The 141,149-nt window shown below is 44.9% G+C and overlaps 1 long non-coding RNA gene, 2 other non-coding genes and 1 pseudogene across 3 annotated transcripts; 2 read left to right on the plus strand and 2 right to left on the minus strand.

The window, feature by feature from the left end:
* Positions 1–4,682: 4,682 nt before the first annotated feature.
* Positions 4,683–89,245, minus strand: LOC144698015 (uncharacterized; annotated as a pseudogene).
* trnas-aga (transfer RNA serine (anticodon AGA)) lies at positions 36,766–36,847 on the plus strand. The gene has a single exon. It is a non-coding gene; the product is annotated as a tRNA-Ser (tRNA).
* trnan-guu (transfer RNA asparagine (anticodon GUU)) lies at positions 42,124–42,197 on the plus strand. The gene has a single exon. It is a non-coding gene; the product is annotated as a tRNA-Asn (tRNA).
* A 3,910-nt stretch (positions 89,246–93,155) lies between the features above and the next one.
* Positions 93,156–102,215, minus strand: LOC144698258 (uncharacterized). Its single transcript, XR_013580474.1, has 4 exons — positions 101,378–102,215; positions 99,624–99,730; positions 96,404–96,527; positions 93,156–93,857 (listed from the first exon to the last, which is right to left on the minus strand). It is a non-coding gene; the product is annotated as an uncharacterized LOC144698258 (long non-coding RNA).
* Positions 102,216–141,149: the final 38,934 nt, after the last annotated feature.

Raw genomic sequence — 141,149 nt, forward strand, 5'->3', positions numbered from 1 at the left:
TACTCTCATGGATACGTCCCAGCTCCCCACAACTCCCAGAGAGCCTTGGGATCCAGGGAAGTATCAGTGTTAAAAACAGAAAATGCTGGAAATAACCGATACTTTTCCAAGTGCCAATTGATTTTCTCCCAGATTATTGTCTCCAGCCTTTCCCCACAACTGATATGAAGCTGATTGTCCTAGAATAGCTGTGTTTTTGAACAGGGGTGTAACATTTACAATCTATCAGTTCTTTGACACCACTACTATATAAGGAGGATTGGAAGATTGTGACCAGAGCCTCCACAAGTTCCATGTGAAGAATGCTGTCTCTGACAGTGCAGCAGTCCCTCAGTGTCACCCTGGAGTGTCAGCCTAGATAATGTGCTCAGGTTTATTAATATTTCCTCTTGTTATTGATGTGGGTCATTAAGAAACAATGGACTCTTATGATGTCATCCAGTCCCAGTGCGATGATGTCATCCAGTCCCAGTGCGATGATGTCATGAAGACTATTAAATACCAGTGGAGCCTTAGTGGTGAAAACAGTTTTGTTCGAGATGGCAGCAAGTCCATTACTGATAGATGTGGATTATGAAGCTGAGCAACACGTACAGTATATATCCCATCTCCTGACACTCTGCCCCCACCTCTCGACACACTGCCCCCATCTCCCAACACCCTACCACCATCTCCTGACACTCTGCCCCCACCTATTGACACACTGCGCCAATCTCCCGACACTCTGCCCCCATCTCCCAACTCCCGACATGCTGCCCCATCTCCCGACACTCTGCCCCATCTCCCGACACACTGCCCCATCTCCCAACACTCTGCCCCCCATCTCCCGACACTCTGCCCCCATCTCCTGACACTCTGCCCCCGTCTCCCGACACTCTGCCCCCATCTCCCGACACACTGCCCCATCTCCCGACACTCTGCCCCCATCTCCCGACACTCAGCCCCCGTCTCCCGACACGCTGCCCCATCTCCTGACACTCTGCCCCATCTCCCGACACTCTGCCCCCATCTCCTGACACGCTGCCCCCATCTCCCGACACTATGCCCCATCTCCTGACACGCTGCCCCAATCTCCCGACACTCTGCCCCCATCTCCTGACACTCTGCCCCCATCTCCCGACACTCTGCCCCCATCTCCCGAGCAGCCCGTCTCTACCTCTGCTGAACCCACACAGGATGCACCAAGTTGAAACCAGAGGAAAGGACTGGGTGAGAAATTGTAATTCACCAAGGGTGTGCACATGGGGGTTTGACAAAATATTAAGTTTCCTGTTTTTAACAAGGACACAGAAAATGTATTGATTGGAACCACTTCCAGCTCTTGTCCATTCTGACATCCCGTGGGCCAGCTCACCCTCTCACTGGGTTCATGCTGAATGTCAATCCAGGCTGGGAGCCATTGGGTGGATGTGCAATGGGTGGGTGAGTGGGTGAAGGAATGTTCAGTTCACAGGGAGGGGGATGGGGGAGGGGGGGTTGGTGCTGGTGGTGGGAAGTGTTCATTCTGAAGGAGTCCCACCTGAAACAGTGACCACTAACTTATCACTTTCCAATGGTGATTGACCTGATGTTTATTTCTCCAGGTTTGTTCTGTTCAGTATTTATATATTTTTTTATCTTTGCTAAAACATATTGTTCTGACACTGAAATACAGAGAATTTTAATTATGTTAATGTCAATCCCCATCGAGTGCACAGGAGGACTCAACTGGTCCAAACTTTTTATGGTATCAATAAACAAAATTCCTACAAGATGTTTTTTTGGGGAATTGTTTTTCTCTGAGACCCGGGACAGTCAAACTATGACCCAAAGTTCAGATTTGGGCCTTGAGCCTGGGATATGGGGCCCACATACATGGAGCACCATTACCAGATGTCTTTCATCCCCGATTTTAATCACTCCACCATTGGTGACCGTGCCTTCAGCTGCCTGGACCCTAAGCGCTGGAATTTCCTCCCTAAACCTCTCACCTTTCTCATTCACTTTCCCCCTTTCAGACAGTCCTGATGACTGACCTCTTTGACCAAGCTTTTGGCCATCTGGCCTAATATGTCCTGCTCCTGTGAAATTCCTTGGGACATTTTATCATGTTAAAAGCTTGATATAAATAGAAGTTGTTGTTGTTCTTCACAGTATCACATTATCGTTACAGTGTAGAAGGAGGCCAATTTGTCCATTGAGTCTGCACTGACTCACTGAAAGAACATTCCACCTTGTCCCACTCCCCTGCCTTATCCCCGTAACCTTGCACATTCTCTCTCTCCATGTAACAATCCAATTCCCTTTTGAATACCTCGATCGAACCTGCCTCCACCACCCTTTCAGGAAGATTTTTCCAGAATCCAACCACCCTCTGGGTGATTTTTTTCCCCTCACATCACAATTGCTCCTTTTTTCAATTATTTTGAATCTGTGCCCTCCAGTTCTTGATGTTCTCTTAAGTGCGAACATTTTCTCACTACCCTGTCCATACCCCTCAGGATCTTGAATCCGTCTATTAAATCTCCTCTCAGCCTTCCTTTCTCCAAGGAAAACAGTCCTAACCTCTCTAATCTATCCTCATTGCTACAGTTCTTCATCCTGGGAATTATTCTTGTTAATCTCCTATGTATTCTCTCCAAAGCCTTCACATCCTTCCTCAAGTATGGTGCACAGAACTGGACACTGTACTCCAGGTGAAGCCTGACAAGTGTCTTATACAAGTTCAACATGACCTCCTTACTCTTGTACTCAATACCCATATTAATGAAGCCTAAGATACTAAATGCTTTATTAACTGCTCTCTCAACATTCCCTGCCATCCTCAATGACTTAAGTACGTACACACAGAGGTCCCTCTGTTCCTGCACCTCCTTTAGAGGGTCTCCCTTTATTTTATGCTATCTCACCATATATTTCCTACCAAAACAAATCACCTCACACTTCTCTGCATTGAACTTCATCTGCCACTTGTCTGCCCAATCCACCAACATGTCTATGTCCTTTTGAAGTTCATGGCTTTCCCTATCACAGTTGACAACATTTCCAATCTTCGTATCATCCGCAAATCACCAGGACACAGACACCCGAGTCACAACTTATATCGGGGTCGAACCTGGCATCAAGCATCCAAAAAGTCTGGTTTAGTCTCAGACTGTTGCCAGGGAGAGGAATGGAGTTGGTCGCTCGGGAATGAAAACAATGGGTTCAGTCTTCGCTATATTGAATTGAAGGAAATTTCTGCACAATTCACCACTGGATATTAGACAAACAGTCTGAAAATTTAACAAAAGTGGAGAAGTGGAGAGAGGTGGTGGTGAGGTAGAGCTGGGCACTGTCAGTGTCCATGTGATAACTGACACTGTGTTTTCAGATGATGTCGTTGTGGGGAGCATGTTGATGAGAAATAAGGGGAAGCCAAGGCCGGATCCTTTGTGGACACCAGAGGTAACTATGGGAGTGGGAAGGGAAGACATTCCAAGTGATTCTCTGGCTATGATTAGACAGAGAAGAATGGAACCAGGAGAGAGCAGCCCCACCCAGCTGGATGACAGTGGAGAGGTGTTGGAGCAGAATGGTGTGGTCAACCCTGTCAAAGGCTGCAGACAGATCGAGAAGGGATAGTTTACCTTTGTCACAGTCACATAGGATGTCATTGGTGGCATTGGTCAGAGCTGTTTCAGTACTGTGGCAGGGCAGAAACCTGATTGGGGGGATTCAAACATGGAGTTCTGGGAAAGATGGGCACAGATTTGGGAGGTGTGAACATGTCCAAAGAGTTTGGAGAGGAAAGGGAAATTGGAGGTGGGGCAGTAGTTTGCATGGATAGTGGTGTCAAGGGTTTGTCCCTTGAGGAAGGGGTTGATGGTTTGAGGGAGAGATGGACAGTATCTGAAGAGCGAAAACTGTTAACAATATCAGTGAACATGGGGAAGTTGGGTTATCAGCAGTTCAGTGGGAACAGGGTCGATGAGGCAGGAGGTGGGTTTCATGGAAAAGATGAGCACTGGGGGGTGCATGAGGGGAGGTGGGAGAGAAACTAAAGAAAGATGTGGGTTCAGAGGTCGGACATGGGAGATGAGCACTGGGAGGAGGGAAGCAGCAGAGGCAGCTGATCAGATTATTTCAATCTTAGTGACAAAGAAGCTCCATGAGCTCCTCACACTTGTTGTTGGAGGTGAGGATGGAGGAGACAGGAAAGAAGAAGAGCCCTTCAAAATGAAATAACTTGTGTTAGAGATGTTAAAAAGATTCAATACACTGTATTTAACAGAAAGCTGATTTATTTGACTTTTGTCCAGAATGTTAACATGTATAACTGGACTGAAGTTTCTAAGGAATATATCTTTTCATTTCTGTTGGACTGTTGTAAAAGCATTTTTTCCCCAATTTTCTTGGACTGTGGCTTGGCTTTAAAAACTACCATGGCTGCAGTTGAAAGACATGTTCCCTGGAACAGGATGTGAAATATACAATGTTGCTATCTCTTGGAACAGTGTGCCTGGTTGGACAAAATGGTACTGGAAAGGAGGCCTAGGGAACTGCCTAGCAATGGAGTTTTGATTGGCTCCTGACCAAGTGGCCAGGTTCTGTGTGGCGATTGTGCAGTACATCAGCTCCTAGCCTGGAAAGAGGAAAGACCTGAAACCTCTCTCTCCTGTGTTTTGTGAGATTCCAGTAATCCTGCCATTGTAGCCAGCTGGCTATTCCTCATACCATTGGATTCTGCTTTCTTTGAGAAGCCCCTGTCAAGAGGAAAAGAGGGGAATGTCATGAAGCTATTCATGTATATATTATTGGAAAATATTTTTCTTTAAAAATAGAGGTTTAGTCTGTGGGTGTCTTAACTGGACAAAAGCCAGCTGGTCTGGGTGCTTTGATGTATACTAGTTGTGAGATATAAGAGGGATAGAGTGCATTTCCATTTTTTGAATAGACCATTCAAAAAGTGGGGTGAATTCTGACACCTTGCTTGCAGAGACCAAGCAATATATTTACATTGCTAATAAAATTGGTACAATGAAAGGGGTTTTATAGTTAGAGAGGTGGAGTTCAAAGAGGTTGGTGATACAATGAGAATTGACATTCAATGAGCTGTGCTAGGTCTGACAAGACAGCCGTGTTGTGTGTGTAGGACAGAGGCAATGTAAGTAAAGCAGCTGTAAGTCTTCAACTGTCTCCACAGGAACCAAAGTGAAATGAACCTAATTTTGAATTTGTGAGGTGAAAATGCTTTGCCTGGTGTCTGGTTAAGTCTATGGGTTGCTGTTGCCTTCATGGAGAATAGTTTGGGAATTTAAAGTTATGATCCTAGTAATTTGTAGCCATGTGCATATATTTAACTTGTGTAAATTAATAAAATGTTTCATTTAGCTTAATATAAAACCTCTCGAGAACTAGTGGTCTGATTCCTGAATTTAGAGTTGCACCTTAAACATAATATTTAAAATTATTGGTTATGATATTTGGTTAAAGTCTCCCTCTGGGATTTTTAAATAACTCAACTTTATCAACTGCTTGGTCGTAACAGAGAAATCACCAGTAGAAACATTAAAATCAAGTTTCAACCAGAGAACGACAGACTGCAAGTGCTGGGAGACCACCTCATGTCAGCCACAACAACCTGCAAGGAATTTGGAAGAAAGCAATCAAAGTCAATCCATCTAATCCTGAACTCTGGAATGGTGTTATTGAACTGTTTTATCTCACTCTTAAAATCCATGTTTTGTGTGTCTTACATGTGTTTGTGTGTGTGTTTGTATTTGTGTGTGTTTGCATTTGTGTTTACGTTTGTATTTGTGTATGTTTGTATTTGTGTGTTTATGTTGTATTTGTGTGTGTTTGTATTTGTGTGTTTGTATTTGTATTTGTGTGTGTGTTTGTGTTTGTATTTTGTGTGTTTGCGTTTGTATTTGTGCGTTTGCGTTTGTATTTGTGTGTGTGTTTGCATTTGTGTGTGTGTTTGCATTTGTATTTGTGTGTGTGTTTGCGTTCGTATTTGTGTGTGTGTGTTTGTGTTTGTATTTGTGTGTGTGTGTTTGCGTTTGTATTTGTGTGTGTTTGCGTGTGTTTGTTTGTCGGGGTTTAAGAAGGGGTACAGCTTGTAATAGAGTTAAAAGTTAGCAGTTCATGTTGCTTTTGCCACTGGTTAAAGACGATTTGTTTAATAAACAGTTATTTACTTGTTAAGTTTACAAACCTGGTGCTTGTATTCTGTTAACCTAAATCAAACAGTTAGGTAGAATTGGGGCAATCTGGTGGTCTAATAAAACTTTTCACATTTGTCTTGGCTCGGGGAGCAGTGGGGCTGGATATTACAGTGCACCATTCCCAGTGAGTTGTAACAAGTTTATTAACATCAGCAGAAACAGACCCCAATGAACATGGTTCAGTCCTGGATGTGATCAACAACAAAATCCAATCACTATAGTTACTTGTGAACTCGCTGGTGTCTCAGCAGATTGGGTGAAGTAGAGAATTCCTTCCCACACATTGAGCAGGTGAACGGTCTCTCCCCAGTGTGAGTTCTGTGATGTGTCAGCAGGTTGGATGACTGACTGAATCTCTTCCCACACACAGAGCAGGTGAATGGCCTCTCCCCAGTGTGAACTCGTTGGTGTGCGCGCAGGTTGGATGACTGAGTGAATCCCTTCCCACACACGGAGCAGGTGAACGGCCTCTCCCCAGTGTGAATTCGCTGGTGTGCAGTGAGTTGAGATGATTGTCTGAACCCAGTCCCACAGTGAGAGCACCTGAACGGTCTCTCGTCAGTGTGAATACGTTGATGGAACATCAGTTCCCTGGAACTTTTGTAGCACTTCCTGCAGTCTGGGCATTTAAAAGGTCTCTCATTAGTGTGAACTCGCTGGTGTGTCAACAGGTTGGATGCATCAGTGAATCGCTTCCCACACTCAGAGCAGATGAACAGTCTCTCCCCATTATGAATTCTCTGGTGTGTCTGCAGGTGGGATAACTGAGTAAATCCTTTCCCACACTCAGGGCAGATGAATGGTTTCTCCTGAGTGTGAATTCGCTGGTGTCACAGCAGGTGGGATGAATTTATGAATCCCTTCCCACACTCGGAGCAGGTGAACGGCCTCTCCCCAGTGTGACTGCGCCGATGAATTGCCAGGTCCAATGGGGATCTGAATCCCTTCCCACAGTCCCCACATTTCCACAGTTTCTCCCTGTTGTGACTGCATTTATGTTTTGACAGGTCAGATGATCGGCTGAAGTCTCGTCCACACACAAAACACGTGTATGGTTTCTCCCCACTGTAAACGGTGCTTTTTCCTTCCATGTTCAAAATCCTTCCAATAACCTGTTGATTTAAAACAGTAAAAAGGAATGAGAGAGAACCCACAAAAACACAAAGGCAGGTTGTGAAATTGAGCTGAATGAATCTGGGAATTTGTGGGGCCGGCACGAGGAAAAAGTGACCATGAAAACTGCTGGATTGTCATAAAAACCTAACTGGTTCACTAATGTCCTTCAGGGGAGGGAACCTGCCACCCCGTCGAGCCGACTCCACCATTCAATACAATCGTGGCTGATCTTGGGCTTCAACTCCACTTTCCCGCCCACTCTCCATATCCCTTGACTCCCTGAGAGACCAAAAATCTCTCCATCCCAGTCTGAAATATATTCAGTGATGGAGCATCTGCAACCCACATAGAATTCTATGTGATAGAGAGAGGAAGATAGACAAGGGGAGTGGGAGAGGCAGAGAGAGAAGGGAATGGGAGAGGCAGAGAAAGAAGGGGAGTGGAAGAGGCAGAGAGAGAAGGGGAGTGGGAGAGGCAGAGAGAGAAGGGGAGTGGGAGAGGCAGAGAGAGAAGGGGAGTGGGAGAGGCAGAGAGAGAAGGAGAGTGGGAGAGGCAGAGACAGCAGGGCAGTGGGAGAGGCAGAAAGAGAAGGGGAGTGGGAGAGGCAGAGAGGGAAGGGCAATAGGAGAGGCAGAGACAGCAGGGCAGTGGGAGAGGCAGAGAGAGAAGGGGCAGTGGGAGAGGCAGAGAGAGAAGGGCAGTGGGAGAGGCAGAGACAGCAGGGCACTGGGAGAGGCAGAGAGAGAAGGGCAGTGGGAGAGGCAGAGAGAGAAGGGGCAGTGGGAGAGGCAGAGACAGCAGGGCACTGGGAGAGGCAGAGAGAGAAGGGGAGTGGTAGAAGTAGAGAAGAAAGGGCAGTGGTAGAGGCAGGGGGTGAGGAGAGGGTTTTGATAAACTGACAACTAAACCAGAACTTTCACAAAACCTCCCAAATCCTCAACCTCCACCACCTGGAAGGCCCAGGGTAGCAGGTGAATGTGAACACCATCACCTCCAAGCCACACACCCTCCTGACTTGTCTGACATCCGGTACCGGATGAACAGAAATTTCCTCCATTTAAATATCGGGTAGACTGAAGCCATTGTCTTCAGTCCCCACTACAAACTCCACTCCCTAGCCACGGACTCCATCCCTCTCCCTGACAACTGTCTGAGACTGAACCAGACTGTTCACAACCATGGTGAAATATTTCACCCCAAGATGAGCTTCCAACCACATATCCACATCATCATCAAGACCGCCTATTTCCACCTCAGTAACATCGCCCGACTCCACCCCAGTCTCAGCTCATCTGCTGCTGAAACTCTCATCTACTCCTTTATTACCTCTAGACTTAACTATCCTAACACACTCCTGGCCGGCCTCCCACATTCACCCTCCCTGTAATCTTGAGGCCATCCAAAACTCTGCTGCCCGTGTGCTTACTCGCACCAAGTCTTGTTCACCCTTCACCCCTATGCTCACCGACCTACAAAGGCTCTGGGATAAGAAGCAACATTTTTAATTTCTCATCCATATTTTCAAATCCCTCCAGGGTCTCACCCTCCCTATCTCTGTAATCCAGCCTCACAACCCTCAGAGGTATCTCAGCTCCTCTAATTCCAGCCTCCTGAGAATTCCTGATTTTAATCGTTGTACCATTGGTGACCGTTCATTCATTTGCCTAGGCCACAAGCTCTGGAATTTCCTCCTTAAACCTCTCCACCTCTCTTTCCTCTTTTAAGATACCCCTTAAAACCGACCTCTTTGATCAAGCTTTTGGTTACCTAACCTCATATCTCCTTATGTGACTCAGTGGCAAATGTTGCTTTGCAATATTTCTGTGAAATGCCTTGGAACATTGTGTTTCTCTAGCACTTTCAATGTAAGACAAATTATTATTGTTGATTTGGAGATATATCCCTGTTCCTTCATCATCGCCGGGTGAATAACCTGTAACTCCTTACCTAACAGCATTTTACTAATAAAGTTCGTTTAGAGAAACTGGTGTTGTTCTCCTTGGAGCAAAGTAGATTGAGAGGAGATTCGATAGGGGTGTACAAGTTTATGATTGGCTTAGATAACGTAGTTAAATAAAAGCTGTTCACAGTATCTGATTGTAAAATGATTACATGACACAGACTTAAGATTTGGGGCAAGATGTACATGGGCCATGTGAGGAGAAAATTTTCCACAGTGAGTGGTAATGACCTGGAACTCAATGCTTACAGTCAGAGGCCGATAATATCACATTCCGATGAATTGAGTGATTCTGTTAGATCTTAATGTGATGTTTGGTTTGAGTTTCCCAAATGCAAATCCTTCCCATTTAATGTCCTGTAAAAAGGAGTTTGCAAAACAATCCATCAGTGTCAGTCCAGGATATAAACTGCGAAGAGACAAACATTACTCCTGGTTTGGGTTTGCTGTGAGTAAATCTTCCCCTTCGAACCCCCTGCAAGAGGAGTTTCCAAAATCCATCGCTGTCAGTCCAGGATAGAAATTCACTATATTCTCTCCTCCTGCTACCTGGACCAGGATGACCGCGCATGCGCCCTGCTACACATTGCCCCCTATAAAGATGGCGGCCGTTAATCTGGGCCTGGCGAAGGGAGAAATCCAGACTTTTTCGTTCCTGTAAACACAGGACCGGTACCTTGTTATTTGGGGTTTGCGGCCTGCACTGTGTCTTTACGAAGCATCCCTGTCCACTCCGCTGGCTGCATTCCTCCTCACACACCCACTAACTCTGTTAGTTTGCTCCACTCGACATTCTCTGACCCGCTCTGAGCAGCTTCAGTCACAGACCAGCACTGCGCGTGCTCACGAAGCTGGCCAAAACGCTCCGAGCGCGCGCTCACGCTCTGATGCGCATGTGCAGGGAGCTGCAGTGAGGATAGGGCACATTCTCCTCCCATTTGAATGCTGGGTAGCCCCGTCGCCATTGAAAACCAAATTTTATGAACAGAAAATTGTGTTTTGTGACCCTATGACGATTGAATGATAGTGCCAAGATATAATATTATTAAGTAAATTGATATGACAAATGAAATGCACCCGCCCTCTGCCATAGTTCTGTCCTGGATGTAAATAACAACAGAATAACCCCCTACAGTTAGATGTGAATTCACTGTAGTCTCAGCAGGCGATGTGAACAAGTGATTTTTCTTCCCATACATAGAACATTTAAACTTTGTCTTACCAGTAACATCCGAACAAGGAGCAATTCGGCCCCTCGAGCCTGCTCCACCATTTAATAAGACCATGTCTGATAGTAACCTCAGATCTGAATCCAATATCCTATCACCCCTTTGCTTATGATGAATCTATCCACCTCTGCCTTAAAAATATTCAAAGACACTGCTTCCACCACCTTTTCAGGAAGAGAGTTCCAAAGACTCAAAATCCTATGAGAGAAAACAACTCGCCTCATCTCTGTTTAAATAGGCGACCTCTTATTTTTAAACAGTCAGAGAATGACTAGATTTCTGCACAGGGCCAGTGGAAAGTACAGTTAACATGATTGGCAAGCAGTGAGGAAGTGAAGTGCAATTCAAGAGCACCTTGTTTGTGCATTTTCCAGATTAAAACTTCAATTGAATTTATTGTTCTCCATCATAAGCATATTCAAGATGGAAATCCATTAATATTTGGACACTCAGGGAATCAATGGATTGGGTGGGGGGAGAGGAAGTAGAGTGGAGGTCGAAGATCATTCAATGTTGGAGCAGGCTCAATGGAACGGACTGTCTACCCTTGCTCTTATTTCTTGTGTTCTTTTGAACAACACTATGAATCATTTCCATTCAAGCACAGCCGATTCAGCACCCACCCTTTCACCTCCTCCCTTCCAACATTCCAGGTGACAAAGTGATTTCCTTGTACTCCTTGGTATCTAGTGATGTGTATTCACTGCTCACGATGTGATCTCCTCTACGTTGAGGAGACGAAATCCCGATTGAGTGACAGCTCTATGGATCATCACCATTCGGTCTGCAGTCATGATCCTGAGCTTCAAGCTATTTACCAGTTTAATTCTCCACCAACTCCCTCTCTGACCTCTCTGTCCTCGGACTCCTGCACTGTTCCAATGAATATCAATGGAAGCTGGAGGAACAGCAGCTCATCTTTGATTAGACACTTTACAACCTTCCAGGCTCAACATTCATTTCAACAATTTCAGATAATAACATGTAAAGTAAAGGTGATAATCTGTGCACTAGGGAAATGAGTGTGAATCCCCCCTGGACAGAGGGCAACTGACCATCCATCTCAAGCTCTAATTCCCAAACAGAAAATGCTGCCAAGAATCAGCAAGTCAGGCTGAGACTGTGGCCGCTCTCACCATTTGAATCCGTCACAATGCCCGGCTGATTCATGGCAGCTCCGGACCAATAGAAAGAACCGGAGGACCAAGCGGGAGCGGCTGGTCCTCCAACCAATCGGAGTGAATGAGGGGCGGGGCCGGGCTGGGGGTGAAGCATGCGCAGTGTGAGTAATGGCGATGGAGAGATGGACCTTTCTCTGAGCCTCAATCGGTGAGTGGGTGAATGGTGGGGCGGAGGGAGCGATGGGTCCGTCGGATGGGCGGGAGGCTTCGCAAATATGTTGTATAAGCAGCAAACCCCGGGAATGATGCCGGGGAGACCGTCACCTGTTTGTATCGAGCGAGGCCGCAGCTTTTTCCCAGTTACCGACGCGGGGGAGATGGCCGCCATCTTTTTTGGAGGCAATGTACAGGAGGGCGCATGCGCGGTCGCCATCTTTGTTGGGGGCAATGTTTTTGTAATATTTTCAATGACAATGGGAACAACTTGTCCATCAAACTGATTCACGCTTTGAGTTGCAATGTCTTACTGATGAGGCAGAACAACGACATATGTCCAAGTCAGTGACAATAATTTACTATGTGCCTCTAACATAATAAAACTTCACAAGGTATTTCACAGAAATGTTACAAAGTAACGTTTGACACTGAGTCACATAAGGAGATATTAGGGCAGGTGACCAAAAGCTTGGTCAAAGAGGTCGGTTTTAAGGGGTATCTTAAAGGGTAGAAAGTGAGGTGGAGAAGTTTAAGGAAGAAATTCCAGAACTTGAGGCCGAGGCAAATGAAAGAACGGTCACCAATGGTGGAGCGATTAAAATCAGGTATGATAAGAGGCTGGAATTAGATAAGTGTCGAGATCTGAAAGGGATGTGTGGCTGGAGGGGGTTACAGAGATAGGGATGATCACAACCATGGAGGAAAACAAGAGTGAGAATTTGAAAATGAAGGTGCTTCTAAAACAGGGATCTTTGTAGGTCAGTGAGCACAGAGGTGAACAAGACTTGGTGCAAGTAAGCACATGGGCAGCAGAGTTTTGGATGACTGAAGATTACAGGGAGATTGAATGTAGGAGGCTGGCCGGTCGGGAGTTCATTAGGATAGTAAAGTCTAGAGGTAACAAAGAAATGGATGAGAGTTTCAGCAGCAGATGAGCCGATACTGGGGTGGAGTCAGGAGATGTTACTGAAGTGGAAATAGGCGGTCTTGGTGATGATGTGGATATGTAGTTGGAAGCTCATCTTGGGGTGAAATATTTCACCATGGTTGTGAACAATCTGGTTCAGCCTCAGACAGTTGTCAGGGAGAGGAATGGAGTCGGTGACTAGGGAGTGGAGTTTGTAGTGGGGACTGAAGTCAATGGCTTTAGTCTTCCTAATATTTAAATTCAGGAAATTTCTGTTCATCCAGTACTGGATGTCAGACAAGTCAGGAGGGTGTGTGACTTGGGAGGGGAACTTGGAGGTGATGGTCTGCACATATACCTGCTACCCTGGTCCTTCTGGGTGGTGGAGGTTGAAGGTTTGGGAGATTCTGTCAATGCTCTGGTTGTGTAGCAGATGTTTGAAATCTTTCTCCTTCCACCCTGCCTCCATCTTTCTCTCTCTCTCTGTATCTCTCACTCTCTCCTTTTTTTTTATTCGTTTGGGAGGGAGCGATGGATCCTGCAGCTGTAAGGATGTGGGCTTCACTGGCTGGGCCAGCATTTCTTGCCCATCCCCAGTTGCTGATGAGCTACCTTCTTGAACCGCTGCAGTCCATGTGGTGTAGGTACACCCACAGTGCTATTAGGAAGGGAGTTCCAGGATTTTGACCAAGCGACAGTGAAGGAATGGTGATATATTTCCAAGTCAGGATGGTGATTGAATTGGAGGGGAATTTCCAGGTGGTGGTGTCCCCATCTATCTGCTGCCCTTGTCCTTCTAGATGGTAGTGGTCGTGGGTGTGAAAGTTGTTGTCTAAGGAGCCTCATTGAATTCCTGCAGTGCATCTAGTGGATGGTACACATTGTGCTACTGTGCGAAGGTGGTAGAGGGAGTGAATGTTTGTGGACATGGTGCCAATCAAGCAGGCTGCTTTGTCCGGAATGGTGTCAAGCTTCTTGAGTGTTGTGGGAATTGCACTCATTCAGGCAAGTGGAGAATATTCCAACACACTCCTGACCTGTGCCTTGTAGATGGTGGACAGGCTTTGGGGAGTTAGGAGGTGAGTTGCTCATCACACGATTCCTAGCCTCTGATCTGCTCTTGTAGCCACAGTATTTATATGGCTAGTCCAGTTCAGTTTCTGGTCAATGGTAACCCCCAGGATGTTGATAGTCGGGGATTCAGTGATGGTAATGCCATTGAATGTCAAGGGGTGATGGTTGGATTCTCTCGCGTTGGAGATGCTCATTGCCTGACACTTGTGTGGTGCAAATGTAACTTGCCACTTGTCAGCCCAAGCCTGGCTATTGCCCAGGTCTTGCTGCATTTGGACATGGGCTGCTTCAGTATCTGAGGAGTTACGAATGGTGCTGAACATTGTGCAATCATCAGCTAACATCCCCACTTCTGACCTTATGATGGAAGGAAGGTCATTGATGAAACGGCTGTTATTATAAGAAAACATGCGATCTTGTGAGTATATAAAGAGTATAATTTTCAAAGCTAAATAAATCCTGAAAAGATAACTAGTTCTGATCTCAATATGAGAATCCAAAGTTTAAACTTTCCTTGTTACGGATATAAGAATTCTACAGTCAGTAAGAATATCCATCAAATATGAAAGTAATATTTCCTTAACCTCCAGAATGTGAGATTCACTCCATTCAGAACAGTTCTGAACCTGATGAATCCCCCTGACAAATCTAAAGACTCAAGTTTGGGTTGAGATATTTATCATGAATTTTGAGGTTGTATAGTTAATGGTAGAAGATGCCCATTTGATCACTAACAGACCACCTCTAATTAGTATTCTATATTTGGTGAAAGGACCACCTATTATAGTGAGGGTGTCCGTTCAATTTCTAGGAAATGTTATTTTGAATTAATTCCTGAAAACTGGACATCCTGTAAAAGTCTTGTTGGTTAATGTTGCTGAGTCAAGGTATTGAGATAATGAAAATTGGGGCTGAGTATTTCATTTATCTGTTTTGGGGTTTTAGTTATCAGAGCCAGTATTGTAGCTTGTCTGTTAGTGTCATAGCAAGAACCATGGAATCCCATTTTTTTAGGTGTGTGTATTTCTCATCAGTAAACTCACCTTTGTTGTGAGGGGATTTAACCTCGCTACTTTTGCGAGCAAGTTTTGACCCCTGTTAAATTATGTTTCACTGTGAATTTACCCAAAGTAACCTTTAACAAAAGATTCCTGTATTAATTCCATATTATTTGACCATTATTTCCTCAAGCCCTTCCCTGAAGGACATTAGTGAACCAGTTGGGTTTTTATGACAATCCAGCAGTTTTCATGGTCACTTTTTCCTCGTGCCGGCCCCACAAATTCCCAGATTCAATCAGCTCAATTTCACAACCTGCCTTTGTGTTTTTGTGGGTTCTCTCTCACTCCCTTTTTCTGTTTTAAATCAATTTCACAGGGGATTAGAAGGGGAGGATTTACAGTGGGGAAACTGAAACCAAACATCACATCAGGATCTGACGGAGTCACCCAATTTATTGTAACCAGAATATCATCGAATTTTGAACATGAAAGGAAAAAGCACCGTTCACAGTGGGGAGAAACTGTACACATGCTCTGTGTGTGGATGAGGCTTCAGCCGATCATCTGGCCCTTCGAGACACAAGCAGAGTCACACTGGGGAGAAACCATGGAAATGTGGAGAATGTGGGATGGGATTCCATTACCCGTGTGAGCTGGAAGCTCATCAGCACAGTCACACTGGGGAGAGGCCGTTCATCTGCTCCGAGTGTGGGAAGGGATTTACTGATTCAACCCACCTGCTGATACACCAGCGAGTTCCCACTGTTGCAAGACCTTTTAAATGCCCAGACTGCGGGAAGGGCTTTAAAAGTTCTGGGAACCTGATTCGTCATCAACATATTCACACTGACGAGAGACCGTTCAGGTGCTCTCACTGTGGGACTGGGTTCAAATCATCATCTGAACTCACTGTACACCAGCGCAGTCACACTGGGGAGAGGCCGTTCACCTGCTCTGAGTGTGGAAAGAGATTTACTCAATCATCCAATCTGCTGAGACATGAGCGAGTTCACACTGGGGAGAGACCATTCACCTGCTCCCAGTGTGGGAAGGGATTCACTCAGTCATCTGCGCTGCTGAGACACCAGCGAGTTCACAAGTAACTACAGTGATTGGATTTTGTTGTTAATCACATCCAGGACTGGGCCATGTTCATTGGGATCTGTTTCTGCTGATGTTAATAAATACCAGTCCAGTTATAGGGGTTCATATTATGGATCAAAGTCAAATGAATCAGCTTTATGCTCAACACAGTTTGTCGAATCTTTCTATTATCTCCAAAACAAGTTAGTTCCATTTGAAGGGCTCTCCCTCTCCCCTTTCTCCTCCACCCTCATCTCCAACAGCAAGCGTGAGGAGCTCATGGAGCTTCTTTGTCACTAAGATTGAGACAATCCGATCAGCTGGCTCTGCTGCTTCCCTCCCTTCCACTAACCCACCTGGAAAAACTGTCTCTAAAGTTCCCCCTTGTCTGAGCCCTGAACCCAAATCTTCCTTTAGTTTCTCTCCCATCCCCCCTGATGTCCTCTCAGCGCTCATCTTGTCCATGAGACCCACCTCCTGCTCCATCGACCCTATTCCCAATAAACTGCTGATCATCCAACTTCCCCAAGTTCACTGAGATTTTAAACAGTTCATTCTCCCAGGTACTGTCCCTCTCTCCTTCAAATCTGTCATTATCACCCCCCACCACCAAAAAACAAACCTTTGACCCCCACGGTCCTTGCAAACTACTGCCCCACCTCCAACCTCCCTCTCCTCTCCACAGTGTTTGAACACGCTGTCACCTCCCAAATACTGGGACTCTCAGTGTGAACAGGGTGGGATGTGTTTGGAGACAGGATGTCCCAGTTCTCCACCCTGGGATTCTCAGAGTGAACAGGGTGGGATGTGTTTGGAGACAGGATGTCCCAGTTCTCCACCCTGGGATTCTCAGTGTGAACAGGGTGGGATGTGTTTGGAGACAGGATGTCCCAGTTCTCCACCCTGGGATTCTCAGTGTGAACAGGGTGGGATGTGTTTGGAGACAGGATGTCCCAGTTCTCCACCCTGGGATTCTCAGTGTGAACAGGGTGGGATGTGTTTGGAGACAGGATGTCCCAGTTCTCCACCCTGGGATTCTCAGTGTGAACAGGGTGGGATGTGTTTGGAGACAGGATGTCCCAGTTCTCCACCCTGGGATTCTCAGTGTGAACAGGGTGGGATGTGTTTGGAGACAGGATGTCCCAGTTCTCCACCCTGGGATTCTCAGTGTGAACAGGGTGGGATGTGTTTGGAGATGGGATGTCCCAGTCCTGCTGCTGTACTCATTGTCTGGTGTATATTTTATTTTACTGTAACTTACAAAATGTTCATATTCGGCTGTGTTGAATTCAATCTGACATCTACCGGCCCCATTTACTAACCTGTGTGTTCACACTGAATCACTCTCAGTCCTCTTCACAATTCCCCACACTCCCTATTTTCCTTCACCTTTGGTGTAGTTGAATGGAATATATCAACCTGGTATCACTGTCCATTCTCGTGAATGGAAAGTGTAGTGGAGGCTCTTAACTTGATAGCTTCTGGAGATATTTGTATCTTTGTTTATGAACTGTTTTGTGGATGCATTTGATAGTCTGGTCACTACTGCAGACCATTGCAGTGGGGGTAAAGTAAAGATATTTTGACAAAGACCCAGTTTGACCTTCTGATAAGATCGCCTGAAAGACTAAGAACTGCTTGTATCAGATAAAGTGTGTGCCATGATGTTGGCGTACTGGTGTGAGTGTGCAGATTTGTCATGTGTGAAATCATTAACATGTGGAAATGCATGTTGAACCTGCAGTAAAGAATGGGTCCCAAACATGCTCAGCTATTCGACAACAGAACAACGTAAAGTTCTGTTGAAGAGTCATACGGACTCGAAACATTAACTGTATTCCTCTCCGCAGATGCTGTCAGACCTGCTGAATTTTTCCAGGTATTTTTGTTTTTGTTTTGGATTTCCAGCATCCGCAGTTTTTTGATTTTATATTAACGTAAAGTGATTACTGTGGGCAGCAGAGTGAGTCAACATTTCTAAATCATTAAGGTATTGACACATAGACTGTGGAGAAACTGACTTTAAAACAATCAAGATAGAACTAAACACACTGGCAATTGTCAGAAGGAGCAACATTAAAGCAAAGGGGATTTGGGTTGGGTTGGTTGGAGGCCAAGGAGAAATAATACTTAATAAGAATTATCCACAAGGTGGATGCAGGTGAAGGGAAAACTGGAGAATCTTTTAAGTCCATGCAGGATCTGTTGCTTTAATAATTTAGAATCAGGAGCACTGCTGCAAAAGGATAAGGAATATGATTGAAAGAGGTGATCTGTATGTGAGGAATGCCAATTCAAGTTGATGGCGATCAGATTATTCTGGTAACTTTATTGTGTTACCTACGATATATCAACAAGAAATGAGGAAAACAAGCTTGTAGCTTAGAAATAGCGAGATTAGTCAGAAATCAGTTGTGAAAACTCAGTCAGGATTTTTCCTCACTCAAGCTGGGGAGATCTGTAAGAAAATTGCTCTATAACGATGTCTAAAATCTTAAGATCTCGTTAATATTCAATATATTCCTTTTGAAGAAAATTCCGACATCAGTTTGCAGATTGAGAAACACAGGACAGGCCAAGCACACGTCTCCAGCACAGACATTCCTGAGAGAATCTCATGACCCACACGTAAACCAACCATCTGAGAACAGGTTAAAAACAAGCTCTCAAGAGGAAAACAATCACTTGGGACAGAAAAGAGATGTTTGATGTGATCCACACTGGGCAGCCTCCGTCAAACAGAAGGCGACTGGAGAAAAACTTCCCAACACTTCAGTTAAGAAGCAGAAGGGGCTGCTTCCCCAGCCATTGGCAACAGAGACCAACATTCTGCCTGTGTCACCCATTTGTTCATCCTCTGGGAGCGGTAAACTGCTCTTACCTTCCAGGAGTCATGCGCTCTTTCTATCTGTTTAGTTTCTGTATTATATTTCAACTTTCTACCTCAAGATCTGCTTAAGAATGACAACATCATAACCTCCCTTAGTGCATAATCTATGACTGCCAAACATTGGACAGTACAGAGAGAGATTTACTCTGTATCTAACTCCGTGCTGTACCTGCCCTGGGAGTGCTTTATAGGGACGGTGTAGCAGGAGCTTTACTCTGTATCTAACCCCGTGCTATACCTGTCCTGGGAGTGCTTTATAGGGACGGTGTAGAGGGAGATTTACTCTGTATCTAACCCTGTGCTGTACCTGTCCTGGGAGCGATTAATGGGGACAGTGTAGAGGGAGCTTTACTCTGTATCTAACCCCGTGCTCTACCAGTCCTGGGAGTGATTGATGGGGACAGTGTAGAGGGAGCTTTACTCTTATCTAACCCCGTGCTGTACCTGTCCTGGGAGTGTTTGAGGGGGACAGTGTTGAGGGAGCCTTACGCTTTTACTAACCCCACATTGTTTCTGCCCTCGGAGTGTTTGATGGGGACAGTGTAGATGGAGCTTTACTCTTTTACTAACCCCACATTGTTTCTGCCCTCGGAGTGTTTGATGGGGACAGTATAGATGGAGCTTTACTCTTTTACTAACCCCACATTGTTGCTGCCCTGGGGGTGTTTGATGCGGACAGTGTAGATTTTAGAGGGAGCTTTATCCTGTATCTAAACCATGCAAGATTTGACTGGAGAATGATTTAAGCAGACACTCGATGCTCAGGATGCCCCATTCTCCAGCACTGACTTGTTTCACCTCTTGGAGAATAATATTTAACCCAGAGATAAGAGAGGCCGGCAGTTTATCCCCCGCCCACAGCTCCAAGGTACAGTGAGTGACCTGAATATTGTTGTACTGTCTGCTCAATATTTCACCCCTGGGCCTGAGCCTTTCAGTAATGGTTTCACTTTGTTCTCCTCCAGTTACTGACTCACCGACTAGTGGAAATAGTTTTTCCTCATTTACCTGATGGGATTTTGAACCCCTCCCTCAGATCTCCAATGACCCTTTGTTCTCATGAAAAGTTCTCCAGTTTCTGGAATCTCTCCTGAGAATTAAAGCCTCTCTTCCCTGGATTCATCTCAGTGAATCTCCTCTGCACTCTCTCCATGGCCTCGACATCCTTCCTGGTGTAAAATCCCCATAACTTGACCTAATATTATATCTGCAGCCAAACCGATGATTTGTACAGGTTTACATGACCTTTGTCCTTTTGTACCCTACACCCTGAATTGTAAAAGCTAGGATCCCATGTGCTTCTTAAACACTTAATAACTCCCCCTCTCTCCCATTTTTAAAGGTCTGTGTCTCTGAATACCTTTTGAGTGTTTGAGATATTGACAAAAGATGGCTAAATATACATTGAGGGGAAATGTCTGATATAATGTGTATTATGCGATAGAGAAGTTCAGCCTGAGTTACAAACTCAAACAGGCTCTTCACTGCAGACAGGTCATCAGGGCAACACTGATAAGACATTCCATTGCCCAGAGTCGGCTCATTGGAAACTCGAATCAGATCAGGGAAAAGGACAGAGTTTCTCTGTTATTAACCACAATATAAACAGAAACCAGAGTGAGGAATGGAATAGATCAAATTATAATGTGTGATGTTTATACCTATAATTGTGAAACTATCAGAAATAACAGAATTAACAGTGGGCAGGGGAGTTTAGGGAGAATGAGAAAATTCCTGAAGAAAAGTAACTGCTGGGAACCAGGGAATGTCTCCTTGTAAATCACAGATTAGAGAAATTCCAGCTGTCTTTTCCTCACTTCCTGCCAAAACCCAGCAGAGAAGACAAAGAAGAGTCAGGGGCCAGAGCTGGATCACTACAGGGTATAAAAGTGAGGAGATACTGATGGAAGGGGGCAGCCAGGACTGGAGATACCATAACGTTAACCTCATGTAAGTGACTGTGGACATAAGGGACTTGCATGTTTACTCTGATTGATGGATCAAGAGAAGATACGATAGAGGACAGGGAATCTGATCAGTTTATATTTCTTATAAAGTTTTAAAGCAGACTCTCGAACTTTCTAATAAGGCAAGGTGTTTGGTCGAATCTTCCATCTCTTTACTGTTCTCTTACTCTGCACCATCTAAATCTTTCCCACTTTTTATCTTTAATAACTTATGAAATTCATCACCCCATGTTTTTGTTTAATTTCATCTGATATCTACCTGTCCCATTAGAATTATGGAATGCTGACATCACAGGAGGCCATTCAGCCCATGTGTCTTTGCCAGCTCTCTGCAAGAATAATTTACCCAGTGCCTTTTCCCCGTAATCCTGAAACCTTTCCCTCTTCAGATAATGATCCACCTCTGGTCTGAAAGTCCCGATTAGGTCAGTCTCTGTAACACTCTCAGACAGTGCATTCCAGATCCAAACCACTCACTGTGTAAAAAAACATTTCCTCATGTCACCATTGCTTCTTTTCCCAATTAAGTTGAACCTGTGCCCTTTTGTTCTCGATCCTTCCACAAATGGGAACAGTTTCTTCCTATTCACTCTGTTCAGACCCATCAACCTTCACTTCTCCAGGGACAACAGTCCCAACTTCTCCAATCTATCCATGTAAGTGCAGCTCCTCAAACCTGGAACTATTCTTGTGAATCTTATCTGGCGTCACATCCTTCCTAAAGTCTGGTGCCCAGAACTGGACACAATACTCCAGTTGATGCCAAAGTGTGTTTTTTTTAATGGGTTTAACATAATTTCCTTACTTTTGTATACCATGCCTCTATTTATAAAGCCCAGAATACAATATGTTTTCTGAGACAATTTCTCAACATGTCCTCACTGTATTTTGGTTCAGGACTCCACAATTTTAACACTACCCTGTAAATTGTGACAACATTCCTCCAATTAACAAATGGTGAACAGCAGGAATCTCTGTTGGACAGAGCAGTTTTTGGAGTGTGGAGGATTGTGGGAAATGTGACCACCATTAATCAGCAGCAAAGGGATGATGACACCATCACTGACTGGAAATTCCACAGAGACATTACCCCACTCAATGGATTTTTCTTCAAAGGTGCGATTTTTGAAACCTCTGACTCCAGTGTTTCTGATATTTTTCCAGCTGCAGTCCCTAGCAGGAGATTTCATCATTGAAAAGTGAAATTGTTTCCGAGGTGACCATTTCACAGGGTGAAACATAACGTCACCACACAAAGTGCAACGGTTCATGAAGGTCAAACATCATCTTCTCCACAGACAGCTGGGGATTGACAATATTTGCTGGTTTTCTTCGTGAAAGGGCAGGGAAATGGGACTGGCTCATTTGCGCTTACAGAGAGCCAGCACAGGCAGGATGGGTGAATGGCCTCCACCTGTATTATAAACAGTCAATGCATTGGAGTGAAGGAGTGGGATTGATCCACAGCCTGAGTTACATCTTTAAGGTCAGGAAGAGAGAGAATCTGGAGAGGAGAAAAGAATTAGTAGGAGACTGGACACTGAATCTGGAAAAAATTAGGAGAGGGGAAGGAGTGTGTGGGACAGGGATTTATAGATTTGGGAGAATGAAAGAGGAAACAATATTCCATAGGAACTAGAATTGTCTGTTCTGAATTTCTATCCTGTACTGACAGTGATGACTTTTGTAAACTGTGTTTACAGGGGATTAGAGGGAGAGGATTTTCAGATGGGAAACTCAAACCAAAAATCTCGACAAGATCTTTATAGAATCACTGAATTCATAAATGACCAGCCTTTGATTGTGGAAGGAGAAATGTTTGTCTGTTCTGCCTGTGGGGAGGTTTCACAATATAATTTGACTGGAAACTCACCAAGACACATACACCTGAGTCAGAACATTTGTCGGAGTCAAACCTGACATCACTTGTGCAAAAAGTCTGGTTTAGTCTCAGACAGTTGCCAAGGAGAGGAATGGAGTTGGTATCTAGGGAATGAAAACAATGGCTTCGGTCTTCCCAATGTTTACTTGGAGGAAATTTCTGTTCATCCACCATTGAATATCAGACAAACAGTCTGATAATTTAATAAAAGGGGAGAAGTGGAGACAGGTGGTGTTGAGGTAGAGCTGGGCACTGACAGTGTACACATGATAACTGACACTGTGTTTTCAGATGATGTCGTTGTGGGGAGCATGTTGATGAGAAATAAGAGGAGGCCAAGGCTGGATCCTTTGGGGACACCAGAGGTAACTGTGGGAGTGGGAAGGGAAGACATTCCAAGTGATTCATTGACGATGGTTAGATAGAGAAGAATGGAACCAGGAGAGAGCAGCACCACCCAGCTGGACAACAGTGGAGAGGTGTTGGAGCAGAATGGTGTGGTCAACCTTGTCAAAGGCTGCAGACACATCGAGAAGGGATAGTTTCCCTTTGTCCCAGTCACATTGGATGACATTAGTGGCAGGGGAGAAACCTGATTGGAGGGATTCAAACAGGGAGTTTTGGGAAAGATGGGCACAGATTTGGGAGGTGTGAACATGTTTGAGGAGTTTGGAGAGGAAAGGAAGGTTGGAGATGGGACAGCTATTTGCAAGGACAAGGCCAAAGGTTTGTTTACTGACGAGGGCTTGATGATGTCAGATTTGGAGGAGAGAGGGACAGTAACTGAAGAGAGAGAACCATTGACAATCTCAGCGAACATGGGGAAGTTGGGTGACCAGCAGTTTAATGGGAATAGGGTCAATGCAGCAGGAGGTGGGTCTCATGGACAAGATGAGCACTAAGGTGGCATGAGAGGAAATGGGAGCGAAACTAAAGAAAGGTGCGGGTTCAGGGTTCAGACAAGGGGGATCTTTAGAGACAGTTTGTTCCGGTGGGATAGTGGGAGGGGGGGAAGCAACAGAGGCAGCTGATCAGGTTGTCTCAATCTTAGTGACAAAGAAGCTCCATGAGCTCCTCACACTTGTTGTTGGAGGTGAGAATGGATGAGACAGTGGAGAGGGAGAGACCTACAGAAGGAACTAATTTGTATGTTTAACACAGAGCTGATTTATTTGACTTTATTTAGAATATTAACAGCTCTAACTGGGTTGGAGTTGATTAACATTAGTAGAAACAGACCCCAATCAACATGGTTCAGTCCAGGATGTGATTAACAGCAAAATCCATTCACTGTTGTCACTTGTGAATTCGCTGGTGTCTCAGCAGGTGGGGTAACTGAGTAAATCCCTTCTCGTACTCGGAGCAGGTGAACGGTCTCTCTCCAGTGTAAACTCGCTGGTGTGTCAACAGGTTGGGGTAACTGAGTGAATCCCTTCCCACACGCGGGGCAGGTGAACGGTCTCTCTCCGCTGTGAACTCGCTGGTGTACAGTGAGTTGAGATGACCACCTGAACCCAGTCTCGCAGTGAGAGCACCTGAACGGTCTCTCGTCACTGTGAACACGACGATGGGACATCAGTTCCCCGGAGCTTTTATAGCACTTCCCGCAGTCTGAGCATTTGAACGGTCTCTCCCCAGTGTGAAGTCGCTCATGTTTCAGCAAGTTGAATGGCTGAGTGAATCCCTTCCCACACATGGAGCAGGTGAATGGTTTCTCCCCAGTGTGAACTCGCTGGTGTGTCAGCAGGTCAGATGTCTGAGTGAATCCTTTCCCACACGTGGAGCAGGTGAATGGTCTCTCCCCAGTGTGACTGTGCCGATGAGTTTCCAGTTCAGACGGGTAATTGAATCCCTTACCACAGTCCCCGCATTTCCAAGGTTTCTCCCCATTCTCACTGCATTTATGTTTTGACAGGCCTGATGATTGGATGAAGCCTCGTCCACACACAGAACACGTGTACGGTTTCTCCCCACTGTGAACGGTGCTTTTTCCTTCCATGTTCAAAATCCAACAACATTCAGGTTACGATAAATTGGGCGACTCCGTCAGATCCTGATGTGATGTTTGGTTTCAGTTTCCCGACTGCAAATCCTCCCCTTCTAATATCCTGTGAAATTGATTTAAAACAGAAAAAATGGAGTGAGAGAGAACCCACAAAAACACAAAGACAGGTTGTGAAATTGAGCTGAATGAATCAGGTAATTTGTGGGGCCGGCACGAGGGAAAAGTGACCATGAAAACTGCTGGATTGTCATAAAAACCCAACTGGTTCACTAATGTCCTTCAGGGAAGGGAACCTGCCACCCAGTCTGGGCTTACACAAGACTCTGGTTTCAATAATAAAACAAGTGTTAGGGGCAGCAGGAGATCACATGGCCCTTCGAGCCTGCTCCGTCATTCAATACGATCGTGGCTGATCTTGGGCTTCATCTCCACTTTCCCCCCTACTCCCCATATTCCTCGACTCTCTGAGACACCAAAAATCTCCCCATCTCAGCCTGAAATATATTCAATGATGGAGCATCCACAACCCGCTGGACTGGAGAATTCTATGTGACAGAAGGAGAAAAGGAGAGAGAGAGAAAGTCAGAGAGAGGAGTGGGAGAGGCAGTGGGTGAGATGAGAGGGCTTTTCATAGACCTACAAATAAACCAGAACTTTGACAGAATCTCCCAAACCTTCAACCTCTACCCCTGAGAAGGACCAGGGTAGCAGGTGTATGTGAACACCATCACCTCCAAGTTCCCCTCCAAGTCACATACCGTCCTGACTTGTCTGACATCCAGTACTGGATGAACAGAAATTTCCTCCATTTAAATATTGGGAAGATTGAAGCCATTGTCTTCAGTCCCCACTACAAACTCCACTCCCTAGACACCGACAACATCCCTCTCCCCGACAACTGTCTGAGACTGAACCAGACTGTTCACAACCATGGTGAAATATTTCACCCCAAGATGAGCTTCCAACCACACATCCACATCATCACCAAGACCGCCTATTTCCACCTCAGTAACATCGCCTGACTCCACCCCTTATTTTCCAATTCCTGCATGGCTGCTCCCTATTGCTGGAATCTCCTCCAGCATCACAACCCTCGGAGATATCTGCGCTCCTCTAATTTGGCATACTGAGTGTTCCTGATTTCTATTGTTCTACATTCGTGCCCATTCTGTCACTTTCCAAGGCTCCAAGCTCTGGAATTCACTCCCTAAACCTCTCCCATTCTCTACCTCATTTTCCTCCTTTAATTTACTCTGTAAAACCCACTTCTTTGACAAACGCTTGATCACCTGCCCAAATATCTCCTCATGTGGCTCAGTGTCAAACCTTGTTTTGTAACATTTCTGTGAAATGCCTTGAAACATTGTCTTACATTAAAAGTGCTTTATAAATACAAATTGTTGTTGTTGATTTGGACATATATCAGTGTTCCTTCATCATCACTGGGTGAATAACCTGGAACTCCTTACCTAACAGCATTGTGGGAGCACCTTCACCACACGGACTGCAGCGTTCAAGAAGGTCAAACATCATCTTCTCCACAGGCAACTGGGGATTGGCAATATTTGCTGGTATCTGTGGAGAGGGAAACAGAGTAAACATTGCAGAGTTCACAGAATGATTTACAGGGAGTAAAAATGCTGCAGAATTTGATGATCAATATAAGCTCAGAAGTGGAAGAGAAATGGACTATAGCGCAGGAAAAACAATTCCTGGCTATGAAAGATACTGTGGGAAAATAAAGCTGGGAACCAGCAGCACATGGTCAGGGGATGGGCAGCAGTAGAAACCTCATTGAGACACGGTCAGCAGAAGTAACAATAAAATACTAAACATATGAGAGACAGAGGAAGGTGGACAATGGCAGAGAGGTGATCAGGGAGGGCAGAGGTGAAACAGAGCAAAGGATGGACATGAATTCAGATCCTCAGTAAAGGAGCCACACCAGTCCCAGAGACTCGGTTCCTCTCACAGAAAACAGAGCACAGCACTAAAAGCTCTAAATTGTAGATGGATGGTGAAAAATACTCACCTCTGAAAGAATATCACCATTTTCAAATTTAAACTCTCCTGCTGGAGCCTGCAGCTGAAAAGATAGAAGAACCGGAGTCAGAGAAAAATCTCCCAGTTGAGGAAATACCCGGGGAGCGGGATAATGTGACAGTGTAATTGCTGATGTGTGATGATGTCACCGTGTAATTGTCGATGTGTGATGATGTCACAGTGTAACTGTCGATGTGTGATGATGTCACACACACGGACACAGAACATCTGGGTCTGTGCAAACCAGTGATCACCACACATTATGAAGGATGTGAGGGTCCTTGAGAGGGGGTAGAGGAGATTTATCAGAATGGGTCGAGGGATGAGGGATTTTAATTGTAAGATCAAATTCAAGAAACTGGGGTTGTTCTCCTTGGGGTAAAGGAGCTTGAGGGAAGATTTGATAGAGGTGTACAGGATTATGAACGGTAGTTAAATTAAAGCTGTTCCCATTAGCTGATTATGAAAGGATTAAGGGACAGAGATTTAAGATTTTAGGTAAGATCCACAATGTGAGGAAGAGATTTTTTACCCAGTAACTGAAAATGACCTCAATGCTTACATTCAAAGGCTGGTGCTATTCAGGTCCTGGTGAATCAAGAAACTTTCAGATTTTGACGGGATGTTTGGTTTCACTTTCTCATCTCCCTCAAGTATCCCTTGAGTTCCTCCTCTTCTAACATCCTGTAAATGGAATTCAAAAAATCCATCACGGTCAATCCAGGATTGAAATTCAGAAAGAACAAACGTTTCTCTTGGTTTAAGTTTGCTGTGTGTAAATCCTCCCCTTCAAATCCCCTGTGAAAGGAGTTTCCAAAATCCATCCCTGTCAGTCCGGGATAGAAATGCACAATTTTCTCTCCTCCTGCTACCTGGTCCAGGATGACCGCGCATGCGCACAGCTGCACATTGCCCCTATAAAGATGGCGGCCGTTACCCCGGGCCTGACGAAGGGGGAAATCCAGACTTTTTCGGCCCGTTATCTGCAAACACAAGACCGGTACCTTGTTATTTGGGGTCTGCGGCCTGCGTTGTGTCTTTATGAAGCCTTCCTGCCCACTCCGCTGGCTCCATTCCTCCTCACACACCCACTAACTCTGTTAGTTTGCTCCACTCGACAATCTCTCAACCGCTCCGAGCAGCTTCAGTCACAGACCAGCATTGCGCATGCTCATGGATCCGACCGCAATGCGAATGTCCCACCACTCAGAACTGCGCATGCGTATAGCGCTACTGTTGTGAAGATTGGGCATTTTCTACCCCGCAGCGAATGCTGGGTGGCCGCTCCTCCATTGAAAGATCACGTTGTCGAACTGAAACCTCTGTCCTGTAATCAGAATACGATGAGTGCCATAGGGGAAAGACATAAAATTGTTTAATCAATGATACAGCGGCCAAATTGCTCCAGGGTCCACCGCAATTCTCGCCTGGATGCAGAACAAACCCCAACAGTTAGGTCTGAACTCAGTGTAGTCTCAGCAGAATGGGTGAGCTAGTAACATTTCCCCCGATACATGGAACATTTTAACCGTGTCTTGCCAACATCTCTGCTCTGATTGTGGATCAAATTTTTTGAACTTTTAAAGTTGGAGTGTTAACATGTGGGCAAACTGAATAAAGCCCTTTGCACATGTGAAGTATCTGAATGGTCTCCCACCAGCAAGACTGTGTTGCTGTGTCAGTAAATGGAATGAGAGTGAATCCCTTTCCAATTTTAACTGTGAACAATCTGTTTACAGTGTGAGTTTACCTGCATATTTTCTGCTCAGACATGGATCTCGAAATCGACTGGTAATGGGTTCCTTATTCTTAGCACTACATAAGAAAAAGGAGGAGGAGTAGGCCATTCGGCCCCTCAAGCCTACTCCACCATTTAATAAGATCATGGCTGACCTGATAGTAACCTGAAATCTGTATCCCACCTATCACTGATAACCTATCACCCCCTTGCTTCCCAAGGATATATCGACATCTGCCTTAAAAATATTCAAAGACTTTGCTTCCACAGCCTTTTAAGGAACAGAGTTCCAAAGTTTCACGACCCTCTGAGGGAAAAAAAATCGCCTCATCTCCATTTGAAATGGGTGACCCCTTGTTTTTAAACAGCGATTCCGAGTTCTAGATTATCTCACAAGAGGTAACATCCTCTCGAAATCCGCCCTGTCAAGTACCCCGAGGATCTTATATGTTTCACTGATCAGGTAAAGTAAAGCAAAAATACTGCAGATGCTGGTTATCTGAAATAAAAACAGAAAATGCTGGAATTCTCAGCAGATCTGGTAGTGACTGTGGAGAGAGAGACATGTTTTCATTTCAGGTCTGTAACCTTTCATCATAACTGCACTGCATCTGAAATGTTAATATTGCCTCTCAATCCAAAGATGCTGCCAGATGTAGTAAGGGAACTCAAGAAGGAAATGAAAATCTCCTCTGAGGAATGGAATCCAGAATCGACTGACCAGAGATAGTCAAGGCACCTTTCCCTTCTTTAAGACGCTGGAACAGTGACTCTAATGTTATCAGTGAAATTAACTGATTTGAGACATTGAAAGGATTCTCGTTACTGCACATCAGGAATTCAAACCTAATATCGGCTTCGGGACAATCAGAATACTTGGTATCAGACAAGACAATGAAAGGCTCGAAGGGAGATGGCACTGGTTGTAGGAGAGCTGGTTGCCGGTGACATGGATGTGTCTGCAGTGGGTGGGATCAGACTGTTTCCATGTATCTGGAATGAATGTCCCACCCTTTATTTTGGAAGAGTAAAACTGACAGAGCGTGATAGCTATCTGGGTAGCGGCAATCTGAACATTAGACTCACTGACACCCTGGTTTGGAAACCTTGTCAGGTTTGTGTTTAATGTCTGTGGCACAATTGGTCAGCGTGTTTGCCTGTTAACTGAAAAGTTGGTCATTCAAGACCACCCAGGGGGTGAAGGTTTTTACTGTTTTTCCCCCTCAGCACCAATCATTGCCACACAGTTCCAGGTTGTCATTGGGTACCTGGGCTGCAAGATATCCCCAAACGGTGGCAGGTCTTTTGTTGTCCAGTGAGCTCCCACAAAAACAGCTTCTTTTTAAAATTACGTTTTCTGTCAAATACAATAAGAAAAGATTTGGACCCACTCTGTACCTTCATCTAACCCATCAGAAATTCATGAAATTACTGGAATCAAACGAACCCATAAATTATTCTCTCTTCCTCAGCTCCACCGTGAGTGAGACAGGGAAAAGCAGCAATATTCCGGCCCTGCACTCTCCAATCACCCGCTGCCAGCAGAAAGCAGCGACTGCAGCTTCAGTCAGCGGGTTACTGCCCATCCCTGGGACGCGAGATACTCCAATCCAGGCCAAACCTCCCAATACACCGAGCACAAGCTCAGGAAAACACAGGTAGAGTATATCCTGGTCACTAAACCTCTGAGCAACATTTACAGAATACCAGAGTGAGTGAGTCACAAATAAAAGTCACCAAACTTTCTAAACTTTTCACTGTAAAATTCCTTCATTTTATTGAAAAGCTGACTGTTGTGATTCTAAAAATCCATGGGATTTGTGTTACCGAGTGACTTGTTTTCCATTGTTTGTCCATCAGGTTTGGATTTCAATTTGTGTTGGATGTTGATGCGAATCTGATTTCAAAATGAGGACCCAAAGCAGGTAAATATTAAATCCAGGAGAAAATCCCGAGGAAAATCGATCACAGTGTTTGGAAGGAGGTGCAGCTAAGAAGTGGAAGATGTGAATGATGTTATTGATGATTGAGAGGAATGCATTGCAACTTTGCGGCATTTGTCGGCCGATTCTGTTCCACACTTTAAAATTCCGGTCAAGCTGAGGTATCAAGTAGAAAGCAGCAGGTTTAACCATGTATATTGGGATACAAAACAGTTTTTCATGTTCCTAGCTAGCTTAGTCGGCAAAGCATGAGAATGTTAATCTCTGGGTCATGGGTTCGAGACCCACGCTGGTGCTGTAATACTTTAAAAATCTGAATAAAAGTCGTACTGTCTGGGAACATTGACCCTTGCTCCAGCTGCTGAGTTTTTCTAGCATATGCTGCTTTTGTTTCAGATTTCCATCATTCACAGTAATTTGCTTTTCTCTTTTTAATTTGAAATCTTGCTGCTTAAATAAAACACCAACTGATCACTGCGGCTCCTGTGAAACTTACATGGCAGACATTCATCACTGAAAGCAACTGACAAACGTCAAATTCAAAACACTTTCATGTCGCATCCCTTTCTGCTTCTGTCTCGCCCCCAGCTCCCTCTGCCCTTCCAGCTCCCAGGTCAATTAGCTGCTTCATGTAGACACAGTCAATTCGTAGGAATGGGTAAAACTCGTGGGTAAAGAGACACCTGGAAATCATCTTCCTGATTCTCCCAGATACTGATTACAGGAATGTGCACAGTGCCGATTATCCACAGTCACTCTCCTCCCAGTTGTTCAGCTTTTTAATTGATTTTCACATTGGGTTTCAACGTGAACAAAGCAAAGCTGTGATAAGCTTACATTGTTCAGCAGATACATGACAGGCTGATGGTAACAGTGGTCTTTGGACGTGGTGAGCTCCAGTTAAGGATTGGCACCATTAATGTGTCGCTCAATTAGTCTCATGACAAATCTCATGCTGGAAATGACGAGATAACTCGCTGAATTTGTTCCTTGTTTAGGTTTCAAAAGAGCCGAATACAACATAAGAAAGTACATCTCGCTCGAGTGGGTTATAAAATGGCAGAATGACCCGTGCTGTTGCTATAAAATTATAGAAAGTTACAGCACAGAAAGAGGCCATTCGGCCGGGCGTGCTGGTTTCAAATAGCAGTAGTGATTGTTTGATCCATCAGGAGTGATATTTGTGCCGGTGCAGACAGTAGGCAGCAAAATTCGTACTTCTCCCACCCATATTTTGCCTCACACCAACATTTCCATAGTCAGTGCTTTGCAACTTTTCCTCTTCCTTCATCCCCTCACTCCACTTGAACCAAGTGTGATGTTTTCCAGCTCTGAGGCGAAACTAGAACTCTCACTTCTCTGATTCTGGTGGAGCTTTTAAACGTTTCCAATCAATGAAAAATCAACGCTCATTCCAACAAATTCAACAACTCGACATTCCCTGACCGGGAATCGAACCCCGGTCACGGTGGTGAAAGCGCCGGATCCTAACCACTAGACCACCAGGGAATCTGCACCAGCAGTTTTTAATCTGGCTTATCTGCGCTCCTTTTGCCTATTGTTTTTCAGTTCAAATCTCCTTCACCACAAAACTGCCTGTTTAGGTTCAAGATAAACGACTTCTTCAGCCAATGAAAACAACGGTTTCTGTGATCTGGAAGATGAAATTGACAGTGAGATGAAATAGTCCCACAAGCTGTTCATGTATAACTTTCAATTTCAAAAACCCTCCACCCTATTCACTGTTGGTCCAATGGAAGCGCCGATTCCCAGTCACTGGACATCAGGGAAACTAACAACAAGGCCTGACATTTGGATTATGAAGGCAACTTATGACATTTTCTTTTTCATTCCCGATCTCTATCACTAGAGACAACTTTCTCTGACCAATTGGTCTGTTTGGGTTGAACACAAGTGACTTCTACCCCAATCAGAAGAACCATTGTTTATGGCTGGAACATGAAATCGGTACTTTCCTCCTTTAAGACAGTTCTTAAAGCTTCCCCCTTTGACTGAGCTTTTAGACATCTGACCGAATATGTGTCTCGGTGTCACACTTTGATATATAATGCTCCTGGGGAACGTCTTATGAGTTTCATTAGGTTAAAGGCGCTTTATAAATATAAGCTGTTGTTATAGGATATATATATAGAAAGGTTCAGTCTTTTATCTTTTTACTTTTAAAATCTTGCTGCTTGAAATAAAAAAAAACATCAACTAATCACTGCGGCTCCTGTGAAACTTACAAGACTGTCATTCATCACTGAAAGCAACTGACACACATCAAATTCAAAACACTTTCATGTCGCATCTCATTCTGCTTCTGTCCCTGTCTCGCCTCCAGCTCCCTCGACCCGTCCAGCCCCCAGGTTAATTAGCTGCTTGATGCAGACACAGTCAATTGTGGGAATGGGTAAAACTCGTGGGTAAAGAGACACCTGGATCTCATCTTCCTGATTCTCCCAGATACTGATTACAGGAATGTGCACAGTGCCGATTATCCACAGTCACTCTCCTCCCAGTTCAGCTTTTTGATTGATTTTCACACTGGGTTTCAATGTTAAGAAAGCAGAGCTGTGATCAGCTTATATTGTTCAGCAGATGCACTGCATGAAGGTACATAACAGGCTGATGGTAACAGTGCTTTTTGGATGTGGTGAGCTCCAGTGAAGGATTGGCACCATTAATGTGTCGCTCAATTAGTCTCGTGACAAATCTCGTGCTGGAACTGACAAGAAAACTCGCAGAATTTGCTCCGTGTTTAGGTTTCAAAAGAGCCGAATAGAAGGTAAGAAAGTACATCTCGCTCGAGTGGGTCATAAAATGGCAGAACGACCCGTGCTATTGCTATAAAATTATAGAAAGTTACAGCACAGAAAGAGGCCATTCGGCCGGGCGTGCTGCTTTCAAAGAGCAGTAGTGATTGTTTGATCCATCAAGAGTGATATTTGTGCCGGTGCAAACAGTAGGCAGCAAAATTCGTACTTCTCCCACCCATACTTTGCCTCACACCAACATTTCTATAGTCAGTACTTTGCAACTTTTCCTCTTCCTTCATTCCCTCACTCCACTTGAACCAAGTGTGATGTTTTCCAGCTCTGAGGCGAAACTTAAACTCTCACTTCTCTGATTTTGATGGAGCTTTTAAACGTTTCCAATCAATGAATAACCAACACTCGTTCCAACAAATTGACATTCCCTGACCGGGAATCAAATGCGGGCCGCAGCGCTGAGAGCGCCGCATCCTAACCATGAGATCACCAGGGAAGCTGCACCAATAATTTTCGATTTGGCTTATCTACGCTGCTTTTGCCTATTGTTTTTCAGTTCAGATCTCTTTCACCACAAAACTGCCTGTTTAGGTTCAAGAAAAACGACTTCTTCAGCCAATGAAAACAACGGTTTCTGTGATCTGGAACATGAAATTGACAGTGAGGTGAAATAGCCCCACAAGCTGCTCATGTGTAACTTTCAATTTCCAAAACCCTCCACCCTATTCGCTGTTGGTCCAATGGAAGCGCCGATTCCCAGTCACTGGACATCAGGGAAACTACCAACAAGGCTTGACATTTGCATTATGGAGGCAACTTATGAGATTTTCTTTTTCATTCCCGATCTCTTTCACCAGAGACAACTTTCTCCGACCAATTGGTCTGTTTGGGTTGAACACAAGTGACTTCTTCACCAATGAGAAGAACCATTGCTGATGGCTGGAATATGAAATCGGTACTTTCCTCCTTTGACCGAGCTTTTAGACATCTGACCGAATATGTGGCTCGGTGTCGCACTTTGTTATATAATGATCCTGGGGAACGCCTTGTGACGTTTCATTAGGTTAAAGGCGCTTTTCAATATAAGCTGTAGAAAGGATCAGTCTCCAGTTTTATCTTTCACGCTGATGCTTTCCTCTGTGACATTTTAACATGCATTCCGCACAACTAATGTGAATAAAGTTTGCGACGTTAAAAACTTTTTCACCCCCTCAGGGAACTGAGCCACAGTGACAATCACAGAGAAACCAACACAGAGAGAAAAACACCGAGAGTGACAGAGGCCTAAGGAGAGACACACACCCAGAAAGCAAGGATGTCACCGACTTGGCTCAGTGTTTGTTCCATTTCCGAAAGCAAATTTCCTGAATGTTGACAAATGAATGGAAATCAGAAAGTACCGACATATTTGGATGGGTTTCCTTCTAATTAGCTGATAATTAATTTTTTTAAAATCTAAAATGGTGAAAACTTTAGTCAGCAGGATTCCAACCCTTGTGTTCATATTTACAACAAACGTTAATTATCGAACTTTCGCTCACACTGAAATAAACAAGCTTGGATAATGTTCTTGCCAGGTTTCAAACCGCAGCTCCATCATATGGGAAGTGAATATGACCCCACTCGCCTCTATAAACCCTGCGCTGTAAAGATCCCAATGGAGCTGTCTGGAATGTTAAGCGGTGACGTCATGCAGCAGCACTTTGGGTCTTTGTTTTGAAGAAATGGAATTCGGCTGTTCTCATTAGGAATGCTGGAGACAGACTGATCAACAATGTCATCATCAAATGGCACAGCTCAGTAAGAGGCCCTTACACCCATCGTGTCTATGTAAGTTTTGTACAAAGAGCTTTATAATTAACGACAATTTCCTTCTCTTTCTCCTTAACCCTGTTTCTTTTTCACTTTCAAGCCATTGTTCAATTCCCATTTGGAAACTCGGAGTTAAGAAAGCCAATACTGAAAGCTTCAGCTGGTTCCTCACCTGAGCAAATACGTCAGACTTACTCCAGGCCCTGACGTTTGCAGAGCTTTACTTTGGCCAGAAGAACAAGGCAATATAATTTGCAGGCTAACATGAATGATTTTTAAAATTCATTCATGGGATGTGGGCTTATCTGTCTGGGCCAACATTTATTGCCCATCCGAAATTGCCCTTGGGAAGGTGATCTGCCTTCTTGAACTGCTGCAGTCCATGTGGTGTAGGTACACCCACAGTGCTGTTAGGAAGAAAGTTCCAGGATTTTGACCCAGTGACAGTGAAGGAACGGCGATATATTTCCTGGTCAGGATGGTCAGTGACTTGGAGGGGAACTTCCAGGTGCTGGTGTTCCTATCTATCTGCTGCCCTTGTCCTTCTAGCTGGGAATGGTCGTGGGTTTGGACGCTGTTGTCTAAGGAGCCTTGGTGAATTCCTGCAGTGCACCTTGTAGATGGTACACACTGCTTCTACTGCGCGTCGGTGGTGAAGAGAGTGAATGTGGATGTAGCGCCAGTCAAGCAGACTGTTTTGCCCTGGATGGTGTCCATTTTCTTCAGTGTTGCGGGAGCTGCACTCACCCAGGCAAGTAGGGAGCATTCCATCACACTTCAAACTTGTGCCTTGTAGATGGTGGACAGGATTTGGGGAGTCAGGAGGAGACTTACTCGTTGCACGACTCCTAGCCTCTGACCTGCTCTTGGAGCCACAGTGTTTGTACGGCTAGTCCAGTTCAGTTCCTGGTCAATGTTAACCCCAAGGGTGTTGATAGTGAGGGACTTGTGATGGTAATGCCATTGAACATCAAGGGGCGATTGTTAGATTCTCTCGTGTTGGAGATGGTCATTACCTGACAATTGTGTGGTGTGAATGTTACTTGCTACTTGTCAGCCCAAGCCTGGATATTATCCAGGCCTTGCTGCATTTGGACATGAACTGCTTCAGTATCTGAAGAGTCGGGTATGGCGCTGAACATTGTGCAATCATCAGCGAACATCCCCACTTCTGATCTTATGATGGAAGGAAGGTCATTGGTGAAGCAGCTGAAGATGGTTGGGCCTAGAACACTACCCTGAGGAACTCCTGCAGTGATGTCCAGGAGCTAAGATGGCTGACCTCCAACAACCACAACCATCTCCCTTTGTGCCAGGTATGACTCCAACAAGCGGGGAGTTTTCCTCTGATTCCCATTGACTCCAGTTTTGCTAGGGCTCATTGATGCCACACTCGATCAAATGCTGCCTTGATGTCAAAGGCAGTCACTCTCATCACATCTTTGGAGTTCAGCTCTTTTGTCTATGTTTGAACCAAGGCTGTATTGAGGTCAGGAGCTGAGTGGCCCTTGCGGAACCCAAAATGGACATCAGTGAGCAGGTTGTTGCTAAGTCAGTGCCGCTTGATAGCACTGTTGATGACCCCTTCCATTACTTTACTGATGATGGTGAGTGGACTGATGGGGCGGTAATTGGCCAGGTTAGATCATTCTCACTCTTTCATTCCCAATTTGGTGGGAAGAATGAGGAGAGAGGATAAATTACAGGGTTCCGGGGAAAAGGCCAGGTAATGGCCTTGACAAGACGGGCAGAAAGACTGCTTTCTCTGCTGTAACTTTTATGATTTCATACAACTAATAGTGGAATAGGAGCAATTTCTGTAGTCGTGGCCGAGTGGTTAAGGCGATGGATTAGAAATCCATTGGGGTTACCCCGCGCAGGTTCGAATCCTGCTGACTACGTTTCCAGTTATTTCTGATTTTAACCACGCGCAGACGGAACTAATTGTCCTTTGAATCGAGGAAAAGTGATCCAAACATATCCGTGATCTCTTATGTCCATTGATTGTCAGCCTTCTGCAAATCTCCAGCCGGAAATGGAAAAAAAAATGAGCCAATTTGGTGACATGATTTCATCCTGGCATTTGTCTCTCTTTAGGCCTCTGTCAGTCTCGGTGTATACCGCTGTTTGTTTTCCTTTGTGTGGGTCAATGTGGTTCAGTTCCCTGAGGAGGTGAACACATTTTTACGAATGCAAACTGTATTCACATTAGTTGTGCAACTTCACGTTACAATGTTACAGTGAAAAATATCAGGATGAAAGAGACAACAGGAGTCTGTCTCTTTCTATGTATGGACTAGAAGAACAACTTATATTTATAAAGCTCCTTTTACCTAATGAAACGTCATAAGGCGTTCCCCAGGAGCATTGTATAACAAAGTACGACGCTGAGCCTCATATTCGGTCAGATGACTAAAAGCTCCGTCAAAGGGGGAGGCTTTAAGAACTGTCTTAAAGGAGGAAAGTATCGATTTCATGTTCCAGCAAACAGCAATGGTTTTTCTCATTGGCTGAAAATGTCATTTGTGTTCAAACGACACAGACCATTTGGTCAAAGAAACTTGTCCCTGGTAAAAGGGATCTGGGAAGGGAAAATGCCATAAGCAGCCTGCATGTGTCAAACTGCTAGGTTAGTGGTTAGAATGCGGTAATTTTATCAGTACAGCCTGCGTTCGATTCCTGGTTAGGGAGTTGAAACTTATTCCTCCTGGGCGAGCTGTTCAAATCAATGTGATTGATTTGCTGGTTGAAAATAACACTGTAAAGCTCTGCTAGAAATGATGGAGTGAGAGTGTAAGCTTCACATCAGAGCTGGAAATGTCACAAGGGCAAAACTCGGGAACAAACCCAGAGTCGGAGTGAGGGAGTGAAAATAAAAGAGAAGGGCTGTGGTGGGTTCCAAAGCACTGACAAAAGAGCTGGTGGTGCGAGGCAGAATATTATTCCTGTATTACCCATGTCACATGCAGCTCTAATTTCCTGATTCATCCCATGCCCAACATTACCACTACAGTTTGGTGGTCTATAAAGAACTCCCACCAATGTTTGCTGCCTCTTGTTGTTTCTTAGCTCCACCCAAACTAATTCCACATCTTGATCCTTCAATCTAAGATCCTCTGTCACTAATGTACCGATCTCGTTCCTTATTAACAGCGCGACCCGGCCTCTTTTTCCTTTTTGTCCATTCTTCCTAAAAGTATTCAGATCAACCAATCACACTGTTCTTTGGAAGCAGCACACAGGGCCGAATGGCTTCTTTTCTTTGCTGTAACTTTCTGTCATTTTATTTTTCCTAATACCACGGTTAAGATGAACTTTCTTACCTTCCATGTGATGCTTTGAATTCAAGACATTCAGCAAATTCAGCGAGTTTTCTTTTCATTTATGGCAGGGAATTTGGAACCGGACTCGTTGAGCGGCAACTAAATGTTCTCAATCGTCAGATGCAGCTCACCGAGTTCAAACAGGCACTGTCAGCATCAGCCTGTTACATACATTCTTGCTGTACATCTTCTGAGCTACAAGCTGATCACAGCTCCACTTTCTGCACATTGAAAGACAGTGTGAAAATAAGCACAATTTCAAATCTTAACAAGGTGCATATTTGTGATTTTCTGTGTGTGTCAATGTGGTTCAGTTTCCCATTTTTACCACCCAAACATTGGCCATGTTAGTTCTGTGGCTTCATATCAGCAAAAAAAAATGTTAAGGTGGTACAGGGAAAAAAAGAGCAGTTTTAAAACATTTCGCTCTTTTTCTTTGAGTGGAGACTGTTCAGCAACTAAATGTCCGGATGTTACAAACTGGATGATGATTGAAGATTTCACATGATCTTATTAAGTAGCTGAGAACGCTCGAGGGACCGAATGGCCAATTCCTGATCATAATTTTTTATATTCTAATTCAGTGTCAATGTTGGTGAAGACAATGTTTGTGTCTAATCTGAATGTGGTAGTGAGGCCGAGCGGGATCAGCCGCTGGTTCAGGTTTCAATCTCTCTGGTGATCTGGGCTTCACTCCCACTGCTGCCAAACTTTCTGGTGTTTGGTTATTTGAGGCGCTTCCCAAAAATTCTCCATGCGGTGAAGGAGCAGCTGATCTGTGCAGTGTTGTATTTCAGTTGGAAGAATGAGGAGAGGCAGTGTAAATCCCAGGGTGACTGGGAAAAGGTGGGGCAATAGCACGGTCTTGATGACCTTCTTTCACTGGAACTCCCTGTATTCATTCTATTATTTTAAACAAACAACATGCAACCTTTACACAATTGTCCTGGTCGAGTGCTTAAGGCATTTTTCCACATCGTTTGAATCCTGCCAACTCCCTTTCTTCTCATTCCTGATTGACACAAACTGTCTGCAGAATATATTATCCGTCAAATGAAAAAGAAAACCACCCAAAGACCCCCGTGTTTCTTACTTTTGTTCATCTGAAAACATTCACTACATTTGATCCCTGAAATGGATCAATAATTGACCAAGTTGGTGACATCCTTGCTTTCTGTGCGTTTGTCTCCCCTTAGGCCTCTGTCACTCTCGGTGTATGTGTCTGTGTGTGTTCCTCTGTGTGTGTCAATGTGGTTCAGTTCCCCAAGGGGATGGACACATATTCACTTCATAAACTTGATTCACATTAATTGTGCAGCTTCATATTAAAATGTCAAAGAGAAAAATATCAGGATGAAAGAGAGAGTTTGCAATGTTTGGAAGGAGGTGCAGCTAAGAAGTGGAAGATGTTATTGCTGATTGAGAGGAATACATTGCAACCTTGGGGCTTTTGTAACTCTTTCGAGTTATCAACAGATCGCATGTAACTCTTTCGAGTACAGTCACAGTTCTTTGTTTCCGGGAGTGGGACATGAACCCACAACCTTCTGATTCAAAGGCGAAGGCCGATTACCTTCCACACTTTGAAATTCAGAACAAGCTGAGGCTCCAGGGAGGAAGGAATATTGATCTCCCTGAATTTTTGTATAGGGAACAGTGAGTGTGCATTCCCGGCTAGTTTACCTGGTAAAGCGTGAGACTCTTAATCTCAGCATCGTGGGCTCGAGCCCCACGCTGGGTGCCGTGGTGTTTTTTAAAGCTTTGATGGGTGACCCCCAACTCCCCATCCCTCCAGCAGTGTCACCGCTCAAACTGAGTCTTTCTCCATCCCGCTTTGTTAATATCACAGCCGCTGGCTTCTGAGTGAAAACAGCCTCGGCTTCACTGGAAGCCGGAGAGTTTCGTGCTTCGGAATTAATACTTTCACCGCCGCAGCCCAGGTTCAACTCCTGATCAGGAGCTAACTTTTTCCTTACCGCTGTGTGAACTGTCACAACTCACAGGAATTCCTCGTGTAAACTGTTAAAGCGAACCTGGAATTTAATGTAGGGAAGTGTGAAGTGATTCGTGTTGGTCGGAAGAATGAGGAGAGGCAACATCACATAAAGTGTACCATTCTGAAGGGGCTTCTGTGTTACAGAGCGAGTAGTTAGGATCTGGAATGCACGGCCTGAGAGTGTGAGGGAGACAGATTCAATCGCGGATTTCAAAAGAGAATTGGACAGAAAATGTAGGTCTCCGGGGAAAAGGACCACAACATTCTAACATGAAGTTGCACGAATAATGTGAATGAAGTTTGTGATGGTAAAAAAGTGTTCATCCCCTCAGGGAACTGAGCCACATTGACACACACAGAGAAACACACACAGACACATACACCGAGACTGACAGAGGCCTCAGGATCCACAAACACCCAGAAAGTTAGGATGTCACCAGCTTGTCCAATTATTGTTCCATTTCAGACTGCAGATTTGGTGAATGCTTGCAGATGAACGGAAATGAAGAAACGCGAAACAGAAGCAGGAGAAACACACGGGAGTGTTTGGAAAGTTGTTATTCCATTTCACCAACAATTAATTTAATTCTAGATTCACCTAAAGTAAGGAGCAGCAGACAGCGAGGATTGAAATCTACACGGGGAAAGCCCAATAGATTTCAAATCTATTGTCTTAACCACTCATCCGCAATTACAGATCTCACATCAATTTCAATCTTGTTCATATGAAATCACAGGTTATAACAGAGAAAGAGGGAGTTCGGCCCCACATATCCCTAGTCACCCTGCAATTCATACTGCGTCTCCTTGTTCTTCCTGCCAAGATGAAGATCTTAATACATCGACGGCCGTGAGCCGATGCTCAGGTGAAGTGACTGAAAGAACAAATCAAATGAAATTTTGATTCGAACCCACAAAGAGAACAGAGGCCAAATAAAACACCTTAACCCAGCCGGCCACGCTCCCACTATCAAAGGTAAACTAACCATTGCCTTGGGTGGTAACGGCTCCAAAATAGAACATAACAAACAGGAGCTGGGATTGACCATTTGCCTCACCAGTGCCTCATAGTGTCAGAGAATCAGATATAAGGCTACACACAGATAGAGGCCATTCAGCCCGGGCGTAGGAACAAAAGACTCAGGGGCAAGAGAAGACCATTCAGCCCTTTAACCCTGCTTCATCATTCATTAAGGTCACGGCAAATCTGGTTGTGGTCTCAACTCCGCCTTCCTGCCTGTCTCCCCATAACCTTTGACCCCCTTGTCTATCAAAAATCTGTCTAATTCTGCCTTGTGTAAATTCAATGACCAAACCTCTGATGAAAATAATTCCACGGGCTAATGACCCTCTGAGAGGAAAAAATCTCCTTAACTCCGTCTGAAAAGGGAGATCTCTTACTCTCCTGGAAACTAACTCACCTGGTCCCACTCCCCCACCTTTTCCCCGGAGACCTGCATTTTCTGTCCAATTCTCTTTTGAAATCCGCGATTGAATCTGCCTCCCCCACACTCTCAGGTGGTGCATTCCAGATCCTAACCACTCGCTGTGTAACAGAGAAACCCCTTTAGAATTATCGGCTTCAGGACAATCAGAATACTCAGTAACAGACAAAACACCGAAAGGCTGGAAGGGAGATGACTCCGGTTGTAGGAGAGCTGGTTCCCAGTGACCTGGATGTGTCTGCAATGGGTGAGATCAGACTTTTTCCATGTGCCCACAATGAATGTCCCACCCTTTATTTGGGAAGAGTAAAACTGATAGGGAATAATTGTCATTGCAGTCACGGCAATCTGAAGCTTTCTCTCACTGAGCCATTTGCTTAGGATATCTTACAGAGTGCTAACGCCTTCATCAAGTCTCTGTGGCGCAATTGGTCAGCGCGTTCGGCTGTTAACCGAAAGGTTGGTGGTTCGAGACCACCCAGGGACGAAACTGGCACTTTTTTCTCCCCATCATTACTCATTAACGCTCTGATTTGTTTCGGGGCCCTGAAACTACAAGAAAATCTATCCCACCCCCCACGTTGAAAACTCGGCTGTCACCCACTGAGTTCCCACACCAAGCTCTGTTTATGGATATTCATTTCAGATATAACAAGGAATATGAACGATCGTAAACCCCCATCTAAATCAATAGAGATCTATGAGGCTATTGGATTGAAGCAAGCCCATCAATTCGTCGCTCTTGCTCAGCTCCACGGTGAGTGAGACAGGAACAAGTAACAATATTCCAGTCCCGCACTCTCCAATCACCCGCTTCCAGTGGAAACATCTTCTTATTTTGCTGAATGTTATCTTCAGAAATGGTGAAGAGCGAATCTAATGTGGCTGCAAGATCCAGCATTCAGTTCACATTCAACAACAAACAGGAATGGGAGCGATGTAACTTTTCCACACAGCTGGGTGATAATGTTTCCCCGAGCATCGAATGGCGTAACTTGCACACGCGAAATGAGTGGGGTAACCACAACGCTACAGGAACATTTCCCTGCCTGGATCCCAATGGAGCTGTCTGGAATGTTAAACGATGACGTCATGCAGCAGCACTTTGGGTCTTTGTTTTGAAGAAATAGAATTCGGCTGTTCTCATTAGGAATGCTGGAGACAGACTGATCAACAATGTCATCATCAAATGGCACAGCGCAGCAAGAGGACCTTCCACCCATTCTATTTACAACCAGCCTTTTACAAAGATCTTGCCTATTGGTCCCAGTTTCCTTCTCCCTTTCCATGAATCAGAAATTTCTCCCTTTCAACCATTTCCAAATTCCCTTTTGAAGAAGGAGTTTCTGCAGAATCCATGCAGTTTGCCTTAATGAACATTTCCCTTACCCAATGAAATGAAGAGTTGGACTATGGTTCCTTCTGAAGTTTTTGATATAAACATTAGTTATTTGTGCAATTAATTTCATATTGAATTTACAAAAGACGAAATTATTCTGATCGGACATGTCCTCAGTATTTTCTCAGTCATGATGACCATGAAACTATCATTGATTGTCGTACAAACCCATGTGATTCACCAGTCCTTTAGGGAATTCAATCGGTCGTCCTTACCTGGTCTGAGTTGCATGTGACTCCAGACCCACAGTGATGTGGTTGATTCTTAACGGCCCTCCGAAATGGTTTAACAAGTTACAGAGCTGAAGGACAATTCTGGATGGGCAACAAATGCTGGCCAGCGATGCTCATGAAAGAATGAAGATCCATGATGAGGAGCGATGAAAAGTGACTTGGTACCATCTCTCCCATTCCCTTGTGTTCAATCACAGTATCAGTTGTGCCTGCCTTTAGGGTAATGCTAGTCTTTGTTTAACACAAGTAGTCATCTTTCAATCAGTAAGTAACTGTGAATTTGCATTTGTAAACTCATTAATTCCTGTTGTTGACTGAAGAAACTGGTATTTCTTTTGTGCCTAGTCAGTTTCATCCCTCCTGAATTTGAGAATGCTTTTTGAAGTTGGCGAATGTCAAATTTAATGTGGCGGCAAGATACTATATTCAGTTAATATACAGCAACAAATGTGAATTATGGAACTTTCCCTCACACTTAGATGTGTAAATCTCGATAATGTTTCTACCCATTTCCAGACAGGGGACTTTTTGCATGTACTTGATAACCACTACACTACAGAAACAATGGACAGAACCACAGAGAGTGACTTAGTATATCAAACCCTGCAGTCTTACTGCACGCCCGAACCCTGGTTTGTGGAAGTCCAGTTTGGCTCAAAAACATAGCCATGCGGCAGAGAAATTGATCTGAAATTAGAATCATAAAATGTCACAGCACATCAGCAGGTCATTCAACACTTCACACATGTGCGAACTATCTCACTGTAATTCGTCTCATTTTTGTCTCTTTCTCATAACCGTGCCTTTTGGAGAAAATCATTCAAAGCCTGGAGAAGTGCCAATGACACATGGCTGTGAGATAATATATTCAGCTATTGTTTAGCAACAAATGGGAATTGTGCAACTTCTCGCAATTAGATGATTCAGTTTTGATAATGTCTCTGCCAGCTTTTGAACCAGTGACCTTGCGTATGTGAAGCGAATGTGATAACCACTATTTGTATTTTTATTCATTTATGGGATGTGGACATCGCTGGCTAGGCCGCTACACTACAGAAACAATTTGCAAGAAAATGCCAAAGGGACTTGTATAGAATTTCAAACTGTGTAGACCTGCTGCACTGCAAGATCCTGTTTCACAGGTATAAAATTGGGGCGGGGCATTTTGGAATGCTGCAGAGAAATTGATCTAATTGTACACTGACACCGCGCATTCGGAGGCTATTCGACCCATCGGGTGTGTGCTTTCTTCAAAGAGCTATCCACTTAGCTCCAATATCATTCTCTTCCTTCATAACCCTGCAGGTTTGTTTTCCATTTCAAATAATTATGAATTCCCTTTTGAAAACTCTGAGTTAAGAAAAACAATATTGAAAAAGGTGCAGGAGCTTCTGCAGTGTCCATGCTCAGTGTGTGAAAATTAACAAAGTTTCCCTGACCCAATGACACGGAGAGTTGAATTGGGGATTCATGTGTTGTCTTCAAAATAAAGAGGAATATTTATTTATGAAATTGATTTCCTATTGAATATTTAAATGAAGTTTATTCTGACCAAGCATCTCAGTCGATATATACAATGTAATTCCCCTTATTGTACAGCCTGTTACAGAAGCTGTTATAGAAAAGAGGGAAAGGTTTGCTGCAGCTATACAAAGCCCTGGTTAGATCACACCTGGAGAACTGTGTATAGTTCTGGGAACCGCACATTATAAAGGATCAATATTGGTCTTGGAAACAGGGCAGTGCTGATCCAGCAGAATGTCAGTTCTGGAATGTAAGTGGACATTCTCCCCTCCGCAAATTGAGGTCATCCAAAACTGCTGTCCGTGTCTTCACTCACAGCAAGTCCCATTCCCCATCACCCTCTACTCGTTGACCTACATTCGTTCCCGGTCAAAGAATGCATTTATTTCAAACTTTCTTATCCTTGTGTTCAAATCTCCCGTTGTTCTCGCCCCTCCCTATTTCTGAGATCTCCTCGAACCCCACAAGTCTCTGAGATATCTGTGCCCCTCTTATCCTGGCCTGTTGTAAATTCCCAATCAGAATCGCTCCACCATTGTTGACCGAGGTTTCAGTTACCGAGGCCCCAAGCTCTGGAATTCCCTTGACCTCTCTTTCCTCCTTTAAGACGCTCCGTAAAACCTATTTCTTTGATCAAGCTTTTGTTCATCTGGCCCAACATCTCAATATGTGTGTCAGTGTCAGACTTTGTTACATAATGATCCTGTCAACCATCTTTGGAGCTTTAATTACGTTAAAGACGCTATCTAAATATAAGCTGTTGTTGTAATGGGGCATATAGAGAAGGAGACAAGCTCCTCTTCCAACTTTCACCTCGATATTTCTTTGATCTGAAGTTGCACAACTAATGTGAACAAAGTTTGTTCTGTTAAAAATGTGCCCATTCCCTTGGGGAACTGAACCACATCGACACACACAGACGAACGGAAAGAAGAAACCACGGGACTGTTTGCGTCGTTTTGATTCCGTTTATCCAATAATTAATTCCATGGGCACCTTATTAAAATCAGGAATGATGAGAACTGGAGACGGTAGGATTTGTAACTCTGTGAGGAGACCCCACAGGATTCCAACCCCATCCCCTTATTCACTCCACCGTGAACACAGGGCCGATAATGACGTCACTGCTGTTTGTATAAAATCACAGACGGCTACATCAGACGGTCATTCAGCATGTCGTCCCTACGGAAGAGCAACTCAACTACTGTAATTCCACACCCCACCTTTTCCTCACAGCAACTCTCCTCGTTCTACCTGTCAATATGAGGTGGCATCTGCTTGTCCTAATGGGGCTGCTAAATGTTGAGCAGTGGTGGGACGCGAACTCATAACTTCGTACATACTTTAAGCCATTGCCTTTGCTCGCTCAGCCTCGCTGGGCGAAATTTATGAACCATTTCCTTCACAAGTTTTGGCACTGAAATAGAACAAAAGCGATAGATTAGGAATAGGCAAAATACTGCGGATGCTGGAAATCTTAAACAAAAGCAAAAAATGCTGGAAAAACTCCGCAGGTCTGACAGAATCTGTGGAGAGAAAGGCAGAATTAACGTTTCGAGTCCGTATGACTCTTCTTCAGAGCTAAAGGGAAGAAGAAATATGAAGTCCTACTTCCCTTTAGTTCTGAAGGAGAGTCATGTGAACTCGAAACGTTAACTCTGTCTTTTTCTCCACAGATGCTGTCAGACCTGCTGAGTCTTTCCAGCATGTTTTGTTTTTGTTTCAGAGTAGGAATAGATCAAACCTGCTCCGTCAGTTAATCAGATCGTCCTGCACTTCGTAACAAATAGAAATCATCTCCACACAAAAACACAACGAGCTGCAGTGAAGGGTCGGGACCATTTAAACTCAGTGAACTGGTCTGGTTCCAAATCTCCTGCTGGAAATGACAAGAAAACTTCTCACTGAATTCACTCCGGGTCTTGACTTCAGAAGGACAGGACACAAAGTAACAAAGTACATTTCGATAAAATGTGTTATAAAATGGCAGAATGACTGGGAAAGTGCATCCGTGCTGTTGGCAAACATAAAATTATGGAAAGTTCCAGCTAAGAAAGAGGCCATTCGGCCTGGTCTGCTGCTGTCAAAGAGCAGTTGTGATTGGTTGATCAGGAGTGGTCAATTACTCTTCCATTTCCGACTGTGAATTTAGTGAATATTTGCAGATGAACAGAAATAAAAATCACGGGGTATTTGGATGTTTTATATTCAATTTAACGGATAACCAATTCTACAGACCGTCAGTTAAAATCAGGAATGATAAGAAGCATAAACTACAGGGCTCAAACCTGCGTGAGAAAACTCCAGCCAATTTGCAATCCATCAGTTTAACCAATTCGCCACAATACTGAGTGAAAGTTCGCTATTGTTTGTATAAAATAATAGAATGGAGACAGAGAGTAACAGGGAAAAAAGATTTTCAGTCCGTGCCATTGCCCCAACCACCTCTCCCCATTCCCCCAACCAAAATGCAACACTGCACAGGTCAGCCGTCCCCTGGCCGCACGGAGGATTTTTTGGAAGCGTCTCAAACAACAAAGCACTGGAACGTTTAGCAGCCGCGGGACTGGAGCCCAAAGCAGGAAAGCCTCGGCCAGCATCTTAGCCCACTCGGTGACTCAGTACCACATTTAGAGCAGAAACAACCATTGCCTTGGCCGGCATTGGCTCTGAATTAGAGTGTGGGAAAATATATTCAGGAATAGGCCATTCGGCCCCTCGGGCATTCTCAGCTACTTCATAAGATCATGTGAAAACTTCAATCATAATCCGCTTTGTAACATCCGGGCATTTAGTAGCTGAACAGCCTCCACCCAAAAAGAAACAGAAAATAACGTCCCCTTGCATCTTTTAAAACAGCACTTTTGTTTTCTCTGGACCATCTTAATCTGGAGCCACAAAACTATCGTAAATAACGTTTGGGTGGTAAAAATGATGAACTGAACCACATTGACACACACAGAGGAACACACACAGATATCGACACCGAGAGTGACAGAGGACAAAGGATTGTTTCTAAGGAGAGACAAACACCCAGAAAGCAAACCTGACACCAACCTGGCTCCGTTTTTGTTCCATTTCCGACTAGAAGTTTCGTGAATATTTTTGTGAATGAACGGAAATAGGAAAACGCCCGAGTGTTTGGATGGACTTGATTCAATGAAACCGATAATTAACTCTGTAAACACAGAGTTAAAACCAGGAATAATGAGAAGCGGGAAACCCTAATGGATTTCGACTCCATCGCCTTCACCACTCAGTCACCACGACTGACTCAATGCACAGGGTGATGTTGTTAGTATGAAATCATGGGTGGCTACAGCAGAGAAGGAGAACATTCTTGTTTGTGCCGGCTCTCTGGAAGAGCAATTTAACTCATTCCATAACCCTCGTCTTTTTCCTCGCAGCAATTTATTTTAAATCTGTCTCTCCTCGTCCTTCCTGTTAAAATGAAACACCGCACACAAACCGTACAATTCGATTTGAGCTGGTACTTGTTCGACTCGCTGTTCAAGCTGCTCATGAAGAACTTTCAATTTCCAAAACCCACCAACCTCATCACTGCGGCTCCTGTGAAACTGACAAGGGAACACACGGCAGAAATTCATCACTGAAAGTAACTGACACACATCAAATTCTAAACGCGTTTACCTTGGTAGGAGGCTGTGGCACAGTGGTACTTTCACTGGTTTGGGATTCTGGGGATCAAATCTCACCATGGCAAATGGTGAAATTTGTTTTCAATAAAAAATCTTGTGATCATCACTAATGGCAGTAGGGACGAAAATCTGCTGTCCCAGCAATAACTCTTATATACTCTCTGGAACAGGGCTGACCTAGCCAGGGACTACCCACCCATCCAGTTTATGAACCCAATTTTCCCTGGAAAGCAGGGAATGGGAATGTAAGGCACGAGAAGGGTTCACAGGACCTGATTGTCCCAGACACTGATTATAGGAATGTGCACAGTATCAATTATCCACATTCTTGTGTATGGTGTTAAACTTTGAAATTATTTTGAACTGATTTTCAATGTGAAGAATCGGAATGAGCTTATTTTGTTCAGTAGATATACAAGAAGGTACATGCTCATGTGCAACCACTGCGTGTTTGAAACACAAGTGAATGGTTCAGATCATTTCTGCAGTTGTACTAGTCTGGTTTAAAATTCAGTTCCTAATCTGTTTAGTGTCTGGAATTCAAAGTGTTGGATAGAAGGGCAAGATGTACATCTCGCTAGATTGAGTTATGAAATGCCAGAATAACTTAGAGAGATGCAACTGAGGTGTTAGGAAACACAAAATGACAGAAAGTTACAGCAAATAAAGAGGCCATTCGGCCCTGTGTGCTGTTTTCAAGGACAGTGTGATTGATCTGAATATTCAAGGGTATTCGTCATTTAGGAAGGATAGAGAAAAAGAGAAAGGAGGCGGGGTCGCACAGTTAATAACGACAAGATCAGTACATTAGTGAGAGAGGGTCTTAGATTGAAAGATCAAGATGTTGAATCAATTTTGGTGGAGTTAAGAAACGGGCAAGAGGCAACAAACATTGGTGCGAGTTGTTTATTGGTCACCAAACTGCAGTGGTAATGTTGGGCACTGTAATAAATCAGGAAATTAAAGCTGCAAGTAACATGGGTAATACAGGAATAATATTCTGCTGTGCACCACCAGCTCTATAGTCAGTGCTTTGTAACCCATCACAGCCCTTCTCTTTCATTTTCACGCCCTCTGGATCTGTTCTTGACTTGTTGCACGTGCGACATTTCTAGCTCTGATGTGAAACTTTAACGCTCACTCCCCTAACTCTGACAGAGATGTTCTGTGTTGCTTTCAGCCAGGAAGACAATAACATTGGTTTTAACAGTTCGCCCAAGGGCAGTAAATCTCAATTTCCTGACAGGGAATCAAACCTGAGGTGCAGCAGTGAAAGTGCTGAACCCTAACCAGTCGGCCATCAGGGAAGCTGCTAACAGGGCTGGAAATGTGGCTCATGGATGCTGATTTTGGCATTTTTTCATTCCAGATCCCTTTCACCAGAGATAAATTTCTCCGAACAAATGGTCTGTTCAGGTTGACCACAATGAGCCAACGAGAAGAACCATTGCTGTTTTCTGGAACATGAAATCGATAGTTTCCTCCATTAATACAGTTCTTCACCTTTGACAGAGCTGTTAGTCATCTGACCGAATATGTGACTTGGTGTCACACTTTGTTATATAATGATCCTGGGGAACACCTTGTGACGTTTCATTTGGTTAAAGGCGCTTTATAAATTTAAATTGTTGTTGCAGTTTAACATACAGAGAAATAGACAAACTCCTCTTGCATCTTTTACCCTGAGAGCTTTTCCTTGTAACATTTTAAAATGAAGTTGCACAACTAAAGTAAATAAAGCTTGTGCTGGTAAAATGTGTTCAACCCCTCGGGGAACTGAAGCACATTGGCACACACAGAGGAACACACACAGACGGATACACTGAGAGTGACAAAGGCCTCAGGAGAGACAAGCGCCCAGAAAACAAGATGTCACCAACGTGGCTCAGTTTTTGTTTCATATCCGACTGGAGACTTGCAGAAGACTGACACATAAATGGATTTGATTGGATGGTTTTTCTTCTATTTGAATGAGAATTAATTCTACAGTCAAGCAGAAATAACGAAGAGCACAGTCAGCAAGATTCAAACCTACGTCGGGAGGCCCCAATGGATTTTAAACCCATTCACCTTAAACACTGGGCCACAACAACAGAACTTGCTAACATGCTAATATTATTTGTTTAAAATCATAGAATGGTTACAGCAGGGAAAGTGGGCCTTCTGCCCGTCCTAGCATTACCATTACCCGACCTTTTCTCCAGAACCCTGCAATTTACACTGTCTCTCGTCGTTCTTCCTACAAAATAATAGCATGTTTAGTTAAAACACAGAAGACTCGTTCAGCCAATAACAGCATCGAGTGTGTTAGACATGATCATGAAGTGAACAGTGAGGTGAAATAGTGCCACAAGCTGCGGATGTACAACTTCCAATTTCCAAAACCCACCAACCTCATCAATGCGGCTCCACTGAAACCTTCAAGGTAAATATTGATCCTTAAAAGGGGCCGTTCCCAGATCTATACACAGTCCTCCAGGTGTGATCTAACCAGGGCTTTGTATAGCTGTAGCAAACCTTTCCCTCTTTTCTATAACAATCTCTGTAACAGGTTGTAGAGCAAGAGATATTAGATTGTATATTTCGACTGAGAATAATGAGGAGGTGCTTGATCTCACAGCCATGTGTCCTGGTCAATGTTCACGAATATTAATCTGCAATATAATGAAAAAAACATTTAGGCCGGCATCGAGCCCATCCGAAATCTATAGAATTATTGGATTCAAACAAACCCATCAATTATTCTCTCTTCCTCAGCTCCACAGTGAGTGAGACAGGGAAAAGCAGAAAAGCAGCATTATTCCCGCCCCGCATTCTCCAATCACCCGCTGCCAGCAGAAAGCAGCGACTGCAGCTTCAATGAGCGGGTTACTGCCCATCCCTGGAACACAAGATACTCCAACGCGGGCCAAACCTCCCAATTCACTGAACACAGGCTCAAGGAAACGCAGGTAGACTATAACCCGGTCCCTAACCTCTGAGCAGCATTTACTGAATACCCGAGGGAACGAGTCACAAAGAAAAGTAACACCAACTTTCTAAATCTTTTTATTGGATGTGTTCATTTCATTTTAAGTTCTGCAGATGGTAAAATGGCCGAAATAGAGGTTGGTGAATAACAGCTTGGAACCATGTTCCTCTCTCCCACTGCAATACTGATCCTTCCAATTTACAGGTATTTGGGGGCAATTATCAGTTTGATACTCAGATTAGCTCCGTCTCCATATTATAAGATGAATCTAGAAGCACTGGAGAAGGTAGAACCATAGAACCATAGAACACTACAGCACAGAAAACGGGCCATTCGGCCCTTCTAATCTGTGCCAAAATATTATTCCGCTAGTCCCATTGACCTGCACCTAGTCCATAACCCTCCAGACCTCTCCCATCCATGTATCTATCTAATTTATTCTTAAAACTTAAGAGTTAGCCTGCATTTACCACGTCAGATGGTAGCTCGTTCCACACTCTCACCACTCTCTGAGTGAAGAAGTTCCCCCTAATGTTCCCCCTAAACCTGTCCCCTTTCACCCTAAAGCCATGTCCTCTCGTGTTTATTTCTCCTAATCTAAGTGGAAAGAGCCTACTCGCATCTACTCTGTCTATATCCCTCACAATTTTGTAAACTTCTATCAAATCTCCCCTCATTCTTCTATGCTCCAAGGAATAAAGTCCTAATCTGTTTAATCTTTCCCTGTAACTCAGCTCCTTAAGACCCGGCAACAATAAAGATTTACTGGGTTGATGTTAGAACTGAAAAGTTTTAACATTCAACAACGATTGAATTGATTAAACAGGTTTTCTCTAGAAAACAGGGTGAGGGATGACCTGATCGAAGCCTTTAATATTCCGAAAGGGTTTGGAAGATGCTTCCACTTACGGATAGACAAGAATAAATAAAAGTTGGTCACCAGGAAATCCAATGTCCAATTCAGAAGCAACGTCTTTAATCAAAGATAAAAGCAGAAAATGATGGAAATACACAGAAAATCTGGGAATTTCTGTGGATTGAGAACCAGAATTATACTTTCAGATCTGCGCACTGATTCTGTACAGTTCCGCTGACAAGTCACAGACCTGATATGAAAACTATGTCTCTCCACAGACGCTACCAGACCTGTTTAGAATTCGAAAATGTTCTGTTTTTATTTCAGATTTACAGCATCGCCTTTCCTTTTTTTCTTCAGAAGAGAATGTAGAGCCCATTGCCAGAGGATTAGAAATCCAAGTCTGTGCTGGACACGCCTAGGTAAAGTCACACTGTGAAAACATCATTCAGCAGCTAATTATGGAAAAAGGTTTACTCAATCATCTGATTAGTTGACACAGCAGCTGTCACATCTGATGGTGAAAATTCAGAGATTTCATGTGTCCGAAGGCATTTATTCAGTTTGGCCACCAGTGAACAATCCAGCTATAAAAGTTCAAATGATTTGCTCCGCAATAGGCGCATTCTTACTGACAAGACGGAGTTTAAATGTTTGGTGTATGGAAGGAGAAATCACTTCTTCACCTCACCTGCGAAGAATCCAGTGAATCCACATCTAACTGTAGGGGTTTGTTCTGTTCTTAATTACATCCAGGACAGAAGCATGGTAGAGGCCGATGCAATTTATCGTATCAATTGATTGTATAATTCAAACCTTGACCTTAAAGCTGCAATTACCATCGGATCATAAAAATTTATTGGATATGCAATTACGTCCTCCCACCCAGCATTCAATGCGGGACAGAATGTGCCCTATCCAGAGCGCCAGGGTCGTACGCATGCGTATTGCGGTGTCTGATTAGCACTGCGGGCTCTTAGCAGAGCATGCGCAGTGCTGTCCTGTGACTGGAGCCGCAGAGTGGGTGAGAAAATGGTGACTGGAGCAGAATAACAGAGTTAGTGGGTGTGCGGGAGAAATGGAGCCAGCGGAGTGGGCAGGGAGGTTTTATAAACACTTGGTGCAGGCCGCAGAACCTTAATCAGAAACTACAGGCCCCGCGTTTGCAGCGAACAGACCGGAAATGGCTGGGTCTCTCCCTCTGCTCGGCCCGGGGGCGCGGCTGTGCAGCAGGGCGCATGCGCGGTCATCCTGGTCCAGGTAGCAGGAGGAGAGAATGTTTTGAATATCCTGGACTGACAGGGATGGATTTTGGAAACTCCTTTTCCAGGGGGTTAGAAGGGGAGGATTTACACACAACAAACTCAAACCAAGAGAAATATTTCACAATTTCTGTCCTGGACTGACAGTGATTGATTGTTTTGTAACCTTTTCATAGGATATCACATGGGAAGAATTTGCAGACAGGAAACTCAAACCAAACATCAGATCAAGATCTGACAGACTCACTCGATTCATCAACCTTTGAGAGTAAGTAATGAGTTTCAGGTCATTATCACTCATTGTGTAAAATTTTTGCTCACACCCCTCCTGTAAATCTTGCTTCTTAACTTAAATCTGTGTCCCATAACCCCTTTATGATCAGATAATGTGAACAGCTTTTCTTTACCTACCTCAAGTAAACCAATCATTAACTTGTACACCTCTAACAAATTTCCCCTCAATCTACTTTGCTCCAAGGAGAACACCACCAGTTTTTCCAAACTAATCCAAAATCCTTCACCCGTTGAACTAATCCGGTAAGTCTCCTCTGCACCCTCTTAAGGACCCTCACATCCTTCATAATGTGTGGTGATCAGTGGTTTACACAAACCCAGATGTTCTGTGTCCATGTCTGTGATGTCATCACACATCGACAATTACACTGTGACATCATCACACATCGACAATTACACGGTGACATCACCCCGCTCCCAGGGTATTTCCTCAACTGGGAGATTTTTCTCTGACTTCAGTGCTTCTGATATCTTTCCAGCTACAGTCTCAGGCAGGAGTTTCCAAAGCTGAAAAGAGTTAAATTGTTTCACAGGTGAGTAGTTTTGACAATTCATCTACAATTTGGAGCTTTTAGTCCTCTGTTATCCGTGTGAGGTCCGACAGCTCTGTGGCTGATGTGACTCCTTTACTGTGGATCTGATTCTGTGTCCATCCATTGCTCTGTTTTACCTCTGCCCTCCCTGATCACCTCTCTTCTGTTGTCTAACTTTCTCTGTCTCTAATAGTGGGTGTATTTTAGCTCTGTTTAGCATTTTACGGTTACTTCTGCCAACTGCTGCCTTGACCATATGCTGCTGGCTTACCAGCTATAGCTTCCCACCATGGCTTTCATAGTCAGGAGTTGTTTTTCCTGCGATATAGTCCATCTCGCTTCTACCCCTGAGCTTATATTGATCATCAGATTCTGTATCATTTTTATTCCCTGTAGTTCATTCTGCACCCCTGAAATGTTAACTCAGTTTCTCTCTCCACAGATACTGCCTGACCTGCTGAGTATTTCCAGCATTTTCTCTTTTTATTTCAGATTTCCAGCAGCTGCAGTATTTTGCTATTATTTTATTGGAAGGCAAAGTTACTGAGGTGGAAATAGGAGGTCTTAGTGATATATAGTCAGAAGCTCAGCTTAGGGTGAAATATGACACTAAGATTGTGAACAGTCTGGCTCAGCCTCAGAGTTGTCAGAGAGATGGATGGCATTGATGGTTAGGAAGTGGAGTTTGTAGCAGGGGCTGAAGACAATGGCTTCAATCTTCCCAATATTTAAATGGAGGAAATTTCTGTTCATCCAACACTGGATGTTAAACAAGTCAGGATGGTGTGTTACTTGTAGGGGTACTTGGAGGTGATGGTGTTCACATATATCTACCCTAGTCCTTCTAGGGGATGGAGGGTAAGGCTTTGGGAGATGTTGGTAGAATTACAGACGCATAAAATCCTTTTCCTTCACCCCCTGCCTCTCCCATCTCCCTCTCTATTTTCCCCAGTAGATGCTGGTGTTTTGTATAGTCCCTGACCAGTTGGCAGGTTCCCTTCCCTGAAGGACATTAGTGAACCAGTTGGGTTTATATAACAATCCAGCTGTTTTCATGGTCACTTTTTCCTGGTACCAGCCCCACAAATTACCAGATTCATTCAACTCAATTTCACAACCTGTTTTTGTGTTATTGTGGTTTCTCCCTCATTCACTTTTGTCTGTTTAAACTATTTCCCTAGAATTTTCAATTGGGAAACCCAATGTTTCATCAGAATCTAACGGTGTCGCACAATTAGTGCTAACCTGAATTTCATCGGATTTTGAACATGGAAGGAAAAAGCACCGTTCACCGTGGGGAGAAACCGTACACGTGTTCTGTGTATGAACGAGGCTTCAGCCGATCATCTGACCTGTCAAAACATAAATGCAGTTACAGTGGGGAGAAACCATGGAAATGTGGAGACTGTGGGAAAGTATTCAATTATCCATCCAGGCTGGATACTCACCGGCGCACACACACTGGGGAGAGGCCTTTCACTTGTTCTGTATGTATGAAGGGATTTGTTGATTCATCCACCCTCCTGAGCCACCAGCTCATTCACACTGAAGAGAGGCCATTCACCTGCTCCGAGTGTGGAAAGGGATTCAATCGGGCATTCAACCTGCTGAGGCACCAGCGAATTCACTCTGGGAGGATGCCATTTACCTGCTCCGTGTGTGGGAAGGGATTCATTCAGTTATCCTACCTGCTGACACACCAGCGAGTTCACACTGGGGGGAGGCCATTTACCTGCTCCGAGTGTGGGAAGGGATTCACTCAGTTATCCAACCTGCTGACACACCAGCGAGTTCACACTGGTGAGAGGCCATTTACCTGCTTCGAGTGTGGGAAGGGATTCAGTCAGTCATCCCACCTGCTGACACACCAGAGAGTTCACTCTGGGGAGAGACCATTCACCTGCTCCGAGTGTGGGAAGAGATTCACTCGGTCATCAAACCTGCTGACACACCTGCGAGTTCACACTGGGGAGAGACCATTTATCTGCTCCGAGTGTGAGAAGGGATTCGTTAATTTATCCGATCTGTTGAGACACCAGCGAATTCACACTGGGGAGAGACAGTTCTCCTGCTCCCACTGTGGGAAGGGCTTCACACAGTCATCCCACTTGCTGAGACATCAGCGAATTCATACTGGAGAGAGACCGTTCATCTGTCCTGTATGTGGGAAGGGATTCACTGTATCCTCTGACCTGCTGAAGCACCAGCGAATTCACACTGAGGAGAGGCTGTTCAGCTGCTCCGAGTGTGGGAAAGGATTCACCTGGTCATCCCAACTGATGAGACACCAGCGAGTTCACAAATAACAAACAGGACATTGCTGTTAATCACATCCATGACTGAACCTTGTTCATTGTAGTCTGTTTCTGCTGATGTTAATAAACTCTAGCCCAGTTATTGGGGCTAATATTCTGGATAAGGACAAATAAAATATATTTGTGTTAAATATAGCATATTGAGTCTTGTTAATATCTCTAATACAAGTTAGTTTCTCTGGAAGGGCTCTCCCTCTCCCCTCCCTCATCCATCCTCACCTCTAACAACAAGTGTAAGGAGCTCATGGGGCTTCTTTGTCACTAAGATTGAGACAATCCAATCAGCTGCCTCTGCTGCTTCCCTCCCTTTCACTAGCCCAACGGGACAAACTGTCTCTTTAATGTTCCACCTTGTACAAGCCGTGAACCCACATCTTTCATTAGCTTCTCTCCCATCTCCCTTCCTGCCCTCTCAGTGTTCATCTTGTCCATGAGACCCACCACCTGCTCCATCGACCCTATTCCCACTAAACTGCTGATTACCCAACTTCCCCTTGTTCACTGATATTGTTCACAGTTCTCTCTCTTCTGGTACTATCCCTCTCTCCTTCAAATCATCATACTTTCCTCAAAAAACAAATACTTAACTCTCCTGTCCTTGCAAAGTATTGACCCATCTTCAACCCCCAGTTCCTCTCTGAACTCCTGAAAAGTGTTCACACCTCCCAAATCCATCTCCATCTTTCCCAGAACTCCCTGCTTGAATCCATCCAATCAGGTTTCTGCCCCTGCCACTGTACTGAAACAGCTCAGATCAAAGCCACCAATGACATCCTATGTGACAGTGGCAAAGGGAAACTATCCCTTCTCGACCTGCTTTGACAAGGTTGACCACACCATTCTGCTCCAACACCTCTGCACTGTCGTCCATGGGTGGGGCTGCTCTCTCCTGGTTCCATTCTTCTCTATCTAATCATAGTCAGAGAATCACTTGGAATGTCTTCCCTTTCCACTCCCACAGTTACCTCTGGTGTCCCCAGAGGATCCAGCCTTGGCCTCCATTTATTTCTCAGGAAGACTTCTAGGATGAAGGATAAGTATGGCAAGTTTCAGGAACCTTGGATAACGAAGGATATTGTGAGATTATTCAAAAAGAAAAGGGAAGCATTCGTAAGGGCTAGAAGGCTGGGAACAGATGAAGCCCGTGGAGAATACAAAGAAAGTAGGAAGAAACTTAAGCAAGGAGTTAGGAGGGCTAAAAAGGGCCATGAAAAGTCACCAGGATTAAGGAAAATCCCAAGGCCTTTTATACATATGTAAAGGGCAAGAGGGTAGCCAGGGAAAGGGAAGGCCCACTCAGGGACAGAGGTGGGAATCTGTGTGTGGAACCAGAAGAAATGGGAGAGATACTGAATGAATACTTCTCATCAGTATTCACCAAAAAGAAGGACTTAGCGGTCGATTTGTCTAGGGAAGAGTGTGTAGATAGCCTGGATCATGTTGAGATCAAAAAAGAGGAGGTGTTAGGCGTCTTGAAGAACATTAAGGTGGATCAGTCCCCAGGGCCAGATGGGATCTAGCCTAGAGTAATGAGGGAGGCAAGGGAAGGGATTGCTGGGGCCTTGACAGAAATCTCACTGGCTACGGGTGAGGCCCCAGAGGACTGGAGAATGGACAATGTTGTTCCATTGTTTAAGAAGGGTAGCAGGGATGATCCAGGAAATTACAGGCTGGTGAGCCTTATGTCAGTGATAGGGAAATTATTGGAGACGATTCTTCGTGACAGGATTTACTACCATTTGGAAGCGAATGGGCATATTAGTGAGAGGCAGCATGGTCGACGATGGAAGGGCAGTGGATGTTATATACATGGATTTCAGTAAGGCCTTTGACAACGTCCCTCATGGCAGACTGGTACAGAAGGTAAAGTCGCACGGGATCAGAGGTCAGCTGGCAGGATGGATACAGAATTGCCTTGGTCGTAGAAGACAGAGGGTAGCAGTGGAAGGGTGCTTTTCTGAATGGAGAGCTGTGACTACTGGAGTTTCGCAGGGATCAGTGCTGGGATCTTTGCTGTTTGTGGTATACATAAATGATTTGGAGGAAAATGTAACTGGGCTAATTAGTAAGTTTGCAGACGACACCAAGTTTGGAGGAGTTCCAGATAGTGAAGAGGATTGTCAAAGGATACAACGGGATATAGATCGGTTGGAGACTTGGGCGGAGAAATGACAGATAGAGTTTAATCTGGACAAATGCAATGTAATGCATTTTGGAAGGTCTAATACAGGCAGGAATTACATAGTAAATGGCAGAACCTTTAAGTGTATCGACGGGCAGAGGGATCTGGGTTTACAGGTCCACAGGTCACTGAAAGTGGCAACGCAGTTGGATAAGGTAGTCAGGAAGGCATATGGAATGCTTGCCTTCATTGGCAGGGGTATTGAGTATAAAAGCTGGGAAGTCATGCTGCAGCTATATAGAACCTTGGTTAGGCCACACTTGGAATATTGCGTGCAATTCAGGTCACCAGATTACCAGAAGGATATGGAGGCGTTGGAGAGGGTGCAGAGGAGGTTTACCAGGATGCTGCCTGGTCTGGAGGTTATTAGCTATGAGGAGAGGTTGGAGAAACTCGGATTGTTCTCACTAGAGCGACGGAGATTGAGAGGCCACTTGATAGAAGTTTACAAAATTATGAGTGGCATGGACAGAGTAGATAGTCAGAAGCTTTTTCACAGGGTGGAAGAGTCAATTACTAGGGGCATAGATTTAAGGTGAGAGGAGAAAACTTTAGAGGAGATGTGCGGGGCAAGTTTTTTACGCAGAGGGTAGTGAGTGTCTGGAATTCGCTGCCAGAGGAGGTGCTGGAAGCAGGTACGATAGTGGTGTTTAAGAGGCAGCTTAACAAATACATCAATAGGATGGGAATAGAGGGATACGGACACCGGAAGTGTAAAATGTTTTAGTTGATGGGCAATATGATTGGCACAGGCTTGGAGGGCCGAAGGGCCTGTTCCTGTGCTGTACTTTTCTTTATTCTTTGTTCTTTGTTAACATTCTCCCCACAGCGACATCATCTGAAAACACAGTGTCAGTTATCACATGGACACTGACAGTGCCCAGCTCTGCCTCACGAACACCTTTCTCGACTTCTCCACTTTTGTTAAATTATCAGACTGTTTGTGGATGTGCAGAAATTGTCTCCAATTAAATTTTGGGAAAATTGAAGCCATTGTTTTCATTCCTGAGCTACCAACTCCATTCTTTATCCCATTTCTATCAGGTCATCCCTCAGCCTTCTCTTTTCCAGAGAAAAGAGCTTCAGGCTGTTTAGCCTTTCCTGGCGATTATAACCTATCTGTTTTTGGAACATTTGTGATTGAACTTTTATGTCCCTGGCCCTTGCGACACCTGACAGCAGTTTCAAGTCTGTATGACCCTTCTTCAGAGGGCGTCTCTATTGGACAGAGCGGTTTCTGGGCTGCAGAGAATTGTGGGATTTTGAAAATGGGAGAAGAAAGCACCGTTCACAGTGTTCTGCATGTGGATGAGGTTTCAGCCGATCATCTGACCTGGTCAAAACATAAATGCAGTCACAACTGAAAGCAGTTGTGCAAATGTTGACACTGGGAAGGGATTCATTTACCCATCGAAATTGGAAACTCATCGGAGCGTTCACACTGGGGAGAGGCCATTGACCTGCTTAAAGTGTCAGAAGGGATTCACTCCGTTATCCCACCTGCAGACACACCAGCGAATTCTCACTGGGGAGAGGCCATTCATCTGCGCTGTGTGGAAAGAGATTCATTAATTTATCCAACCTGATTGCACATCAAAGAGAGCTTTTAACTTTCAAGACTGTGGGAAGTGCTTTACAAGTTCTCAGGAACTGATCCACCAGCTATGTATTCATACTGATGAGAGACTGTTCAGATGCCTTCTTTATGGGACTGGGTTCAGGCAATCATCCCACCTCTCTCCACACAAGCGCTGTCACGCTGGGGAGAGGCTGTACACCTGCACTGAGTGTGGGAAGATACGCATTCATTCATCCCACCTGCCGAGACACCAACGAGTTCACAGCGAACTACAGTGATTGGATTTTGCTGTTAATAATATACAAGAATGAACTATACCCATTGGGGTCTGTTTCAGCTGATGTTAATAAACTCCAGCCCAGTTATAAGGTTAATATTCTGGACAAAGATCAAATAAATCAACATTCTGTCAAACACAGAGGATGTTGAATTTTTAAAAACATCTCTAACACAAGTTAGTCCTTGTTTTGGACTCTCCCTCTCCCCTGTCTCCTGCATCCACACCTCCAACAAGTGTGAGGAGCTCATGGAGCTTCTTTGTCACTCAGATTGAGACAATCCGATCAGCTGCCTCTGCTGCTTCTCTCCCTCCCACGAGTACATCCTTGACCCCGACATCCTTGCAATTCTCATCCAATCTCCGACCACTCTTCCGTCTCCAAAATCATGCTTAACTCCCAAATCCATGTACAATGGTCCTGGAACTTAGGGGTAAAATGACATTGTGAAAGGATTGTTCACCGGCTGAATTGTGACGTTCTTACTGACAAGACGGCGCTTAAATGTTCTGTGTATGAGAAGAAACAATAATTGTTCACACTGCCTACTGAGACTCCAGTGAGTTCACATCTAAATGTAGGGGATTTTACTGCAGTTATTTACACCCAGGACAGTTTTATGGCAGAGGACCCATGCACTTTGTTTGTCATACCAATTGACTGAATAATTTTATATATTGGTCTTGGGCTTCGTTCGTCATCGGATCACAAAACATAATTTTCTATTCAAAAAAACGACCTCTCAATGGCAGCCTGATTACCCAGCCTTCAACAGGGGCCAGAATGTGCCCTATCCTCACAACGGGAGCTCCCTACACATGCGTATTAGGGTGTGTGCTTGGAGCATGCGCAGTGAGGCCCATTTCATGAGCTTGCGCAGTGCTGGTCTGTGACGGAAGCTGCTCAGTGCGGGTGAGAGAATGTCGAGTGGAGCAAACTAACAGAGTTAGTGGGTGTGTGAGGAGGAATGGAGCCAGCGGAGTGGGCAGGGAGGCTTCATAAAGACACAGTGCAGGCCGTACGTCCCAAAGAACAAGTTACCGGTCTTGTGTTTGCAGAGAACGGGCCGAAAAATTCTGGATTTCTCCCTTCTCCAGACCCGGGTAACGACCGCCATCTTTATAGGGGGCAATGTGCAGCAGGGCGCATGCGCGCTCATGCTGTTCCAGCTAGCAGGAGGAGAGAATGTTGTGCATTTCTATCCTGGGCTGACAGGGATGGATTTTGGAAACTCCTTTTACAGGGGGTTAGAAGGGGAACATTTACAGACGGTTGAGATCTGACAGAGTCACTCAATTCATCAGGACCTGGATCCTCCTTTTTTAAAGCTCTGTACAAACCGTTTCCCAAACCTGCCACACTCAGTCCAGGATAGAAATTCAGGGCCTGGATTCTATCGGCCTCTGACTGTATGCATTGAGTTCCAGGTCATTACCACTCATTGTGCAAACATTTCTTTCTCACCTCCTCCTGTACATTTTACCCAAAATCTTAAATCTGCGACCCATAATCCTTTCACGATCTGCTACTGTGAACAGCTTTTCTTTACCTACTTTACGTAAACCTTTCATAATTTTGTGCACCTTTTGTTAAATCTTCCCTCCATCTACTTTGCTCCAAGGAGAACAATCCCAGTTTCTCCAATCTAACCTTGCAACTAAAATCCCTCATCCCTCGACCCATTCTGGTAAATCTCCTCTGCCCCTTCTCAAGGACCCTCCCATCCTTCATAATGTGTGGTGATCACTGGTTTGCACAGACCCAGATGTTCTGTGTTCGTGTGTGTGACATCATCACACATCGACAATTACACAGTGACATCATCACACATCGACAATTACACGGTGACATCACCCCGCTCCCCGGGTATTTCCTCAACTGGGAGATTTTTCTCTGACTCCAGTGCTTCTGATATCTTTCTAGCTGCAGGCTCCTGCAGGAGAGTTTAAAGTTGAAAACTGAAATTGTTTCAGAGTTGAGTGTTTTTGACCATTCATCTACATTTTGGAGCTTTTAGTTCTCTCCTCTGTTATCTTTTAGAGGTTCCATCGCTCTGGGGCTAGTGTGGCTCCTTTACTGTGGATCTGAATCCATGTCCATCTTTTGCTCTGTTTCACCTCTGCCCTCCCTGATCACCTCTCTGCCTTTGTCTAACTTCCTCTGTCTCTAATACTGGATGCACTTTAGCTGTGTTTGGCACTTAACTGTTACTTCTGCTGATTGTGTCCAAACAAGGTTTCCACATCTACCCATCCCCTGACCAGCTGTCTTACCAGCTTTGTCTTCCCACAGTATCTTTCACAGTCAGGAATTGTTTTTCCTGTGCTATAGTCCATTTCTCTTCCACTTCTGAGCTTATATTGACCATCAAATTCTGCACCATTTTTATTCCCCCTAAATCATTCTGCACACCCTGAAATGTTAGCTCCACAGATATTGCCTGACCTGCTGAGTATTTCCAGCATTTTCTCTTTTTATTTCAGATTTCCAGCAGCTGCAGTATTTTGCTATTATTTTATTGCAGGCGTTGCTCGCAGAACCGAGTCTAGAAACACAGACAGACCAATTAAGAGCCGGTTTGTATCAGGGTGGGTGTTGGTTACAGAAGTTGGTCCCTGGCCTCCAGTGTAGGTCCTTTCTCAACCAGTCACTGAATCACTGAATGATTACAATACAGACGGAGGCCATTCAGCTCATTGTGCCCATGCTGGCTCTCTGCAAGAGCACATTAGCCAGTCCCACTCCCCTGCCCTTTCACTAACCAGACCAGCAAATATTGCCTATCCCCAGTTGCCTGTGGAGAAGATGATGTATGACCTTCTTGAACCGCTGCAGTCCGTGTGTTGAAGGTGCTCCCACAATGCAGTTAGGTAAGGAGTTACAGGTTATTCACCCAGTGGTGATGAAGGAACAGTGCTATATGTCCAAATCAACAACAACAATTTGTGTTTAAATGGTGCCTTTAACTTAATAAAACTTTCCAAGGCATTTCAAAGAACAGCATGCGTTTAAAAAAAAGGCATTAGAGATTAGGACTGTACAATCAAAGCTCTCTGCTGTTGACTGAGTTCTGAATTGGCTGATTGATGGACACTGTAACCAGGTCAGTCTGCGTTTCCTCACGGTGAGTCTGCAGTGGTGACCTGAGCCTGAGGAGGAGGAGAGATTAACCCTATGAAGACAGAATAAAACAGCACAACTGCACTTGCACAACGGCAGCAAACACAGCCTTTAAAATAAGGATGAGTATTTTATAATTTAGGTTCTCCTTAACCCGGAGCGTTTGTAGGTCAGTGAGCTCAGGGGTGATGGGTTAACAAGACTTGGTGCGAGTAAGCACATGGGCAGCAGAGTTTTGGATGACCTCAAGATTACAGGAAGGTTGAATATGGGAGGTTGGCTGGAAGTGTGTTAGGATAGTTCAGTCTAGAGGTAACAGAGGAATGGATGAGAGTTTCAGCAGCAGATGAGCTGAGACTGGGGTGGAGTCGGGCAATGTTACTGAGGTGGAAATAGGCGGTCTTGGTGATGATGTGGATATGTGGTTGGAAGCTCATCTTGGGGTGAAATATTTCACCATGGTTGTGAACAGTCTGGTTCAGTCTCAGACAGTTGTCAGGGAGAGGGATGGAGTCGGTGGCTCGGGAGTGGAGTTTGTAACGGGGGCTGAAGACATTGGCTTCATTCTTCTCAATATTTAAATAGCGGAAATTTCTGTTCATCCAGAACTGGATGTCAGACAAGTCAGGACGGTGTGTGACTTGAAGGGGAACTTGGAGGTGATGGTGTTCACATACACCGGCTACCCTGGCCCTTCTAGTGGGTGGAGGTTGAGGGCTGGGGAGATTCTTTCAGAGTTCTCCTGCATCTCTCACTTCTCTCTCGCTTTTTCTCCCTCCTCCCCTAGAAGCCCGAATCTTGTGTAGGCCCAGACTGGGTGGCAGATTCCCTTCCCTGAAGGATATTAGTGAACCAGTTGGGTTTTTAAGACAATCCAGCTGTTTTCATGGTCACTTTTTCCTTGTGCCGGCTCCACAAATGACCAGATTCATTCAGCTCAATTTCACAACCTGCCTTTGTGTTTTTGTGGGTTCTCTCTCACTCCCTTTTTTCTGTTTTAAATCAATTTCACAGGGTATTAGAAGGGGAGGATTTGCTGTCAGGAAACTCACACCAAGACCTGAGAGAGTCACTTGATTCATCAGGACCTGAATATTATCAGCCTTTGAACATGGAAGCAGAAAGTGCTGCTCACGCTGGGGAGAAACCGTGTAAGTGCGGGGACTGTGGGAAGGGATTCAATTACCCATCTGACCTGGAAACTCATCGACGCACTCACACTGGGGAGAAGCCATTCACCTGCCCTGAGTGTGGGAAGGGATTTACTCAGTCATCCACTCTGCTGATACACCAGCGAGTTCACACTGGGGAGAGACCGTTCACCTGCTCCGAGTGTGGGAAGGGATTTATTAGTTCAACCAACCTGCAGACACACCAGAGAGTTCACACTGGGGAGAGACCGTTCACCTGCTCCGAGTGTGGGATGGGATTCATTACTTCAACGATCCTGCAGACACACCAGCAAATTCACAATGGAGAGAGACCATTCACCTGCTCAAAATGTGGCAAGGGATTCACTCGATCATTCGACCTGCTGACACACCAGCGAGTTCACACCGGGGAGAGACCGTACACCTGCTCTGAGTGTAGGAAAGGATTCACTAGGTCATCCCACCTACTGAGACATCAGCTGGTTCACTCAGACCAGAGACAGTTTACATGCTCAGTCTGCAGGAAGTGCTATAAAAGTTACCTGGACCTGATCGTGCATCAACGTGTTCACACTGACGAGAGACCGTTCAGGTGCTCTCACTGCAGGACTGGGTTCAGGCGATCATCTGACCTCAATGTACATCAGCGCAGTCACACCGGGGAGAGGCCGCTCATCTGTTCCATTTGTGGGAAGGGTTTCACTCAGTCATCCAACCTGCTGAGACACCAGCGAATTCACACTGGAGAAGGGGCTGCTCACTTGCCCTGACTGTAGGAAGGGATTCATTAGTTGAACCTACCCATTGAAATACCACCGAGTTCACACTGGGGAGAGACCAGTCAGCTGGTGTGTGTGTGGAAAGTGATTCACTCAGTCATTTGTGCTGCTGAGACACCAGCGAGTTGACAAGTAACAGCAAAATCCCATCATTGTAGTTAATCACATCCTGGATGGAACCATGTTCATTGGGGTCTGTTTCTGCTGATGTTAATAAACTCCAGCCCAGTTATAGAGACGAATATTGTTGATACAAATCAATTAAATCAACTTGGTGTGAAATACAAGGTTTGTCGAATCTTTGTAATATCTCCAATGCTCTGCTTCTCCCCTGTCAACAACAAGTGTGAGGAGCTCATGGAGCTTCTTTGTCACTAAGAATGAGACAATCCGATCAGCTGCCTCTGCTGCTTCCCTGCCTTCCACTCTCCCACTAGGCCAAACTGTCTCTAAGGTTCCTTCTTGTCTGGGCTCTGAACTCGCATCTTTCTCCAGTTTCTCTCCCATCTGCCCTCATATCCTCTCAGTGCTCATCTTGTCCATGAGGCGCACCTTCTGCTCCCTTGACTAAACTGCTGATTATCCAACTTCCCCATGTTAGCTGATATTGTTAATGTTTCTCTCTCTTCTAGTAATGTCCCTCTCATCATCAAATCTATCGTCATCACCCATCCTAAAAATAAACTCTTGACCTGACCATCTTTTCAAACTACTGCCCCATCTCCAACCTCCCTTTCCTCTCCAAAGTCCTTGTACTTGGTGTCCCCCAAGGATCTATTCTTGACCCCTCCTATTTCTCATCTACATACTGCCACTCGGTGACATCATCCAAAAGCACCGTGTTAGTTTTCACATGTACACAGACAACACCCAGCTCTACTTGACCACCATTCCTCTCCATTCCTCCACTGTTACTAAATTATCAAACTGCTTATCCCAAATCCAGTACTGGATGAGCAGAAATTTCCTCCAATTAAAAATTGGGAAGACCAAAGCCATTGTCTTCAGTGACCACTACAAATTCCGTTCCCTAACTGAGTCCATCCCTCTCCCTGGGAACTGTCTGAGGTTGAACCACACTGTTCACAATCTTGGTCTTTTATTTGACCACTAGATGAGTTTCTGACCACATATCTGCACCATCACTAACACCAGATATTTCAATCTCCATAACGCTGCCTGTCTCCACCCCGCCCCCCAGCTCATCTGCTGCTCAAACCCTCATCCATGTCCGTGTTACCTTTAGACTTGACAATCCCAATACATTCCTAGCCGGCCTCTCACATTCACCCCGTCCCCACACAGAAACATGAGGTCATCCAAAATTCTGCTGTCCGTGAGCTTTATCAGGCCAAGTCCCCTTCACCCTTCACCCCTGTAGGCATTGACCTAAATTGGCCCCTGTTCAAGCAATGCCTCAATTTTAAAATTCATAACCTTGTTAGCAAATCCCTGCATGGCCACGTCCCTCTCAATCTCTGTAACTCCCAGTCGCACAACCCTCTGAGATATCTGTGCTATCTCATTCCGTACTCTTTAGCATCCCTGATTTTAATTACTCCACCATTGGTGGCCGTGCCAAGGCGCAAAGTTCCGGAATTTCCTCCCGAATTCCATCCTGCTCTCTCTCCTGATTAAAGAGGCTTCTTAATATCTGCCTCTCCAATCAAGGTTCTGTCTATTTACCCTAATATCTCCCCATGTGACTCGATGTCAAATGTTTCTTTATGAAAGTCCTGTGAAGGATCTTGGCACGTTTTGTTACATTAAAGGTATTATATAAATACAAGTTGTTTCTGTTTCACCACAGCCAGTTTGTGCACAGTAAGATTCCACTAACAGCAATCAGACTAACTGATTAATCTAGTTTTTTTGGTGCTGTCAGTTAAAACACGAATGTTGGTCCCACTACACCAGGAGAACTCCCCTGTGGACAGGATGTGGAATTGTTGAGCTCTCCTGAGCTGAGAGTGGAGCTGATTGAGCTGTCGGGCCTGCAGTGTTCCTTGAAGAACCGCTGTCTGGGATCTTTCCTCTTAATTCACTGACTCCCAGCTGAAGTTCTTTCTGCAGTTCAATAGTAAACTTTGAATATCAATCCCAATTTAACCTTTGGAGCAAAATCAACAACTTTAAATCAGCTGTAAAAGAGAAAGACAATTCATGCTAATGCATTTGGGGAGGGCAAACAAAGCTGGAGAATACACAATAAACAGGAGAATATTGGGAGGGGTAGAGGAAGTGAGAGACCTTGGAGTCCATGTCCACAGGTCCCTGAAGGTGGCAGGACAGGTGGATCAGGTGGTAAAGAAAGCATATATTTATCAGAACTCACAATACACCAGCACACTCACACTGGGGAGAGGCCATTCACCTGTACGGAGTGTGGGAAGGGATTCACTCAATTATCCAGCCTGAACAAACTCACACTGAGGGGAGGCCATTCAGCTGCTCCGAGTGTGGGAAAAGATTCACCCATTCGAACAACCTGGTGAGACACCAGCAGGTTCACACTGGAGAGAAGTTGTTCAGCTGCTCTGAGTGTGGGAAGAGATTTACTCAGTCATCCCATCTACAGACACATCAACGAATTCACACTGATGAAAGACCTCTTAAATGCCCAGACTCTGAAAAGTGCTTTAAAAGTTCCAATGAACTGATGCACCATGAACGTATTTACACCGACGAGAGACCGTTCAGGTGCTCTCACTGTGGGACTGGGTTCAGGTGGTCATCTCAACTCACTGTACACCAGCGAATTCACACTGGAGAGAGGCCATTCACATGCTCCAAGTGTGGGGAAGGGATTCACTCAGTCACTAACCTGCTGAGACACCAGCGAGTTCACAATTAACAAGGGATTGGATTTTGCTGTGAATCTCATCCAGGTCTGAACCATGTTCATTGGGGTCTGTTTCTGCTGATGGTAATAAACTCCAGCCCAGTTATAGTGATTTATACTCTGGATAACAATCAGATGAATCAGATTTGTGATAAACACATGGTGTATTGAGTGTTTTTTTAATATCACTAACACAAATTAGTTCCTTTTGAACAAAGGAACATGTCTCAGGACATTGGGACAGCAATGAACAAACTCAGGGGAATATTGGATACAGAGTCAAAACAACATTATATTCTTTCACCATGCAACCTGTCTCAGAATTCTCTCATCAAACAGACCATCAACATGAGAGGAGTTGACATTTTCAGTCATTGCAAGAGGAAATTAGAGGCTGTAATTATCCACGGATGTTGTTCTGAAATTTTACAACCTCCCACTGTCACCAAAGCTGGCAATAGACAGCTCATTGTTCTAATTGTGTTGTAGCCTCTGTCCCAGGTTTTGTTCAATGTAGATTTAACGTTCAGAGAAAGGGGTGAGATTGGATGGTCAAAACCGCTCACAGGCTATGGAGGGTGATGTTGACTTGAATGTGCCAAAAACAGTGTTCTCCATAGGCACGAATACTTTATCCCCAGTATTAGTCACTTTGGTCGGTGTTGTCCACCTGATAGGACAGGATGTGTCCTCATGTGTCTGTTTGTATGAGTGCGGGTGTGTCCCTGAGTATGGAAGTGTGTGTAAATGTGTGTGGGTGTGGAGATGTTGTCTGAGTGTGTGAGACAGAGGGAGAATGTGTGTGTGGGTCTCTGTGTGTGGTTGTCTGTGCTGCTTCTCATTAGCTATAACAGAAACCTTCCTCTCCAAGCAGACAACACGGCTCCTGAGAATCCCATCCAGTGATGTGAATGGTACGATTCAGAGATCCTTCATCCATGGTGAAACCACAGGCTGACTGTGTGCTGTGTAAAACCTGACATCTACACAACCAGGCCCCACTTCTCCTGGAGCAACATGAAGTGTCTGCTGCTTTCCAGATCCATTCCTTTCCCCTCACTATTATCCTCAGATAGTTCACAAATTCCTTGTGTACAACATCCTCCAACACGCCTATAGTTTCCACTTTAAATATTTCCATCGTTCTTTTTCACAGACAGCAATGGGATTGCTGCTATCACAGGAATCAGTTCTGAAATACTGTCCCTCTGATCTTCAGGCTTCCTGGAGTAATACACTGATCCCGATCTTCCCACCTAACACAAATCCATATCCCCATCTGAGTGCCAGATTTTAATGTGATTGTCTAATATAGAAAACATGTATCATTTAACCCATTTAAACCTGATTCAGCACGCCCCCTCCACACATACTACAAGAGATTGTCTTTGAGATCAGTTGTTCCTTTGTAATCTGGGTTGTTCTGAATGATGACAATATGAACCTTCTTCCTAACCTGTCCTAACCCTTGAAAGGGGGGAATGCGTCATTAACACATAGATGCTTCAAGTTAGTAATTCTGCTTTGTCTGGCTGACATAATTAATTTAGGACTAACAGAAGGATTAGGGTATGGTAAAATGGACAGATGTCCAACGGGGACATAAGGGGACTTCTTGCTAATGTCGGGATTACAAGGTTAGACATTACTTTTACATTGATTTTTTTAACAATTTGCTGATTTTTGATGGAAAGGGAGACAGTGAGAAGGAGGTAGAAAGTCGAGAAGGTCAGAGGGAGTGCACTTGTGGTGTGGGGTGGGAGGAGAATAACAGAGGAACCAGGTATGGGTACAGACCATTTCTACATAGGCATGAACGTACAGGATCGAAATTATAAACAAGGGCACACGGTTCATTCTGTAATCATGATCAATGCTGTAATGTCTACAAAATACTCCAAATGTATGGGAGAAACTTCTATCAATGAGATGTCTTTGGGACTCTCCTGTATCCCCATATTTGTCGTTAATGTTGCTTTTCCATCACACAGCTGACTCATGTCGAGTGTTTTAGATTCTCCACAACACCCTTCTGTCGGTTCATTCACTGAAACCACGGACTATCCTTGTTGTAACGGTGACATTCCCTGTCTGCCCGGTTATTTCATGAAGTCAGTCAGCCCTTGAATTGTTTGTACATTGTTTCATCATGTCCCACCCAGCTGGCCACCAGTGCAGAGGCATTGGAGGAGGACGGTTTGGTCCACGTTGTTAGAGGCTGTGGACAGGCCGAGAAGGACAATGAGGGAGTTTTCCTTTGTCACATTCACATCGGGTGTCATTGGTGACTTTGGGAAGAGCTGTTTCGATACCGTGACAGGGACAGAGATCTTATTGGAGGGATTTAAACATGGAGTTCTGGGAAATGTGGACATGGATTTGGGCGGTGATCAGGACTTTGGAGAGCGAAAGGAGGTTGGAGCTGGAGCGGGAGTTTAATAGGATAGTGGGGTCAAGTGTTGGTTTTATTGAGGACAGGTGATGATGGCAGATTTGAAGGAGAGATGGGCAGTACCAGGAGAGAGAGAACCGTTAATATCAGTGAACATGGGGAAAATGGGTGATCAGCAGTTTAGCGGGAATAGGGTCGATGGAGCAGGAGGTGGGTCTCATGGGCAAAGTGAGCTCTGAGAGGGAAGGAAGGGGAGATGGGAGAGAAACTGGAGAAAGATGTGGGTTCAGAAATCGGACATGAGGGATCTTTAGAGACAGTTTGTCCCAATGGGCTCGTGGAAGGGAAGAAAGCAGCTGAGGCAGCTGATCGGATTGTCTCAATCTTAGTGACAAAGAAGCTCCATGAGCTCCTCACACTTGTTGCTGGAGGTGAATATGGCGGAGACAGGGGAGAGGGAAAGCCCTTCGAAAGGAACTAATGTCTTAGGGATAGTGAAAAGATTCAACATCATCCATTTAATTGAAAGCTTAATGATTTTATTTTTATCCAGAACATTAACACCTATAACTGGGCTGGAGTTTACTAACATCAGCAGAAACAGACCCCAGTGAAACATGGTTCAGTTGCAAAACTCAATCACTGTAGTTACTCGTGAACCTGCTGGTGTCTCAGCAGGTTGGATGACTGAGTGAATCCTTTCCCTCACTCAAAGCAGGTGAACGGTCTCTCCCCAGTGTAAACTCGCTGGTGTTTCAGGAGGTTGGATGACTGAGTAAATCCCATCCCAGACACGGAGCAGGTGAAAGGTCTCTCCCCAGTGTGAACTCGCTGGTGTTTCAGGGGGTTGGATGACGGAGTAAATCCCATCCCACACACGGAGCAGGTGAAAGGTCTCTCCCCAGTATGAACTCGCTGGTGTGAAATAAGATTAGCTGATCGCCTGAACCCAGTCCCACAGTGAGAGCATCTGAACGGTCTCTCGTCAGTGTGAACACGTTGATGGGACATCAGGTCCCCGGAACTTTTATAGCACTTCCCACAGTCTGGACATTGAAAAGGTCTCTCCTCACTGTGAACTCGCTGGTGCGTCAACAGATGGGATGAATCAGTGAATCCCTTCCCACATTCTGAACAGGTGAAATGCCTCTCTCCAGTGTGACCATGCTGGTGTTTCAGCAGGTTGGATGACTGTGTGAATCCCTTCCCACACTTGGAACAGATAAATGGCTTCTCCCCAGTGTGAATTCGTTGGTGCATAGTCAGATGAGATGATCGCCTGAACCCAGTCCCACAGTGACAGCAGCTGAACAGTCTCTCGTCAGTGTGAACGCGTTGATGGGACATCAGTTCCCAGGAACTTTTGTAGCACTTCCCACAGTCCAAGCATTTAAAAGGTCTCTCGTCAGTGTGAACTCACTGGTGTTTCAGTAGGTAGGATGAACAAGTGAATCCCATCCCACACTCGGAGCAGATGAACGGTCTCTCTGCTGTTTGACTGCACCGATGTCTTTCCATGCAACTGAATCCCTTCCCACAGTCCCCACATTTCCACGGTTTCTCCCTGTTGGGACTGCATTTATGTCCTGCCAGATTAGAGGATTGGCTGAAGCCTTGTCCACACACACAACACGTGTACAGTTTCTCCCCACTGTGAACGGTGCTTTTTCCTTCCATGTTCAAAATCCGATGATATTCAGGTTACGATAAACTGTGCAACTCCATCAGATCCTGATGTGATGTTTGGTTTCAGTTTCCCGACTGCAAATCCTCCCCTTTTAATATCCTGTGGAATTGATTTAAAACAGAAAGAGGGAGTGAGAGAGAACCCACAAAAACACAAAGGCAGGTTGTGAAATTGAGCTGAATGAATCTGGGAATTTGTGGGGCAGGCATGAGGAAAAAGTGACCACGAAAGATGCTGGATTGTCACAAAAACTCAACTGGTTCACTAAGGTCCACCAGAGAAAGGACCTTCTACACAGTCTGTGCCCATAAATTTCAAACTTGTGCCTGAACACTAAGGTCTAGGTCATAGGAGCAGGAGTCCTAACACTGACTCCTGGGGAAATCCACTTTCAACCTTCCTCCATTCTGAAAAATCATTACTCTCTGTTTCCTGTCATTCAGTTAATTTTGTACCCGTGTTGCTGCTGCCCATTTTGTTCTATGAGCTATAACTTTGCTCACAAGTCTGTTATGTAGCACTTTACCTAATGCCATTTGGAAGACTATGTACACCACATTAACAGCATTACCCTTATCAACTACACTGTTAACTCTTGAAAAACCTTAAGCAAGTTAGTTTAACATGATTTTCCCTTAACAAACTTGTGCTGGCTTTCCTGAATTAGCCCACATTTGCTTAAGTGACTATTAATTTTGTCCAGAATTATCACTCACAAGGCTAAACTGACTGGTCTGGTAGTTGTTGGGCTGATCATTACACCCTTTTTGAACAAAGGTGTATGATTTGCAATTCTCCTGTCCTCTGTCACCACTCATGGGTCTGAAGAAGATTGGAATAATATGGTCAGTGCCTCCACAATTTCCACTCTGAATTCCCTCAGTATCCTTGGATACATCTCATCCAATCCTGGTGCCTTGTCAACTTTATCAGACAGCCTATATAATACCTTCTCCTTATCAATATTAAACACCACAAGTGTTTGAACTCCCTCCTCTTTAACCATGACCTGTGCAGCATCATCTTCTTTGGTAAAGACAGATGCCAAATATTCATTTATACCTCATCCATGCCCCCTGTCCCAATGGGTAAATCACCTTTGCATAAATCCCTAATCAGCCCCTTTCTCCTTTTACCGGCCTGTTACTAGGTATAAGCCAGAGAAAGCGTTTTGATTTCCTTCCATGTTAGCTGCCAGTCTCTTCTCATACTCTCTCTTTGCTTCTCTTACTTTCTTTTTCCAATTTCTCTCTGAATATTCTTTCTTTATCCTGTCTCTCGGTTGTATTAGCCACCTGATATCTCTGTTAGCAGACTTATTCATCTTCATCTTAATCTCTTCTCTTATTTAGTGAGCTGTGGATATGTTAGCCACACCTTCCTCATTTGTAAGAATATGTCATTACTATGACTGATCTATTTCCTCTTTAAGGCAGCCCATTCCTCAATTACAGTTTCTCCTGCCGACCTTTGATTCCACTTTACTGGGTCAGATCCATTCTCACCCTATTGAAGTTGGCTTTCCCCAGTTAACTATTCTTTCTCCTACAAGTAATCTTTGCCCACAGACAGACAGGCCAACTGTTTACCTTCCAGATTTAAAGGCCGATGATATTCAGATCCACACGAATCGAGTGACTCTGCCAGATCTGAATTGATGTTTGATTTGAGTTTCCCGTCTGTCAACCCTCCACTTCTAAGATCCAGTATCAGAAATTTACAAAAACACTAACCGTCACTCCAAGATAGAAATTGAGAAGAGACAAAGATTTCTCTTGGTTTGAGTTTGCTGTGTATAAATCCTCCCCTTCTAACCCCCTGGAAAAGGAGTTTCCAAAATCCATCCCTGTCAGTCCAGGATAGAAATGCACAATATTCTCTCCTCCTGCTCCCTGGACCAGGATGGCCGCGCATGCGCCCTGCTGCACATTGACCGCTGTGAAGATGGCGGTTTTTAACTCGGGCCTGTCTCCGAGAGGAGACGCGGGTCAGAGTTGTCCCCTCTCCATTCGGTGTAACCGCAGGACCGGTAGCTTCTTATTCAAGATTTCAGACCTTCACAGGGTCTTCATGAAGCCTCCCCGCCCACTCCGCCGCCTCCATCTCTCCCCCACTCACCGGCTCCTTTTACTCGCCTGTGTTCGCTATTTCTCAGCGTCTTCCACCAGCTCCAGGTACAGATGGTACTGCGCATGCTCCAGTCAGAGATCGCAATGCGCATGTCCCAGTCAGTGTCAGCTACTGCGCCTGTGCGAGGATCGCCTGACGTGAGCATACAGCACATTCTGCCCCCCACTGAATCCTGGGTAAACTTACCGCCATTGAAAGGCCTTTTCTGATAAGATAATTATGTTTTATGATCCGATGATGATTGGCGCCATAGGGCCAATATATAAAATTATTAATATTTATATGGCAACCATAGTGCACGGCCCCTCCACCATAGTTCTGTCCTGGGTGTAATTAACAACAGATCAAACCATGACAGTTAGATCTGAACTCACTGGAGGCTCAGCAGCGGCGCAGACAAGTGATTTTTCTCCCCATATTCTGACAACTGCAACTCTGTCTTATCAGTTGGAATGTAGCAATTGTGGATCTAATCCTTTGACCTTCTAAAACTGGAGTGTTAGCTGGTGGGCAGTGAGCAAAGGGTTGCACACATGAAGTATCTGAATGGTCTCCCACAGGTATGACTGTGCTGCTGTGTCAGGAAATGGAATAACGAGGTGAATCCATTTCCACATTCAGCTGGTGTGATTTCATGGTGTGATTTTGCAACAAAAGTGTTCAGCTCACACTGGGATCTCAAACCCTTCTGAGAATGTGCCGTATATTCTCAACCACAGTTAGAGCAAGGTGGTGCTGTAAATCTGAAATTAAAAAAAACAAAATATTGGAATTTTCAGCAGATCTGGCAGTGTCTGTGGAGAGTGAAAGATGTATTTAAATTTCAGGGCTGTGACTTTCCATCAGAACTGCACTGCATCAGTGAGCAGACTTGAAAACTTAACTCTATTTCTCAATTCACAGATTCTTCTGGATGTGCTGAGTATTTCCATGATTTTCTGCTTTTATCTCTGATTGATGAAGTTGCATATGAATTGTACATTAGATTTATTGATGACTAATGTACATTTATTCTCAACCATCTACAAGTGGAAAACTCTTCCACTTGTCTACCCTGTCAACCCCTTTCATTATCTTAAAGGTCTTAGTCAGGTCATCCCTCACTTTCTTTTCCTGAGAAAAACTTTTCAATCTGTTAAATCTCTGTGAATTTGACATATTTTCCAATTCTGGCATCATTCCAGTAAATCTTTTTTGCACCATCCCCAGTGATTCGCTCCTTCCTATAATATGCAGACAGAGCTAATCTGAGCATCAAAGTCACATTGTCCCAAATTCCTGTATGTTGTAAGGATCATTATGGCAGTGGGAGAGGGGACTGTGGTTTCGAGCTGTTATTCACCATCCCCTGTTTCAGCCATTCTCCCATTAGCTGAAAATAAGATTAGATGAAATGAGCAGATCTAATGAGCCGGTCTGTGACATTATGAATCAATTACAAAGTTGTCTCTCAGCCTTACAGTGAAGCGGAGGGTATTTTTCATTCTAAATTTGCTAATTATACCATTAAGAATACCTGTCAGAGAATGACTAGATTTCAGCATGGGGCCAGTGTAAAGCTCATTTAACATGATTACCAAGCAGTGAAGAGGTGAATTTGTAATTCACATGCACCTTGTTTGTGCATTTCCCAGATTAATAGTTGCACTGAGTCTGTTGTTCTCCATCTTGATATGTACAAGATGGAAATCCATAAATATTTGGGCACTAAGGGACAGGGTGATAGGATGGGAAAGTGGAGTTGAGCTGGAAGAACATTTAATGGTGGAGTAGGCTCAAGGGGCCTTTTAGTCCAACCCTGCTCCTATTTCTTGTGTTCTTATGAACATCAGTGTGAATCATTTCCATTCAAGCACAGCAGATGCAGCAGCACCCGCCCACCTCCTCCCTTCCCACATTCCAGGGCCCCAAACACTTTCCAAGGGGCACAGTGATTTACTGGTACTTCTTGCTATTCAGTATTGTCTATTCACTGACCACAGTGCGGTTTTCTCTACTTTGAGGAGATTAAATCCCAATTGGGTAACTGCTTTGTGGAACATCACCTTTCAGTCTCCAAGTGTGACCCTGAGGTTCTGGTCATTTACCAGTTTAATCTCCACCCACTCCCACTCTGACCTCGGCCTCCTGCTCTGTTCCTATGAAGCTCAATGGAAGCTCGAGGAACAGCAGCCCATCTTTCATTGGACACTTTACATCCTTCTGGACTCAACATTCATTTTGACAATTTCAGATCATAACTACTGCTCCCATTTTTTCTGACAGTAGGGTCTGGTAATGGTTCTTCTTTTACCATTTATCCCTCCTCTGGGCCTGTGTTGTTTCTCCACTTGTCCCATTAGTTGATTTCCTTGTCTCATTATCACCCAATTCTGCCTTGCACCATCATCCCCTTTGTCATTTAATCACGGGTTCAGGCTCGGACAAGGGGGATCTTTAGAGATAGTTTGTCCCGGTGGGCTAGTGGAAGGGAGGGAAGCAGCAGAGGCAGCTGATCAGATCGTCTCAATCTTAGTGACAAAGAAGCTCCATGAGCTCCTCACACTTGTTGCTGGAGGTGAGGATGGAGGAGACAGGGGAGAGGGAGAGCCCTTCAAAAGGAACTAACTTGTGTTAGAAAATCAAAACGACTCAACTGTTCATCGCAAAGCTGATTTATTCCAATTTTATACAGAATCTGTAACTGGGCTGGAGTTTATTAACGTCAGAAAGGAACTAACGTGTTAAAAATAGTAAAAAGGTTCAACACTTTGTGTTTAGCACAATGCTGATTTATTTGACTTTTATCTAAGTGGGCTGGAGTTTATTAGTGTCTACAGAAACACACTATAATGAACATACTTCAGTCCTGAATGTTATTAAGAGCAAAATCCCATCACGACAGTTACTTGTGAACTTGCTGGTGTCTTAGCCGGTTGGATGACCGACTGAATCCCTTCCCACATTTGGAACAGGTAAATGGCCTCTCTCCAGTGTGAACTCTCTGGTGTGTTAGCAGGTTGGATGACTGACTGAATCCCTTCCCACATTCGGAGCAGGTAAATGGCCTCTCTCCAGTGTGAACTCTCTGGTGTCTCAGCAGGCCGGATGACTGACTGAATCCCTTCCCACATTCGGAGCAGGTAAATGGCCTCTCTCCAGTGTGAACTCTCTGGTGCAGCAGCAGGTTGGATGACTGAATGAATCCCTTCCCACATTCGGAACAGGTGAATGGCCTCTCTCCAGTGTGAACTCTCTGGTGTCTTAGCCGGTTGGATGACCGACTGAATCCCTTCCCACATTCGGAGCAGGTAAATGGCCTCTCTCCAGTGTGAACTCTCTGGTGCCTTAGCCAGTCGGATGACTGACTGAATCCCTTCCCACATTCGGAGCAGGTAAATGGTCTCTCTCCAGTGTGAACTCTCTGGTGCAGCAGCAGCCTGGATGACTGAGTGAATCCCTTCCCACACCTGGAACAGGTGAACGGTCTCTCTCCAGTGTGGACTCGCTGGTGTGCGATGAGTTCAGATGATCGTCTGAACCCAGTCCCACAGTGAGAGCACCTGAACGGTCTTTCATCAGCGTGAACACGTTGATGGGACTTTAGTTCCACAGAACATTTGAAGCATGTCTCACACTGTGGGCATTTAAAAGGTCTCTCATCTGTGTTAACTCGCTGGTGTCCCATGAGGTTGGCTAATTGAGTGAATCTCTTCCCACGCTCAGAGCAAGTGAATGGTCTCTCCCCAGTGTGAGTGCACCAATGCGTTCCCAGTTCCAATGGGGATTTGAATCTCTTCCCACAGTCCCCACATTTCCATGGTTTCTCTCCATTGTGACTGCATTTATGCTCCGTCAGGTCAGATGATCGACTGAAGCCTCGTCCACACACAGAACACGTGTACGGTGTCTCCCCACTGTGAACGGTGCTTTTTCCTTCCATGTTCAAAATCTGAAGATACTCAGTTTAAGATGAATTAGGCGACTCCATCAGATCCTGATGTGATGTTTAGTTTCAGTTTCCCAACTGCAAATCCTCCCCTTCTAATACTCTGTGAAATTGATTTAAAACAGAAAAAGGGAGTGAGAGAGAACCCACAAAAACACAAAGGCAGGTTGTGAAATTGAGCTGAATGAATCTGGGAATTTGTGGGGCCGGCACTGGGAAAAAAGTGACCATGAAAACTGCTGGATCGTCATAAAAACCCAACTGGTTCACTAATGTCCATCAGGGGAGGGAACCTGCCACCCGGTCTGGTCCTACACAAGACTCTGGCCTCCATAAGTACATACGAAATAGGAACAAGAGAAGTCCTAACACCCCATCGAGCCTGCTCCACCATTCAATACAATCGTGGCTGAATTTGGGTTTCAACTCCACTTTCCCACCCACTTCCCATATCCCGCGACTCCCTGAGAGATTGAAAATCTCTCCATCTCAGCTGGAAATATATTCAATGATGGAGCATCCAGAACTCGCTGGGCTGGAGAACTCAATGTGACAGAGAGAGTAAGAGAGAGAGGAGTGGGAGAGACAGAGAGAGAAGGTTACTAAACAAAGCACAGGATGTCAATAAACAGAATTCAAGTGCATGGGATTGGTGTAATATCCTGTTATAGATTGAGAATTGGTGAACAGACAGAAAACAGAGAGTCGGAATAAATGTCTCATTCTCAGGATGACAGGCAGTTATTTGTGGGATACTGCAAGGAATAGTGCTTGGCCAACAGCCATTCACAAACTATACAAATGATTTTAAGGCACTCATTTAAGCAGCACCTAAATTTTCACATTCTCATCCTTGTTTTCCTCCAGGGTTCTGATCATTCTTATCTCTGTAACCTCCTCCAGCCTCACAAACCCCCCGAGATATCTGCTCTTCTCAAATTCGAGAATTACTGATTTTAATAATTCCATCACTGGTTGCCATTCTGACAGTTTCCAAGACTCTGGAATTCCCTCCCTAAACCTCTCCGCCTCACTACCTCATTTGCATCCTTTAAGATATTCCTTCAGACCGAGCTCTTTGACCAAATTATTGGCCACCTGCCCGAGTATCTCCTTGGTTTCTAACATTTCTGTGAAATGTCTTGGTAAACTATATAACAATAAATGTGTGATATAAACTCAAATTGTTGTTGATTTGTAGATATATCAATGTCCCTTCCTCATCGCTGGGTGAATAACCTGTAGCTCCTTACCTACCAGCATTGTGCGGGCATCTTCACCACACGGACTTAATTAGTAATGGGTTGAAAGGTTATGGGGAGAGGGAGGGAAATTGGAGTTGAGGCCAAAATGAGATCAGCCATGATTGTAATGAATGGCAGGGCAGGCTCGAGGGGCTGAATTGCCCACTCCTGCTGCTAGTTCTTATGTTCAAGGATCTATGGACATGCACACCAAGGGTCTGTACTTCCTCGGGTCCTACCATTCATCATGTACTCCCTTGCCTAGTTAGTCCTCCAAAAATGCATCACCTCACACTTTTTGGGATTAAATTCCATTTTCCACTGTTCTGCCCATCTGACCAGCCCGTCAATATTGTCCTGTTGTCTAAGGGTTTCCTCCTCGCTATTTACCACACTAGTGATTTTTTTGTGTTACCTGTGAACTTACTGATCATACCTCCTACATTCATGTCTACATCATTAATGTCCACTAAAAACAACAAGGGACCCAGCACCAAACCCTGCAGTACGCCACTGGACACAGGCTTCCAGTCACAAAAACAACCTTTGACCATCACCCTCTGCCTCCTGACACTGAGCTAATTCTGGATCCAATTTGCCAACTTGCCCTGGATCACATGGGCTCTTACCTTCTGGACCTGTCTCCCATGCCAGACCTTGTCAAAAGCCTTAGAGAATTCCATGTGGACTACATCAATTGAACTACCCTCATCTACACACCTCATCACCTCCTCGAAAAATTCAATCAAATTTGTTAGACATGATCTCTCACTGACAAAGCCATGCTGACTATCCTTGATTAATTCTTGCCTCTCCACGTGGGGATTAATTCTGTCCCTCAGAACGTTTCCAAAAGTTTCCCTACCACTGATGTTGGACTCACTGGCCTATTAGCTCCCTGGTTTATCCCTACCATTCTTCTTTAATAATGGTACCACATTAGCTGTCCTCCAGTCCTCTGGTACTTCTCCTGTGACCAGAGAGGATTTGAAAATTAATGTAAGGGCCCCTGCAATCTCCTCCCTTGCCTCCCACAGCACCTGGGATACATCTCATCTGGGCCTGGGGATTAATACACTTTTAAGGCCCAATAAAACCACTAATACTTCCTCCCTCTCAATACTCATTTGTTGAAGTATATCACAGTCCCCCTCCCTGATTTCTATACCTACATCGTCCTTCTGTATAGTTACTACAGATGCAAAGTACTCATTTAAAACCTCATCTACATCTTCCAAATCCTCACACAGATTGCTATTTTGGTCCCTGATGGGCCCTAATCTTTCCCTGGTTATCCTCTTGCCCGGAATATACTTATAAAATGCCTTTGGATTTTAACTTATTTCACCCAGCTGTGTTTTTCATGCCCCCTCTTTGCCTTCCTAATTTATTTTTTAAGTAACCCCTGCAATTTCTCTACCCATCAAGGGCTCCTGCTGTTTTAAGCCCTTGGTATGTACCATAAGCTTCCCTTTTTTCCCTCCTTATCTAATCCTGTCAATTCCTCAACATCCCGGTTTCTCTGGACTTGTTGGTCCTTTGTGGGAAAATGTTGGCCCTGCACTCTCACTATTTCCTTTTTGAATGACTCCCACTGCTCTGATGTTGATTTTCCTACAAGTAGCTGCTCCCAGTCCACTTTGGCCAGGTCCTGTCTTATCATATTTAAATTGGCCTTCCCCCAATTCAAAACTCTTATTTTCGATCCATCTTCGACCTTTTCCATAACTACTTAAATCTTACTGAGTTATGGTCATTATCACTGAACTGCACCCCCACTGACACTTCTACAACTTGCCCCGCTTTGTTCTCTAAAAGAAGGTCCAGCACCTCTCTTGTAGGACTTTCTATGTGCTGGCTTAAAAATCTCTCCTGGATACATTTGAAGAATTCAGCCCCCTCAAAGTCTTTAACATTTTGTCTATCCCAGTTAATATTGGGGAATTTGAAATCCTTGACTATTATTACCCTATTATTTTGACACTTCTGAGATTTTCCTACATATCTGCCCTTCTATCTCTCCCTGACTGTTTGAGGGTCTATAGTATGCTCCCAACAACGTGATTGACCCCTTTTTGTTTTTACGTTCTACCCATACGGCCTGATTTAAGGAACGTTCTAAGATACCATCCCTCCTTACTGCAGTAATTGACTCCTTGATCAATATTGTGATACCACCATCTCATTTATAACCTCCGCCCCCTTCCTGTCTCACCTGAAGATTCTATATCTCGGAATATTGAGCTGCCAGTCCTGTCCCTCCCTCAGCCATGTCGCCTGGATAGCAATGATATCATATCCCCATGTGTTAATCAGCATCTGCAACTCATCTGCCTTACTCACAACACTCCTTACATTAAAATAAATGTCATTCAGCCTTGCCATGTTGCCTTGTGCCTTAACTTGACTATGTACACCCTGCCTTCCAGACTGACTTGTTTTTTCTTATATACTTGTATGTACATCACCCCCTACTATACCTCCACTCAGTATCCCACCCCCATGCCAAATTAGTTTAAGAGCCCACCGACAGCACTAGCAAATCTCCCCGCAAGGTTCCCCACACCTTTTAAAGGACTTCTCACACTTAAATTAAAAGGTCTCTTGTCAGTGTGAATGTGCTAGTGTCCCAGCAGGTGGGATGATGTCCTGAACCTCTTACCACACTGTGAGCAACTGAACAGCCTCTCACCAGTGTGAATTCAATGTGTTTCAGCATGTCAGTCCAAAGAGACAAATGTTTCACTTGGTTTGAGTTTGCTGTGTGTAAATCCTCCCCTTCTAACCCCCTGTAAAAGGAGTTTCCAAACACTCGGTATAAACTGGGCTCCGGAAGTTTCTAATCCGGGTTTGGAGTCCTACACCGGGTGTTTGTGAACCCTCCCAGTCCACCCTCTGGCTCCATTCCTCTCCTGCACTTGGCCCTTTCTCACCCGCTGGACTTTAACTTCCACCGCAACAAAAACAAAAATACCTGGAAAAACTCAGCAGGTCTGACAGCATCTGCTGAGAGGAACACAGTTAACGTCTCGAGTCCATATGACTCTTCAACAGAACTAAGTAAAAATAGAAGAGAGGTGAAATATAAGCTGGTTTAAGGGGTGGGGTGGGACAAGTAGAGCTGGATAGAGGGCCAGTGCTGGGTGGAGATAAGCAAAAGATGTCACAGACAAAAGAGCAAAGAGGTGTTGAAGGTGGTGATATTATCTAAGGAATGTGCTAATTAAGGGTAGAAAGCAGGAGGAGCAAGGTACAGACAGCCCTAGTGGGGGTGGGGGGAAGGAATTGAAAAAGGCTAAAAGGTAGAGATAAAACAATGGATGGAAATACATTTAAAAATAATGGAAATAGGTGGGAAAAGAAAAATCTATATCAATTATTGGGAAAAAATATCCACCGCCTTCATCCCGGTCCCGAGCCCACACTGCGCATGCTCCACTCCCAGCAGGCTCCGCCCCTCTCACTCCGATTGACTGGAGGACCAGCTGCTCCCTCTCGGTCCTCCAATCCCGCCCCTTCTTCGTTTTGGTTCTGATTCTTAATTCTTAGCTCCACCCAAACAGATTCCACACATTGTTCTTCCAAACTGAGATCCCCTTTACTAATGCACTGATCTCATCCCTGATTATCAGCACAACTCCACCTCCTTGTCTGCCTTTACTAAACTTCCAGTATCCATGAATATTCAGTTCCCAGTTTTTGTCACCATGCAGCCATGTTTCCATAATGGCAATAATATCTTACCCCAATATCTTACTATTTGTGCCTTTTGATAATCGATTGCGAATGCTGTGTGCATTCAGGTAGAGCACCTTTAATTTTGTCTTTTTAACATAATTCTGCATTCGAAGCAGACTCAATGCTCTGCTTTGTTTCTCCTGCCTTGTAGCCTCACTACTACTTCCTGTTACCCATTTTACTTCCTTCTCATTTTACACTTAAAGGAGGATGAGTAGAATAAATTAACATTAACTTCACTTTGCTACACTTCTCCTAACTTTACCTTACTTTGGTTTACTTTATGACTAGATTTCACTTTGACTTGATTTAACATTACTTCCTTATTGTTGGTGTTCCTTACTGAAATCCAGGCAGCTACCTCATTATAAATGTTATGTTTTTTTTCTAGTTTTAAGCTATTTAAACACACTCCCTAACAGCAACTTCTCATCAACCAAGTTTTCCTGCGATGTCGCCCTTGGGTTTATTTTCAAACTCAGCCCGCTGCCCGATCGGAGGTGTTCCTCACAGGTCTGGCTGTCTCCTCTCCCAGAAGGTGAGACACGTCGGGAAGGACCAGAAGGGAAATTTTACCTGTGTCACAGCCACATAGGATCTCACTTGTGGCTTTGATAAGAACTGTTTTCGAACTGAGGCAGGGCAGAAACCTGATTGGAGGGATTCAAACAGGGAGTTCTCGGAAAAATGGACACAGTTTTGGGAGATTACAAAATGTTTAAGGATTTTTGAAAGGAAAGAGAGGCTGGAGATGGGGCAGCAGCATGCAAAGATGGAAGAGTGAAGGGCTTGATTTTATTTAAGGATGTTATAATGATGGAAGGTTTAAAGGAGAGCAGAACAGTATCTGAAAAGAGAGAACCATTGACAATGACGGTAAACATGGGGAAGTTGGATGGTCAATAGTTTAGTGGGAATAGGGTCGATGGAGCAGGTGGTGCACACAGAGGGCATGAGAGGAGATGGGAGAGAAACTGGAAAAAGATGTGTTCATGGCTCAGACATTGGGGGAAATTTAGAGACAGTTTGTCCCGGTGGGTTAGTGGAAGGGAGGGAAGTAGCAGAGGCAGCTGATCGGATTGTCTCAATCTTAGTGACAAAGAAGCTGCCTGAGCTCCTCACAATTGTCGTTGGGGGTGAGGATGGAGGAGACAGGGCAGAGGGAGAGCCCTTCAAAAGGAACTAACTTGTGCTAGAGATATCAAAATGACTCAACACACTGTTTATCGCAAAGGTGATTTATTCCAATTTTATACAGAATCTGTAACTGGGCTGCAGATTATTAACCTCAGCAGAAACACACTTCAATCAATATGCTTCAGACAAGAATATCATTGGGAATTAAATCCAACCAGAGCAGTTACTTGTGAGCACGCTGGTGTCTCAGCAGATTGGATGATTGAGTGAATCCCTTCCCACACTTGGAGCAGGTGAACGGTCTCTCCCCAGTGTGAACTTGCTGGTGTTCCAGTAGGGTGGATGGATTAGCAAATCCCTTTTCACATGTGGAGCAGGTAAATAGTCTCTCCCTAGTGTGAACTCTCTGGTGTCTCAGCAGGATGGATGAATCAGTGAATTCCTTCCCACAATCAGAACAGGTAAATGGTCTCTCCCCAGTGTGAACTCGCTGGTGTCTGAGCAGGGTCCATGAATCAGTGAATCCCTTCCCACAATCAGAACAGGTAAATGGTTTCTCCCCTGAATGAACTCGCTGGTGTCTATGTAGATGGAATGACTGAGTGAATCCCTTCCCACAATCAGAACAGGTAAATGGTCTCTCCCCAGTGTGAACTCGCTGGTGTCTCAGTCGGTTGGATGAATCAGCAAATCCCTTTTTACACACAGTGCAGGTAAACGGTCTTTCCCCAGTGTGAACTCGCTTATGTTTCATGAGGGAGGATGAATCAGCAAATGCTATTTTACACACAGAGCAGGTAAACAGTCTCTCCTCAGTGTGAACTTGCTGGTTTCTCTGCAGGTTGGATGAGGTAGTGAATCCCTTCCCACACTCGGAGCAGGTGAACGGCCTCTCCCCAGTGTGAACTCGCTGGTGTCTCAGTCGGTTGGATGAATCAGAAAATCCTTTTCCACACACTGAACATGTGAATGGCCTCTCTCCAGTCTTTGTGCGCTGACGAATTTCTAGCTGGGATGGGTGATTGAATCCCTTCCCACAGTCCCCACATTTCCATGGATTCTCTCCAGCGTGACTGTATTTCAACAGGTCAGATGATTGGCTGAAGCCTCGTTCACACACACAACACGTGTACGGTTTCTCCCCACTGTGAACGGAGCTTTTTCCTTCCATGTTTAATCGGGCGACTCCATCAGATCCTGATGTGATGTTTGGTTTCAGTTTCCCGACTGCAATTCCTCCCCTTCTAATCCTCTGTGAAATTGATTTAAAACAGAAAAAAGGGAGTGAGAGAGAGCCCACAAAAACACAAAGGCAGGTTGTGAAATTGAGCTGAATGAATCTGGGAATTTGTGGGGCCGGCACTAGGAAAAAGTAACCCTGAAAACTGCTGGTTCGTGATTGTCTTCAGTCCCCGCTACAAACTCCACTTCCTCGTCACTGACGCCATCCCTCTTCCAGGCAACTGTCTGAGGCTGAACCAGACTGTTCACAACCATGGTGAAATGTTTCACCCCAAGATGAGCTTCCAACCATATATCCACATCAACACCAAGACCGTCTATTTCCACCTAAAAACAGAAAATGTCAGAAAACTCAGTAGGTCAGGCAGCATCAGTGCAGAGATCAAGAGTTAATTTTTCAGGTTGTGATGACCCTTCCTCAGAACTGTGGAAAGATAGAAATGTAAAAGGTTTTGAGTCAGTGAAAGGGGGATTGTGAGGGAAGAACTAAAGGCAAGGTCTCTCATCGGGTGGATCTGCCTCAGTAACATCGCCGGACTTTGTTTCTGCCTCAGCTCAAACATTTTTGAAACTCAACATAGTCCACTTGGACTTCAGCAAGGCTTTTGAAAAGGTCCCACGTGGGAGACTGATAACGAAGGTAAGAGCCCATGGGATCCAAGGCAATTTGGCAAATTGGATCCAGAATTGGCTGAGTGGCAGGAAGCAGAGGGTGATGGTCGAGGGTGTTTTTGTGACTGGATGCCTGTGTCCAGTGGAGTTCCACAGGGATCGGTGTTGGGTCCCTTGCTGTTTGTGGTATATATAAACGATTTAGACTTGAATGTCGGAGGGTTGATCAGTAAGTTCGCGGATGACACGAAAATTGGTGGGGTGGTAAATAGTGAGGAGGATAGCCTTAGATTACAGGAGGACATAGACAGGCTGGTCAGATGGGCTGATCAGTGACAAACGGAATGTAATTCAGATAAATGTGAGGTGATGCACTTGGGCAGGACAAACAAGGCACGGAAATACACGCTGAATGGTAGAACCCTGGGAAGTACCAAGGATCAGAGGGACCTTGGTGTGCATGTCCACTGGTCTCTTAAGATAGCGGGACAGGTAGATAAGGTGGTTAAGAAGGCATATGGGATACTTGCCTTTATTAGCTGAGGCATAGAATATGGGAGGTTATGCTGGAACTGTCTAAAACGCTGGTTAGGCCACAGCTAGATTATTGCATTCATTTCTGGAATCAGCATTATCGGGAGGATGTGATTGCACTAGAGAGAGTGCAGAGGAGATTTACCAGGATGTTGCCTGGGCTGGAGAGTTTCAGTTATGAGAAGAGATTGGATAAACTGGGGTTATTTTCCCTGGAGCAGAGGAGATTGAGGGGGGACATGATTGAGGTGTATAAAATTATGAGGGGTATGGATAGGGTAGACAGGAAGGAACTTTTCCCTTTGGTTGAGGGATCAATAACCAGGGGGCATAGATTTAGGGTAAGGGGCAGGAGGTTTAGAGGGGATGTGAGGAAGAACTTTTTCACCCAGAGGGTGGTGGGAATCTGGAACTCACTGGCTGAAAGGGTGGTAGAGGCAGAAACCCTCACAACATTTAAGAAGTATTTGGATGTGCACTTGCGATACAATGGCATATAAGGCTATGGGCCTAGCGCTGGAAAATGGGATTAGAATAGTTAGGTGCTTGTTTGACTGGCACAGATTCAATAGGCCGAAGGGCCTTTTTCTGTGCTGCAGACCTCTATGACTCTGTGAATCTCATCCATTTCTTTGCTCCCTCTAGACATGTCTGTGCTGACACTTTCCTATCTGGCCTCCCACATTCAAACTCCATAAACCTGAGATAATCCAAAACTTCACTGCCTATCACAGACTCATATAATTGTGAGAGCATTGAAGGAGACCATTCGGCCCTTCCTGTCTGTACCAACTCTCTGAATGAGCAATTCACTTCGTGCCATTTCCCCACCTTCTCCTCATAAACCTGCACATTCTTCCTTTTCAGGTTCTGATCCTCTTGAATGAAGCTGCCTCCACCACACTCTCAGGCTGCACATCTTAACCACTTGCTGTGCGAACAAGTTTCTTCTCATATCTACATTGATTATTTTTTCTTAAATCTGTGCCATCTTGTTCTCTATCCTTTCACAAATGGGAACAGTTTCTCCCTCTTTACTCTGTCCAGACCCTTAAGATTTGATAGAGGTATTCAAAATCATAAGTAAATCTTACTTACACTGTGTCTCTTCCTTCCATCACCACTCTGCTCATTGACCTACACAGGCTCCCGGTGAAGCAATACCTCAATTTTAAGATTCTCATCCTTGTTTTCAAATCTCTCAAGTTTCTCCCTCTGTTTTTTCCAGTCCCTATGATGATTGAAATCTTTTCCCACAGACAGAACAGACAAACCTTATTCCTTCCACATTCAATGCTGTTGATAGTCAGGTCCCGATGAACGGAGTGAATCTTTCAGTTCTTGATGTGATTCTTGAATTGAGTTTCCTGTCTGTCAATCCACCCTTTCTAATGTCCTGTAATAGAAATTTACAATAGCCATCACTGTCTGTCCAGGATAGAAATTGAGAAGAGACAAACATTTCTCTTGGTTTGAGTTTGCTGTGTGTAAATCCTCCCCTTCTAACCCCCTGGGAAAGGGAGTTTCCAAAATCCATCCCTGTCAGCTCAGGATAGAAATTCACAACATTCTCTCCTCCTGCTACCTGGACCAAGATGACCGCGCATGCGCCCTGCTGCACATTGCTCCCTATAAATGCGGAAATGTGAGGGGCGGACAAGGTCCCGCAGTTGCCGCCGGATTTGCAGCAAACGTGGGACCTGTACATTCTTACTGTGGGTTTGGGGCCTCCACTGGGTTTTCATGAACCCGCCACACCCACTCCGCCGCCTCCATTACCCTCCTACAGTCGGTTATTTCTCACTCGTTGCGGAGCCGAGATGACCACAAATCCCGCAGCTGCAGCATTCGCTGCGCATGCGCTAGGTATAACACCTACCGCGCATGCTCCATTAAAGCCAAGCCACGGCGCATGCGTAGTCTCCCCTGCAGTGAGGATAGGGCACATCCTGTGTCGCTCCGAATGCTGGGTAATCGTCCCGCCATGGAAAGGCGATCGTGTTGAATAGATATTGTTTTGGGATTTGATTGCGATGGAGCCATAGCGGAAGGATATAAAATTATTAAATCCCTTGATTGATAAAACAAAGTGAACAGGCCCTGCACCATAGTTCTGTCCTGAATGTAATTACCAGCAGAACAAACCACTGCCATTAGATGTCTGGAGACCACTGGAGTCTCAGCAGATCGGGTGAATAACTGATTTTTTCCCCCCATACATGGAACATTTAAACAGCGTCCTGCCATTAAGAATGTACTGATTATGGATGAAATGCTTTCAACTTTTAAAGATGGAATTTTTAACATTGTTAAATAGCAATAATGAACCAAATGGGTTTTTCTGGCAATGCTAGTCACCATTACTGACACTGACTGTCAATTACAAGCTTTGACTGAGTCATTTAATTTAAATTCGATCAGCTGTGATCCTGATTCCCTATCAGAAAATTCTGGAAATACTCAGTGGTCAGGCCGAGACTGTGGAAAGAGAAACATTTGACGGCTCAGGTCACCGAACTTCCAACTAAATTGGAAAATAAGTTAGAGATACAATAGATTTTAGGAAAGAACACAAACAGGGAAAGGGGGAAAGAACAGAAGAAAAAGCTTGTGATTGGGTGAATACAGGAGAGATTAAATAACTAAAGGGATAAGGACACAAGGCAAAAACTGTGGTAATGGAATGAATAAATAAACTAAAGGTGGGAGAGCCATTCTGTACCTGTTGTCTATTTCTGTTCTGATCTGAAATGTGTTGCTTCTCTGTTGACACATATGACTTCTGACCCACACTGAAAACTCTCAATCCTTCCCCACCATTACAGAGATTTTATTGAGCAAATACACACAAATCATGCAGGAAAAGTCTCAATTTTTAAACATTGAAATACCTAAACATAGAAATATTTACGACCCAGAAGGTGGTTGTTTGATCCATCGTGTCCATGTTGACAGAAAAAGAACAATCTGAAGAAGGGTCATTCCGACTCGAAACGTTAACTCTGTTTCTCCCTCCACAGAGCTTTTACAGCATTTTCTGTTTTTATTTCAGATTTCCTGGATCCACAATATTTTGATTTTATATTATTATTATTTATGATATAAAAGAACAATCCAGTTCAATCTCACGTTCTAGCTCTTGGTCTGTACCTGTGTAGGTTACATCAGCTCAAATCATTTTCCAAGTTTTCTTTTCTTTAACCCAGTGGGGGTTTCTCCCTCTGCCAACAGCTCAGTCAGTGAGTTCGAGACCCCACACATCTGAGTGAAATAAATTGCTCGACAACTCCCCACTAATCCTTCCATTAATTTTGTTAAGTTGAATTGTTGGTTTTACTGTGACTCTGTTAGTAACACTTTCTCCTCTATGTTGGAAGGTTCTGACGTCAAATCCCATTACTCAGAGTTGAGCACAGCAATCAGTTAACCATCCAGCAGAGTACTGACGGAATCCTGCACTGGCGGAGGTGTTTCCTTGGGATTTTAAACTGAGGTCCCCTCTGCCCTCTCAGCTGAATTTAAAATACCCCATGTCACTATTCCACAAAGAGTCCCGTGTCCTGTTTAATATTTATCACTCAATCAACATCTCAAGAACAGATTCTCTGCTCATTATGATGTTGCTGTGTGTGGGAGTTTGCTGCATTTCCTACTTTACAACAGTGAATCCACTTCCAAAATATCTCATTGGCTGAAAAGCATTTTGGGATTCCAGTGGTGTGGGAAGGTGCTATTTAAATGTGAGGATTTCTTTCTTTCTAAATCTATGTCCCTGGTTATTGATGTCTCTGCTCACGGAAATAGCTCCTTCCTATCCACTCTATCTCCGCCCTTCATAATGTTTTCCACCTCAGATAAATCTCCCCTCAGCCTCCTCTGCTCCGAAGAAATCAAACCCATACTATCCAATGTTTCCTCACAGCTTGTTTTGATGTGAATAAGGTTCAGGAGGAGTTCCCGAATACTCTCCCACAATCTTATGCGTTAGATCATTCTCGCCTGGATCCTGATTGATGTGGGCCCGCCGCTATCGGTCCCCCAAGAAGTGGCCATTCTAATTCTGTGACTCTGAGCAGTTTTGGTGGTACAGGGGCTTGAGTGGGACTTGCCACTTTTAAAGAGTCATCACTTGTTGTACATTAGGCCGCAACTACACATTTGTCTCTTACTCCTCCAGTGAAGCAGAGGGTAGTTTTCACTCATAAACCAACAACTGTGATATTAACAAGGTGGGAGAAAGACTCGGTTTGAGCGGTGACACTGCCAGAGGAATGGAGAGCTGGGGATTACCCATCAAGCAGCAAAGTTTAAAAAAACTGATGATGCCCAACGTGGGGAATCAAACCCACAACGCAAAGATTACTAGTTCCATGCTCTAAAAACTGAGCTAGCCGGGCATGCACCCACATAAGTTCACATCCCTTATCGCAGCGAGATTAATGCCTGAATGCAATGGTGGAGAAGGAAATTGACACCCAGAAGTCCAAGGGTTCAATGTTTTCCAATACACCGAGCACAGCCTCAGGGAAACACAAGGAGATTACATACCAGTGACTAAACTTCCGAGCAGCATTTACACAATACCTGACTGCACCTCCTTGCAAATATTGTGATCCATTTTCCTCAAGATTTGTCCCTGGATTTAATGCTCACCTGCTTTGTGTGCTCATTGTGAAATCAGATTTGCTTCAATATTCAACACATGGACAAATAGGGATGGACAATAAATGCTGCCTTAGCCAGTGACGCCCACATCCCATGAACGAATTTTTAAAAAACAAATTGAATTCCAAACCTGATGGACAATGGAAAACAAGTCACTCGGTAACACAAATCCCATCGTGCTCATTTTCAGATTCACAACAGTCAGCTTTTCAGTCAAGTGAAGGAATTTTACAGTGAAAAGATTTAGAAAGTTTGTGTGACTTTTATTTGTGACTTACTCACTCGGTGTTCTGTAAATGCTGCTCGGAGGTTTTGTGACCGGGGTATAATCTACCTGTGATTTCCTAAGCCTGTGCTCGGTGTATTGGGAGGTTTGGCCTGGGTTGTAGTATCTTGTGTCCCAGGGATGGGCAGTAACCCACTGATTGAAGCTACAGTCGCCGCTTTCTGCTGGCAGTGGGCGATTGGAGAGTGCGGGGCCGGAATATTGCTGCTTTTCTGCTTTTCCCTGTCTCACTCACTGTGGAGCTGAGGAAGCGAGAATAATTGATGGATTTGTCTGAATACAATAACTTCAGAGATTTCTAATGGGTTAGAGGTAGGTACATGGTAATTCTAATTGTTTTCTCTTTATATTTGAAATGAATAGGTTAAATAAAACTGTTTGTGCAGGAACTCACTGGATAATGGTCGAGCTGGCAACATTTGGGAGATATTTTCTTGCAGCCCATGTACCCATTAACAATCGGAATTGTGTGAAATTGAATGCTGACGGAGAGAAATCAATGAAAGCTCCCCTCCCGCCACCTCCCCCCCCCCCCCCCCCCCACCCCAGGTGGTCTCAACTCACCAACCTTTCAGTTAACACCCAACGTGCTAAGCAATAGCGCCACAGAGACTGACGGAAGTACACTTCAGCAAGATGTCCTAATCCAGGAGGTCAGCGAGTTAAACCTTCATATTTAGTTGTGTCAATTGTTCTCTGTACAATAATGATTATTCAAACTGTCTGTCTGAAGTCTCCGCCCCGCTCAACATCTCCTGTACCCCCCACATTTTCACTCTAGGGTCACACCAAGTCGGAGGCATTACAATGGGGTCTCACTGGGAAAAGGTTTATGAAGTGGCGCTGTATTAATAGACTCAGCATCATTATATTCAACACAAATCTGTTTTATTTGACTTTTGACCACAACATTAACCCCAATATCGATATGGAATTTATAAACATCAGCAGAAACAGATCCCAATGAAGATGGTTCAGTCCTGGATGTGATTAGCTGCAAAATTCAATCACTGTTCTTACTCGCAAACTCACCGGTGTTTCAAGAGGCTTGATGACTGAGTGAATCGCTTCCCACACTCAGAGCAGGGGAATGGTCTCTCTCCACTGTGAATGCCCTGATGTACAGTGAGTTTAGATGCTTGCCTGAACCCAGTCCCGCAGTGAGAGCACCCAAATGGTGCTCACTTGCGTTTGAACTCACTTGCGTGTCACCAGGGTGGATACCTGAGTGACTCCATTCCCACACTCGGAACAGGTGATTGGCCTATCCCCAGTGTGAATGCGCCAACATGTTTCGAGCCTGGAAAGGGAACTAAATCCCTTCCTACCATCTCCACTTTACCACAGTTTCTCCCTGGTGTGACAGTGCACGTATTTCAACAGGTCAGATGATTGGCTGAAGCCTTGTCCACACACACACACTTATGTGATTTCTCCCCACTGTGAACGGGGCATTTTCCTTCCATGTTCAAAATCCAATGATATTCAGGTCACGATAATTTGGGCGATTCCTTCAGATCCTGATGTGATGTTTGGTTTCAGTTTCTCGGCTGCAAATCCTCTCCTTCTAGTACCCTGTGAAATTGATTTAAAACAGAAAAAGGGAGTGAGAGAGAACCCACAAAAACACAAAGGCAGGTTGTGAAACTGAGCTGAATGAATCTGGGAATTTGTGGGGCCGGCATTAGGAAAAAGTGACCATGAAAACTGCTGGATTGTCATTAAAAACCCAAAAGGTTCACTAATGTCCTTCAGGGAAGGGAACATGCCACCCGGTCTGGACCCACACAAGACTGGTCTATGTGGGAAGAGAGAAAGAGAGAGAGAGAGAGAAAGAGAGAGAGAGGCGGAGGAGGGGGCATGGGAAATGGACCGTGCACATCTGTAACTCAACCAGCATGTTGACAGAATCAACCCAACTCACAGCCCCACAGCACCCAGAATACAAGGGCAGCTGGTGCATGGGAAAACCATCATCTCCAGGACACACACCAGCGAGTTCACACTGGGGAGAGGCCGTTCACCTGCTCCGCATGTGAGAAGGGATTTAACTGATCATCCAAACTACGAGAAACCAATCAGTTCACAACTGACTGCAGGGGTTGGATTCTGCTGTTATTGCTGCTGTTAATCACAACCAGGACTGAACCATCTTCATTCTGACAGCTGGGCTTTGTTTCTGATGGTGTTAATAATCTCTGTAACTGGGCTGGAGTTTAATATTCTGACAATCAGTTTGCTTTACTTTGTAAGCTTCATTGTTCAAATTAAGCATCTGTCTTCGGGTTCTCATAGTTTTGAAAGATGAAACCAAACAGTGATTTATTTGTACTTCTTGCAGTTTAGTTACTGTATTCACTGCTCACGATGTGATCTGCTCTACATTGGGAAGACCAAACACAGATTGGGTGATCACTTTGTGGAACAACCTCCGTTCAGTCTGTGAGCTTGACCCTGAGCTTCCGGTCATTTGTCATTTTAATTCTCCGCCCCACTCCCACTCTGACCTCGGCCTCCTGCAATGTTTCAATGAAGCTCAATGGGAGCTCAAGGAACAGCAGCTCATCTTTCAATTCGGCACTTTACAACCTTCCACACTCAACATCGAGTTCAGCAGTTTCTGTACCAACAGAGAGTTGTCAGGATCTGGAACATTCTACCTGAAAAAGTGCTGCAATCAGATCCTACCAGGAATTTCAAAAGGGAGTTGACAGGGATTTGAGATTGAGGAACTTACAGGGTTACAAACAGAAAGTGGGTGTGTGGGGCTAAACACGACTGCCCTTTCAAAGAGACGGCACAAGCACAAAGGGATTGAATGGCCTCCTTCTGTGCTCTAAGTATCTTTGATTCCAGGAGTTGGCCATTTAGCCCATCGATCCTGTCCCACCATGCAATCAGATCATGGCTGATCTGTGACCCTTTGTCTCATGTGCCTTAATTTATACCTTGTGTTAGCATAGATCTTTCAAAGTCAGATTGAAACTGAATATTGATCAAGCATAAACTGCCAATTCAGGAAGAGAATTCCAAACTTTTCCCAACTTTACCTGGAGAAGATTTTCCTAAGCTCACTCCTGAAATTTCTGGCTCTAATTTTTAGACCATGTTCCTCAGTCCTGGATTCCCCAACCAATGGAAATACTTCCCCTCTATCTACCACGCCATTTCCAATTAATATCATGAAAACTTTGAGAAAATCATCCTCAATCTTCTAAATTCCAGGGAATACAACCCTCACAGTGAGATGATGAATACTGGCAGAAGGAATAGGGAGAGGCAATAGATACTTAATGGTACAGTCCCAAAGAGAGTGCAGGGACAGGGGACCTGGGGGTTGATGTGCACAGACGTTTGGGGGTTACAGGGCATATTGAGAGCGCAGTTATCAAAATATATGGGATCTTGGGCTTCATAAACAGATACAACGTGTACAAAAGCAGGAAAATAAGCTGACCCGTTATAAAGCTCTGGTTAGGTCACAACAAAAGTATTGCATCTAGTTCTGGTCTCCACACTTAGGAAAGATGTGAGGGTCCTTGAGAGGGAGTAGAGGAGATTAACCAGAATGGTTGCAGGAAAAAGAGAATTCAGTTACAAAGGGAGATTGGAGAAGCTGAAGTTGTTCTTCTTGGAGTTAGAGAGTTGAGGGGAGATTGGATAGAGGTGGACAAGATTGTGACAGGTTTAGATAAGATCGACAAAGAAAAAGTTGTTTCCATTTGGTGATGGTACAAGGATTAGGGGGACACTGATTGAAGGTTATGGACAATAGATACAGGGCAAATGCATGGTGGAACTTTTTACACAGCAAGTGGTAATAACCCGGAACTCCCTGCCTATGAGGGGGGAAGGAAGCGGAAATGATCAATGATTTAAAAAGGAGATTGGATCGGCTTTTTAGGGAAATAAACTTGCAGGGCTTTGGGAATACAGCAGGGGAATGTGACAGACTGGATTGCTCTACAGAAAGTCAGCATAAACCCAATGGGCTGAATGGCCTCTTCCTGTGCTGTACTTACTGTGGTTGAGGTGCGATATTAGTAGTATTTTGAATATCTTATTGCTTTTCCAGTCACACTGATACCTGAAATCTTTTCCCACAAAGAGAACAGACAAACCTTTTTCCTTCCACGGTCAAAGTCCAATAATATTCAGGCCCTGAGGAATTGAGTGACTCTGTCAGATCTTGATGTGATGTTTGGTTTGAGTTTCCCCGTTTGTAAATCCTACCGATTTAATATGCTGTAAAATTGAGATTATAAAAAAAGTCCATCACTGTCAGTCCAGGATAGAAATTGAGAAGAGACAAACATTTCTCTGGGTTTGAGTTTGCTGTGTGTAAATCCTCCCCTTCTAACCCCCTGTAACAGGAGTTTCCAAACACTCGGTGTAAACTGGGCTCCGGGAGTTTCTAATCCCGGTTTGGAGTCGTACACCGGGCGTTTGTGAACCCTCCCAGTCCACCCTCCGGCTCCATTCCTCTCCTGCACTCGGCCCTTTCTCACCCGCTGGACTTTCAACCCGAGGATAAAAGCAAAAAACTGCGGATGCTGGAAATCCAAAACAAAAACAAAAGTACCTGGAAAAACTTAGCAGGTCTGGCAGCATCTGCGGATAGGAGCACAGTTAACATTTCGAGCCCTTAAGACTCTTCTTCAGAATTGGTGAAGCAGAGGGCATTTATATTTCAACAACTCGGCCAGAACTTAGGCAGAATCTCCCAAACCTTCAAACTCCATCCTAGAAGGGCCAGGATAGCAGGTGTATGTGAACACCATCACCTCCAAGTTCCCCTCCAAGTCACACACCGTCCTGACCGATACTGGATTAGCAGAAATTTCCTTTATTTAAATATTGGGTAGACTGAAGCCATTGTCTTCAGTCCCCGCTACAAATTCCATTCCCCAGACACCTGCTCCATCCCTCTCCCTGACAACTGTCTGAGGCTGAACCAGACTGCTCACAACAATGGTGAAATATCTCACCCCAAGATGAGCTTCCAACCACATATCCACATCATCACCAAGACCGCCTATTTCCACCTCAGTAACATCGCCCGACTCCACCCCAGTCTCAGCTCATCTGCTGCTGAAACTCTCATCCATTCCTTTGTTACCTCTAGACTTAACTATCCTAACGCAATCCCGGCTGGTCTCCCACATTCAACCTCTCTGTAATCTTGAGGTCATCCAAAACTCTACTGTCCCTGTGTTTACTCGCACCAAGTCTTGTTCACCCATCACCCTGTGCTCACTGACCTGCAAAGGCTCCGGGTTAAGGAGAACTGAAATTTGAAATATCTCATCCCTGTTTTCACATTCCTGCTCCCTAACTCCGAAATCTCCACCAGCCTCGCAACCCTCTGACATATCTGTACTCCTCTGATTCCAGCCTCCTGTGCACTCCTGATTTGACTCACTCCATCTTTGGTAGCCATTTTGTCAGTATCGAAGGCCCCAAGCTCTGGAATTTCCTCCCTAAACCTTTCGACCTCCGGAGATCCCCAACATCATAGATGCCAGTCTTCAGCCAATTCGATTCGCTCCACATGATATTAAGAAATGGCTGAAGGCACTGGATACTGGAAAGGCTATGGATCTTGACAATATTCTAGCAATAGTATTGAAGACTTGTGCTCCAGAACTTGCTGCACCCGTAGCCAAGCTGTTCCAGTGCAGCTATAACACTGGTATCTACCTGGCTATGTGGAAAAATGTCCTGTACACAACAAGCAGGACAAATCCAACTGGCCAATTGCCAACCCATCAGTCTACTCTGGGTTATTAGTAAAGTGATGGAAGGGGTCATCAACACTTCTGTCAAGCGGCACTTACTTAGCAATAACCTGCTCACTGATGCCCAGTTTGGGTTCTGCCAGGGCCACTCAGCTCCTGACCTCATTGCAGCCTTGAATCAAACATGGACAAAAGAGCTGAACTCTAGAAGTGACATGAGAGTGTCTGCCCTTGATACCAAGGCAGCATTTGACATCAGAGAGCCCTAGCAAGACTGGAGTCAATGGGAATCAGGGGAAAACTCTCCGCTGGGTGGAGTCATACCTAGCACAAAGGGAGATGGTTGTGGTTGTTGGAGGTCAATCATCTCAGTTCCGGGATATCACTGCAGGAGTTCCTCAGGATAGTGTCCTGGGCCCAACCATCTTCAGCTGCTTATCAATGACCTTCCTTCCATCATAAGGTCAGAAGTGGGGGTATTTGCTGATGATTGCACAATGTTCAGCACCATTCACGACTCCTCAAACACTTAATAACTCCATCCTCAAATGCAGCAATATCTGGACAATATCCATGCTTGGGCTGACAAGTGGCAAGTAACATTCACACCACACAAGTGCCAGGCTATGACCATCTCCAACAAGATAGAATCTAACTATTGCCCCTTGACAGTCAAGGGCATTACCATCGCTGAATCCCCCACTATCAACATCCTGGGGAGTTACCATTGACCAGAAACTCAACTGGACAAGCCATATAAATACTGTGGCTACAAGAGCAGGTCAGAGGCTAGGAATCCTGTGGTGAGTAACTCACCTCCTGACTCCCCAAAGCCTGTCCACCATCTACAAGGCACAAGTCAGGAGTGTGATGGAATACTCTCCATTTGCCTGGATGAGTGCAGCTCCCGCAACATTCAGAAGCTTGACACTGTCCAGGACAAAGCAGCCCGCTTGACTGGCACCACATCCACAAACATTCACTCCCTTCACCATCAACGCACAGTAGCAGCAGTGTCTACCATCTACAAGATGCACTGCAGGAATTCATCAAGGCTCCTTAGACAATGCCTTCCAAACCTGTGACCACTAACATCTGGAAGGACAAGGGCAGCAGATAGATGGGAACACCACCACCTGGAAGTTCCCCTCCAAGTCACTCACGATCCTGACTTGGAAATATATCGCCGTTCCTTCACTGTCGCTGGGTCAAAATCCTGGGACTCCCTCCCTGACAGCAAGCTGGGTGTACCTACACCACATGGACTGCAACAGCTCAAGAAGGCAACTCACCACCACCTTCTCAAGGGAAATTAGGGATGGGCAATAAATGCCCAAGTCAGCGAAGCCCACATCCCTTGGAAGATTTAAGAAGAAAACCCCCTGGAAGATTCCCTTTAAAAGCGACATCTTTGACCAAGCTTTTGGTCACCGGCCCTAATATCTCCTCATGTGGCTCAGTGTCAAATGTTACTTTTCTGGGAAATGTCTTGGAACATGTTATAACATTAAAAGTGTGACAGAAGCAGAAACGATTGTTATTGATTTGGAATTATAACGCCGTCCCTTCATCATCGCTGGGTGAATAACCTGTAACTCCTTACCTAACAGCATCGTGGGAGCACCTTCACCACATTGACTGCAGCGGTTCAAGAAGGTCAAACATCATCTTCCCCACAGGCCACTGGGGATTGGCAATATTTGCTGGTATCTGGGGAGAGGGAAACAGAGTAAACATTTCAGGGTGTGCAGAATGAATTACAGGAAATAAAAATTGTGCAGAATTTGATGGTCAATATGATCTCAGAGGTGGAAGATAAATGGACTATAGCACAGGGGAAACAATTCCTGACGATGAAAGATATTGTGAGAAGATAAAGCTGGGAAGCCAGCAGCACATGGGCGGGGGATGTGGCAGCAGTGAAAACTTCATTTCGAATCAGTCAGCAGAAGCAACAGTAAAACACTAAACAGCTAAAATACACCCATATTAGAGACAGAGGAAGTTGGGCAATAGCAGAGAGGGTGATCAGAGAGGACAGAGCTGAAACAGAGCAATGGATGGTGTTATGAATTCAATTCATCCTGCATCCCTGGGTGCTAACAGTGCAGATTGTAAAATTTAAAGGTCCAGGATGTTCTAATGCTTGTTACGTTGGTTCCTGTCTAGTAACAATGGTGGGACCCTCTGGGAGTGTTTTGATAGGTCACAGATCAGTTCAAGTGTCAGTGAACAGCTCTTCTTGAGGCAGTTATTTCCGGGAGTTGCCAGGCAACAGGTGGCACAGAGACAGGGACGGGCAAACGTCCCAGTTAAGTGGAGTTAAAAATTTAGAGAAAAGGCTGCAGGGGCAGAATTTAACTAAAGAGGGCTGTTGAAGCAAAGGTACCCCTTTGGAGCAATGGTGTTTTGCTTGGCACAGCCATAACTCTAAAACTGTGCTTGCAAGCTAGTGTTTGAGTGTACTCAGGAATCCAGGGAGAAGGAATCTCGGAAAGCGAGACTGAAACTCTGTGAGATGGGCCATCCATTTTTAAAGCCATCTGAGTGGGAGTGACTTTTGGAGAGAATGCCAGGTGAGATCTTCGATGCTGGAGATTGGAAACCCTCTTGAGAAAGACTAAGTTTCAGTGAGATTGGTTGAGTCAATGTGGGACTAACGGCTGAGTGGATTGTAGAGAAATCCATGGAATCTCTTTTGGTTGCATCTGTCATTTACTCTGTAATGTGGTGTGTCTCACCACAGTTCGTCTGTTAATTCACATGTACCTCATACTTACCCTGAATGTTCGAGTATCAGGTACATATTGTAAATTGTTTTATCTTTCTGAACTTGTACAGTAAATTTTGTTTTATTGTTGTTCAAAACCCATGGAAACTTGTGCCTTTATTCCAAAAGCAGGTATCTTAAATCTCAACCTTCATCTACTTGAAACAAAATGTTATTGATCCCTCACCAGATCGCATGTGTCTGGCCAAGAATAATAACAATGGACATGGGATTCAGATCCACAAGAAAGAAGCCACACCAGCCGTTAGCAGGATCTACACCAATTGGTGAAGTCAAAACTAAGACACAGAGCCTTTTCTTGCTGAGATAGTTTGTTGACTTGGTTCACTGTCAACACTGCTCACCCACGCCCAGTGTCCCAGCTATCCCCTACTTCATTGTGTTCAAACACCCATCACCTGTTTACCTTAACACTCTCATTGACATTAACAAACCTTAACAATGTAACTGAGAAGGCATTCACACCAATCTCAGAGCCATGGAACTTTGCATAGATAACAGAGCATAGGCAATAGAGCATAAAACCAAAATCTTTAAATTGTAGATGAATAGTCAAAAATACTCACCTGTGAAACAATTTCAAGGGTCAACTTTAAACTCTCCTGCTGGAGCCTGCAGCTGGAAAGATATCAGAAGCACTGGAGTCAGAGAAAAATCTCCCAGTTGAGGAAATACCCGGAGTGCGGGGTGATGTCACCGTGTAATTGTCGATGTGTGATGATGTCACAGTGTAATTGTCGATGTGTGATGATGTCACAGACACGGACACAGAACATCTGGGTCTGTGCAAACCAGTGATCACCACACATTATGAAGAATGGGAGGGTCCTTGAAAGGGGACAGAGGAGATTTACCAGAATGGGTCGAGGGATGGGGGATATGAGCTAGAAGGTTTTGTTCTCCTTCAAGTAAAGGAGATTGAGGGAGATTTGATAAAGGTGTACAAGATTATGATAGGTTTAGATAAGGTAGATCACACAGAATCACAGTGTGGAAGAGGCCCATCGAATCTGCACCAACACGTGAGAAACACCTGACCGACCTACCTAATCCCATTTACCAGCACTTGGCCCATAACCTTGAATGTAATGACGTGTCAAGTGCTCATCCAGGTACTTTTCAAAAGGATGCGAGGCAGCCTGCTTCCACCAACCGCTCAGGCAATGCAGTCCAGACCGTCACCACCCTCTGGGTAAAGAAGTATTTCCTCACATCTCCCCAAATCTCCTGCCCCTCACCTTGAACCTGTGTCCCCTCGTAACTGACCCTTCAACTAAGGGGAACAGCTGCTCCCTAACTACCTGTCCATGCCCCTCATAATCTTGTACACCTCGATCAGGTCGCCCCTCAGTCTTCTCTGCTCCAACATAAACAACCCAAGTCCATCCAACCTCTCTTCATAACTTGAATGTTTCATCCCAGGCAACATCCTGGTGAATCTCCTCTGCACTCCCTCCAGTGCAATCACATCCTTCCTATAATGTGGTGACCAGAAATGCACACAGTACTCCAGCTGTGGCCTCACCAAGGTTCTATACAACTCCAACAACACCTCCCTACTTTTGTAATCTATGCCTCGATTGATGAATGCAAATGTCCCATATGCCTTTTTCACCACCCCACTAACATGTCCCTCTGCCTTCAGAGATCTATGGACACACATGCCAAGGTCCCTTTGTTCCTCAGAACTTCCTGGTGTCATGCCATTCATTGAATACTTCCTTGTCAAATTACCCCTTCCAAAGTGTATCACCTCACACTTTTCAGGATTAAATTCCATCTGCCACTTATCTGCCCATTTGACCATCTCGTTTATATCTTCCTGTACTCCAAAACACTCAATCTCACTGTCAACCACCCGGCCAATCTTTGTGTCATCCACAAACTTACTAATCCTACTCCCCACATGTCGTTTATATAAATGGTGAATAATAGGGGACCAAGCACACATCCCTGTGGTACGCCACTGGCTTCCAGCCACTAAAGCAGCCTTCTGTCATCACCCTCTGCCTCCTACAGCTAAGCCAATTTTGAATCCAACTTATCAAATTACCCTGTCTCCCATGTGTATTTGCCTTCTTTATAAGTCTCCCATGTGGGACCTTGTCAAAGGCTTTGCTGAAATCCATATAAACTACATCAAACTCACTATCCTCATCTGCACACCTGGTCACCTCCTCAAAAAATTCAAACGAATTTGTTAGGCATGACCTCCCGCTGACAAAGCCATGCTGACTTTCCTTGATCAAACCTTGCCTCTCCAAGTGGAAATGGATTCTCTCCATCAGGATTTTCTCCAGTAGTTTCCCTGCCACTGATGTGAGACTCACTGGTCTGTAGTTCCCTGGCTTATCTCGACAACCCTTCTTAAAGAGCAGAACCACATTAACTGTTCTCCAGTCCTCTGGCACCTCCCCCGTGGCCAGAGGGGAATTAAAATTTTGGGTCTGTGCCTCTGTGATCTCCTCCCTTGCCTCCCTCAGCAGTCTGGGATACAAATCATCCGGACCTAGAGATTTGTCCACTTTTGAGCCTGCCAACACCTCCAATACCTTGTCACTCCCAATATCAATTTGCTCAAGAACCTTGCAGTCTCTCTCCCCGATTTCCATACCTTCATCCTCATTCTCTTGGGTGAAGACGGATGTGAAGTATTCATTCAACACTCTAGCAATGTCCTCTGGTTCCACCCATAGATTGCCCCCTTGGTCCCTAAAAATAACGATAGTTATCAAAAAGCTATTCCAATTAACCGAATGTAAAATGATTATGGGACACAGATTAAGGATTTTGGGCAAGGTCTGTAGGGGTAATGAGAGGAAGAAATTTTACACTGTGAGTGGTAATGACCTGGAACTCAATGATTACACTCAGAGGCCGATAATATCCAAGTCCTGAATTTCTATCCTGAACTGACAGTGACATGTTTGGGAAACGATATATACAGAGCATTAGAAAAGGATGATCCAGGTCCTGATGAATCGAGTGACTCTGTCATATCTAAATGTGATGTTGGTCTTGACATTCCCGTCTGTAAATCCTCCCCTTCTGACCCCCTGTAAAAGGAGTTTCCAAAATCCATCCCTGTCAGTCCAGGATAGAAATTCACAACATTCTCTCCTCCAGCTACTTGGACCAGGATGACCGCGCATGCGCACTGCTGCACATTGCCCCCTATAAAGATGGCGGCCGTTACCCCGGGCCTGGCGAAGGAAGAAATCCAGAATTTATCGGTCCGTTCTCTGCAAACTCAAAACCGGTACCTTGTTATTTGGGCTCTGTGGCCTGCACTGTGTCATTATGAAGCCTCCCTGCCCACTCTGCTGGCTCTATTCCTCCTCACACACCCACTAACTCTGTTAGTTTGCTCCACATTCTCACCGGCTCTGAGCAACTTCAGTCACAGGCCAGCACTGCGCATGCCCATGAAACAAACCGCAATGCGCATGCTCCAGCACACACCGTACTGCGCATGTGTTAGGAGCTCCTGTTGTGAGGATAGGGCACGTTCTGCTCCCCTTTGAATGCTGGGTAGCCCCGCTGTCATTGAAAGTCCATATTTCTGAATAGGAAATTATTATTTGTGATCCAGTGACGATTGGAACCACAGGGCCAAGATATAACAATGTTTTTTGATATCAACTGACTTAATAAAGTGCACTGGTCTTCCGCCATAGTTCTGTGCCAGGTGTAATTAACAGCAGAACAAATCCATCGTTAGATGTGAACTCAGTGGAATCTCAGGAGGCCGTGTGAACAAGTGATTTTTCATTCCATACACAGAACATTTAAATTCTGTCGTCAGTAAGGATGTAACAAATCAGCTGGTGAACGATCATTTCACAGTGTGATTTTACCCATAAGTTTCCAGCTCATATTGGGATCTCAAATCCTTCTGATAATGAGTTCCACATTCTCAACCATCTACAGTTATCAAAAAGCGGGTGCTGTGAATCTGAAATGAAAATGGAAAATGCTGGAATTTTTAGCAGATCTGGTAGTACCGGTACAGCAAGGAATATAGCATCAGTGAACAGTCCTGAAAACTTAATGCTTCTCAATGCAGATGCTCCTAGATGTGCTGAGTGTTTCTGGCACATTCTACATTATCTCTGGTGAATGAAAATTGATCATGATTTACACATTAGATTTATTAGTGACTAACTTATATTTATTTCCATCCATTCACAAGTGGAAACATCTTCCACGTGTCCATCCTGTCAAACCCTTTCACTATCTTAAAGTCCTCGGTCAGGTCATCTCTCACTCTCTTTTCCAAACAAAACTTTTGCAAACTGTTGAATCTTTGTTGATTGATATAACTTTCCAATTCTGGCATCATTCCAGTAAATCTGTTTTGCACCTTCCCCAGTGCTTCTCGATCCAATTTAACATATGGAGACAGAGCTAATCTGAGCATCAACATTACTACTGCCCCAAATTCCTGTATGTTGGAAGGATCAGTACAGCAGTGGGAGAGAGGACTGTGGTTTCGAGCTGTTATTCATCATCCTCTATTTGAGAGATTATCTCACTAGAATATTTGGACACTAAGGGAATCAGTGGAAATGGGGCGGGAAAGTGGAGTTGAACTGAAAGATCATTTAATGGTGGAACAGGCTCAAAGAGTCATATGGTCTATCCCAGCTCCTATTTCTTGTTTTCTTATGAACATCACTGTGACTCATTTCCATACAAGCACAACAGATGCAGCGCCCGCCCTTCACCTCTTCCCTCCCCACATTCCAGGTCGCCAAACACACTTTCCAGGTGACACAATGAAAAAGATTAGCAACCTGAAACATTCCGTCCGCTTGGTCGACATGAAACTAAACTCATGATTAATTCCTCCTCAATAACAGGGAGTGGATCAATAACACCACTACTGACAGAGCTGATCGATTCCTAAAAGACATAGCTGCTAGACTGGGTCTGTGACAAGTCGTGAGAGAGTCTTCAAGAGGGAAACACATACTTGACCTCATCCTCATCACTCCGTCTGCTGCAGACGCACCTTTCCATGACAGCATCAGTAGGAGTCACCTCCTACGAAGTCGTTGTGGAGACTAAGTCCCATCTTCACATTGAGGACGCCCTCCATCGTATGGTGTGGCATTACCATCGTGCTAAATAACATAGGTTTTGAATAGATCTAGAAACTCAAGGCTGGGCATCCTTGGGGCACTGTGGGCCAACGGCAGCAGCAGAATTGCACTCAACCACAATCTGTAACCTTATGGCCTGGCAAACCTCCCCAACTCTACAAGTAGCATCAAGCCAGGGGATCAACCCTGGTTCAATGAAGAGTGCAGGAGGGCATGCCAGGTGCAGCATCTGGCATACACAAAAATGAGATGTCAACCTGGTGAAGATACAACAAAGGACTACTTGCAGGTCAAACAGTGTAAATGATATGTGACAGACAGAGCTAAGCGATTCCACAACCAATGGATCAGATCTAAGCTCTGCAGTCCTGCCACACCCAGTCGTGAATTGCAGTGGACAATTAAACAACTCACTAGAGGAGGAGGCTCCACAAATATCCCCATTTTCAATAGTACTGAAAACCTGGACTCCAGAACTCGCTGCACCCATAGCCAAGCTGTTCCGGTACAGCTACAACACTCGCATCTCCCCAGCAATGCGGAAAATGGCCTGGGTACGTCCTGTACACAAGGCATGATAAACACAATCGGACCAATTACTGCCCTATCATTCTACTCTCGATCATCAGCAAAGTAATGAAAGGGGTCATCAACAGTGCAATCAAGTGGAACATGCTTAGCAGTAATCAGGTCACTGGTGCTCAATTAGGGTTTTGCCAGGATCACTCAGCTCCTGACCTCATTACGGCCTTCGTTCAAACATGGACAAAACAGTTGAACTCCGGACGTAAGGTCAGAGTATCTGCCCTTGTCATCAAGGCAGCATTTGACCGAGTGTGGCATCAAAGAGCCCTAGCAAAACGGGAGTCAATGGAAATGAAGGGGGAAACTCTCCACTGGTTTGAGTCTTGGGTTGTGGTTGTTGGAGGTCAATCATCTCAACTCAGGACATCGCTGCAGGAGACCCTCAGGATAGTGTCCTCAGCCCAACCATCTTCACCTGCTTCATCAATGACCTTCCTTCCATCATAAGGTCAGAAGTGGGGATATTCACTGATGATTGCACAATGTTCAGCACCATTCGTGACTCCTCAGGTACTGAAACAATCCATGTTCAAATGTACCAAGACCTGGAAAAACTTGGCGGATGGAATATAATTAGGGAATATGTGAGGTTATACTATTTGACGGGAAGGATAGAGGAGCTGGATATTATTTAAGTGGAGAAAGACTGCAGAAGACTGAAGCACAGAGGGATTTGGGAGTCCTTGTGCATGAATCCAAAAAAGCTAACATACAAGTTCACCAGGGAATAGGGAAGGAAAATGGAATGTTCGTCTTAATTTCAAAGGGAATGGAGTATAAAAATAGGGAAGTCTTGCCAAAACTATACAAGGCAGCAGTTAGACCGCCCCGAGAATACTGTGAACAATTTTGGTCCCCTTATCTAAGGAAAGATATTCTGGCACTGGAGGCAGCCCAGAGAAGATTCATTCTGTTGATCCCGGGTATGGAGGGATTTTCTTTTGAGGAGAGGTTGAGTAGGTTGGGCCTGTACTCATTGGAGTTTAGAAGAATGAGTGGCGACCTTATTGAAACATATAAGATTCTTCGGGGGCTTGACAGGGTAGATGCTGAGAGGTTGTTTCCCTTTGTGAGAGAGTCTAGGACTAGAGGGCATAATCTCAGAGTTAGGAGGTGCCCATTTAAAAAATAGATGAGGCAGAATTTCTTCTCTCAGAGGGTAGTGAATCTGTGGAATTCTTTACCACAGAGGGCTGTAGAGGCTGGGTCATTAAGTATATTCAAGGCTGAGATAGACAGATTTTTAAACAGTAAGGAAATCAAGGTTATGGGGACAAGGCAGGGAAGTGGAGTTGAGGATTATCAGATGAGCCATGATCTCATTAAATGGCGGAGCAGACTTGATGGGCCAAATGGCCAGCTTCTGCTCCTAAATCTTATGGTCTTATGGACAATACCCAGGCTTGGTCTGGCAAGTGGTAAGTAACATTCATGCCACATAAATGCCAGGCTATGACTATCTCCAACAAGAGAGAAGATAACCAACTCCCCTTGACATTCAAATGCATTACTACCATTTAATCTCCCTTTATCAACATCCTGTGGTTACCATTTACCTGAAACTGAATTGGACCAGTCATATACATAGTCCGGCTACAAGAGCTGGTCAGAGGTGAGGACTCCTGCGGCGAATATCTCACCTCCTGACTCCCCAAAGCCTGTCCACAATCCACAAGGCACAAGTCAGGAGTGTGATGGAACACTCTCTACTTGCCAGGATCAGTGCAGCTCCAAAAACACTCAAGAGCTCAACACCATCTAGGACAAAGCAATGCACTGGTTTGGCACCACATCCACAAACATTTATTCTATCCACCACCAACGCACAGTCGCAGCAGTATCTACCACCTACAAGATGCACTGCAGAAACTCACCAAGGTTCCTGAGGCAGCACCTTCCAAACCCACGATCACTACCATCTAGAAGGACAAGGGCAGCAAACACCTGGGAACACCACCACCTGGAAGTTCCCCTCCAAGACACTCGCCATCCTGGCTTGGAAACATCGTCGTTCCTTCACTGTTACTGGGTCAAAATCCTTGAACTTCCCCCAGCATCTCGTGAATGAATTTTTAAAAATCAATTGTAAACACAAAGCTTCCAGCCGGGATTGAACCGGGGACTTTCTCATGTAAAGTAAAGGTGGTAATCAGTGCACTAGGGAAATGAGTGTGAATCCCCCCCGGACAGAGCGGAACTGACCATCCATCTCTAGCTCTAATTCCCAAACAGAAAATGCTGCCAAGAATCAGCAAGTCAGGCTGAGTCTGTGGCCGCGCTCACCATCTGAAACCGTCACAATGCCCGGCTGATTGACGGCAGCTCCGGGCCAATAGCAAGAGGGGACGTGCCTGGAGGACCGCGCTGATCCTCCAGCCAATCGGAATGAATGAGGGGCGGGGCCGGGCTGAGAGTGAAGCATGCGCAGTGTGAGTAATGGCGACTGAGAGGCGCTTCTATCTCGGATCCGGAATCGGTGAGTGTGTGAATGGCGGGGCGGAGGGAGCGATGGATCCGGCGGGTGGGCGGGGAGGCTTCCTAAACATGTTATGTAAACAGCAATCCCTGAAAAATAACTTTCCGGTCCCCGGGGTAAGCGTTTCCCCATTTGCACCGAGCGAGGCCGCAGCTTTCTCCCAGTTACAGACCCGGGGTAACGGCCGCCATCTTTATTGGGGGCAAAGTGCATCAGGGCGCACGCGCCGCCGCCATCTTTATTGGGGGCAAAAGATCAAAATGTTGCAAAAGCTCAGCAGGTCTGACAGCATCTGTGCAGAGAGAGACAGAGTTAACGTCTCGAGTCCGTATGACTCTTCTTCAGAGCTAAGGAGAAGTAGAAATATCATGGACTTCACACTGTTTATGAGGGATGAAGCAGGTGGAACAATGATATTCAGGTCCTGTTGAATCGAGTGAATCTGTCCAATCTTGATGTGATGTTTGGTTTGAATTTCCCGTCTGCAAATCCTCACCAAGTCTCCTTAGGCAGCAGCTTCCAAACGCACGACCACTACCATCTAGAAGGACAAGGGCAGCAGATACATGGGAACACCATCACTTGTAAATTCCCCTCCAAGTCACTCAACATCCTGACTTGGAAATATATCTCCGTTCCATCAATGTCGCTGGGTCAAAATCCTGGAACTCCCTTCCCAACAGCACTGTGGGTGTACCTACACCACATGGAGTGCAGCGGTTCAAGAAGGCAGCTCCCCACCACCTTCTCAAGGGCAATGAGGCATAGGCAAGAAATGCTGGCGCAGCCAGCGATGCTCGCATCCCATGAATGAATTAAAATAAAATGCTGTAAAAAGGAGATTCCAAAAATTCCATCACTATCCAAGGGATGGTGCAGGAGGGAGGGCTTTAGATTCCTGGATCAATGGGCCCATTTCTGGGGAAGTTTGGGCCAATACAAGTCTGACAGGTTGCACCTGGGCTGGAACAGGACCAACATCCTTGCGAGGGGGTTGCTAATGCTGTGGGTGGGGGGTTAAACTAACTTAGCAGGGGGATGGGTTACAGAGTGGAGGTGTACTAGGTGTGATGCACAGACAAGTATAGAAGGAAAAAATCAAGTCAGTCTGGAAGGCAGAGCATATATTGTCAAGTTAAGGCACAAGGCAGCATGGCAAGGCTGGATGGCAACTATTTTAATGCAATAACTCTTGCAAGTAAGGCCGATGAGTTGAGGGTGTTGATGAACATATGGGGATATGATATCATTGCTATAACGGAGACATGGTTGAGGGAGGGGCAGGACTCACAGCTCAATACTCTGGGGTATGGAATCTTTGGGTGAGACGGGGGTGGGGGTGTAAAAGAGGAGGTGCGGGTCACAGTGTTGATCAAGGAGTCAATTACGGCAATAAGGAGGGATGATATCTTAGAAGGTTCCTCAAATGAGGCCATATAGGTAGAACCTAAAAACAAAAAGGGGGAAATCACATTGCTGGGAGTGTACTATAGACCCCTAAACAGACAGTGAGAGATAGAAGGGCAGATATGTAGGCAAATCTCAGAGAAGTGTAAAAATGATAGGGTAATAATAGTCGGGGATTTCAACTTCCCCAATATTAACTGGGATCGACAAAGTGTGAAAGGCTTAGAGGGGGATGAGTTCTTAAAATGTACCCAAGAGAGCTTTTTAAGCCAGCACGTAGGAAGTCCTACGAGTGAGGCAGCAGTCCGAAGCCGGGCAAGTGGTAGGAGTGTCTGTGGGGGAGCATTTCGGTGATAGTAACCATAATTGAGTAAGATTGAAGGTAGTTATGGAAAAGGCCAAAGATGATCTAGAAATAAAGATTCTGAATTGGGTGAAGGCTGATTTTAATATGATAAGACGAGATTTGGCCAAAGTGGACTGGGAGCAGCTACTTGTAGGAAAATCTACATCAGAGCGGTGGGAGTCATTCAAAAAGGAAATAGTGAGAGTGCAGGGCCAAAAATAAACCAAATTTCATAGGGAACAACAGTTTATACTGCATGAGAAAAGGGTGCTGATTGGTTGGCCAGTCAGTTCTGATTGGTCATTGCTATGGAGAATGTTCCAGGTAGTTATCATCATGTGCTTTTGTTTAATTCAACAAAAGGTGCCATGCCTGGACTTGTTCCTTCTGCCTGCAGAGGACAGGTCCCTGTGTATGAATATATGTAGCTTCTAGCAAATGTAAGTGAGACACTTTACGAGCCTGACTGATAATCTTTGAATAAAAACAAAAAGCTAAAAGCTACTGCGGATGCTGGAAATCCAAAACAAAATAAAAACAGAATTACCTGGAAAAACTCAGCAAGTCTGGCAGCATCTTTTGATTATCTGCTCACACCACACCCTCAATGTGTCTCTTCCCCCCCACCCACCTTAAACCAATTTATATTTCTCCCTTGTTGAAACTATGCTTCAGTTCTGCTGAAGGGCCATGAGGGCTCGAAACGTTGACTGATTTCTTCTCCGCCGATGCTGCCAGACTTGCTGAGTTTTTCCAGGTAATTCTGTTTTTATTTTGTTTTGATAATCTTTGAAATTTGATGTTCTTGTGTCTGTCCTGATGAGTACAAAATTAAATGTTTTTAACAATACTCAAGTGCATTAAAGGGGGAAAGTGTGGTAGACAGATGGAGAGGTATAGGGAGAGAATCTCAGAGCTTGGGGACAAGGGAACTGAAGGCACGGTCACTAATGGTGGAGCGATTAAAATAGGGAATGTACAAGGCCAGAATTAGAGCAGTGTAGATATCTCAGAGGGTTGTGGGTGCTGGAGGAGATTACAGAGATAGGGAGGGGCGAGGCCATGGAGGGATTTGAAAACAAGGATGAGAATTTTAGAATCAAGTTGTTGCTTGACTGGGAGCCAAGGCAGGTCAGGAAGCAAAGGGATGTTAGGGGAATGGGCCTCACTGTGAGTGAAGACATGGACAGGAGACTTTTGGATGGTGTTAAGTTTGCAGAGGGTAACGTGGGAGACCAGCCAGGAGTGTGTTGGAATAGTCGAGTTTGGAGGTAACAACGGCAGCGATGAGGGTTTCAGCAGCAGATTCACTGAGACAGGGTGAGGTTGGGTGATGTTACAGAGGTGGAAACAGGCGACCTTAGTGATGGCACAGATATGAGGTCAGAAACTCATCTCGAAATCAATTTTAACACCGTGGTTGTGAACAGACAGTTTTAATCTCAGACTGTTCCCAGGGAGACGGATGGAGTTGGTATCTGGGAAATGGAGATTGGAGCAGGCACTGAAAACAGTGTCTTCAGTCTTCTCAGTATTTAATTGGGGTTAATTAGTCATCAGGAAGAAAAGCAGGAACCAGAATGGGCCATGAGACTGATCCCAGGTTTAACTCAGTTAGAGAGGGAGAGAAGGAAGGAAGGAAACCCAGGGAGGTTTGGAGAAACCATCTTCACAATCGCTCATTAAATCTCCACACTGTGAGTTTTGGACACAAGGTTAACATCTGCTATTCTGTATGGTCGGTCAGGGGGTTTCAGATTAATGTTTTGTCACAAGTAATGACTGAAGTGTATGATCAAAAAAGTTGTTATCTCCAGTTGTACAAATTTGTTAAAAAGATACAGAATTGTCCAAAACTCTGGATTTCAGCGCAGGGAGGAGGGAGATTGTGTGGGACGGGGATTTGCAGCTTTGGGGGGAACAAGAGGGGAAAAAATGTTCCACAGGAACTAGAACTGTCTGTTCTGAATTTCTATTCTGTTCTTACAGTGATGACTTTTATAAACTCCTTTTACAGAGAATTAGAAGGGGATAATTTGCAGATGGGAAACTCAAACCAAACATCACTTCAAGATCTGACAGTCACTCAATTCATCAGGACCTGAGTATCATCGGAATTTGAATGTGAAGGGAGAAATGTTTGTCTGTTCTGTCTGTGGGAAAATATTTCAAACATCAGTGTGACTGGAAAAGCACCGAGACACACACACACCCGAGTGAGAGTGTTCCAGTGAACTGACTGTGGAAAGAGCTTTAACCAGTTACACAGCCTGAAAAAACATCACACCATTCACAGCGGGAAGAAACCACACCGTGTTCTCTGTGTGGATGAGGCTTCAACTGATTATCAAACCTGGAGAGACACAGGGATACCTACACCATGGAGAAACCCTGGAAATATGAGGACTGTGGGAAGGGATTCAATTACCCATCTTCGCTGGAAATCCACCGACGTACTCACACTGGAGAGAGACCGTTCACCTGCTCCAAGTGTGGGAAGGGATTCACTTGGTCATCCAGCCTGCTGAGACACCAGGGAGTTCACACTGGGGAGAGGCCATTCACCTGCTTTGAGTGTGGGAAGGGATTCACTCAGTCATCCTACCTGCTAATTCACCAGCGGCTTCACACTGGGGAGAAGTCATTCACCTGCCCTGTATGTGGGAAAGGCTTCACTGGGTCATCTGACCTGCTGAACCACCAGCGAATTCACACTGAGGAGAGGCCATTCCCTTGTACTTCCTGTGGAAAGAGATTCAGGTCTTGGAACAACCTCAAAGTACACCAGCGAGTTCACACTGGAGAGAGACCATTCACCTGCTCCAAGTGTGGGAAAGGATTTACTCAGTCATTCAACCTGCTGATCCACCAGCGAGTTCACACTGGAGAGAGACCATTCACCTGCTCCAAATGTGGGAAAGGATTCACTCAGTCATCCAACCTGCTGAAACACCAGCGAGTTCACACTGGAGAAAGACCATTCACCTGCTCCGAGTGTGGGAAGGGATTCACTCAGTCATCCAGCCTGCTGAAACACCAGCGAGTTCACAACTGACTGCAGGAGTCCGATTTTGCTGTTATTGCTGCTGTGAATCACATCCAGGACGGAACCATGTTCATTCTGACAGTTGGGGTTTAAAGCCAGCTAGTCTGGGTGTTTTGATGTATAGTACTTTTGAGATGTTAATTAGATAAACATACGGAAGTTAAAAGGTAAAGTGTAAATTTGCATTTGTTCAATACAGCATTCAAGAGTGGGAATAAAACCTTGCACCTAGCTGGGAGACGCCAAGCAATGTGTTTAAATAACTAATAAAATTAGTGGGATGAAAATGTTATTGTTCGAAGATGTGACATTAAAAACCTAGGATGCAATGGAAAATTTACATTGAAATGGGAAGCCAGGTATAAACAGAAAGGAATTTGTGTGTAGGGCAGAGGCATTTAAGATCTAACCAGCCTGTAAGCCTACAACTGTGTCTGCAAAGGAACCAAATTGAAAGGAACCTCACATTTAATTTGTAAGGTCAAATGTGCTTTGCCTGGTATCCGTTTAAAGTCTATGGGTTATTGTTGCCTTGGTGAAGATTTACCTGGAGTGATTAATTTGGGGATTTGTTTAAAAGCTATTATGGTAGTAATTTGAGACATGTGTATGTGTTTAACTTGTTAAATTAATAAATGATTAATTTAGTTTTATATATAAAAAAACCTTTTGAGGCTTAGTGGTCTTATTCCTGAATTCAGAGCTGCATCTCAAACATACCAATTAAAAATATAGGTTATGACAGTTGCTCAAGTTTCCCTCTCGGATTTAAACAACTCAGTCTTTACCAACTGCTGTGTTATAACACCCAGTGACAGAGAAGGAACAGTGATATATTTCCAAGTCAGGATGGTGAGTGGCTTGGAGGGGAATTTCCAGGTGGTGGTGCTCCCATGTGTCTGCTGCCTTTGCCTTTCTAGATGGTAGTAGTCATGGTTTTGGAAGGTGCTGTCTAAAAAGACTTGGTGAGCACCTTCTAAACCCAAAAATTAGGGTGTGAACAATTGGAAAAACGATGAGATGCCCTCGCTCACATGAAATATTGGGGTGGTCTCTCTCCAGTGTGACTGTGTTGCTCTGTCAGTATATGGGATAACCAACTTCATCTCTTCCCACATCCAGCTGCTGAGTGATCAGTCTGCAGTGTGAGTGATCCACGACTTTCTAGCTCAGACTGGAATTCAGTCCCTTCCCACATTCAACAACTTGCATTGATCTAGCACCTTAACAGTATTAAAAATGACCCAAACTGCTTCACAGGAGTCGTAACAGTCCCCACATTAACATGATGGTTTCTTGACAACTCTGTGCTCATGTCTCCAATTGAATCTCTAAAAGACTTCTGTAATTTCCATACAAAAAACAGGAATGCACAGATTTTACTGACATAAACCAGTGGCTCTGAGAAATGTTCTATAACATTGCGTAACAACCTTACGGTTGGAAAACCACAGATCCTCTGACTCAGTATGATCCATGCCTTGGTTGACCTGCTAGGAATATAAAATAAACGGCAATTGTTTGTCTATTTCATGTCAGTGACATCACACACATTTATTTTAGTCCAATGTCTCAGAGCTGATTGTCTCCCAGACAAATTTCTTCCCACAATCTTAATAATGAGTCTTACCTGTCTCCCAGTTTGTTTCTATTGCTCCTGCATTCAGCCGATCCCATTCTCATTTCCATGGATACTTCTCACTGGTATTGTCACTATTATTTTCTTCTCTTTACTGTTTCTAAATCCGTTTCCTATCTGCTTTATGTCTCTCCATTCTGACTATTCAGGCATTGTTCCCAAAGTTGGTAAGGATATAAAATGTGTCAAGCAGCATGGTATATATACTGTATCTGCTGTGTGCCTGCCATTTTCACCAGTCCCTCTATGTCCTCCTGACATTAGTTACTATCTTCATAACAGTTTCCTGTATTTCCCAGTTTTGTGTCATGTGCAAATTTGAAATTCTGCCCTATCTCCATGTCCAGGTCAGTAACATATATCAAAGAGATCACCAGTGCCAACACTAGACCCTGGGGTCACACTGCTGTAAACTCCCATCCATTCTGAAAAACAAACTTTTCTGCTTCCTGTCCCTGAGCCAATTTTATACTCAGGCTGAAACTCATGGGTTTCAGCTTTGCCGACAAGGCTATTGTGTGGTACCATATTAAACATCATTTGAATGCCCATGTAAAAGGTATCAACCCCACTCCCCTCACACACCCTCCCATTACTTCATCAAGTTGGTCAAAAATTATTTGTCTTTAACAATTACATGGATTATTTTCATTTATTAGTCCATGCTTTTCCAAGTGCCAATTGATTTTCTCCCGGATTGTTGTCTCCAACCTTTCCCCACCACTAATGTGAAGCTGATTGTCCTGGAATAGCAGTGTTTTTGAACAGGGGTGTAACATTTACAATCTGTCAGTCCTTTGACACCACTACTATATAAGGAGGATTGGAAGATTGTGACCAGAGCCTCCACAAGTTCCATGTGAAGGATGCTGTCTCTGACAGTGCAGCAGTCCCTCAATGTCACCCTGGAGTGTCAGCCTAGATAATGTGCTCAGGTTTATTAATATTTCCTCTTGTTATTGATGTGGGTCATTAAGAAACAATGGACTCTTATGATGTCATCCAGTCCCAGTGCGATGATGTCATCCAGTCCCAGTGCGATGATGTCATCCAGTCCCAGTGCGATGATATCATGAAGACTATTCAATGCCAGCGGAGCCTTAGTGGTGAAAACAGTTTTGTTCGAGATGGCAGCAAGTCCATTACTGATAGATCAGCAAATGGAATTAATGGGTAAGAAAGTGAGGCAGCTGATGAACATCAGGAATAGTGTTGTGAATTATGAAGATGAACAACATGTCGAGTATACATGTCCCATCTCCCGGCACACTGTCCCCATCTCCTGACACATTGTCCCCGTTTCTAAATTTTTCCAGTTTGGATAAAAGGTTAGTGTCCTGAAACATTCTCTGTTTCCCTCTCCATAGAAGCTGTTTGACCTGCTGAGAGTTTCCAACATTTTCTGTTTTGAGCTCGGATTTCCAGCACCTGCAGTATCTTGTTTCAGGGTCACAGTGGATCAGTTTTCTCTGAATTATCGTTCCCTGTTTACAGGTGAAGAAGGGGATTTTAAAGAATGAGACAATAACTGTCCCCCTGTTCGACATGAAACTAAACTCACTGTTAATTCCTCCTCAGTAACAATTGTAAACACAAAGCTTCCAGCCGGGATTGAACCGGGGACTTTCTCATGTAAAGTAAAGGTGATAATCAGTGCACTAGGGAAATGAGTGTGAATCCCCCCCGGACAGAGGGGAACTGACCATCCATCTCTAGCTCTAATTCCCAAACAGAAAATGCTGCCAAGAATCAGCAAGTCAGGCTGAGTCTGTGGCCGCTCTCACCATTTGGAACCGTCACAATGCCCGGCTGATTGACGGCAGCTCCGGACCAATAGGAAGAAGGGGGCGGGACTGGAGGACCGAGCGGGAGCGGCTGGTCCTCCAACTAATCAGAGTGAACGAGGGGCGGGGCTCGAGAGCTGACGATCCGCGCAAGCGCAGTGTCGTTATACCTGAAGCCCGGTGAGTGCGGGAGCTGAAGGAGGAAGGAGGCGGGAAAGGGTGAGTGACAGCCGAGTGCAGGAGAGAAATGGAGTCAGTGTGGACTCGGAAACTTTATAAACACCCGGTGCAGGCCTCCGGACCCGAATTAGAAACTTTCGGTCCAGCGTTTGCGCTAAAACGACAACTGAGACTCTTCAGGTCTCAGGCCCGGGTTAACGGCCGCCATCTTTATAGGGGTCAATGTGCAGCAGGGCGCATGCGCAGTTATCCTAGTCCAGTTAGCAGGAGGAAAGAATGTTGTTCATTTCTATCCTGGACTGACAGGGATGGATTTTGGAAACTCCTTTTCCAGGGGGTTAGAAGGGGAGGATTTACACACAGCAAATTCAAACCAGGAGTAATGTTTGTTTCTTCTGAATATTTAATCCTGAACCTACAGTGATGATTTTTTTTTACAGGATTTTTGAAGATCTGGAATTTGAGGCAGGAAACACCAACCAAATCTGACAGAGTCACTTAGTTCATCAGATCCTGAACATCAATGGATTTTGAACATGGAAGGAAAAAGCAGTGTTCACAGTGGGGAGAAACCGTACATGTGTTCTGTGTGTGGACGAGGCTTCAGCCAATCATCTGGCCTGTTGAGGCATAAGCACAGTCACAACAGGGGAAAACCGTGGAAATGTGGGGACTGTGGGAAGGGATTCAGAACCCCTTCGGAGCTGGAAATTCATCAGCGCAGTCACACCGGGGAGAGGCCGTTCACCTGCTCTGAGTGTGGGAAGCGATTCATTCACTTATCCACCCTGCTGACACACCAGCGAGTTCACACTGGGGAGAGGCTGTTCACCTGCTCCAAGTGTGGGAAAGGATTCACCCGATCATCCAACCTGCTGAGACACCAGCAAGTTCACACAGGGGAGACACCATTCACCTGCTCCAAATGTGGGAAGAGATTCACTCGGTCATCCACCCTGCTGCAACACCAGCGAGTTCATGCTGGGGAGAGGCCATTTACCTGTCCTGAGTGCGGAAAGGGATTCACGACCTCATCTATGTTGTCGAAACACCAGCGAGTTCACACTGGAGAGTTCGCCTGCCCTGAGTGTGGGAATGCATTCACTGATTCATCCACCCTACAGAAACACCAGCGAGTTCACACTGGGGAGAGACCTTTTCAATGTCCAGACTGCGAAATGTGTTTTAAGAGTTCCGGAGAGCTGATATCTCATCAACGTGTTCACACTGATGAGAGACCGTTCAGGTGCTCTCTGTGTGGGACTGGGTTCAGGTGGCCATCTCAACTCACTGTGCACCAGCGAACTCACACTGGGGAGAGACCATTCTCCTGCTCCGAGTGTGGGAAAGGATTCACCCAGTCATTTAACCTGCTGAGACACCAGCATGTTCATACTGCTGAGAGACCTTTTAAATGCCCAGACTGCGGAAATTGCTTTAAAAGTCCCAGGGAATTGATATCCCATCAACGTGTTCACACTGACGAGAGACCATTCAAGTGCTCTCAGTGTGGGGCTGGGTTCAGGCATTCATCTCACCTCACTGTACATCTGCGTACTCACACTGGGGAGAGACCATTCACCTGCTCCAAGTGTGGGAAGGGATTCACTCAGTCATCTCACCTGCTGACACACCAGCGAGTTCACAAGCAACAACAGTAATTGGATTTTGCTCTTACTCACATGCAGAACTGAACCCCATGTTCATTGGGGTCTGCTTCGGCTGATGTTAATAAACTCCAGCACAATTATAGGTGTTAATATTATGAATAAAAATGAAATAAATAAGTTTTGTGTTCAACAGACAGTGTTGAGCCTCTTTAATATCTCTAACACAAGTTAGTTCCTTTTGAAGGGCTCTCCCTCTCTCCTGTCTCCTCCACCCTCAACAACAAGTGTGAGGAGCTCATGGAGCTTCTTTGTCACTAAGATTGAGACAATCCAATCAGCTGCTTCTGCTGCTTCCCTCCCTTCCACTAGCCCACTGAGACAAACTGTCTCTTAACTCCCCCCTTGTCTGAGCCCTGAACCCACATCTTTCTCCATCCAGCCTCCACATGCTCAGCAAGTTCAGACGGCAGAGAGAGGGTTAAATGCTTGGACGTATCAAGAGCTTTAAAAACCCACATTCATTGATGGTTCACCAGTGCATTCTCTCCGGTTCCACTCCATTCACCTGCTCTCACTGCGGGTAGAGGTTCAGGTGATTGTCCGTCCTGCTGCAACACCAGTGAGTTCACACTGGGGAGAGGTCATTCACCTGCTCCATGTGTGGGGAGGGATTCACAGATTCATCTAACCTGTTGGCACATCAGTGAGTTCACACTCACCAAAGATCTTTTAAACGTCTGGATTGTGGGAAGTGTTATAAAGGTTCTCTGGAGCTGACGTGCTATCAACATGTTCACACTGACAAGAGACCGTTCAGGTGCTCTTGCTGTGGAACTGGGTTCAGGTGATCATGTGAACTCAGTATCTACCAGCACACTCACACTGGGGAGAGACTGTTCACCTGTTCCGTGTGTGGGAGAGATTCACTCAGTCATCCCACTTGACTACACATCAACCTGTTCATTCTGATAAGAAACCGTTTCAAAGTTCTGCCTGTGAAAGAGATTTTAAATCAAAGTAGATGCTCTGAAACACAAACACATTCAACCTCACCATCCCTGGGTTTGTCCTGTCCCAGATGCAGGACAGACCTAGCAGAGGTGGCAGGACAGTGATATACAGTCGGGAGGGAGTTGCCCTGGGAGTTCTCAACATCGACTCCACACCCCATGAAGTCTCGTGGCATCAGGTGAAACATGGCCAAGGAGACCTCCTGCTGATTCTCATGTACCACCCTCCCTCAGCTGATGAATCAGTGCTCCTCCATGTTGAACACCACTTGGAGAAAGCGCTGAGGGTGGCAAGGGTGCAGAATGTACTCTGGGTGGGGGACTTCAGTGTCCATCACCAAGAGTGGCTCAGTAGCCCCACTACACACTGAGCTGGGCGAGTCCGAAAGGACATAGCTGCTAGACTGGGTCTGCGGCTGGTGCTGAGTGAACAAACAGGAGGGAAAAACATACATCGTCACCAACCTGTCAACCGCAGAGGCATCTGTCCATGACAGTACCTGTAAGAGTAACCACCACACAGCCCTTGTGGAGATGAAGTCCGGTCTTTACATTGAGGATACCCTCCATCGTGTTGTGTGGCACTATCACCATGCTAAATAGAATATATTTCAAACAGACTGGGCAGCCATGAAGTGCTATGGGCCATCATTGGCAGCAGCAATGTACTGAATCACAATCTGTAACCTCATGGCCCGGCATATCCCCCTCTCTAACATTGTCATAGAGCCAGGGAATCAACCCTGGTTCAATGAAGAGTGCAGGAGGGCATGCCAGGAGCAGCACCGAGCATACCTAAAAACGAGGTGTCAAGTTGGTGAAGCTATAACACAGGACTACTTGCATGCCAAACAGCATAAGCAGCAAGTGATAGGCAAAGCTAGGCAATCCCACAGCCAATGGATCAGATCTAAGCTCTGCAGTCCTGTCACATCCAGGAAGGGGACATCAATAGTGTTGTCAAGCGGCACTTGCTCAGCAATAATCTGCTCATTGATGCTCAGTTTAGGTTCCGCCAGGGCCACTTAGCTCCTGTCCTCATTACAGCCATGGTTCAAACATGGGGAAAAAAGCTGAGCTCCAAAGATGAGGTGAGAGTGACTGTCTTTGGCATCAAGGCAGCATTTGACTGAGTATGCCATCAATGAGCCCTAGCAACACTGGAGTCAATGCAATAAGGGGGAAAACTCTGCTGTTTGGAGTCATACCTAGCACAAAGGGAGATTACTGCCATTGTTGAAGGAGAGTCATCTCAGTTCCAGGACATCACTGCAGGAGTTCCTCAGGGTAATGATCCTCGGCTAAACCATCTTCAACAGCTTCATCAATGACCTTCCTTCCATCATAAGGTCAGAAGTGGGGATGTTCGCTGATGATTGCACAATGTTCCACACCATTCGTGGCTCCTCAGATGCTGAAGCAGTCCATGTCCAAATGCCACAAGACCAGGAGAATATCCAGGCTTGGGCTGAGAAGTGGCAAGTAACATTTGTGCCAGACAAGTGCCAGGCAATGATCATCTCCAACAAGAGAGAATCCAACCATCGCCCTTTGATGTTCAATAGCATTATCATCACTGAGTCCACCGCTATCAACATCCTGAGGGTAACTTGACCAGAGACTGATCTGGAATAGCCAAATAAATACTGTGGCTGCAATTCCAGGTCAGAGGCTAGGAATCCTGCGACAAGTAAATCACCAGCGAATTCACACTGAGGAGAAGCCATTCAGCTGCACTTCCTGTGAAAAGAGGTTCAGGCATTCAGGCAACCTCATAGCCCACCAGCGAGTTCACACTGGAGAGAGGCCGTTCACTTGCAGTGTGTGTGGGAAGGGATTCCATTGGTTATCCAGCTGCTGAAACACCAGCAGGGGTAAGGGTTGGATTCTGTTGTTAGTGCTGGTCTTAATCACATGCAGGACTGATAGTCTGAGTGTGACTGGTCTGTTTGTGTTGACGTTATCCACCCTATAACTGGCTGGAGTTTAATACTCTGGGTATGTCATTGATTTTCGGGGCCACATTGTTGCTTTCTGAAAGCACCATCTGAGATCTCGCCCCTTAATTCAGGAATTCTCGACAGGAACTCGGTTTCAATAAAGTTATGAACTTGTCATTCAATCTTAAATTGATCTTTCATGCAAATTCTACAATTCAGCGTCTGAGAGGTTCCACTGATGAACATCTCCAATTAGAAAGTGCTGATTAATCCTTGCTGACAATTCTTACTGACTTGCACATTACCCACAGTGATACCTCCGTTATAGAGACAAATAGGAACATAAGACTGAGGAGCAGAAGGAGGCCATTCAGCTCTTTGAGTTTGCTTCAGCCTTCAATTAGACCATGGCTGATCTGGTTGTGGTATCAACTCCACTTTCCTGTCTGTCCCCCATAGTCTTGACTCTGTTGTTTATCAATAATGTGTCTAACTCAGCTCTGAATACATTCAATGATTTAGCCCCCATTGCTTTCTGGAGAAAATAATTCTACATAACAATGACCCCTTGAGAGAACATTTCTCATCAACTCCATCTTAAATTGTAGGCCACATATTCTTAAACTGTGTCCCCTCGTTCTAGTGTGTCCCACAAGCTGAATCATCCTCCTGCTATCTACCCTATCAAATCCCCTCAGGATTTGAAGAGTCATATGGACTCGAAACTTTATCTCTGTCTTTCTCTCCACAGATGCTGTCAGACCTGCTGAGTTTTGTGAGCATTTTTTGTTTTTGTGCCCTTAGGATTTTATCTGTTTCAATATGATCACCTCTCATTTTTCTAAACTCCAATGGGTAAAGGTCAAATTTACTTCAGAAGATTCAGGGATGAGTTGAGTGAACCTTCTCTGAATATTTTCAATGCAATTATATCTATTTCTAATAAGGAGACCACAGCTGTACACAATATTCCAAACGTGGCTCATCAAGGCCCTGTACAGCTGCTGTAAAACTTCCCTACTTTTATATTGCATTTTATATTGGTGAAACTTAATTATCAAGGAACATAAACAAAATAGTGAAATATTTACAGGTACATCGACAAAAGCTTCATCAAACAACATTGATATTGGTGAATCTTGGAAGTCGCTGAGTTTAATCATTTCTGACCCAGCAGCAGCAACATTTGGTAAAGGTGGAACCCACAACAAAGACTGGCTTGAGACCTACTCAGCAGAGATGAATCTGTCATTGAAGCAAAAAGCAAAGTCTACCTGATTACAACATAAACCCAACAGCAAGAGCATTGTGTAATTAGCTGAGACAGTTGTGTAAAAGACAGGGAGATATGTACAAATAAACACTGGATCAGCCAACGTAAAGAAATCCAAACTGCCTGTGACAATGGAAATCTACGTGCTGTGTATGATGGGATCAGGAGGGCGCTTGGCCCGACCATCACCAAAGTTGCCCCTGAAATAAGCAGATGGCAAAGTTCTCACTGACAGAAGTAAATAGATGTCCACTGGGGTGAACACGACTGTGAGCTGTGTTCCTGTCGAACAGACATCTCCCAGTCTCCATTTGACTCTCTCTTGCAGCTTCCTGCAAGGTTGAGTTGGATGAGGAACCCTCATCACCTGAGCTCGAAAAGGCCATTGATTGTTTAGCAAGCGGAAAGACACTCAGCAAGGTTGGAATTCCAGCTGAAATGCCCCAACCCGGAAACTCCCATCTACTGTCATAGCTTCATAACCTCCTCCTTCTCTGTTGGGAGGTAGGATCCATTCCACACGACACGAATGATGCAAAGATCCTCACATTATACAAAAACAAGAGTGACAGAGGAGATTGCAACAACTACAGGGACATCTCACTCCTCAGCATCACAGGGATGACCTTCACTAGGGTCAGGCTTAAAAGACTCCATCTACTTGCAGACCGAGTGTATCCAGAAGCACAGTGTGGTTTCTGTGCTGGCAGATCTACAGTGGACATGATCTTCTCCATACGCCAGCTACAAGAGAAGTGTACAATTGGGATTGAATCTAAAATGCTGTCAGCTTCTGTGCTGAGAAAAGTGAAAGGTTATAATTACTGAGTGAAAGTAAACCTTTAAGTATGAATTACAATGAACTTGTACAATTGTAAAAGGCATCGAAGAGTTTGATTCCCTAAATATAAGCTTCAGCCTTGAGGTTATGATCTGGAGCTCACAAGCTGTGGGACACTCCAACCCCTTTAACTCTTTTCAGTCTCAGAAAGTTGAAGTTTTTGTTTATCTGTGAAAGGAAACTTTTCCAGTTCTACTTTTCTTCAGGTTTTTTTACACTTACTTGGAAAGATGCCTGAAGAAATGCTGAGAAAAAAGCAAAAGATTTTAAAAGCAGCTTAAAATGGTGTCTGGTTCATCTTTGACCTGAAAATAAAGTTATGTAAAGTTGTCACAATTGTGCATATTTGTGAATGTTTGATCCACCCTTTTGCAAAGAAGCAGAGAAGTTAACCCTTTCCATTGACAGTACATTGACAATTTAAACTACAGACTTTGCCACTTTAAAAATTTGGCTTCATTCCATTTGTTATCTTTCAAGGTAAAGTGCTTGAGAACGGGAGATATGGGAGTTACTTCCAAACTGATTGCAACTACTTCTGTCTCTGATCTTCAAACAGTACTCTGAAAATTGAATTAATCAGTGAGGTTCCTCTAGGGCTCATGAATGAGATAGAATGGTAATTAATGGGATGCCCCACTTCGAATAAAATCACATTACCAACTTGGAATTGAAATAACTTACCCTGGGTGTTGCTCAATTGAATAAATCAATCCTCGAGGGAGATACTGGTGCAGTGGTAATGTCACTGGAGTAACAATCTCTCTAGGGACATGGGCTCAAATCTCAACATAGCAGCTGGTGGAATTTAACTTAAATTAGTTGATTCTGGGAAATGGTCTCAGCTACCATCTGCTTCACTAATGTCCTCAGAAAGAAATCTGCCATCCTCACCTGGTCTGGCCTACATGGGGTTGCTGCTTAACTTCCCGAGCAAGGCATTCAGTTCAATTAGGGATGGGTAACAAATGCTGACCTTGATGAAAATGAAAGAATAAAGAAAAACTGGCATCCATGGGCATTCCAATGACAGTCAGGAAGGTGTCGATGAAGCTATCCTTCTCTTGGACAGGCTCATATCCTTGACCCTGAACTTCTGAAGCAAATGTCATTTGTCAGTCTGGCCACTTCCTGAGGCATTTCACCTCATCTCCACCCTGGATTTATTGCCAGTTATTTTAAGGCTGTGTTTGCTGCCAATGCCACACATGCACTGTTTCTCCACCATGTTCACTGTTTTGCAGACTCTCACCCTGAATCTGCGAAAAAGGAAATGGACAGAAACTTTGACTGCACCCGGACACATCCCGGGTTCCGAAGAGACAGGGACATTCCCTCTGTTTATTGCAGAGAGTGGGGGAGGGGCCATGTCTAGCGCAGGTTTGGATTTGTGAGTGAAAGACCTTTCTATCCGAAATCTGCAGGTATTACAACAGGTAAGAGAGGGTCAAATATGGGACATTTTATAACTGGCTGGCACTCTCCCTGACTATGTTTGTCTCTGATACAATATCAGTCAGAGATGAGACTGCATCTTCTGTCTCTCCAATGAGGTTTTCTAGGTGAAACCAGGCTTTACAGGGTTTTCTGGAACCGATACTTTGTCTGACCATCTGTGACTCAGCCCTGACTCACTCTGAAACTGTCTCTCACTCCACACTCTCTATTTTTCTTCCCTTGTGCTGTGTAACAAAATGGGAAGCTGCTGTTTCTGAAGGATACACATGTTTCTATTTAGAGGCTTTCTGACAGACTGGGAGCAGCAGAGTGACATCTGCATGGACCACTGAGCATGTGCAGACAAACATTTTACATTGACAGGAGACACACTGTTATTTTAAAGCTGTGATCAGCGGTTACCAACCATCCTGCCAATCAAAACTACTTCTCCCTATGTGGAGGGAAACTCCTCAAAAATTAAACCACTTCAATTAAATCACCTCTTAACCTTCTCTGCTCAAAAGAAAATAATCCTGGCTTCTCCAGTCTCTCCACAGAAATGAAACCCCTCGTCCCTGATACTAATCTGGGAAATTTTCCCCACACACTCTCCAAGGCCTTGACATCTTTCCTAAAGTGTGGTGCTCAGAACTGAACACAATATTTCAGCTGAGGATTAATCAGTGATTTGTAAGGATTCAGGATAACTTTTGTGCTTTTGTTCTCCATGTCTCCATGAATAACCTGAGGACCCCATTAGCTTTTTATTAAACAGCTTGATCAACTTGTGCTGTCACATATAAATATTTGTGTACATACACTCTTAAGTCACCCTGTTGCTGCATTCTGTTGAAAATTGTACCATTTACTTTATTCTGCTTCTCCTCATTCTTCCTTCCAAAATACATCATTGACTGTGAATCACTTTAGGATTTTCAGAGGGTGTGAAACATGCTAAATGAACACAAGAAATTTCTTTCTCTTCTGCAGCTGATTTAAAGTTGCAGATTTTGCTCCGAAGATTAAATTGGGATTTATATTCAAAGTTAACTATTTTACTGCAGAAACAACTTCAGCTGGGAGTCAGTGAATTAAGAGGAAAGATCCCAGACAGCGGTTCTTCAAGTTACACTGCAGGCCCGACAGCTCAATCAGCTCCACACTCAGCTCAGGAGAGCTCAACAACTCCACATCCTGTCCACAGGGGAGTTCTCCTGGTGCAGTGGGACCAACATTCGTGTTTTAACTAACAGCACCAAAAAAACTAGATTAATCAGTTAGTCTGATTGTTGTTTGTGGAATCTTACTGTGCACAAACTGGCTGTCATGAAACAGAAACAACTTGTATTTATAAAACATGTTTAATGTAACAAAATGTGTCAAGGTCCTTCACAGGACTCTCATAAAGAAACATTTGACATCGAGTGACATGGGGAGATATTCAGGTCAATGGGCAGAGATTGGAGAGGCAGATATTAACAAGCATCTTTAATCAGGAGAGAGAGCTGGAGGGGGTGGAGAGGTTTAGGGAAGAAATTCCAGGACTTTGCACCTAGGCACGGCCACCAATGGAGTAATTAAAATCAGGGATGCTAAAGAGTACGGGATGAGATAGCACAGATATCCCAGAAGGTTGTGCGACTGGGAGTTACAGAGATTGGGAGGGACGATGCCATGGAGTGATTTGTAAACAAGGTTACGAATTTTAAAATTGAACAGGAGCAAATTTAGGTCAATGGCTACAGGGGTGAAGGGTGAACGGGACTTGATGTGAGAAAGCTCATGGGCAGCAGAGTTTTTGATGACCTCATGATTCCGTGTGGGATGGGGTGAATGTGAGAGCCCGGCCAGGAATGTATTGGGATTGTCAAGTCTAAAGGTAACACGGACATGGATGAGGGTTTGAGCAGCAGATGAGCTGGGGGTGAGGTGGAGACAGGCAGCGTTATGGAGATTGAAATATCTGGTATTAGTGATGGTGCGGATATGTGGTCAGAAACTCATCTAGTGGTCAAATAAAAGACCAAGACTGTGAACAGTGTGGTTCAGCCTCAGACAGTTCCCAGGGAGAGGGATGGACTCGTTAGTAAGGGAACAGAATTTGTAGTGGTGACTGAAAACAATGATTCTGGTCTTCCCAATTTTTAATTGGAGGAAATTTCTGCTCATCCAGTACTGGATGTGGGATAAGCAGTTTGATCATTTAGTAACAGTGGAGGAATGGAGAGGGATGGTGGTGAGGTAGAGCTGGGTGTTTACAGTGTACATGTGAAAACTAACACGGTGCTTTTGGATGATGTCACCGAGTGGCAGCATGTAGATGAGAAATAGGAGGGGCCAAGGATAGATCCTTGGGGGACACCAAGTTCAAGGATTTTGGAGAGGAAAGGGAGGTTGGAGATGGGGGCGGTAGTTTGAAAAGATGGTCAGGTCAAGAATTTATTTTTAGGATGGGTGATGACGATAGATTTGATGATGAGAGGGACATTACCAGAAGAGAGAGAAACATTAACAATATCAGCTAACATGGGGAAGTTGGATAATCAGCAGTTTAGTGAGAATAAGGTCAAGGGAGCAGAAGGAGGGCCTCATGGACAAGATGAGCACTGAGAGGACATGAGGGGAGATGGGAGAGAAACTGGAGAAAGATGCGAGTTCAGGGCTCAGACAAGAAGGAACCTTAGAGACAGTTTGTCCCGGTGGGTTAGTGGAAGGGAGGGAAGCAGCAGAGGCAGCTGATCGGATTGTCTCAATCTTAGTGACAAAGAAGCTCCATGAGCTCCTCACACTTGTTGTTGGAGGTGAGGATGGAGATGACAGGGGAGAAGCAGAGTATTGGAGATATTAAAAAGATTCAACACACCTTGTATTTCACACCAAGTTGATTTAATTGATTTGTATCAACAATATTAGCCTCTATAACAGGGCTGGAGTTTATTAACATCAGCAGAAACAGACCCCAATGAACATGGTTCTGTCCAGGATGTGATTAACTACAGTAACTGGATTTTGCTGTTACTTGTCAACTCGCTGGTGTCTCAGCAGCACAAATGACTGAGTGAATCCCTTTCCACACACAGACCAGCTGACTGGTCTCTCCCCAGTGTGAACTCGGTGGTGTTTCAGTGGGTAGGTTCAACTAATGAATCCCTTCCTACAGTCAGGTCAAGTGAGCAGCCCCTTCTCCAGTGTGAATTCGCTGGTGTCTCAGCAGGTTGGATGACTGAGTGAATCCCTTCCCACACACGGAACAGGTGAACGGCCTCTCCCCGGTGTGACTGCGCTGATGTACAATGAGGTCAGATGATCGCCTGAACCCAGTCTCACAGTGAGAGCACCTGAACGGTCTCTCATCAGTGTGAACACGTTGATGCAAGATCAGGTCCTGGTAACTTTTATAGCACTTCCCGCAGACTGAGCATGTAAACTGTCTCTGGTCTGAGTGAACCAGCTGATGTCTCAGTAGGTGGAATGACCTAGTGAATCCCTTCCTACACTCAGAGCAGGTGTACGGTCTCTCCCCAGTGTGATCTCGCTGGTGTGTCAGCAGGTTGGTTGAAGTAATGAATCCCATCCCACGCTCAGAGCAGGTGAACGATCTCTCCCCGGTGTGAACTCTCTGGTGTGTCAGCAGGTTGGTTGAACTAATAAATCCCTTCCCACACTCGGAGCAGGTGAACAGTCTCTCCCCAGTGTGAACTCGCTGGTGTGTCAGCAGAGTGGATGACTGAGTAAATCCCTTCCCACACTCAGGGCAGGTGAATGGCTTCTCCCCAGTGTGAGTGCGTCGATGAGTTTCCAGGTCAGACGGGTAATTGAATCCCTTCCCACAGTCCCCGCACTTACACGGTTTCTCCCCAGCGTGAGCAGCACTTTCTGCTTCCATGTTCAAAGGCTGATAGTATTCAGGTCCTGATGAATCGAATGACTCTCTCAGGTCTTGGTGTGAGTTTCCCGACAGCAAACCTTCCCCTTCTAATACCCTGTGAAATTGATTTAAAACAGAAAAAAGGGAGTGAGAGAGAACCCACAGAAACACAAAGGCAGGTTGTGAAATTGAGCTGAATGAATCTGGGAATTTGTGGGGCCAGCACGAGGAAAAAGTGACATGAAAACTGCTGGATTGTCATAAAAACCCAACTGGTTCACTAATGTCCTTCAGGGAAGGTACCTGCCACCCGGTCTGGGCCTACACAAGATTCGGGCTTCCAGGAGAGGAGGGAGAAAGAGCGAGAGGGAAGTGAGAGATGCAGGAGAACCCTGACAGAATCTCCCAAACCTTCAACCTCCACCCCCTAGAAGGACCAGGGTAGCAGGTGTATGCGAACATCATCACCTCCAAGTTCCCCTCCAAGTCACACACCGTCCTGACTTGTCTGACATCCAGTACTGGATGAGCAGAAAATTACTCCTTTAAATAATGGGAAGATTGAAGCCGTTGTCTTCAGTCGCCACTACAAACTCCACTCCCCAGACACTGACTCTGCACCTCTCACTGACAACTGTCTGAGGCTGAAACAGACTGTTCACAACCATAGTGAAATATTTCACCCCAAGATGAGCTTCCAACCACATATCCACATCTTCACCAAGACCGCCTATTTCCACCTCAGTAACATCGCCCGACTCCAGCCCAGTCTCATCTCATCTGCTGCTGAAACTCTCATCCATTCCTTTGTTACCTCTGGACTTAACCATCCTAACGCACTCCCGGCCGGCCTCCCACATTCAACCTCCCTGTAATCTTGAGGTGATCCAAAACTCTGCTGCCCATATGCTTACTTGCACCAAGTTTTGTTCACCCATCACTCCTGTGTTCACTGACCTACACAGGCTCAGACAAATCTGTTAGAATTCTTTGAGGAGGTAACGAGTAGGTTAGACAAAGGAGAGCCAATGGATATTATCTGCTTGGACTTCCAGAAGGCCTTTGACAAGGTGCCGCACAGGAGGCTGCTCAGTAAGATAAGAGCCCATGGTTTTAGAGGCAAGGTACTAGCATGGATAGAAGATTGGCTGTCTGGCAGGAGGCAGAGAGTGGGGATAAGGGGGTCCTTCTCAGGATGGTGGCTGGTGACTAGTAAAGTTCCACAGGGGTCAGTGTTGGGATCACAACTTTTCACTTTATACATTAATGATCTGGATGAAGGAACTGAGGGTATCCTGGCTAAGTTTGCAGATGATACAAAGATAGGTGGAGGGACAGGTAGTATTGAGGAAGTGGGGAGGCTGCAGAAGGATTTGGACAGGTTAGGAGAATGGGCAAAGAAGTGGCAGATGGAATACAACATGGGGTAGTGTGAGTTTATGCACTTTGGTAGGAAGAATAGAGGCATAGACTATTTTCTAAATGGGGAGAGAATTCAGAAATCAAGAGTGCAAAGGGACTTGGGAGTCCTAGTCCAGGATTCTCTTAAGGTTAACTTGCAGGTTGAGTCGGTAGTTAGGAAGGCAAATGCAATGTTGGCATTTATTTCGAGAGGACTAGAATATAAAAGCAGGGATGTGCTGCTGAGGCTTTATAAGGCTCTGGTCAGACCACATTTAGAATATTGTGAGCAATTTTGGGCCCCGTATCTCAGGAAGGATGTGCTGGCCCTGGAGAGGGTCCAGAGGAGGTTCCCGAGAACGATCCCAGGAATGAAAGGCTTAACATATGAGGAATGTTTGAGGACTCTGGGTCTATACTCGATGGAGTTTAGAAGGATGAGGGGGGATCTGATTGAAACTTACAGAATACTGAAAGGCCTGGATAGAGTGGAACATGGGGAAGATGTTCCCATTAGTAGGAGAGACTCGGACCCGAGGGCACAGCCTCAGAGTAAAGGGAAGACCTTTTAGAACAGAGATGAGGAGAAACTTCTTTAGCCAGAGAGTGGTGAATCTATGGAATTCATTGCCACAGAAGGCTGTGGAGGCCAGGTCATTGAGTGTACTTAAGACCGAGATAGATAGGTTCTTGATTGGTAAGGGGATCAAAGGTTATGAGGAGAATGGGGTTGAAAAACTTATCAGCCATGATTGAATGGCGGAGCAGACTCGATGGGCCGAATGGCCTAATTCCTGCTCCTATGTCTTATGGTCTTATGGTCTTATGGCTCCGGGTTAAGGAGAACCTAAATTATAAAATTCTCATCCTTATTTTAAAGGCTGTGTTTGCTGCCGTTGTGCAAGCGCAGTTGTTCTGTTTTACTCTGTCTTCATAGGGTTAATCTCTCGTCCTCCTCAGACTCAAGTCACCACTGCAGACTCACCACGAGGAAACTGAGACTGTCCTGGTTACAGTGTCCATCAATCAACCAATTCAGAACTCAGTCAACAGCAGAGAGCTTTGATTGTACATTCCTAATCTCTAATGCTTTTTATAAACGCATACTGTTCTTTGAAATGCCTTGGAAAGTTTTATTACGTTAAAGGTGCCATATTAGCACAAATTGCTGTTGTTGATTTGGACAGATATCACTGTTCCTTCATTATCGCTGGGTGAATAACCTGTAACTCCTTACCCAACAGCATGTGGGAGTACCTTCACCACACGAACTGCAGCGGTTCAAGAAGGTCAAACATCATTTTCTCCACAGGCAACTGGGGATTGGCAATACTTGCTGGTCTTGTTAGTGAAAGGGCAGGGGAGTGGGACTAGCTGACTTGCTCTTGCAGAGAGCCAGCATGTGCACAATGGGATAAATGGCCTCCGTCTGTACTGTAATCATTCAATGATTCTATGACTTGATGAAAAAGGACCTACACTGGAGGCCAGGGACCAACTTCTGGTAACCAACACCCACCCTGATACAAACCAGCTCTTAATTGGTCCGTCTGTGTTTGTAGACTCGGTTCTGTGACCAACGCCTGCAATAAAATAATAGCAAAATACTGCAGCTGCTGGAAATCTGAAATAAAAAAAAAGAAAACGCTGGAAATACTCAGCAAATCAGGCAGGATCTGTGGAGAGAGAAACAGAGTTAATATTTCAGGGTGTGCAGAATGGATTACAGGGAATAAAAATGGTGCAGAATTTGATGGTCAATATAAGCTCAGAAGTGGAAGAGAAATGGACTATAGCGCAGGAAAAACAATTCCTGACTGTGAAAGATACTGTGGGAAGATAAAGCTGGTAAGACAGCAGCACATGGTCGGGGGATGGGCAGCAGTGGAAACCTTATTTGGACACAATCAGCAGAAGTAAAAGTTAAATGCTAAACACAGCTAAAATGCACCCAGTATTAGAGACAGAGAAAGTTAGACAATGACAGAGAGGTGATCAGGGATGGCAGAGGTGAAACAGAGCAAAAGATGGACATGGATTCAGATCCACAGGAAAGGAGCCACACTAGCCCCAGAGCGATGGAACCTCTAAAAGATAACAGAGCAGAGAACTAAAAGCTCCAAATTGTAGATGAATAGTCAAAAATACTCAACTCTGAAACAATTTCAGTTTTCGACTTTAAAATCTCCTGCAGCTGAAAAGATATCAGAAGCACTGGAGTCAGAGAAAAATCTCCCAGTGGAGGAAATACCCGGGGAGCAGGATGATGTCACCGTGTAATTGTCGATGTGTGATGATGTCACCGTGTAATTGTTGATGTGTGATGATGTCACGCACACAGACCCAGAACATTTGGGTTTGTACAAACCAGTGATCACCACACATTATGAAGGATGGGAGGGTCCTTGAGAGGGGGCAGAGGAGATTTACCAGAATGGGTCGAGGGATGAAGGATTTTAGTTGCAAGGTTAGGTTGGAGAAACTGGGATTGTTCTCCTTGGAGTAAAGTAGATTGAGGGGAGATTTAACAAAAGGTGTACAAAATTATGAAAGGTTTACATAAAGTAGTTAAAGAAAAGTTGTTCACAGTAGCAGATCATGAAAGGATTATGGGTCACAGATTTAAGATTTTGGGTAAGATGTACAGGAGGGATGTGAGAAAGAAATGTTTTCACAGTGAGTGGTAATGACCTGGATCTCAATGCTTACACTCAGAGGCCGATAGAATCCAGTTCCTGAATTTCTATTCTGGACTGACAGTGACAGGTTTGGGAAATGGTTTGTACAGAGCATTAAAAAAGGAGGATCCAGGTCCTGATGAATTGAGTGACTCTGTCAGATCTCACCCGTCTGTAAATGTTCCCCTTCTAACCCCCTGTAAAAGGAGTTTCCAAAATCCATCCCTGTCAGTCCAGGCTAGAATTGCACAACATTCTCTCCTCCTGCTACCGGGACCAGGAGGACCGCGCATGCGCACTGCTGCACTTTGCCCCCTATAAAGATGGCGGCCGTTACCCCGGGCCTGGCGAAGGGAGAAATCCAGGTTTTCCCGGCCCGTTCTCTGCAAACACAAGACCGGTACCTTGTTATTTGGGGTTTGCGGCCTGCACTGTGTCTTTATGAAACCTCCCTGTCCACTCGGCTGGCTTCATTCCTCCTCACACACCCACTCACTCTGTTAGTTTGCTCCATTCGACATTCTCTCACCCACACTGAGCAGCTTCAGTCACAGACCAGTATTGCGCATGCTCATGAAACGGGCAGCACTGCGCATGCTCCAAGCACACACCCTAATACGCATGTGTAGGAAGCTCCTGTTGTGAGGATAGGGCACATTCTGGCCCCTGTTAAAGGCTGGGTAACCATTGAGAGGTCGTTTTTTTAAATAGAAAATTATGTTTTGTGATCCGATGATGAACGCATCCTGGCTAAGTTTGCAGATGATACAAAGATAGGTGGAGGGACACGTAGTATTGAGGAAGCGGGGAGGCTGCAGAAGGATTTGGACAGGTTAAGAGAATGGGCAAAGAAGTGGCAGATGGAATACAATGTGGGGAAGTGTGAGGTCATGCACTTTGGTAGGAAGAATAGAGGCATAGACTATTTTCTAAATGGGGAGAGAATTCAGAAATCAAGAGTGCAAAGGGACTTGGGAGTCCTAGTCCAGGATTCTCTTAAGGTTAACTTGCAGGTTGAGTCGGTAGTTAGGAAGGCAAATGCAATGTTGGCATTTATTTCGAGAGGACTAGAATATAAAAGCAGGGATGTGCTGCTGAGGCTTTATAAGGCTCTGGTCAGACCACATTTAGAATATTGTGAGCAATTTTGGGCCCCGTATCTCAGGAAGGATGTGCTGGCCCTGGAGAGGGTCCAGAGGAGGTTCCCGAGAACGATCCCAGGAATGAAAGGCTTAACATATGAGGAATGTTTGAGGACTCTGGGTCTATACTCGATGGAGTTTAGAAGGATGAGGGGGGATCTGATTGAAACTTACAGAATACTGAAAGGCCTGGATAGAGTGGACATGGGGAAGATGTTCCCATTAGTAGGAGAGACTCGGACCCGAGGGCACAGCCTCAGAGTAAAGGGAAGACCTTTTAGAACAGAGATGAGGAGAAACTTCTTTAGCCAGAGAGTGGTGAATCTATGGAATTCATTGCCACAGAAGGCTGTGGAGGCCAGGTCATTGAGTGTATTTAAGACCGAGATAGATAGGTTCTTGATTGGTAAGGGGATCAAAGGTTACGGGGAGAAGGCAGGAGAATGGGGTTGAAAAACTTATGAATGGCAGAGCAGACTCGATGGGCCGAATGGCCTAATTTCTGCTCCTATGTCTTATGGTCTTAAGGCTCCGGGTTAAGGAGAACCCAAATTATAAAATTGTCATCCTTATTTTAAAGGCTGTTTGCTGCCATTGTCCAAGCGCAGTTGTTCTGTTTTACTCTGTCTTCATAGGGTTAATCTCTCGTCCTCCACAGACTCAAGCCACCACTGCAGACTCACCGCGAGGAAACTGAGACTGACCTGGTTACAGTGTCCATCAACCAGCCAATTGAGAACTCAGTCAACAGCAGAGAGCTTTGATTGTACATTTCTAATCACTAATGCTTTTTATAAATGCATACTGTTCTTTGAAATGCCTTGGAAAGTTTTATTACGTTAAAGGTGCTATATAAACACAAATTGCTGTTGTTGATTTGGACATATATCACTGTTCCTTCATTATCGCTGGGTGAATAACCTGTAACTCCTTACCTAACAGCATTGTGGGAGCACCTTCACCACACGGACTGCAGCGGTTCAAGAAGGTCAAACATCATCTTCTCCACAGGCAACTGGGGATTGGAAATATTTGCTGGTCGTGTTAGTGAAAGGGCAGGGGAGTGGGACTAGCTGACTTGCTCTTGCAGAGAACCTGCATGGGCACAATGAGCTGAATAGCCTCTGTCTGTATGGTAATCATTCAATGATTCTATGACTTGATGAGAAAGGACCTACACCGGAGGCCAGGGACCAACTTCTGTAACCAACACCCACCCTGATACAAACCGGCTCTAAATTGGTCCATCTGTGTTTCTAGACTCGGTTCTGTGAGCAACGCCTGCAATAAGATAATAGCAAAATACTGCAGCTGCTGGAAATCTGAAATAAAAAGAGAAAATGCTGGAAACACTCAGCAGATCAGGCAGTATCTATGGAGAGAGAAACAGAGTTAATATTTCAGGGTGTGCAGAATGGATTACAGGGAATAAAAATGATGCAGAATTTGATGGTCAATATAAGCTCAGAAGTGGATTATAGCACAGGAAAAACAATTCCTGACTGTGAAAGATACTGTGGGAAGATAAAGCTGGTAAGACAGCAGCGCATGGTCTGGGGATGGGCAGTGGAGGAAACCTTATTTGGACACAATCTGCAGAAGTAACAGTTAAATGCCAAACGCAGCTAAAGTGCACCCAGTATTAGAGACAGAGGAAGTTAGACAATGGCAGAGAGGTGATCAGGGAAGGCAGAGGTGAAACAGAGCAAAAGATGGACATGGATTCAGATCCACAGTAAAGGAGCCACACTAGCCCCAGAGCGATGGAACCACTAAAAGATAACAGAGCAGGGAACTAAAAGCTCCAAATCGTAGATGAATGGTCAAAAATGCTCAAACCTGAAACAATTTCAGTTTTCAACTTTAAAATCTCCTGCTGGAGCCTGCAGCTGGAAAGATATCAGAAGCACTGGAGTCAGAGAAAAATCCCCCAGTTGAGGAAATACCCGGGGAGTGGGGTGATGTCACCGTGTAATTGTCAATGTGTAATGATGTCACAGTGTAATTGTCGATGTGTGATGATGTCACAGTGTAATTGTCAATGTGTGATGATGTCACACACACGAACACGGAACATCTGGGTCTGTGCAAACCAGTGATCACCACACATTATGAAGGATGGGAGGGTCCTTGAGAGAGGGCAGATGAGATTTACCAGAATGGGTCGAGGGATGAGGGATTTTAGTTGCAAGGTTAGGTTGAAGAAACTGGGATTGTTCTCCTTGGAGCAAAGTAGATTGAGGGAAGTTTTAACAAAAGGTGCACAAAATTATGAAAGGTTTACATAAAGTAGTTAAAGAAAAGCTGTTCACAGTAGCAGATCATGAAAGGATTATGGGTCACAGATTTAAGATTTTGGGTAAGATGTACAGGAGGGATGTGAGAAAGAAATGTTTGCACAGCGAGTGGTAATGACCTGGAACTCAATGCTTACACTCAGAGGCCGATAGAATCCAGGTCCTGAATTTCTATCCTGGACTGAGTATGGCAGGTTTGGGAAACGGTTCATACAGAGCATTAAAAAAGGAGGATCCAGGTCCTGATGAATTGAGTGACTCTGTCAGATCTCAACCGTCTGTAAATGTTTCCCTTCTAACCCCCTGTAAAAGGAGTTTCCAAAATCCATCCCTGTCAGTCCAGGATAGAAATTCACAACATTCTCTCCTCCTGCTATCTGGACCAGGAGGACCGCGCATGCGCCCTGCTGCACATTGCCCCCTATAAAGATGGCGGCCGTTAGCCCGGGCCTGGCGAAGGGGGAATCCAGATTTTTTCGGCCCGTTCTCTGCAAACACAAGACCGGTACCTTGTTATTTGGGGTCTGCGGCCTGCACTGTGTCTTTATGAAGCCTCCCTACCCACTCCGCTGGTTCCATTCCTCCTCACACACCCACTAACTCTGTTATAAAAACAAAAACAGAATTACCTGGAAAATCTCAGCAGGTCTGGCAGCATCGGTGGAGAAGAAATTAACTGATTTCTTCTCCACCGATGCTGCCAGACCTGCTGAGTTTTTCTTTTTTTTGCTTGTGTTTTTTCACTAACTCTGTTAGTTTGCTCCACTCGACATTCTCTCACCCGCTCTGAGCAGCTTCAGTCACAGACCAGCACTGCGCATGCTCATGAAACGGACCGCAATGCGCATGCTTCAAGCCCACACCCTAATACGCATGTGTAGGGAGCTCCTGTTGTGAGGATAGGGCACATTCTCGCCCCTGTTGAACGCTGGGTAACCAAGCTGCCATTAAGAGGTCGTTTTTTTGAATAGAAAATTATGTTTTGTCATCCGATGATGAACGAAGCCCAAGACCAAAATATAAAATTATTCAGTCAATTGGTATGACAAACAAACTGCATGGGTACTCTGCCATAATACTGTCCCGGGTGTAAATAACTGCAGTAAAACTACCTACATTTAGATGTGAACTCACTGGAGTCTCAGTCGGTGGTGTGAACAAGTATTTTTTCTTCCCATATACAGAACATTTAAACTCCGTCTTGTCAGTAGGAACATGACAATTCAGCCGGTGAACAATCCTTTCACAATGTCATTTTACCCCTAAGTTCCAGGACCATTGTGCGTGGATTTGGGAGGTAAGCATGATTTTGGAGACGGAAGACTGGTCGGAGATTGGATGCGAATTGCAAGGATGTCGGGGTCAAGGATGTACTCGTGGGAGGGAGGGAAGCAGGAGAGGCAGCTGATCTCAATTGTCTCAATATTCTCAAGATTGTCTCAATCTTAGTGACAAATAAGCTCCATGAGCTCTTCACACTTGTTGGAGGTGTGGATGCAGGAGACAAGGGAGAGGGAGAGTACGAAACAAGGACTAACTTGTGTTAGAGATGTTTTTAAAAATTCAACATCCTCACAGAATGTTGATTTATTTGACCTTTATCCAGAATATTAACCTTATAACTGGGCTGGAGTTTATTAACATCAGCTGAAACAGACCCCAATGGGTATAGTTCATTCTTCTACATTATTAACAGCAAAATCCAATCACTGTAGTTCACTGTGAACTCGTTGATGTCTCGGCAGGTGGGATGACTGAATGTATATCTTCCCACACTCGGTGCAGGTGTACAGCATCTCCCCAGTATGAGAGCGCTTGTGCAGAGAGGTGAGATGATTGCCTGAATCCAGTCCTATAAAGAAGGCATCTGAACGGTCGCTCATCAGTATGAATACATTGCTGGCGGATCAGTTCCTGAGAACTTGTAAAGCACTTCCCACAGTCTTGAAATTTAAAAGCTCTCTTTGATGTGCAATCAGGTTGGATAAATTAATGAATCTCTTTCCACACAGCACAGATGAATGGCCTCTCCCCAGTGTGTCGGCAGGTGGGATAACGGAGTGAATCCCTTCTGACACTTTAAGCAGGTCAATGGCCTCTCCCCAGTGTGAACGCTCTGATGAGTTTCCAATTTCGATGGGTAAATGAATCCCTTCCCAATGTCAACATTTGCACAACTGCTTTCAGTTGTGACTGCATTTATGTTTTGACCAGGCCAGATGATTGGCTGAAACCTCATTCACATGCAGAACACTGTGAATGGTGCTTTCTTCTCCCATTTTCAAAATCACACAATTCTCTGCGGCCCAGAAACCACTCTGTCCAATAGAGACGCCCTCTGAAGAAGGGTCATACAGACTCAAAACTGCTGTCAGGCATCACAAGGGCCAAGGACATAAAAGTTCATTCACAAATGTTACAGGAACGGATAGGTTATAATCGCCAGGAAAGGCTAAACAGCCTGAAGCTCTTTTCTTTGGAAAAGAGAAGGCTGAGAGATGACCTGATAGAAATAGGATAAAGAATGGAGTTGGTAGCTCAGGAATGAAAACAATGGCTTCAATCTTCCCAAAATTTAATTGGAGAAAATTTCTGCACATCCACAAACAGTCTGATAATTTAACAAAAGTGGACAAGTCGAGAGAGGTGTTGCTGAGGTAGAGCTGGGCACTGTCAGTGTCTATGTGATAACTGACACTGTGTTTTCAGATGATGTTGCTGTGGGGAGAATTTTGCTGAGAAATAAATGGAGGCCAAGGCTGGATCCTCTGGGGACACCAGAGGTAACTGTGGGACTGGGAATGGAAGACATTGATTATGATTAGATAGAGAAGAATGGAACCAGGAGAGAGCAGCCCCACCCAGCTGGATGACAGTGGAGAGGTGTTGGAGCAGAATGGTGTGGTCAACCTTGTCAAAGCAGGTCGAGGAGGGATAGTTTCCCTTTGTCACTGTCACATAGGATGTCATTGGTGGCTTTGATCTGAGCTGTTTCAGTACAGTGGCAGGGGCAGAAACCTGTTGGGAGGGATTCAAGCAGGGAATTCTGGGAAAGATGGAGATGGTTTTGGGAGGTGTGCACACTTTTCAGGAGTTCAGAGAGGAACTGGGGGTTGAAGAGAGGTCAATACTTTGCAAGGACAGGAAAGTTAAGTAATTGTTTTTTGAGAAAAGGGTGATGATTTGAAGGAGAGAGGGACAGTACCAGAAGAGAGAGAACTGTGAATAATATCAGTGAACACGGGGAAGTTGGGTAATCAGCAGTTTAGAGGGAATACGGTCGATGGAGCAGGAGGTGTGTCTCATGGACAAGATGACCACTGAGAGGGCAGGAAGGGAGATGGGAGAGAAGCTAATGAAAGATGTGGGTTCACGGCTTGGACAAGGTGGAACATTAAAGAGACAGTTTGTCCCGTTGGGCTAGTGGAAGGGAGGGAAGCAGCAGAGGCAGCTGATCGGATTGTCTCAATCTTAGTGACAAAGAAGCTCCGTGAGCTCCTTACACTTGTTGTTAGAGGTGAGGATGGAGGAGGGAGGGGAGAGGAAGAGACCTTCCAGAGAAACTAACTTGTGTTAGAGATATTAACAAGACTCAATATGCTATATTTAACACAAATATATTTCATTTGTCCTTATCCAGAATATTAGCCCCAATAACTGGGCTAGAGTTTATTAACATCAGCAGAAACAGACTACAATGAACAAGGTTCAGTCCTGGATGTGATTAACAGCAATGTCCTGTTCGTTATTTGTGAACTCGCTGGTGTCTCATCAGTTGGGATGACCAGGTGCATCCCTTCCCACACTCGGAGCAGCTGAACGGCCTCTCCTCAGTGTGAATTCGCTGGTGCTTCAGCAGGTCAGAGGACACAGTGAATCCCTTCCCACATACAGGGCAGATGAACGGCCTCTCTCCAGTATGAATTCGCTGATGTCTCAGCAAGTGGGATGACTGTGTGAAGCCCTTCCCACAGTGGGAGCAGGTGAACTGTCTCTCCCCAGTGTGAATTCGCTGGTGTCTCAACAGATCGGATAAATGAACGAATCCCTTCCCACATTCGGAGCAAGTAAATGGTCTCTCCCCAGTGTGAACTTGCAGGTGTGTCAGCAGGTTGGATAACTGAGTGAATTGCTTCCCACAGTCGGAGTAGGTGAACAGCCTCTCTCCAGAGTGAACTCTCTGGTGTATCAGCAGGTTTGATGACCTTGTGAATCTCTTCCCACACTCGGAGCAGGTGAATGGTCTCTCCCCAGAGTGAACTCTCTGGTG

Source organism: Cetorhinus maximus, chromosome 23 (assembly GCF_964194155.1).
Source record: "Cetorhinus maximus chromosome 23, sCetMax3.hap1.1, whole genome shotgun sequence".
Classification (NCBI taxonomy): domain Eukaryota; kingdom Metazoa; phylum Chordata; class Chondrichthyes; order Lamniformes; family Cetorhinidae; genus Cetorhinus; species Cetorhinus maximus.